At 34.9% G+C, this 144,179-nt stretch overlaps 1 protein-coding gene across 3 annotated transcripts; it reads right to left on the reverse strand.

Annotated features, from left to right (window-relative positions):
* Positions 1–24,542: 24,542 nt before the first annotated feature.
* On the reverse strand, positions 24,543–115,911 carry pax1a (paired box 1a). 3 transcript variants are annotated; one of them, XM_039748018.1, is made up of 6 exons: positions 115,690–115,909; positions 114,473–115,090; positions 113,285–113,427; positions 112,918–113,137; positions 54,676–54,732; positions 24,543–26,717 (listed from the first exon to the last, which is right to left on the reverse strand). In XM_039748018.1, the coding sequence occupies exons 1-5, from the start codon at positions 115,691–115,693 to the stop codon at positions 54,680–54,682; spliced, it is 1,038 nt and encodes a 345-aa protein (XP_039603952.1). In that variant the 5' UTR covers positions 115,694–115,909; the 3' UTR covers positions 24,543–26,717; positions 54,676–54,679. The 3 variants fall into 3 exon arrangements, with proteins under 3 accessions (XP_039603952.1, XP_039603950.1, XP_039603951.1); XM_039748016.1 differs by lacking the exons at positions 24,543–26,717; positions 54,676–54,732 and adding an exon at positions 69,174–69,376 and having other exon boundaries at positions 115,690–115,911; XM_039748017.1 differs by lacking the exons at positions 24,543–26,717; positions 54,676–54,732 and adding an exon at positions 111,897–112,076.
* Positions 115,912–144,179: the final 28,268 nt, after the last annotated feature.

The following is a 144,179-nucleotide window of genomic DNA, read 5'->3' on the forward strand; positions in this document are numbered from 1 at the left end:
ATTGTTTTATTGCCTGTAACCAATCACATGTACACTAATTTTCATTACTTTAGCAGTATATGGCATGGTGCTGTTTAAATTTTCATGGGATACTTCTATACTATATAATAAGTTGTTAGAGTGGGGAAAAAAGACGATAAACAATTATTAACAAATAATATAAACCTTTCAATATGGTTAACTACCTCAAAGTATGCATGATTAATACAAAAGTGAATCAATTGTTACATTCATTAATACAATAAATATATACAGTGTGTATATATATATACTAGGTTTGTATCATTGCATATGTATACTGTAATTTATGAGAAATGATGCTATCCATCATAAAACAATTTGTAATGAAAAAAGATAAAAATGCTTAAAAATTGTACAATTTGCAAGAATACAAAATACGATAGGTATATGTTCTTTCCCTAAGAATATACAGAATTCTTTCATCTTCCTTCTTTATTTTATATAATGTACTATATATGCTATTTACATTTCAGTTTTACTATAGTATAGATTAGAATAATTTATTTTTTTATGTGGTATGTCAAGATGCAGTGTTTTTATTTTAGTTTTTAATGGAAATACGTTATATAATCAAAAACCTTTATGCAAAGGAATGAAACTGCTTACATGGTCAGAATATTCTTTTGGAAGGTTTAAGATTTATTCTGGGAACTTCACAATAAGTAAATAAAATTCTGCATACATAAAAAATAAGAAATTGGTGCAAGGGTTTACATTTGTTTTGTTACTGCAATATAAATATACTAAAAGCTTTCAGGCACAAAATTTTATTCAAATATCCAGAATCCTATGCCATTTGTCGAGACTTGTCTGAAAAATAAATGAAGCGTTACAAAAATTTTTTATAAGACTTGTTCTTTCAGATACTTTATGTATTTGCAAACTTAATAATGTCAGACGTTTACTTAAAAATACAATCAAATATTTCTTTGCAATTATCACATCTTTTCTTCTTAATATCTTTATAGATTATTAACTTAAAATAGGAATTAGTGTTTTAATGCTCTAGCGTTTATGTTATTTCTAAAATAGGTTATTAAGGTGCCACCTAACTAATTATTCAAGTGCTGAACCACAATTAATTTGTTATTAATATGAACCATCTGTAAACGTATCCATAAATAAATTAAAAGGTTTAAAAATGTTTAAGAAGATTTTAGTATTGCTATTTTAAATTCCGAAGTCATAATGTAACAAAGAACATAACACTGTAATGTTCTTGTTTGTCACAAATACTGTTTGTTCAAAGGGTCAATACTATTCCATATGCAGAATACAATGTACATAATGCTTTTGATATCTTGACAGACACCTTCATTTTGAAATGGGTTTATTGAAAAAAACACCAATATTGCAAAGCTAATAACTGAAACATAAACATGAAACTATAAAGATGTCATAATTATTATGACTATTACTTCAAGAATTGAAACCTCCTGGTCACTCTGCTCAAGAATTTAAAAATGTTTATCAACCTAGTGTGCTGTAAAAAATTAGATTAGATTTATATTTTTTGAGATTAAACAAAATTTCTAATTAAAAGAGTAAATGGAATGTTCCAGACTTTGGCTTGAAAATGCATTTAGAATGGCATTACATCCATATCTTTTTCATAAATTATTTGAAAGGGTTATAACTGTTTAAATATGTCAAAAATGTATTTTGCATGCCAGTCCTTGCCAAGTTTGGGCACATCTAATACCATACTTGATTGAACCCCGGGAAAGAGAATAGGAAACATTTGTTGCACTAGTCTGCAGGATGAAGCAAGGAAATGATGTAATGCTTCTGAAATATGCACTCTAAAATACAATTGAATTGTTGGTTGTTCTGTGAAATGTTTAGAACAGTTGTGCTGGAATGCATCACCATGAGGATAATGTTATCCTATTTAGAAATAGCAATCAGTCACACTGTGGTCGCTAGCGGCAGGGGGCTCACTTTCCTTTTCCATGTGCAGAATTTACTTGTTTTACAGCTGATTGATTCAAATAAAGCAGTAATGCTTCACTTCAGAGAGGGGTATTGATTGCAACTGGCAGTTTTTCTAAATGTCCTCCTAATTTGAAGGGTAAAATCTTTTAATATTTACCAGATTTTCTGCAGAAAGATTAGAATTCCTAAATGCTAGACAGTACAACTGAAATGATAAAATAATAGTACTATGTGAAGTGCTTACAAGAAAATGTTTTTATGCATGTAATGTGAAATTTATTGCCCAGTGATTCTGCTAAAATTAGTTCTTGCTTAAAAATGTCTTCAAATTGTATTTTTAGTTCCTTTCTGTTTTTTTAAAGATGTAATACTCATATGTTACCTGCTGTAACAGTTCTTTTACATCACTTGTACTGTACTATTTGAAAAAGAAAATATGTAAGGTACTATTGAAAGGGATTTTGGTGCAGAATTCTCACTTGATTTTTAGTCCCCTAGGCCTCTGTGCCCTATGGATTCCCAAATTACCTTGCCACGTACCAGCATGCTCTGTCCAAGTTCCTAACTTCCTTTCACACTAAACATTTATTTACTGATTTTCCATGAACACCCTAAGCCCCAGCTAGTGTTCTTTTGGAGCGACAGTGAAGGATCTCTACTCTAAACTAAAGTGATACTTGCTCTCACTGCCTGTTTTAATTTTAAACAAACCTTTAGCTTAAATTAGAATATTTTGCTGCCTTGCAACTTGCTGTTAACTACTGCTTTGTATTGTGTATTTTACCCATACTTCCTAGTAAACAAGATTATAAAAGGTTATTTACTTATTCTTTTTTCAGCTGCTCCTGTTATGGGTTGCCACAGCGGATCTACATCTTCCTGTCCTCTGCATCTTCTTATTTACTAAGATCACATAAAAAGTTTCAGACAAAGCAAACAAAGCTTAAGAATACTCTTATTTTTATTAATACAAATTTCTCAGACCTAAAATATATTCCTATATTTCCATAAATTGACTTTGAGGTAATGTACAGCTTTCATCAGATTGTTTCATGGTGCATTCTATAATTGTTTTAAAAATGGAAAAAATTAATCACATAATGCAAAAGCGGGAGTGTTTCTGACGTTGAAAACAAAATGGGTTATTTTTTACATTCTCCATATTTTATACATGGAGTATGTATATTCTACATAAAAAAAAAAAAACTAACTGGGTTTTCAATAGAACAACTCATTTTACTCTCCTTAGAACATGTTTTCTTCATTTTTAGACAGATTATTGTTCATGCGTTTATTGGTGCATCTGTAGTGTTTTTGTGGATACTGACTGGAGAATAAATAGACTGATTCTTATGGAAATTTGTTTACAACTTGTACTTGTTAGTCTTAAGAGCTGATTGGTTTTTGGGGGAATTCCAATTATTCATTTTCAAGCTTTTAACGTTTAAGGTTCACAAAAGCAATAGTCAAAACTGCCAAACCACTGCTCAAAAGTTTACAAAATTTGGCATGGACATTTAAGACTTTGTAAGAATGACTGTTGTGAATAGAACTTGTGGTAGTCAGAGCAGCTAAATTGTAATTGCAAAGAAACACTGACTACATTTACCATGAAAGATTTGTCTTTAAAGGGAAATAGAATGTGAAAAACTTGCATATTTGATAAGTTCACATTGTATACTTTACTGAATGTTGTAAATATGTATAAAGTAATGTGATGGCCACATATTACATTTTTAATAGTTTTTAACGTTCCATGAACCACAGCCACAGTACCTTGCTGCATTCTACTTTATGTGAGGATAAACAAACATTTTTAGATTGTATTTAAAAAAAAACATTTTAAGACTTCACTTCAAAAGCTAGTTCATTACATTTTTCTTATGTGACAAAAAAAACTTCTATGGCGCACAAGCCCTGATCTGAATGGTAAAAAAATACTTGGTGTTAACTAAATGAATTGGGCATTTTTAATTTAAATTGTAGGATAGGCTCCAGCTTCTCCACAACCCTGCTATGGGTGGGCTGGTTTGGAAGATGGGTGGATGAATGGAAGGATGATTTCATGCAGCTCATAGAGCACTAACACACATTTACAATCGTGATACCATATCAGAAAATGTTGGTCTTTACTTAGTACACTGGATTGTTCTGAAGCCTTTGTCTTTTTATCACAATTTAGTGTATACTTTGTAATGTAGTTCTTTACATTAAAATGACCAAAGCTATTTCCAGCTTTACTTGATTCTGAATTTAAATCTAAAGTTGGAAGCAGTGAAGACTTTTAAGAGCAGTAAAGTGGATATTTGCTTCTATATCCTAGTTTTAGAAACTGTCCATGCAACAGTATTTTGAACTGTAGGATAGAAATAAAGCAATTTATACAATGTATTAGCAAAGCACAAAAGCACTCAAAGTTGTGTTTATCAAAAACTTTCTGTATCATGTGAGTTAAGAAAATGGATCAAAAAGCATGTGGTTTTTGTAACACAGAGAGATTAAAGTAATCCAACTAAACAAAGAAAACTGAAGAAAAGTCTTTTCAAGATCTTCTGTAAATGTCATTCTACAAAAATGCCTATTCAAAGTTGCAGTGAGACGGTTCTTGTAGTGTTTCAATCAGCCAAAAACTTTCTGTATCATGTGAGTTAAGAAAATGGATCAATGATACTATATACCTTAGGTGTTAGGAATGGTTCCATGAGTAAAGTGAGTAATAAAGGAGAAATTAGTGTCAAAGATAATGCTTACATTGTTTGAGGATTTAGCAAAACTAATATTTGGGCCTTTGAGTTTGAAATTGACAGTATCTTGTTACTGTTTGTATTATTTACATACCTACAAATAGATTTAAATGGCAGCATGGTGGCACTGCTGTTTTAGATGCACTATATTTGTGACACAATGGCTTTCAGAGTGGCTAAAGAGGAAAGAAATGGTGTGTGCACGCTCATTCTCAAACCTTTCTCTGTGTAAAGTAAAAAAAATCCTAACCTCTTATATTTTCTTTTCTTTGACTGGCTGGTATAATCTTTTTAATTTACATTTTGTTATATCCAGCTATTATAAAAAGATTTAAAATGCACATTAATAGCATAAATACTTACAACAGTCATATCAAGGTCATGGTGAACTTAGGGCCATTTTAATGCATAGGCATGCTGGGCAGTTGCCAAGGGGGCCCACGGGCACAGGTGCCCCATGCCAATCTATGTATGTTGTGACTTGCTGAGTGGTTGTGTAGTTAGGGGCCTCAGTGAACTGCTTTGCCCGGGGGCCTATAATGCTGTTAAGATGGCCCTGGGTGAACTTTAGATTCAGTTTTAGAAATTCATCTGGTCATGTGTATTATAGCTTAAAAATGAAAGGTGCAACATGACTTCTTCTTCTTCTAGCTGGTTTCACTACCGTCCTGTAGACTTTCGCTTTTACTCTTGCTTATATCCGGTAAAGTGGTAAAAAATAGTAAGATAAAAAGTAATGTACTTGCTTGAAAAAAATAAAAAAATAAAGTTCTTGCTAAACTACTCTTTACAAATGCAAGGCTGATTTTTTAGGATACAACAATTCACTTTCTGTGATGTTCATTTTTTATTGTGTGATGCAGGGTTATAACTTTATAATAAGTTGATGAAGATATTATGATGTGGCGTGCATAAAGCTGTTCCTCAGATGTTTCTTTGACCCCAGTCACTCTGTTCGCTGCTTTCATCACACACTACAGTGTGATCATAAGCATCATTTTTTCCAAAAAACAATCATTTAGACATGGACAGTTTCATTTTATATTAAATAACATCTGTTCCTTTAATATAAATATATAATGTGGTTAAAGAAGAAAGTTTTGAAAAGTGCAACATACTGTGTATTTTTTACAATAAAATTTCCAAGCTTTCTGTTATACCAACAGTAAAATCTTTATAGCTCTTATAGCAAATCGTTTTTTTTTTATCAGTTGAAAGTTTTATTTCTCATCTATTATGAAGAATAATTTCATTTTGTGTACTTTAATGAATACTTTCGGAATAGCAAACCTTGCTGCACAGCTTTTGGAACATACAGTATTTGAATATCTTTTTCCATCTATAAAACTGTTTTCATTACATCATAAATTAAAAGCACCCTGTTGCATGGTATCTAGTAATGTTACTCCTTACAGCACAAAACAGCTGCTCAGTAGTAATGAACTATAATGGCCAGTTTTGTTTAATATATTAACAGAATGGCAATCAGAAATTAATGGATCTTAATACTTAAATTATAGCAGTTTCAGTGATGAAAAATAAAATGTTCAGAGCTATGCACAACAGTTAGACAGTGCCCTTATTTCCTGATGCTGCTGCTTTTGTTTTATAATATAGTATGTGCCTCAAGTTTGATATGATGGTAGTTTTTAGCAGCAAGTGTTTAATAAAATGAAGCTTTACTATGTTTTGGCATCTATGCTTCAAAGACAGTTGTTTGAATACATTTCTGAGTTTTGGAGCAATGCAGAAATAAAAATCATATTATTTGAAACATTCTGTGTATTTTAAGGAATGAAATCTTCATCAGTGTTACTAGTAGCATAACTAGAATTTATTGGATCCTGATGCACAAAAGAGACTCTCCCCCAAGTAAAATAAAATGAAATTAAATTAAAAATGACCACCATCGATGAGATAATGCATGTCAAGCTTATAACCTACATAAACGGTTAGTAGTCACAGCTTTCTAGAGTTGTGGAAATGATATTACCTTTATTCTTTTCATTATATTGCCAGTTAGATAAGCATATTAATAATAAAGCAGTGCAAAACAGCAACCATGTGGACCTCTCAACCCCTTGAACAGTGCAACTGTCCATCCAGCACTTATATCTCTGCAAAAATGCATGCAGTAAGCATCCATTATAAAAATAAAATGCAGGTGGTGCATTTAAAAAAATACTTTTGGCACAGACGTTTTTATTCACTTATTTTCAGAACATCTTTATATGTTGTTATAAAAATCACTTTTAGTTTTCTTTTTTCTTGCTTGAAATGATTTATGACACAGTTTTCCAACATAAACAAAATGTGAAAAAAGTGCCTGCCAGAAGCATGTCATGCTTACAGATTAGTTTTCAATTTTCAACTGGCAATGCTGTGTCTTGGGTCTTAACTGAGCACAATCAGCTCTTAGTAAATGAAAAAAAAAAAAACTAAAAACTTTGGCCAAAATTGTATTTTCTAACATGCAATATCAGTGAAGTTTTCAAACTTATTTGAAAATCAATACAGTATTTGCAGAATATTATTGAGATTGGAAAGTCCCCAGAATGCTATTGTCTGCCGCAAAATTTTTTTTCATTTATTCTAGGTACAGTATCAATCGATTTTTGTGTAAATAAAAGATTTCTAATGTTTCATGAATGTTATGTCTTCAATCTGTGCTCTGTGTTGTCATTTCAAAGCAATAGTTGGAATCCATTGTACTAACTCCCTTTATAATTTTAAATACATGCATCACGTCTACTGTTAATCTCTGCTTGCTTAAAGTAAAAAGATTCATCTCCTTCAGTCTTTCCTCATAGTTCATACCCTGTAGTCCTGGAATGATTCTAATTGCTGTCCTCAGTACTTTTTGTAATTGCGATGCAGACACTAAAACTACATGCAGCATTCCAGATGAAACCTCACAAGTACATGGCATAGCTAAAGAATACCTTCTCTTAATTTAGCATGCTATTCACTTATACACTATGCCTAGCATTATCTTAGCCTTCTCAAACGCTGGTGTACGCTGTCTGGATGTGCATAGTGGCAAGTCTATTATGTAGGGTTGATGTGCCTGATCAACCCTCTCCATACAGTTCTGTCCTGCACCTCCTGCCCGGTAAGACTCTTTTCCTTCAAATCTTTTTTACTCTGCTTTGGTTTCCCTCTCTTTCTCTTCCCATGTACTTCCATTCCCATCATTCTTTTGCCCACGTGTTCATAGTCTCTCATCATAACATGCCCATACCACTTCGACCTGCCTTTATGTACTTTCTTAGATGTCTCTTCTACTTTTGTTGTACCTCTGATTGTCTCATTTCTTTCCTTTTTTGTAATTCCACACATCCACCTCAACATTCTGCCATATTTAACTTCTTTTCCCTTTCTCCCCTTTATAGCCCATGTTTTAGCTCTATATGTCATTGATGGTCTTACCACTGTCTTAAAAACTTTACCTCTGGTTTTCCTACCTTCTTTATGGTAGCCAGCAAAAAATCAGCTGACCCAAACATTGTCTGTCAAGGACTCAATTTTAACTTGATCTAATTCAGTTAAGGGTCCCTTTCTGTTTTCTTTGTCTGTTTTCTTCTGACAGTATGATTGCTGTCTTATGCAACATTAGAATTCTAAAATACTAGTAAAATATGATCCCCTGATTAAATGTGTGCTGAATGTTCAGTACTGCACTTGTACTAGCCAATTGCTGAGTGGTCCTTTCTTTAATAATTATCTCCATTAATTTATCATACATTTTATATTGATTGGCCTATACCTAAGTATATGGGTACAATTAAATATGGCATTTAAGAATCATTTTGCAAGATAATACTCACAAAGAACCCATAAATAGCCAGACACAAATAAATTTGTCTAACATTCTGACAATGGAAGGCCAAGTTACAAGTAGACTGCAAAAGTTTCTTTCTCACTCTCACTATTTAATGACCACTTACTGTGTTCACCCACTTTTGACAACTACCTTACAATTTTTAATAATGTTGAAGCAGAACATTTTCACAGTTGGATGCTCTTTCTGATGCCAGCCTCCTTTAGTATTTTTTTATGACACATACAGTAATTAAGGTTACTAGAATAGCCAACGGAGGACACAGGACGTAAGACAGAAGAGGATGCATTGAAAGTTTTACCTGGGTTTCTTCTAAGTAGTGATACATCCTACTTGTTTTCAGTACATAGACAGGGGTATCTTTACGCATTCCAATCACACTCATATTCCAACATTTTATTAAAAGAATGGATGGATATAGGACTTGGACTTCACGTTCAGAACATGATGATTCAATACTCAAGCCCCTTTAATGGAATACTGCTGGTACGCCATGACATTTTCAAAGTTTTTTGCTTTGCCTACCAGACCAAGAACGTGATGTTTGTTGAACGTCTGGCAACCTTACACGCAACAGAAGTCAATAAACTACTTACAGTGACATATTGAATGCTGCAGTAGTCACATTTGTATCCTTTTCTTCACTTAGCAAAAAATATTAAATTGTAATCAGTTAAAAATGCAAAAAGAGAAAAAACTGCACAGGTAATTAAGTAATTAAGAATAGTGAGTAATTTAAAGCTTTTAATATAACTGAGCTGGGGAACTTATTCACCACAGTGTAGGTTATTATGTTTAAATTCTGAAACTTCAATCCATGTAAATACTCTAAACTCAATTTTTTTACTTCTAAGTGAAGGGTTTGCCTTTTCAGCATTGCTGTTAACCCACTTTGTGTTTGCAATTGTCCAAAGTTTTAGAAAATTCCAATGATATAACATTTTATAGTTTTACCCCTAGCTTTTCATGTAAATAAATGATTCTGTTAATGTTAGGATTTTAAAAGATTTCAAGGTTCAAGATAAAGTTGAGTAAAAGGTTTGTTTCTTTGAATGGCCTCACAGTGTCAAGTAATTCCACAATATTAGGAATCACGATTACACAACACTTCAAATACACATTTAAGCCAAATTTTGTTCTCCTCTTAGAGATCATTAAGCTGGATCTTTGCAATTGGTTCTATATCATTAACTTTTTAAAGGCAATAAATGAACTTTCCCAAATATTTATTTGGAATATCAAATGCCCTAATTAGAGGAAATTGCAGTTTCAAAAGTGAGAGTGATGCTGTTGGTTTTTCAGCTGCCTTACTTGATAGTAAAGATATGGACAATGTGAATCCATATGTGTTTGTTTTTTATCGTGATTTAGTTGAAGATCAGACCACACTGTTTTGGGTAATTAATGTGGATTTCCAGGTAATTCCAAAGGAGTAAAAAGGTTTTCTTGTAACTGTACTTATGCCATTATATAATTACATTTGGCAGTACTAGAATGTAATTTTCTGAATTTATTCAAGATTAATTTATTTTAAAAAGAAGGAAAATATTACATTGGCGGCATTCCAGATTACTGCATTCTAATTTGATGCGTTAATAATATTCTTAAACTTTTTGTTTGTAATACCTATGTAATTAGAAAAATCTTAAATGATCACATGCCTACTTTATTTTTCTTGCTCTAACTTTGCCAAAATAATTTTTTTAAAGTACAACAAACACAGAATAGTTTTCTAGCTACACTACTTTGGGCTAATATGAAACTGATAAACAGTTTCTTTGAAACATTAGTTTTCTGCTTACACAACTGACAGTTTGCTGAACAATCGACAGGTATAACTCAAAGTTCTAGGCAAACAATCAAATGGTGAGCTTATCATCTAATCCTATAATTTTGATAGATACTTTTCGTATAAGTTGCTGATTTATGACAAAGGGTTAATTTGTTCTCAGTTACAGCTTTAGAATATGTAGTTCCTAATTAAACTTTTTAGTATCCTTTAAATGTTTAAAAGAAAGCAAAAAAAGCTTTAAGAAAATGAAAAGTGTCTTATTACTTTAAAAGCTGTTTTCACAGTAAGTCAAATATTCTCATTAATTCTAGTAAAGTATTTGAAATGTGTATTTTTTTCTGGTCACATTAGTTGTGATGATTCACACTGACTGCTGAAGCGTATCATTTTCATCAGATTTTCATTCATTGCCAAAGTAAAATTACAAATACTTCATTCGGAGATGTGGAGTTGGTTTTATATTCAGTGGAACCTTTGACTGTCCAACTTTGGATCAATCGACATTCCATTTTATTTAGCTTGATGAATAATGTACAGAGATACCAAGTGATAACTTGTATTTTTTACATATTTTTGTTTGTGTAAGCATACCTGTAAAAATTGAGGCAGGGTGCCAATGACTATGACTAATGAATTTAGCTGCTGCAAAAGTGGTTCTTTGGTCATATAGTAAGTTCAAATTAGTATTAATACCTGAGATTTCATATGGGTGACCTGGCTGCTTCTGGTGCATTCTATAGGGTGGGCTGTGTGTAAGTGGAGTTAAGGGCGACAGCTAAAAACGCCTAGCAATTATTTACACTATATACTGATTACTTTAAAAATAGCTGTTTCAGATTATTTCCTACTGTATCTTGAAATGTGGCATAATATGCAATGTAGGTGGATCTGTTTAATAGTGCATGAATATTGTCCAAGATTACATTGTACTACAGATACTGTATGTGTGCATTGAGATGTTTATTGTAAAGTAGTTGATTCAAAATAAAATATTTTGTGATAACAAAGCCTTCAATATTTTTTTTTGCAGATGTGTAAGAGAAGATAACACACCACCATTTAAAAAATATCCAATCAATATTGAAAACATTTCATCCATTAAGGGGCATTGTCAGAGTGGGACACAACTTTTGCCAATTTAAAGACCAACAAAAAGTTGACTAACAACTGAGTACAGCTGGCACAAAAATAGGAATATCAGAATTTCAGAATATCAGAATATAGTATTGTAGCCAACAACCTAACCAATTTAAAGTCTTGAGTAGAGAAAAAACATAGAAGATGCAGTTGCAAGTTGGCAGCACTCAACAACTGAAAAGCCTAAAAATATCTGGAGGAGAGATCCACAATCAGATAATCTCCAACAACACTGAAGACAACATGTGCTGGCATCCCTGTTTTATATTTTCATTGCCAAGAGCAGGTCAAACCTTTTCTGGGAGCAAATGGGGGACCAACTCACTAAGCACTTCAGTTTTCAAACTAAAATCTCATATTTACTTTTGTACATTTAAAGCATAATAAGATAATTAGGTTTTCTAAAAACTGCATGTTCTTTGTCAGATGATGTGTAGCATGCAATAAAACAAAACAAAAATGAAGTAGCTATGTAACATTAGATTAGTGTTATGTGCATTATTGTATGCTTCAATACCCTTAATATATTAATAAGCTGTAAAAGTAGTTAACCACTATTTTGTGTCTTCAGTAAACTAGTGACTCACAACCCTTATCAATGATAAATATCTTACTGAATATATTATTTGGGAAATCCTATTTATAGTAATAGAAAACCATGATTTGGCACTTTATTTATAAAAATAACCATTAAGGTAACTTTAAACATGTCTTAATACAAATTTTTTATTTGCATAAATCAGGATCGTTCTGTAGAATTACATGAAATATAATAAAAAACTTGATTTTATGGAAACTTAAAAATCCTCTAAAGCAGTACAAAAATCAGAAGTAAAGGTGTCTCAAAACTAACGCAGAATGATTCCCACACCTTGTGTAAACACTGAAAATAACCTTCTTGAAGATAAATGTCTCCATTCAACTGACTGTCAAGAAAATGTTTGTGGTGAAACCTCCTTTCATATTAAGTTGCCACTAAAGTTTGTTTTGATGAAATGTAAATACCTAAGAGTTTCATTATGCAATCAGTAGGCTGCCTTTTTCTATAAAGAAAAAAGTAGCAGTAAATATATTATTATCTTCCAGTAACAAACAAAATAAAGGCCTTGTTGTTGTATAAAATAGGGAATTTTTAAAAAATATTTTTTTTTTGTTTTTTTTCCTCACAGCTTAACAATAAACATTCGAAAGATTTCAAATTTTTACTGTTGTTCATAATTACTTTAATCATTATAAAACTAGGACGCAGTGCTGGTGCAGTAGTTAATACTGCTGCTACAGAGCCCCAAAGACCTGATTTTTTCTGCATACCAAAGATATCCATGTTACGTGAGTCTAAATTGTCATTGTGTGTGCATGAGTATACTGTGAGATGGACTGCTGCAATATTGAGGGTCTGTTTGTTCCTTCCACCTCGCAATGCTGGGCTCCATCTCTCTGAATTGAATTAAATAGGTTTCATATTGAGCCGGCCATTTATCTTCATTTGTTTGATGTTATGCTATTTTTAATTGTAATATTATATTGATCTGTCTTGAGTTTAAAGTAATTAGGGGTCTCATAGTTTATTTTTCAAAATCCTATAGTTTCTTTTCCACTTGTCTTCCACTTAATTCTTAATATACATCTAAGGTTTGGAGATACATATACCAATCTAGTCTACCAACCCTCATCCATTGTTCTGTAGGTGTGGAGTCCATGTGATGATATACTAATCTCCAATAAGAATATGTTCTTTGTCTACTTTGATTTGTGATCTTCACAGACAGGAGATCAAGACATAGCCTAGATTTGCACAATATCCAGTGTGGGAAACAAATGGCTCCATCTGTGCTATTTGCAGTGGATGCTGTCTTCTTGGCTGCTTCACTCTTCACATACGAGGGGAAGTCAAAAAGTAAAGGGATTTTTTTAATTTCTCTTTTCAGAGTTTGGTAACACTGCTCATATCCAGCGCTGAATGAGTGTAGTCGCCAACACTTCTATACAACGTGTAACTCTTATTCCCGCGTTATTCGTTGGAGTGTACCAGACCGTTAAACATGACAGCTCCATTGTCGATCTGCACCCATAAGAATAAGGTGTATCAGCCTTCAGGGGAAAATTTTACACCTTCCTGAGGACTTTTGCAGGCACCAGAATCACTCAGAGAGTACTCTACAACTGTTTGTGTGCTTTGGTGTACATTGTTATACCTCTCTTCAGCCACAGTTTGAAATTCAAAACTTGAGTTAGCAGAAATTCATGAGGAGGGTGCCCAATGTCTCCCAGTAACAAGCCACTAGCAAATGTAATATCCCTTACCATCTGACATATTTCACAGTTGGTCCAGATATAAGCACAAATAAAAGAAAAATGCAAGTGTGGGAGCAGCTGAGTGGAAAGACAATGGCAATTAGCAATGTTCAATTATGCAGTGCTCAGAATGCTTCTAATACATATTGTACTGTACGTGCAGAACTGTGAGATATTAAGAACATTCTTATTAAACTTGTAAAAAAATAAAATCTCTTTGCCAAGTAAATATCAATGTTTGCAATACACATACATTTCTTACTTACGATGTACGGCATTCAAATGTCTTTGAATTTCCACTGTGCTGATGTCTTGAAGGACAGCTTCTGGGTCATCCATGTGGTCATTTTGGCCAGCCTCAGGTGCCAGAGGCAGTCTGTGTGTCTGCACTATATTGTGGAGTATTGAACAAACCATCACAATGCAGCAAACCTTTGTGGGGCTGTACATTGGTGTAAATTGGCCACTTCTATTATTATTATTATGACTTTATCCAACTTGCAGAGCAAGTTGTATACATAACATATATTATATATATATATATATATATATATATATATATATATATATATATATATATATATATATATATCAGTTCTATCAGATTGTATGTGGCAATGACATTCATTATATCTTCTCTCTTGTGGTGTACCCACTATCAGCTAAAAGAAAGATTATATAAGATGTCTGCAATGTACTAAACTTAATTGTAATCTTTTCAATTATGCTTACTTACCAAGAAGTCCAGCATCACACATTGTGTGAACCTGAAGTCTGCTTCCCATATCTGTATTTGATAAAATAAAGGCACCATAGTTTCAACCAGGCCATTTCACAACATTAGTCAGACTTATTTGAGCATCACATATTAGCTGTATGTTAATTTAATGAAGGTGCTTTTTGTTTACAAAAGCAAATTAATTCATTGGTGGTGCTTTTATTACAACAAGTGTGCAGTCAATTGCACCACTTACCTTAGGAAAATTAGCAATTGCTGCAAATTGCCTTTTGATCTTGCTTGCCCTAACCATAAGGACATTTAATGTATCTAGGCAGCATCTTATTTGTACCATCCCTTACAGATGGCATGATATATCTCAGGGAGGAGGGATTACGTGATATCTGCATGATGTCTGTGCAGTGTAGGTTTCAATTTGGCATATTACTCCAAAAGGACAGTTCTAAGATGACTGAATCATCTTATACATCAATCATCATCATCATGAGCCAAAATATTATCATGATCCCTGATTGCCGGCCAATGGCGATATTCTTGAAAAGACCTAAAACTGACATTGCCAGTTATGACCTATGACACATAGCACTTTAGTCAAAATACATACTAAGGCAATTACCATTAAGCATATACATTAGGCATTATTACCAACACTGAAGATAACTGTATTGAGAGAACATGTCAGTTAAATGATATACTTAGTTCAAGAACATCAAAATGTGAAATAAAAATGTGCAACAAAGCAAGATTTTATGTTTACTTTAATTGTCCTGCCATTTGGACTCACTAAAAAGCTGACTTACAGATGTTCAAGTTTTTGAAGCAACATTAGGCTAATTTACATGTCAAGTTTGTGTTTTATAAGTCCTTACTTTTAGATAAGAAATAGCTTAGGCATATTGCTATGCATAAGTAAGTTTTATACATGAAGCCTCAGGTCCTTTATTAGCCTGCCTAGATATAGGCCTCACTCCTAGAAGCCTAATTTAAATTTCACAGACAGGCTTTGGCTTACCTTTAGGCCCAAAATGGCAAATTCGCTTATTAAGTTCACAAATCTTTTTTAAATGTTCCAAACACCCAAAATACCTCCCAAGGGAGAGGATAAACCATTAAACATCTGGCTTGAGAGACAAATTCAACAAAGAATCTTTATAAAATTAATAATTTATTTATTTAAACAATGAAAACTTGAACAAAAAAAAATAAAACAGGAAAAAAGCAAAAATAGCTGAAAAGGATTTGCTTGAAAAGGCAGCCTTGTGGGACACTGTAGTCTAAATATAAATAAATATGGTCCCTTAGCAGCGACTTTAGGGTGGACCCGCCTTTTGGGATTCCGACCACAAAATACAATAAGCACAAGAAAACGCGGATGAACAACACATGAATAAATAAATATTAAATAATAAATAAGCACATCAATATTAACAAAAATTACATAAAAATAAAAAACCGCATAAAAAAATATTAGTTTAAAATCAACAAAAATGTAAAAGGCAGGGAATAAACCCTTTTATACCCTCTAATATATGGATATATGCTAATAACTTTACTGGAAAAAACTATTTTTCCAGATTAATTTTAAAATTACTGATCCCGTGAAAGAACTTATACCATTCTGAATTTCAATAACCCTCAGTGGTTTGTCCTGTTCCACTACAAGACGTTTGCTGATTTTCGGCAATTCAAATGACATTCAGCTTCGTTACAATCAAGTGTTTATAGAGAATTCTAACATTCCTTAAATATGTGAGTTGTTACTTTATTTTTCATTAAATTCTGTCTCTTTTACATTTTTAAACTCTATTATTCTCTTTTGTACTTCCATTTTGTGTTATATGATGAAATCAAATCTTGTTAGCTTTTTATCCATACTTGTAATAAGAGTGCTGTGTTTTGAAGATCGATTACTCTGTTTCACCTTTAGTCAAACGGTTAAATTATGTTTGTAGTGACAGGTCTTTTTTTAAAATAGTCTGTCATTAGTTGTGTGTGCCTATTCTTTTTCAACTTTGGAAATCTCCTTCTAGTTTTTAGTTTAATCTGATGAGATATGAGTGATAGACTCTGTCCCTCAGATATCTGCTACCTTTAAAAACGAATTTGATGGAAATACAATCCTCTCTGTGAATTCTATAGGTGGGAATAATAATTTTGTTTCATGTAGAACAATTCTAGTTGTGTATGTATTTTTTGGTTTTCTGGAAAAAGTATAATTTTTTTAATTTAGTTTATGTTTTATGATGGTATTTTTGTTTCTTTCATTTTGTGCACTCTAATGCTAGGATGACACTCCTAGTTTTCAGGGCATACGGTCACATGTGCTGTGACAGTTCATGTCATATATGTGACACTTTAATTACTGCTGTGACACTTCATTCACCATCTGTGATTAGGATAAATAAAATCTATTAACTTTAGTGCATGTATTGCTTAGATTTTTTGGTTATGAATTTCTTATAGTCCTTTTAACTTCATTCTGGTTAATTTTTTGAATTTTTATGTTGGAGATCTTTGTCCTTCAGTATCAAACTTTTTCTGAGTTTGTCCATGATTCATTTTCTGGACCAGTGCATTCTTACTTTTTGTACTACTTAATTCATTTAGTGTCTGCATATCCAGCAGATACAACATATCTACAGCTGATATGGGATAGTCTTTATAAAAAAAATCAATTTGAGAGGTAACAAATTAAGTGTAAGAGATGACAGCTTCATTAACAGGGTTTAGCTGCCAACAACTGTCCAACATAGCATATAGCAACATAACAACTACATTATATTTACATGATTTAAGAAAAGGCAAAAGGTTGTTGCCAAAAAAGAAATTATCAATTACCAAGTAACCATAAAGCACTGGAGAAAGGCAGGATAGCTGCTTTGAATAAAGGTATACAAATGTCCATGGGTCCATGAGGTTATGATCTTCTTGTAGCGTAAGATAATTGCCGCAGTTTTGGAGAATGTGGTAGCAGCTATTGTTGACTTACTTAAAACTGTGTCTAATATGCAAATAAAATCCCATCATCATGAACTTTTGTGAGTTCATATTAGGAATGGTCACTAGAACTTTAATTATTATGTGTATTCAGTGCACATATGTTCATCAGAACTATGTCAATTTTGTTTAATTTCCCCATCACAATAAAATAGGTTTCTCTAATGTATCAATATTAATAAAAGAAATTTCCCTGTGGATCAAATGATTATAAGAAATAATCTTACAACCATCTCTTGACTTCTGGTTTTGTTTTATTTCTCTATTAGACATCTGATTATTGTGTTTACTTAATACAGTTTACCTCAACATTTAATACGACTATACCACTCACATCTTTACAAGTGTATTGATCAGCAAAGTGATCTTTTATAAATCAGTCTATTACATTTTTGTGGCAAAATTCCAACTATTGCTCTGTTTAACCAAATGATTAATACATGTTTATCTGAGTCTGTGCATATAATTTACCCTGTGTCAAAGCATTGCATAGATTGGTCATTTACTTCAGGTTTTTGCTTATTACGATAGTTTTACAAGCTACTGATAATTCCCAGAAATGAGTACCAATCAGCACAAATGTGATTCTGAAACATATACATCTAGTTATGTCCAAACTTAACCCTTCCCAGTTGTTTCAAAACACATGCCACTTTTCATGTTTCCCAATTGAAAGTTGTTCACACTAGCCCTTTACGCACCCAAAATGTCATGTTTTATAGTTGCATTGCCATGATGTCACATGCTTCATTAGTGTGGCAACCATAAACAGAAGGTTAACAAAATGGCACTACCAACAGAAATTCAAAATGTTACCGCAATATCGAAAAACAATTATTAAATAAATGCATGTTGTATTTCAAAGTTAAATGAGTAAAATGAAAAAAATAATGAAATAAACATGAAATTGGGGTAATGTCCTTTCTACTTGGAGCTATATCCAGGTTTGGGATTGAGACACCAGGATAAAGCTCTTCCTATTTGATCCTGGTGTCACTGCAACCACAAACTAAATATTGGCTAGAACAAAATGGCATAAAGCATTCTTCCTTCCCTTGGGAACATACTATGTGTCCTTCCAGATTGCTTCTTCAATTCTAAATGTGACAATGCTCTCCAGCACCACCACATGTCTGCAGTGCCAGGTTTAGCCAGTCACACCTTTACTGCTCTTGCATACTGAATTGTATTTTTAGCCTTATATTCATCATCCAGCAGTTTTCCCCTTGTTAGGTCAAATTTTAGAGTTGGATTTACTCATTATGTCACAGTAAAAATTATGTTTTGCAAATAACTTTCATCACCAAGCCTGGGATGTTACAAATGCATTAAATTCATACATCAAAATATGTCAAGTATATATTTTAGTATTAAAATGGTGCTGATTATTTGGATATAGTACTTTATTTTACACAATTTATGAATATTATAGGATTTGCAAAACTGATGTAAAGATTTATGTATGGTATAACCCACATTGTACATATAATTTAATTAAATAAAAAATCCCATGAGACTTATGTTTTTGTTTCTAAAACCACAATGAATTACATATATCCCTTTCTTCCAAATTTATACTTATGTGTATATGCCAGGAAAGTGTTCTTTATGTACTGTTAAAACCAACTTTCCTTTAAAATAATACAAAAAATAATATTGGACAAAAGAAAATTGAAATGTAAGAAACAAGTATTGAATGGCTGTATCCATGCTCAGCAGTATATTTCCATCATTATATAAAGAGAGACTGTTGGATTGTGATGTGATAATCAAAACTAGAAAAAACTCTAAATTCAAGAACTTCAAACTTAAAATATGCAAGTATTTAATATTATTTTAGAAAGTGGAAATGTATTCATTTTAACACCTTCTCAGAAATAATTTGAAATCAATTTATTGACTAGCTTTGTGAAAAGGAAACAGGATTGATAGTTGGCTGATGACTGAGAGATAGTATTATTTCAAGTGTTGACAAAGGGGGATTGAAGTCTTCTTATCTTACTCTTTGGTATTAGAATTTAAGATAGATAGCCTCCAGTGTAAAGGAAAGTATTCACCATGATCAATACAAGGAGAAGGATCACTGTCTTTCATCTAGGGATTAACCACTGATGCCTTTGTATGTGTTTAGTATTTCAGGACAAGATTAGTTTAGATTTACAGATCTTTCTAAAGTAAAATAAAAATGTAAAATGTTTCTAAAAATATTAAAACTTAAGTAAATATATTGACTTAAGTATTTATATATTTAAATTTTCAATGCATTTATTCATTTATGCTACATCTGATGTTTACATGTAGCTACAGTTTCCCTACCAACCACTGTTTCAGTGCTTAATGAGTGAAGGAACACTTTACATACCTGTACTTCATTTTCAAGTGTTTTAAACTGAGAAGCTTATATATATATATAAGCCGCGTCAGGAAAATAAAGAGTAACCACACAGGAACAGTAGCACTGCTTTGACGCCGGGTGCTGCCAGTCTGCAGAATCGAGCGGAGAACTTGCGTACGACAAGGTATGAGGTACCGTGGAAAAGTGTGTGGCTTTACGCCAAGTGTAGGTTTTATACATTGCGATTTGAACGTGGAAAAGTTCTTACACAACATTTCTGTGCATACGCACCGTTTATACATGAGGCCCCAGATGATTAGAAATATACAAAGGTAACTCACGTCCTCAAGGCACTTGCTTTTGTGTAGAAACAGTTGAAAATTTAGTTAAATTCTTGGTAGTGTCTGAAAAACTGCAGTATAAACCAATGTGCTATACATCTTTAATGCTTTAGTCCACAAGTTTAAGACCACAATTGAAAGACTGTGAGCAGATCAAGTCACAATTCCTGAAAAAGAAATAACAGCAATTGAAGCTGCGAAGATTAGAACTAGCAGGTGAGTTTGTCGAGAGCATGCACCACAGAGAGACATCTAAACATCTTCTGAATAAACCTAATTCAAGAGTGTAGAGCAGGGCAATTCAAATGGCGGCCCGCAGGCCACATGAGGCCCAGAAGCAACCTCCAAGTGGCCCAGTCCGTGGTTCTGCCATGGCTCCAGACTACAACTAAAATGCAACCAAAAATAAACTTTGGCGGTTATCATTTCTACTTAGTTCGTCAGTTGTGAATGAAATTATCGAAACTTTAATTTTATCATTAAGCGGATGTGCTGTTAACAATGTGTCAGTACAGGCTCCTTCCTTGCATATATCTGAACAGTATCAAGATTCAGTATCAAGTTTATATCCCGCACTGGGTGCAAGGAAGTCCCGGCGAAAAATGACGCCAGACTTGGAGACATGCACAGGAAAATATTTCTAAGTACATGGTGCTGCTGAGGGGACGGCTGTGAATTTTAGCGACAGGCTGGTTAGTCTTGTGCCGGAATAATAAATAAACGGATGAATATGATGTAACCGGTCATCAGAACAAAAGGTAGCCATGCAGAACATTTGAAATTCATCTGCCCATCACATAGGTCACCTTTTATAAATATATATCTGTGCTCTGTGGAATTCAGCTGTTATTCTGATTTGGTGCAGCACAATAAGGTATGATTGTCCCAATCACCTTGTGTTTGCACATCTTTGCATGCTGTTTCTCTTTTGATTAAACCTTACTCCATGCAAAATGCTGGCCTGTCTGTTAGTAAACATGTACGAGCAGTTGCCTGCCCGCTGTTTCGTCACACACAGATGTGATGAAGTCTGCATTTTAAGGTTGAAGGTGTATTAAAGTCGTTTTATCAGGATGTTCTGTGATTGATGGCGGACAGTAGACTTTGTTAAAATTCCACTTTTTTAGTTGTTACTTCAGTCATTTTGGCAATAAATTCTTCAATGGGAGCTCTTCAACAAAGAAAAAGGGAAAATAAGATTTATTAAAAAAACAATACTACCAATAATTATAATTAACCTATAACGGCGCACTGCACGATAACATACAGTGAATACACTTGACTTGACTTGCCCGCTGCCAAGAGTTGATTCTAAAATAAAATAAAATAAAAATAAAAAGAGTAATAATTCCAAAACCCTTTGTTTTTAAAATAAAGCTATAGTGCAGAGTTTCAGAGTAGTATATGTGTGCCAGATTTCAGGCTACATGTTATTTAATTTTGACCTTGACCTTGACCTTCCTGGGTTGATGTCTGATGTTGGAGGTCAATCATCACCCCGAAAGTGGACAGCAGACATCACGTAGTATATGTGTACCAAATTTCACGTCAATAGGTCAAACAGTTTGCGAGCTACAGGTGATTTAAAATCCTGGACAGAAAAACGTACAGCCACGGTACCATATTATATAAGAAGATAATGCATTACTTTACACTCAAGAACTCTGCACAAAGACATTTTAAAGACAAATTATTAAAATAAATGTACTAATTTACTTTCATGCCATTTGTGGTGCCTTGCTTTTACTGAGGTAGTTTTCTTCTGGGGGGCCATGGAAACAATTTCAACAGGAAAGGCTTTGTCATGGAACTTAAATTTAACCTCTGTCATATGACTGATTAAAACTGTGTGAATTAAATAGTTCTACGAAAAAAAGAAAAAAACCCTTGCCTGTCATGACCACCCATTTAACACTAGAATTCCTGAAGCCAACGAAAAAACTCGTAATCCCGGCCCACCTTAAATCCATTTGCAAATCTCTCAACATCTTTTATTTTGTAAATGTGTCTTTCAGCACAAGCAGCAACCCCACCGCCGGAGATCATCTTGGGCAAAAAGTTCTTCCAGCTCAAGTCAAGGCTCCTTATTTGCGCGTGTGGTGCCTGGAGTTGTATAGGGTAAATAAGATATCGTCATTTGGAATGCATACATTTCATGTGTGTTCCGTATCTACAACGATCTGTGTAAATTGTAGGATGAACTGCAAGGCAGGAATAATTGAAAACATGGCTAAAAGAGAAACGTTTTTCACATTTTAGTAATAATTGACAAAATGTACATATGAAGTGTATAATGTGTGAAGACTGAAGTCCAAATATCAAATAAACAATTTCACAACATCTACAAATATAGCAAAACAAGTGCACTTTTACTCAAGAATATTACCGTAGAAAAAGAAATTGGTTTAGGGTATAATACTGACATAATAGCATTGTTGACACAGTGGTAAGAACTGCTGACTGGCAATCAAAAGGTCGCTGGTTCAATTCAGAGTGCACCCGTTTTGAGTAGTGAGCTGCTCTTATTCTTACTGGTATACAATAAAAACATACATTTGATTTGTGACCAAATGTAAAAGGGAAACAATGAATAAACATTACTAGTTTTTAAATACATTCATTTGTGTTGATTTAAAATTTGTCATTAACTGCTGCTGAGAATGTCTGGCCCAGCTACATTTCTTGGTTTGAAAATCTGGCCCAACTTACATTATAATTGAATAGCCCTGGTGTAGAATCTTAAAGGAAAGATCTGTCTGAGTCACATGCTATTATGTCACCAAATGAGCTGAATCCACTGATATGTCTTCTGCTATTTTTAAAACTTTATTTATTCTTCCAGAATGTTTTCAGTAAATATTCATCGTGGTCTGTATCACTACTTCAAGTGAATTTTTCAAGAATCTAGTTGGCATTGATCTTAGTTAGAAGGTTACAGATTCCATTTTAGAACTTATTCCTAGAATTTTCTGTATCATCATTAATTTATACAAAAGGTGTTGATGTGGTACAGTAGTGCTAGGTGCTTCAAGTTTAAAGAAATAAAAAGAAAAAACATATCACATTGCTCTTAATATTAGGTGCAAGTATGCCACAGAGTTCTAATTTCTTATTTGATGGGCTAGCTACAGCTCTAAATAAAACTGTAGAGCTGTTCTGTCATGATGTTTTATTTCTGAGCAATAATCAAAGTCTAAATAACATTTTGAGTGCTGTTCTATTTTTATTCTGAGCAATAGTCAAAGCACCTTGTGAAAGGTATAACTGAATGTTTAATGCTTTCAGTCAGACCACTTAGTTTTGAAGAATATCCATGTGCACTAAATAATGGATAATATATTTAGATGCTGCCTATTTCTGTTTCTTAGCTGTGTAAGTGCAGATCAAAATTAATTGAATTATCCTCTGGAACATTAACTCATTTATTTTGGCGCTGCATCAGAGTGGACAAATTCTGGTCCTTTATTTTTAATTAATTGTCTGCTATTTTGAGGATGAATATTCAGCCGGATCCTTTGTTACTTCCTTATTATTGTTGTCCCAGATCATATCCCACTAAACAAAGGCCAGTCTGGTGTGATGTACTTTGTAAACCTTTTTTCTAGATGTTTAATTTTAAGATGCTGGAAATAAGAGGTTCCACTCTCACACATGCATTGCAAGAGGTGTAATGCTTTATATTACGCTTAAGAAAATAAGATTCTCTTCTCTTGGCAACACCTAAAAATGTTATTCAATCTGGCAGCCCTTTCTGCATTATTTTTCAAGAGTACACCTAAATGTTAAGAGGTTATCACCACCGCTTAACATTTAGGTATACTCTTCCGTCCTTTATTCTCTTTCTATCATTATAGATAGGTAGATGGATGGACGATGCCCAGTTGCAATGTTTTTCTGCCTTGTTGTTTTACTTTGCAATTTTTTTTACAAAGGAAAGTAACTCATTATTTCTATGTTATGCTTTGAATAAATATTGTTATTTGCTCAGATATAATTTTTGAATTTATGCAGTTACAATTACCCTGTTTTTCCCTTTTTCCCAGCTGTTTTTGTGCTGTGTTTTGGTAACAGGCATAATTTATAAATAAAATTTGTTAAAATAATCTAATTAAATAGTAATCTGATGTGATGTTGTTGGCAAAAGTAAAAGTTATTTTTTCATTTTTAATATCATTTGTGCTAAATAAATTGTTCACTTTCAGCACTAGCACCTGAAGTTGAGACACATACAGTTGTGCTGGTAAGTGTACATACCCTTGCACAGTTTGTAAGATGTGTACCAATACTTTAAAGAACAAAATGACTGATCAGACAAAAGACATTTCATTTACTTTTAATGGAATTCAAATTAAACTCTAACACATCACAGAACAGCACAACCATTAAACAAAGCATAGTAATAAGGAAAAAAATGAGATAGTCCCTGTTCAAAAGTTTGTATACACTTATTTCTTACTATTGTTTATTGCCCTCTTTAAGATCAATGATAGCATGCACTCTTTTGTGATAGTTGTGGATGATTACCTTGATATTCTCTGGTGGAGCTGCCCATTTTCTTAGCAAAATGCCTCCAGGTCCCATAATTCTTGGATTTCCTTGCATGAACTGAACATTTGAGATCTCCTCAATGAAACAGGTCAGTAGACTGTGATGGCTACTCCAGCACCTTCACTTTTTTCTACCGTAGCCACCAAAGGGTCAACTTGGCCTTGTGTTTTGGTTCAATGTCGTGTTGAAAGATCCAAGTGGATCCCTTGTGCAGCTTCCGGAGTAAAGAATTAAAGTTGTCCTATAATATTTTCTGGTAACATGCTGCATTTATCTTGCCATTAATTTTCAGTAATTCATCTATGCCACTGTAGCTCACACTCCCCCAGAACATCAGAGATCCGTCTCCATGCTTCACAGTATGGATGATGTACTTTTAATCATGGGCCTTGTTGCATCCCCTCTAAACATAGTGCTTATGGTTGTGACCATAAAGTTCAATTTTGGACTCCTCACTCCAAAAGACTTTGTTTCAGAAATTTTGTAGCTTGTCTAGATGCTGTTTGGCATATTGTAAGTGGGCTGTTTTGTAGTGTTGGCACAGTAAAGGCTTTTTTTTCTTGCAACTCCACCATGCAGCCCATTTTTATTCAAGTACCTCCTAATTGTGCACCTTGAAACAGCAATACCATTTGTTTGTATCTCAGCTGAAGTGGCTTGTGAGTTTTTCTTGGCAGCTCGACAAATGATCCTGGCAGCTGTGGCTAAAACCTCAGTTGGTCCACCTGACCATGGCTTGGTAACAACAGAACCCCTAACTTTCCACTGAACACCACTGACAGGCATTTTCAGATCTCAAGATATCTTTTTATATCCTTTTACTAATTTATACAAATCAACAACCTTTTCTTGCTGGTCCTTTTGACAATTCTTTTGCTTTCTCCATAGCTTGGTATCCAGCACAGTCAGTGCAGCTCTGCATGAATTTAAATTGACTATTTATGCACAGACACTGATTACCATCAAAGAGGTTATAGGTGTGAACACTCTCCCTTAAGTACCTTTAATTTGAACCTGTGTGTGTCAACTTGTGTGTATATTATCAGCTCCAACATTCAAAAGTATGTCAATTTTTGTTCAAGCCCATTTGGATGATTTCAGTTATCATTATGATTTAAAAACAGTACACACAATTAGGTGATAATAAATTGCCTAGTCTGAGCACACCCTACAATTAAAAGGAAAGCTTTCTACATGATTACTTATATTTTCTAAACAATGGCTAATATTTTACAAGTTCTGCCAGGGTATGTAAACATATGAGCACAAATCTAAGTGGCAGTTCTGCCTGTTTAAGTCTGTTATCTAAATGTACAGTTGTCTTTCAAGCACTGAAATATTCTTATAGAAAGGGTTTGGAAGAACTTGTGGAATCGTGATGTGTTATGTACACAGGTACACTAACAAACACTGTGGATTTGGATAAGTGCTGCTGCTCCGTACCACCAAGTACCAGCCCACTTTAGGTGGTAATGAGGTAACAGATAATCAGGTTTATCATTGATAACAATTAAATTAATGTAAGTGAGCAGGTATTTAGTAATTTTAATTATAAAAATTATTCAGGTACTGTATATAACTGGATTGTTTGAATTCAATTTAAAGTTGTGTAATTGCACATCGCTCAGTTTTATTTCCCACATCCCAATGAAGTACATGTAAGGATAGCTGGTAACTTTAAATTAGCCTCTGTAAAAACAGAGAGGTAAACAGATAAAGAGTTGAGGGTCCAGTAAGGATTCCCCATTTAATATTTGGTAATATAGTTGTAAAAGTAATCAATAAAGGGACTGCTTGGTCTGTCTCATGGCTTTTCTAGCCCACCAATGAAGCTCCTGAGGATGAAGGACAATCTTCTTCAGCCACTGGTCTGAATGAATACTGAGCTCCTCTTCGATTGTTTCTTTATTAGCGATTGGAGTGAAAGGAGCAGGACTTCTGGAGACCCCAGAAAAGTGATGTCAAAGGTCATCCTGGCTGTTCTCCTTCACTCTAAATTTAAAGAAATAAAGGAAGTTAGCAACTGTGTCACACTAAACTTTCCCCTAACACCCCACCCCATTTCCTTCTGCATAGTTCCCATAAAATTCTCACTGGGATCACATATCTGCCACCCTACTTTAATTAAAAATCACTGTGTGTGTGACGGCGCCATGTTAAGTGATGCCCCAAATGTAATGGAACCACATTACCAAAACAACAAAAAGGATGAACAGAGTTCCAAATAACACAGGCTGGACCAAAGCTTCATTAAGTCTGTGCCTCAGAAACAGGCCTTACCCCGGACAGCCAAGTCCCAACTCAAAAAGTCAGACTTCAAGACCTGTACAGACCCAAAGTGGAGCTCAAACTTTTAATGTTCAAAAATATTTTAAATGTACAAAGATGGCCTTCAAGGGATTCAGAAGATTTTTAGAAGATTCTTTATAAATGAAGAATTTATAAATGTAAACAAAAAGAAGCAGATGACAGCTAGACTGGGGAAAAGGCAAAATGAGTTTGCAGAGAAAGGCAGTCCAAGGATAACAAGTCCAATCAATTATCCAGTGCTCAGAATCCAAAAAACAAAGCAATAAAATTCATAATAACCAGAAAATCAAGAAATGTCCTCAAAAGACCTGCAATTTGCAATGCTCCCACAGGGAAACTCAGAGAGACTTTGTCTCCTCAGCCTGAGTATAATGGTTGAGGGTGATGTTTCAGCAGTGATGCCATGATGGCCCTGGTGTTCCACACAAAAGATGTAGCTTTGGACACACAAATACCATACATAATGAAGAAACAAAATAAATAAAAACAAAAAAGCATCAAAAATAATACTTCAGAATTAAAAGAAACAATTGTAAAAGGACAACATAAACAAGCAAAGGAATAAACCCTAGCTGTAACATATCAAGTTGCGTTTTCTGTGAAAATCATGTGCAAGAAAAAAAAAAAAAATAATGTCCAAGTCTCAAAAATCCTTTCCCAGTTGATTCACTGTTTGTCAGGGGTGTGTTATTGCTCCTATTCTGTTCAATGCTTGCATAGAGTTAGTTGGGCAGGGTCATGGGGTCCAGCGGCCGTGGGGCATCTGTTGGTGGAGAAAGATTCACTGATTTTGACTTTGGTGATGATGCTGCTGTGAGGCTCTGATTGGGACTCTTGAGAGACTGAGCGAGGAGTCTTAAGTCTCTGGGCTTGCGAGTGTCCTGGTTAAAAACCAAGATCCAGGCCTTTACTCACCTCTTTGGCACAGCCACCAGCAGCAGTGTGTCTGTCTGCAGAGAGAGTGTGAAACTTGTTGAGAGGTTTACTTACCTTGGCAGTGACATTCATTATTATGAAGTCAGTAGATGGATTGGGAGAGCATGGGGGGTCATGAGGTCACTGGAAAATGTGTGTGGTGCTCCTATTATCTATGCAAAAGGACAAAGGTCCAAGTCTTTAGAGTCTTGGTGTTTCAGTATATGGTTGAGAGACATGGATGCTATCCAGTGACCTGAGATGAAGACTGAACTCCTTCAGTACTGTGTCTCTTTGGAGAATCTTTAGGTACCAGTGGTTTTATTTTGTGTTGAGTTAGCGGTTGCTCACAGAGTACCAAATGAGGCACATTACCTGCCTTGTGAGTTAAAGCACTACGGCCATGTTGCACAATTCCCTGAGGATGATCCCCTGATTCCCTGTGGCTGGACCAGGCCAATGGGATGCCCATGTAACACCTGGCTGCGGCAGATCGAGGATCACTTCTGGAGGGTGGGACTGGGCCGCTTGTCCGCATGGGGGGGTTGCCAACCTGGATCCCAAGCTGTTTTGTTATGTGGTGGGTGTGGCAATGTGCTGTACCAGTGCCTTCTCCCCGACGTGACCTGACCTGACCTAAAAAATGGTGGTTTCAAAGCAATCTAATTCAGTGTGGAAACCGCTGACATGCAGTAGGAGATGTTCTGCTCTGGTCTTTTTAGGTTGCCATTCAAAGGAATAAAAAAAAAAAAACAACTTTAAACATGTTGAACTCAGGAGGTGAATTCAGGAAAGAAAACTCCTTGTCATTGTATTAGATAAGGAACATTTAAATAATACAATCTTGTGTGAATATAATTCAGTGGCAACACAATCACAATTTGCCAATTTTCTGTTAAAGAAATTGGAGGTGGAATTTGGCCATACAATCAAAATGACTCCACCTTTAGTATATTTTATTACTCTTTCTCCATGTGTGTTTTTTGTAAAATTAATTTAAATCCTAGTGTGTCATAGACTTGATTGAAATTTAGGATCAGTCTGAGGCCATGAGAACACATGGAATATAAATTATTCATTGCTGTATAAACAGAAAGCTGATTAAGTCAGTGATAAATTAGGTAGGCTTGTTTTGCAGATTACAGTCTTAACTGTGAAAGGCTGAGCCATCACACTTCGATAATAAATCCATAATCCATCCATGTAAATGTTCAGTCATACATTTTGGTATTCATCAAAAGTCCTGTAAAGAAAATGATGTATGTACTTTTTGCTGTACCAGGTTTTATTTGCTTGTTAATAAGTAATTTTATGAATAAATAGGCAAGTAAGGTGAAGATGATGGAAAGCAACATATATGATCACACTTACTTTGTTATTTTGATATCATCAAAATAAACTTGAAAATGTAAATATTTTTTTTCCAGTTTTTCCAGTCATAACAGTATATGAGTAAACAGCATTCACACATTGGGCCATTCAACCTAATCTTCATGTCTTTGTGATGGAAGTGGGAACCTTTAGAGATATCCATGCCAATGCTAGGAGAAGGTATAACCTCCACAAAGACTGTAGCCAGGTCTGTTTTTTAAACCAGTCCTGGAGCTTTGAGTCACTCACATTACTACTGCACTACCATTCCACCACCTCATATAATTAAATTATACAGCAGAATTTTTTTTTTAAACAAATATTTGTAAGTACTAACTTGGCCATCAAAGCTTTATAATTGCTACATTCTATTTCACATAGCACAACAAACACACATTTTAATTATAATAAATGTGTACAAATCTCTTCATAAACACATATTTTTACTGTTTCATTTAAGCATTGGCACTTTTTTCCATCATTTGACTATCTTCAAGACATCACAAGTTACCCTTTACTCTGCTACTCCGCTCTTTAAAACAAGGTAACTGATACTATGGAAAAACACACTCTTCTTCATACCAATGTCATCTAAAACAGGATGAAGTAAAAGGATTACTTCAGTGCTCCTGACATACACCTTTTGTCCACATTAGCAGAATGAATGAAGTAATCTAAGCTCAGTATAGATAACAACAACAGTGTGTGCTTTCCTTTTTAAATAAGCATTTCCCATGAAGCTCCTAAATTGTTTCGAGACTCATTCAAAAGACAACTTCCAGTAGTAGGTGTTGTAAAACTTTATAGATTTAAAGAATCGTTTTTCCTGGAAGTGGCTGATATTTTCTTTTTTGCCTGTCCCTCTCATCTTCATCTGTGAGATACAATTACATAGACAACATTATCTCTAAAAGCTTACAAAAATGTTAAAGGGAATTTAAAAAATTGATGGAAAGTTTTTATTGAAAGAACAGATGCACAAATCTAAATCTTAACACCAAAATACATTATAATTAGAACTGCATGATGCAACATAACATGTACAACGAAAAATGTATAAAGGAACAAGAATCTTGTGCAAACACAAAAGAGTATACTGAAAAAGAAACTAAAAATAACTTTAATAATAGAAATTATCCAGTATAAATGAATAGAATTCGAGATTGGTGGTATGAAATATTTATATTTACTCAGTTCGGTATGATAGTACTGTTTGTTATTGAAGTTCACAGTAAAAGTAAATCTTGCGTGTGTTCATTTGCAATAAAAGTTTACATTTGGTAAAACGTTCTAATGCAGAGCATGTCTGGGACTGCTGAAATTATTTTCTAAGCATGCTGCTCAGTGCCTATCATCACTTGTTGTTTCTTTAGGCAGTTGTTTTAGTAACGTTCAAAACACATTCCACGGGCCTTTTCTTCTGAAGTACTGCATACATTTTCTGCCTCTTACTGAAAAAATTAGATATAAAAAATGCAATCAAATGGGAAGTAAGCAAACTGGACTTTTGAAAGTTTTGAAATTTTCATAAGAGAAGGTGAAGATATATTGCAAATGTCTTAAAATTATACAGATTCCTATTTGGCACCTAGATTCCTTGAAAATAACAACTGATTACTACTAAATAAGAAAAAAATATCAAACAATGAACTTTAAAAATTCAGAATTAACAACAAGACTGCTAGCAGCAATGACCTAAGACTATATAGATTTAGGAGAACTTTTAGGAAACATTTTTAATGGCTTCAAAAAAGTCTAAAGAATGAATTGCATTTTTTTAGTATTTGTAAAGATATTTCCATCTGATTCCATGACTTGGAAGATCTATACCAAATTAACAAAGGATCATTCTAAAATACCTCCATAATAGATCAGAAGGGTACAGCACACCATATATAGTGGCATAAAGGGTTTTCAGAATAGTTTTATTAATATCAGCAGGCTTTTAGAATTTACATAGAATAATAACTGTATCAAGCTTCATTCTGATTGAGTGATTCATTTTGTTGTTAACATGTCCACAAACTCAGATTCAGATATACACATGTACATATGTAAATATCACTCCAGAATAAGCCTAATAGTGCTCAGGTATGAATAAGACATGTAAACCTGTTTAAAATTGAAAGTTGAAATTTTAACTGCATAATAACACCTTTCCTATACAGCATATCAAACTTTACCTCTGGTATTTAAATGCTGCCAGGGACAACAGAAAAAAAAATCCGGAGGGCTGGAGAATAAAACAAAATCTGCAGGGGTTATGAGACCACGAGACCACCCAGTCCCCACTGGGCATTCTACCTAACATAAATGATCTCAATACGTCCTCATGGTTTTCAGGCTTCACGTGGAAGAATTAAATAATGAAAAGAAAACCAAAGAAAAATAATAGTGTTTAAAGATTAAAATGGAAGCTTTGTACTTTACAAAGTATATGAAAACATGGCATTGCTGGATAGTTCCAAGGTAAAGTTAATATTTGACTATATTCATTATTTCTTGATGTGGTGCTTTACAGTGGGAATGTGTTGTATGCTAATTACTTTTACCATACACTTTAAATGTAATAATATATTGTAACTTGAACTTTAGTTACTTAAAGAATTGGGGTACCCAAAGTGAGAATATATCTGTACTCTTGGATCTGCTGGTTGATACCAGAAGATTATTAGCTTGAGCTAACAATGATTGGTCTGATATTCTTCTGAAAAATCATCTGCTACAGAACAGAATTCATGGTTCCTTCAGAAGTTGTAGATAATACTACCACCACACTGCATGACTACTAATATGACCGACCCACTTTGGAATGTAAATGTTTGTCTGTCTTCAGGCATATTGGTACCCATGTCAAAAAGTTCTGATTTTGACTCCACTGTTCTGAGAAAATTCTTTCAGAACACTTGAGAATCATTTATATGCATTTTGTTAATGTGAATATTGAGCACTCATGTTTGCTTTAGTGCTAGTTGCTTATGATTTTTGAATCAACAGAGCAAGTCCAACACTGTGTTTAGTGTATAGTGAGGTTACTTTATCCATATTGTCTGGAGCTGTTTACTATAAGTCAAAGACAGCACTTAGCCAAGGGTTTCAGTGGCACTTGGGAGACAGAGAAAACAGTTTGAAAAATTTAAGGTTTAGAGAGTTTCTAGTCTATGAGTGAAATTTAATGTGATGATAAAAACAAACAAAAAAATACAGAATTCTGCGGTGGGTTGGCACCCTGCCCAGGATTGGTTCCTGCCTTGTGCCCTGTGTTGGCTGGGATTGGCTCCAGCAGACCCCCGTGACCCTGTATTCGGATTCAGCGGGTTGGAAAATGGATGGATGGAAAAAATACAGAATTAGAATTTAATTCTGCAAAAGTCCATTTTTAATGTAGGATAAAATATGGACAAATGTGTGTTTTGCAAATATTGTAAAAACGTTGATATCCTAGACATGAGCCACTTTATAAATGTGTGAATCAGATGTTAAATGTTGGTGTAGTGTATTAATGTAGCTTGAATTGAATGTGTATTAAAGTAATATAATATGGAACACCAGAAGTTATTTTTACAGAGAATAATCATTTACAGATAACATACTTAATCTGAGGAATTGAGTTTTGCAGGAGCAAGTAAGACTTTTACTGTACTTTGCACATATGACAATAATGGCCTATTGTATACACCTATTTTTAAATTGCAACAAGGCAAGTATGGTATGCACTTATATAGATATATACACTTACACAATTATAACACAGTTAAAATAAAAACAAACAAACAAATGTTCTGTACAATAAATATAGATTAGCCCATTCATTTTTCAAATTCTCTTTATACACATCAAGGTGGCAGGGAGACTCATTCGAGTAGCTGTGACAGAAGGACAAGATCCACACATTACAGTAGCCAATAGTGCAAGTCACATTCACTCATATGCAGAGGCTGCCAGTCAGTCTAGCATGTAGAGAACTTTAGAGTGTTATAGAAAAATCATAAAGACCAGGGATCAGATTTATAAGTTTTTGTGTACGCACAAAAAGAGCCTGTGAAATGTGCATATGCATCTGGTGATATTTAAAAAAGAAAACATGAAGGGCCAAATTATGTATATTTAGAGCAAACCTGACTTACCCTTTAGCCAGTCCAGTTAAATAACCACTTATAATAGTAATAATAATAATAGTAATAATAAAAAAATACATTTTCTTTACATAGCACTGATTCATATCACCAAGCCTTTATTGTAATGTCTATTGAGGTGATAAAAATATTAACACTCATAAGTTATCAATATGATGTATAGACTCTATTTTATTTACTTTATAAGAGAGCCAGTGCTGTGCATTTGCACTGAAGAACTTATTGGGTTTTTCATCAGTTTATATTGGCTACCTATTGTCATTTCTCAGAATTAGAAACCAAAGCAATCACTTGTCAATAATTGAATTAAATAAAAACACAGGTGTGGTTCATTCCTTGTGTACAGAAAGCTCTAAATATCATGTCCTACACAGAGGGCTATCACCACCATTAAGGTAAATTAGGCATTTGCCTAGGGCGCAGATCATGGGGGTTAAAACCCCGCTGCATGGGTTAGCAACTGAATAGTTGGTTGGCGCACTAATAAGCTTGCCCTGTGGTGCAAAATAACCTAGCACCAGCTTGGCCTACAGCCTACTCATAGCCAAGGGGTTTGACACAACGTGACTTGTTTGGCACTTTTTCAAGACTCTACAAATGGTCATGTAGGAATGGAAAAAGCTTTTAGGGACCAACAGAATTTGTCTGCCCATAATGATGAATGACTCCAAGGACCATTCTCTTGGAACTATGTGCTGAATTGGGCACATTTACAAATGATTCAGAAATAGTTAATAGTGTACCAATGTGCGTATGCAAAATTTTCTAAAATAAATTTTTTGGCATATACATTTTTGACTTTTTTAAGTGTGTGCATATTTTCTCCCTGGAATCCACACAATGTTATACTAATGAGACCTCGGGAAGGACATGAAATCTCCAGTTGGATATCACTAATCATTGAGCTATTTTGTGGCCATTTGCAAGAATATGGAGTATGTACATTCTGTGTAAATAATATAAAATATACACTTACTGTATAAAATAAAATGAGGTATTTAACGTGAAGCCTTTGCCTTGGACAAAAAAGTAATTAACAATGTCTAAAGACAAGAAAGGACTATAGGAGAGCAAAACGATCAAGAAGGAGACTAAGACAAAAGTAATTGTAGAAAGGAGGTGTTCTGAATTGATTTTTTTAAATAAGGTCTCTTGTCAACCTAACCAGAGGATCTGTAGTGACTACTGATGGGCTGAGAAATGAAGGAGCCAATGGACTTTCCTAAGAAATACAGTGGTGATGACTTTTGTTCTGGCACTTACCGCAGTATACTGGTAAGCATATTTTGGTAAGTACAACAATTACAGCCATCCACCTATTTCCTGAGGGGGGTTTGAACCTATTGAAGTAACAAGGCAAAAAAACAACACTGGAATAGACACCAACACATTGCGGATATAATCAGGCACTGTAAATAAATATGCCAGGCAAATTCAAAGTGATTAACCATTTTGATTTCAATTTTGGAGCACTTTAACTTACCCAAAAACTAAGCAATTTACAAGTATTTTGTTTTTTGTGTTTCAGATTCCTGACTTTTTTTCTGAATCCTGACTATTCTTGTCTATAATTTTCATTACAATAAAGATTTGTGCTTCAGCAAGTTTCAAATGATTAATGATTAGTTATGAGAAGATGTTTTACTATCTGTTCCTGAGTTATATAATGCTATAGATAAGACTTTTGGGATGGAAATCCTAACACATATTATGGAATGTAGCATATTTATAAGTCAAGATGTAACAAATTAACATTTTTTGCAACAAGTAATGATGTTAGTGTAAATCACAAGTTAATTTTTTAACCAAACTTTTTCAATTAATACATTTTATTTATATAACAGTGGAGTCAAAATAAAGCAGAGACACTAGTTATGTTGCAAGTATAACATTAACTGTATGCTTTTACAAGGCATTGACTTCTTTTTTCAAATTAATCTGTCTGGGTTTCATTCTTTACAATACAAAATTAATAATTCATTTAACATCAATCACTTGGGAAAAAAGTTTTCAACGTGTTAACAAACAAAGCAAGATACAAAGGCAGAATACATCAGTGATAAAATGTTATAAAATACTGTCTTGTACTGTTCAATAGTATTTCATGTTTCAGGTAAAAAAAAAAAGTATATCAAAATTGTCTTAACATTCATCCATTTAAATTCCTTCTTAAGAGCAGCATAATAATGGAAGCTTTAAACCAAAGACAGCTTTTAAAGATTCTTCTGGAATTTGTGAAATGAGATGAGCAGTTGACATTTTGAAGCATGTAGGTGTGCGGTGGTCTGGTTATGAGTGCACACATCATCGATTGTTTTGAAGTTTAAAAGAGGCTAACAAGTCACTTGATATAGGGCTAATAACAGTAATAATAATAATAAAATATTTTTCTAGGCATTACAAATAATCAGGTTGTTCATGCATATACTTTACTGTACATATATACATCTACAGTTCACTTAACGTCATGTTAAGTCTGTATTATGACCTGAACAGGCAACCCTGTGATTTGTATTCAAGCACAGGAGTGATGAGACCACACTGCCTACCACATTTTACAAGAGACCTGACTTCATTGTGTTGACTTGTTTTTAACAGAAAACGTCTATTGTAAGAAGCAGAGAAGGCCCTGTTGGTCATTCTCACAGACTTTAGATTAGTTTCCATTGTGGGCCATACAATGCTAAATATAATAACTGAATTAGACTGAATAATCTATTAACAACTTACACACCTGCATGATCATATTGTTAATTTATTAATTTATATGTCTCATTTTGCTAATGATTATGATAGCTATTTTATTATATTTTAATGTATTAATTTGTTTATATATAGAGTGGTCCAGATCTAATTATGCAATTTTCATTACGCTATAAGTTTATTACATAGAGAATTCACAAAAAATTATTTTTGTTGCATTATCATAAAATATCAGTCATTTTCTAACCCACTTAGTCCTGATCAGGCACTCTGGGGGTACTGGAGTTTATTCCGGCTAGCAGAGGGCACAAGGTAGGAACAAAACCTTGACAAGGTGCCAGTCCATCGCAAACCAAACATACACACAAACACATACACTAGGCCCAATTTAGTATCGCCAATCCACCTAACCTCCATGTCTTTGGACTGTGGGAAGAAACCGGAGCATATCTGAAACATGTAAACTGCATGCAGGGAGGACCTGGTACCTAAACCCTGACTTCTTTACTGCAAGGCAGCAATGCTTCCGTGAGAACCCTAAATACAAAGAGGACTGTTTCATTTATATTAGGTAGAATGCTCAGAGGGGACTGGGCAGTCTAATGGTCTGGAATCCCTACAGATTTTATTTTTTTCTCCAGCCGTCTGGAGTTTTTTTTTTTGTTTTTTCTGTCCTTCCTGGCCATTGGACTTTACTCTTATTCTATGTTAGTTAATGTTGACTTATTTTCTTACTGTGTCTTTTGTTTTTCTATTATTCATTATGTAAAGCACTTTGAGCTACATTTTTTGTATGAAAATGTGCTATATAAATAAATGTTGTTGCTGTTGTTGTTACCACTAAAATATCATATGAAGAAAGCCATATGGAAATGTATCTGAATATATTCAAATAGAACTTTTCCTAGTTATGGTGCTTTTTTGAGGTTGCAAAGGAACAAAATCTAATGGAAAAAGAGGTTTCAGAGAATATTAAGTGCACATTTTTTCACAGTTGTTAATTGATTTACATGTAAAGCATAGCAAAAATAAATTCATTTGAATTAGATCCACTGGGATTTAAATATTATGATATAGGATTGCCATACAAAACATATGCAGTTATTAGCCAAGGGAGTCATTAGTTTCAGTCATGGCACAGATTAACACATCACTTTTAAAAGTGCAACTGTATTCTACACTACTGAAATGTTAGAGCTTCTCAAGCGGTCAAAAATACAACATAATGCAAAAAGTACAGCCAGTTTGATATATTATGTTCTAAATTTGAGATTTTGCAATACAATGCAATCTAAAAGCTATATCACGTTTTTATTTTGTGGCTTACCTTACGACAAATAAAGTCTAATCAAGGGTTTAATCAGATTTTAGTAGCAGGAGTACGGTATGTCTTTGTACAGGTTATTGTATTTTGGCATCACTTACTGTATATGATTCTGTTTTTAAATATTTGACTTTAGAGTACAGAATGACGATCTTTAAATGATGTGTTAATGAAGGGAAAGCAATGCTACTTTAAAAACCACTTAAATGGAAAACATTGTAGTGGATTTATAAATCTAATGTACCAGACTATTTAAGCCATAAATGTTGTTTTTTTTAACTACAACTATACAGTGCATATACTGACCAAGAATATTAGCCCTTTATCTTTCTATGCTATTGGGTACAGTTATTAAATATATTAATGTAGAGTGTGCTGCCATTCTTTTGAGTAAGCCTGATTCTTTTATAAATGGTAATGACGAATAGGCATCAGAAGCCATTAAAGACGATTTTGAAACACTTATACAATCAGTTGTCAATCAGTTGTCTATGAAAGGCCTTCAGCATTGTTCTTCATATGTAACAAATCAGGATAAAATATAGCTACTCTAATATATACAGTTTTTGAGTGTTGTGTGTTATGGGTTTGAAGACTAGACAAAAAGATTCAAACACTGCAAATAACAAAAAATAAAAATATACAATTTGACTGTTATGCTGACAAAGGTAGGAAGTAGACTAATCTATGTTAGTATGTCCTTTGCTAAAAATGTTATGTACTGTTCCCAACTTTCTATTCAGTAATGTGAAGCAACTGGGTATTTAATTCACAACTCTCAGCGGTGCCAGCAAAACCTGAACAAGGAATTCCTTTAAGGGAAGATTTCAGCAGCTATTTACTTTACTTAGCTCATTAAGATTTAATACCATACAGGTTATGGGTTTGCAACTGAAAAAGGGGCTCATCAGGCACTTTAGTTCAGATCAAGCATTTATTTAGTTATGGACTAAAGTAGTTTAGTTTCTGTCGTTTTAAATATCAGGAAGTGTTGACGGTGGAAATATGTGAGATAAAACTTAAAGGTGAGAGATGACAGACGAGGCTCTAAGGTCAAATTAAACTTCAAGTTTCATGTGTATTGGCATATGGAATGAGGGCACACCTTGTTAAATGGGATCCACTCATACCTGTAAGGAAATGATAGCCAGGATCTTGAGGAATTTTATATTCTGCTAAAGAAAATGCAAGTAGCATTTACAATAGCATTTGAACCTAGAAACTGTCAAGGAATAGATTGTTTTCATGGCAATGTTAGCTTAGCAATCTTTTTACCCTGGCTCTATGTCACTTTTAGAAGCATCAATCGTTAATGGACGTTTTCAGTACAAAAGCAGATATTTGCAATATCTCAGGTTACATTTGTCATTACCTGCAGATAGCTACCAGGCAAGAGCAAACAAGGGAATTTAACGTTAGAAATCCTTCTGTTCTTAAAAAAAGAATTCAGTTAAATATATGCACTGAAAACATGTTATGTTATTTTATGAATCAGCTCTTATGTAACATGTTCAAATTTCCATTTTAATGCCAAAAACCTTCCATCACTTATAATGTAACACTGATCTGTTGTTTACAATCTACATAGGGAGGATCTTTAAAGAATGAGCATTTATAATTATTCTGTAATTCTGGTTCCTCTTTGAAACTCTCACATACGTTTAAGACAAGAATAGTTGAATGTATTTTTAATCCAGAAGCAAAATAAATAGTAAAAATGTAAACAGAATACTTTTTAAACTGTTGTCTGTTTACAATGAGCTTTTTATGGGTTATATAGCATTTTAAAAATAAACATAACATTTAATATTAAGTTACAACATCAATATCTTTTTAATTTCAACAGCAATTTCTCATTTATCCATGACTATCATTCCATTTACATGTTGTATTAGGTTGCGGCATAATTTTAATTGAATTTGTTGCTCATGGAAATGCCACCAATGTAATTACAGTGAATTTAAAAACAATCAGTTAGAAGAGCCACAGGGACCCAATATCTCAGACTGCAACAGTTCATTAAATGCTCTGGGACCTGTAAGACATTTACATAATAATAAAGTCAGTAAACCAATTGAATATTTATTTCTTCAGCATGGTCTTTTTCCCATTTAAAATTTTAGTGAATTTTGTTTTAATTACCATACTCAAATATTTATTTTTCTTTCAGCTAACTCCTGGTTTGCACATTATTTAATTGACCTAACATCTTTTCACAATTTACCTTCTGTTTCACCACCAATATTGATAAAGCCTATTAAATGGCATCTTAAAAACAATGTAGTGTGCATTTCATTACAATTTCTTGTTAATTTGCATATTTGATCCACGATATCCTTACATTTTCCATTTAACACTTTGAGCTAAATCATTTGTATGAAAATGTGCTATATAAATAAATATTGTTGTTGTTATTTCACACTTTTTTTAAATGCTGCATTAAGTATTTACTAGTAAGATACTATTTGCTGGATCCATACTAGATGAGACAATTTGTGTGTCAATGTAAATATACCATAACAATGTTTAATTTGTTAGATCAGATTAGATTAGATTAGATTAGATACACTTTATTAATCCCATGGGAAAATGCAAATGTGAACAGCAGCAGTAAGATAAAAAACAAGAATTCAGATTCACAGGACAGATAATACATGCGCTCCATCAATCAATTAATAAATAAATACATTTTAAAAATATTAATGAATACATCAGGTGGGTAAACTTTTAAGTTGTACTGTTTCAAATGACTACTTACAGTAATGTTTGTGAAAATAGTAATTTGTTTATTGATAGAATGTTAAATTTTTGGTAACATTTTATTTTAAATGTTCTAGGGTGCTTTCTCTTCTAGTTGTGCTATAAATTAATTTTCTATAAGAATAGGTAAACGCCTATACCATGACAATCATATCATAAAGTTCACAGTGTTCCAAAATCCTCTATCAGTATAATAAGCAATAGGCAAAAACATTGTTTTTGTACAACAGCAATGATGGTTCAAGTATGTACAGCGTACTGTATATGATACAGAAGTTTGTTTCAAATTTTAAGATTTCCATGCAGGAACATTTGGCTTAAAGAAGAATTTAGGTTTTGGTTTACCTACTTTTTAATACTAATTTTGCTTTTATCATTGATAATATTTTCTTCTTTCTTATTATTTTCCCTTATTTATTTTATTTTCAATATAGTGGAGATAATCTGTCATAGTTTTGTAGGAACAGATTTTGAATCTTCTGATTATGTCAGTTTTTAATCATTCTTGGCAATATATCAACTTTTTCTAATTGTATAATATACTGTATGGCCTTTTTTGTTATTTCATCGAGACGAATATTGTCATGTATTACTTTTATGTATTCTTGAATACAAATTAGTTGTACATTTACAATACATTGTGTAGGCCTTTATTCTTTTTATTTTATTCTCATTGATCTATTATATCCGTACGAGCTGCGCTAATATGATCTCTTCAAGAGACGCCCACCAAATCAACAAACTAATTAAAAGGACAGGCTGAGTTATGGGATGCATTCTGGAAGCCCGTAGGTCGTGGCAAAGAAAAGAATGAATACAAAACTGAGTGCCATTATGAACAATTCTGCAGATCATCTCTCTGACACACTAACACTGAGAACTTTCAGCCAATGAATTATTCAGCAGAAGTGTGTCAAGAAACGCTACTGGGGTCTCCTTTATACCAACAGCAATACACCTACGTAATACCTCTGATGACTGTGACAGCCAAGTGAGAAGTTTTCTTTCTTTTTAATTTTTTCTTCATTTTAAGTCATTCTGGTGTGTGTTCAGACTATAGTGATTGTGTGAATATCTATCTATCTATCTATCTATCTATCTATCTATCTATCTATCTATCTATCTATCTATCTATCTATCTATCTGTCAGGGTTACAAAAAGAAAAATATCCATATCTTTTCATTATTGTAAATAAAATACACAGAGATAAATCTGACATTGGAAAATTGCACTCAACCTGTACAGCTTATGTAAGAATACACAGACAAGTAACGTCGGCTTAAAATCTGTGGAATTCAGCCACAAAGCAGGATGATCAAAGCCAGCAGAGCAACCGTCCATGTCACTGCATGCTTTTTCTTTCTCTTTAGTATGGTCAGTTTCCTGTATGGTACAGTACGCAGGTAGCAGTGATCTTCTTTTCACGTTTTTCAAGGGAATGGAGTTGTAATTTATGAAAAAAGCAATACAATATGAGGAATATTGTGATTCCAATTGTAAAGCCTTATTTAATTGCAGTGGGCAGCAAAATAAAGTTTAAAAAAAAAGTTGTAGAGAAACAAAAAACATCATGTTTGCACTCCAATTTAATGTAGTCTTCACAGGAAGGGGCAGTGCCAAATTTGAGGCTGAAGAGAAGTTACTAGTTCTCAACTCTAACATTGTCAGAGGTTGTGCAGCCTTCCCAGTTCACCATTCACTTTTAAATTAGTCCCTACACGACATTCACCACACTTTCCTGCTTGACAGAGAATTTAATCTTAATATGTGTGCTGTTAATGTCACTAGTTATATCTGCACACCTACAAATTGCATGAAAATGTTGTTTGACTTTTTGCATGGCTCTGTCTGTATGCCAAGTTATATACTGTACTGTGCTGCAGTGTTTATCAGGGCTTTGCAGACACCCTTAACTGAGTGTCTTAATGATGATGTACTCATTCCAAGTGTATCTGCCATTAAACCATGAAAAGAACAACTAACAAAGCATCTTAGTGTTCTCAGTAGTTATATTTCTTTGGGCAGAGCATACTACTGTCAAGTTTACCTTTTAATAGATGGTTGGAACATACTGAACAATGTCCTGTTTTTTTAAATAATATTTTTTGACTATTGTTACTATTTCCTCCTCTGTCAAACATATATTCGGTCCTTCTGTGTGCTTTCATAATGTGACTTTATCTCTACATACAAATATTCCAGTGTTTAAAGAACATAAAGTATAGTTAACAGGCCATTTTCCATCTGCCAACATGATGAGAACCATGTATATTCATCCATTTCACCTTCAAATGTGACAACTGACACAATACACCAATTCTTACTCAAGATTGCCTGCATGAGATTCTTGCAAGTTCATGTTACCAATGTAAGTTCCTTATCACCAGTATAATATCTTTAAAAAACAGGTCACAATTCCTCCAGCATGTCCTGGAGCCATCACTTGGTTTTCTCTTTGTGCGCCATGACTGAATCTGCTGGCAGGCCCCCGCCAGAAATATCTGGGCCCCAGACAACTGGGTACGTGTGGGCCCCTCTGCCTTCTCCCGGGTCCCCACATGCCATAACCTTCAAATACGTATACAAAATGATCGAAATGTAGTTTATCTGACAGTGACAATGCTGCATTTATGAATACCATACTTGATGAGTTAAGCCTTCTCGCACATCAAAGTTTGACTGCGAGAAGGGAAGCCAGTGCTAACAGAAGCTCGTAGTGGAATTGAAACAATACATTAATGAGATAGGCCTATGTATTATCTAACGTGTAACGGTACAATTATACCGATGCAATGAATAGGAGTAACATCTGGACATTTTAATACTGTATATACTAATGGTTAGGGTTATCTACATGGTGTACAAACAGTATGGTAACTTCAAAGTCCAGAATCTTTACTGATACACACAAAACCAACACACACTCGTCACTGCTTTAAAAGCAACAATAAACACCCAAGCGAATGAATTATCAAACTACAGAGACGGACTTCTGCTACATCATACACATCAACATCCACGATAGTGCACAACAATATCGTTATTGTCTGAGACAGAACAGCGCCTGTGTGTGTGAAACGGAAGTATTCAATTACAGCGGCGAAGTCAATCCATTATCCACGTACCCTGTACAACAAACATACTACTCAACGTCAAGCTCAAGGACGTCGGCGTTGACTCTCCTTTGTCTTTGATGAGCGTGCTGCTGCTGGCCCCCTTTGACAAGCGTGCCTCACACAACACAAGCACGATATCTACTTGCGTGGAGCGTGTGGCTATTAAAACACTCACTTGTATTGTTGTAAGCTAATGATTTAACTTTTCTATTACATGTAACTTGAATAATTGTCTGAATATATAAATACGCGCACAACATCAACATAAAAAAAATCAAGTGTGAAGGGGCCCCCTTCCATTCCATTAGAGTCCCGTTTGTCCCCCTCTGGCGGCGGGCCTGCTGCTGGTACCACCTGATCTTGAGATCTGCTTCACACTTCTCCCACACTGAAGAACACCTCATGCTATTGTAAGTGGTGAGTGCACTACCCCTGCACCGGTACCTCAGTTTGGCTGTTTGTGCTCATGAACTCATCATACATTTGCTTGCCAACAAGGAAAGCAATAGTTCTAAAAATGAAGAAGCAAATGAAAAAGTTTGGTTATTAAGTGTTGTTTAGTATGTACAGCAAAGAATGGATACCTGTCAATCTGATCTAGATCATGCTTATGCTATCTTTCATAAAAATACCTATTCCATGAAGGCATGGGTAGCTGAACTATATAAAATAAGACTATAAGTCACACATCCAGCTACATTTACTCTGGTCTACAAATAAGTCCACAATGGAATTGCTATCTGGATGATAGTTATATAGAAATTTTATTTTACTCAAAAAAAAAAGAAAAAAATTCACAAAATAAAATCTTGAATGTACTGTATATGACAGCATCAATTAGCCATTGTTCTTCTAGGGCAGTAAACTGTGGTGATTTCAATTAAAATAGGATAGAAATATCAAAAGGAAAACAGATATATTTTGTAAATATTATGCAGATAAGCAGTACATTAACATAATTGCTCAGTTAAAAATTAAACAACAAATGATAAATCCTGACATAATAAAATGTCTACATTCTAACTGTTGACTGGTCCCTCTATTGAAAACTTTTTAAAATGAGTCTATGCAATCACTCTTAGACAAAATACCCAGCAATAACAAACACACTTTTATCAAGGTTATAAAGTTTTGTCCAAATATTATATAAGGAAATCCATAACTATAATAGAAAGAATTTACATGAATTCTAAATGACCTGCCTAGTATAGTCAGTATATGCACCTGACACAGGCTGTTTGGCAGGTGTAAAATACTCCATGCATTCAATAGCAAATATTTTTTCTTTTATTTATTCATCAGTGTCATGCTAGTTTTGCTTTGTTATCAAATTAAAAAATCTGTAAAGGTCTAATGAATTCTGGCATCACTAATCCATAAATTAGTAAGTTGTTGATATCTTTTAAAATATTATTTGAGAGCATAAATAAGAAAATGCTTCCATAAAAGTATAATCAGCTATTTCATTTACCAGAATCACACCCAGCTCCAGGTACATGTGGTAGCAGGGAAAAAGTCTAGGCAAGAGGCTAGTAAATTAAGTTTAGTGGTTAGCTAGATGACTGATTCATTGCCTTGAGCTTCACTGATTCTGATTTAAGGGTCACGACCAATTTAACATATGACCCTTAACTTTTCTTTTTAGAGTGGCTGTGTTGGCTCAGATCTGTTATTTCATGGTTGTCCTGAAATTCAATTAAAAGAGCTGTGAAATTTGAAGATTAGTGAAGGAGACTTCACCTTATATGCAATAAGAAGAAAGCTAAATAAACACAATCCCCAAGTACTACATCATTTTTAAGGTTCCCTGAAGCAGCCTGGTTCTTGTGCCAGGTGTCATATATGCAGTGAATATAAATTTACCTTAAATTAAAACCGGGACATGATTCATAGTTTACCTTTGAAGTAAAGCGTCAAGATTAATTCTTTTAAAATGGAAAGTGTTAATAAATCAGTTTAGTGACTTAAAATGATTTGGAAGACAAATATTTCTTATTATTTTAAAAAACAACATAACTGATTTAAAAACATTAATCTTTAAAACAAAGCTTATGACAGTAAAGCAAGCATAAAGTTAAATAATAAATACTACCTGTAAACATGGCGTGTATCATGTATATATGCATTTGGGATAAGCAGAAGTGTTTGTGAGTTTTTGAAACACAGTGGAGTGGAAGTTTCTGCTTGTATCGAGTTTCTGGCTAAGTAAACAACAGTCTGTTTGGTCCTTTTGATGCGGAAGGAGAAGACTGGCTGGATTTTTAAATGAGCTGGATTAACACCTCTGCTTAAGTGTACTGAGTAAATTGACATTATAAACGTATTAAAAGATTAATTCAGTGACAGAAAACAGTTGGATGGTTCTTCTGGAAATCCATATGATTCTTCAGAGTATACTGACTTGTATGGTTTCTCTATTATTTTTGAACTCTTTATCAGAACACATTTACCCCCATCTACAGTATATTCTCTGTTTAAAGCAAAATTCCCTTTTTAAACATTTACTTACATTTAATATGTACAGTATATATATTTTTTTGATCTTCTAAATAAAAAAAAATGTACATCGGTAAACACTGAAAAACCTGCAACATACCATATTGTACCAAAAATGATGCCTTAATATTAACTGTAATATGAAAAAAAAAATCATAGGCAGAATAGTGGTGTGGTGCTTAGAGTCAATGTCTGTATGCAGAGTGCACATTCTATCCATTTCTTTGCGTGTATGTGTGTGTGTGTTTTTTCTTTTTTCTCATGTACTTCATGGCCTGCGCCACCACCACCTACTCAAAGCTCCATGATGCTCCAACAATGATGGATGAATCAAAAGGTAGAAGTCTACGTGACCATCATCATCATCAAGCCCTTCCGTGAGAATCCGAAATCCAAAGAGGACTGTTTCATTTATGTTAGGTAGAATGCCCAGAGGGGACTGGGCGGTCTCATGGTCTGGAATCCCTACAGATTTTATTTTTCTCCAGCCGTCTGGAGTTTTTTTGTTTTTTCTGTCCCCCCTGGCCATTGAACCTTACTCTTATTCGATGTTAATTAATGTTGATTTATTTTGTTTTATAATTGTGTCTTTCATTTTTCTATTCTTTAATATGTAAAGCACTTTGAGCTACTGTTTGTATGAAAATGTGCTATATAAATAAATGTTGTTGTTGTTGATGTTGTATTGATTAGGGTCCCTAACTTGGCTGATGTGAGTTAGTCTATTTCTGTCTGTCTGCAATTCCATAATAAAAAAGAGGGCTCAAAATAGGGGTGGATTCATAGAAGATAAGTACACTTAATATTCTTATATAATTTTTATACTTTACTAGGGTTGCAAATATACAAATGCTGAATGATTTACAAAAGGGAGGAATGGTAACTTCACACTAAAGAATTAAAAAACATTTATAGCCTTTATCTTATAATAAAATAGAGTTAGCAGTAACTTGGATCTTAACCTAAAAGTAATTCAACAAAATGAAAAATCCAATTTGTGATAGCTGCTCTATTTAGAAAGTATACAAAGTAAAAGGCTACGTATTTTTTTGATAATAAAAAGGACATTGGCCAATGTAAAATCTGATATTGCAAATGTAATAATAATGCAACTCAGCTCTGAACAGCTTGTATAACTGAACTCACAATTTGAAGGCATTGTTTAGTTCTCAGCCAGACCTTTGTATTTGCCGCTTTCCAAAAATGTTTCTTTATTTGTAATTAACTGAGGAATTCTGATCAATTAACATAATCTCTAATTGTAGAAATTAAATTGTATAACTCATGCAGAATCACAGTTGACCTTGCAGACGTGCCTTTGTTATTTAGTAAGTTTAGTTAAGTGTTTTTGTTATTTAGTAAGTTTAGAGAGACTGTTAGATTGTGTTGAGTACATGGCATTAGTACAGTTTTGTACAATGGACTGCACTGAGCTGAGAGGTCATTCATTTGTCAATGGAATGATTTTGTTCTTTGCCACCCTTACAAAGACTGATTTGTCTACAATGCTTATTTGTCTTCATTGTGAACATATCTAACACAGTTGGAGTCCATGAACAAACTATGGCCAACCGCTGTGCTTCATGATTGCATCTGCTGGTCCTCAACCAAACACCTAGCTTTCTCCCTAATTGTCAGCTGCCTTATGTTTGTTTTGGTTTACCTCCTTTATCTTCCAGTAGCTCGATAATTATGCAGGCTGCCCAGATGACAATTTCAAACTTCTCGACATGACATGTGCTGTTCGTGATTCAGTCTGTAGATTTCAGGGTAATAAGTTAAAATGCTAGTGGTAAACCATGGTTTTTCTTTCGATTGAGTTCTTATTCTCCTATAAGATATAAAATTATATGCATAAAAGATTATTTGATAACAAACCTTACTTTTGTTGTCAGTAGGACTCCATTTAATGATTAGGTTTTAAACCTCTGTCATTTGAAATAACACTGATAATCCAACGGGGAATTAGGAGAAAAATGTATTAATCTTGGGACGTGTCAAATATATATAATCTTAAAACTGGTTTTATTGTCATATTTCCTTGTTTTTTTTTAATATACTTGTTGAAGAAGAATGAACTAACTCTGTAACACATTTGAATAGTTTGACATTAAAAAGTTTTTCAGCAATCAATTATGGTCAGGCAAATGAATAAGCTTTTTGATAGGTAGATTTTAGATAGTGTGGAAATGTCAGAACTAAAGAAGAGACCAGCTCTAGGATTGCACCAAATCATCAAAAATAAAGTTTAAGCCCTTTGATGTTGACAATATTGTATTATAATGCAGCTGACAATTTTCACCTGTTAACAAGTTGCTGTTAATATTTAACTCTAAATGGGGAAGTCCAAAACTGCAAAAATAATATGCCTGACACTAAGTGTTTAATATTTAAATCTATACTAATAAAAGGCAAAGCCCTCACTGACTCACTCACTCACTGACTCACTCACTCACTCACTAACTCACTCACTCACGCACTCATCACTAATTCTCCAATTTCACGTGTAGGTAGAAGGCTGAAATTTGGCAGGCTTATTCCTTACAGCTTACTTACAGAAGTTAAGCAGGTTTCATTTCGAAATTCTATGAGTGAGGGTCATAATGGTCGACAACATCCGCCATGTTGAACTTTCTTATTTATAGCCTTATCTTTACGAAATTTGGTAGGCGGCTTCCCTGCGCTAACCGAAACCAATGTACGTACTTATTTCAGTGGTATGATGCCACTGTCGGCCGCCATGTTGAACTTTTCAACGGTCTTTGTTACTTATGGGCCCATCTTCAAGAAATTTGGTACGTGGGTTCCCAACGTTAACTGAATCCTACTTACGTATATATATACAGGGTAGGATTCAAAAGTAATGAGCCTCATTTTGTTCTGACACGAATGTACCTCACCGCGCGCCCCACTTGCCAGCGAAGGCGACGGTGGGTGTTGGCTTCACAACGCACGGAGCTCCTACCCCTCCGAGCTTTTGGAGCGGTAGGATCGGGCTTGACGGGAACCCCTATGCGGTAGTGCGTTACACGGTGGAATGGAAAGTTTGTTAGAGCAACGGTACGCGATCAAGTTCTTCAGAGTGAAGGGGATCATCCACTACGAGTTTGTCCCGCAAGGACAGACCGTGAATGCTGCTTACTACTTGGAATTCCTGAAAAGGCTGAAAAGTAGCGTTGCACGCAAGCGAAGAGACATCAAGGACAGCTGGAAGCTTCACCACGATAATGCGCCCAGCCACACCACCTTCATTGTCAGCGCCTACCTGGCCCAGGTGAACGTTCCGGTAGCCCCCCAGCCTCCCTACAGTCCGGACGTGTCGCCTTCTGACTTCTTCTTGTTTCCATGCTTAAAATCAGCGCTGAAAGGAAAATGCTTCAACTCGATCGGGGACACCCAAGCAAATGTCAAGGCAGCCCTTGCAACCATCCCAGAACAGGCCTACGTGGACGCCTTCGAGTCATGGAAAAGCCGCCTACAAAAGGGTATTGATGCAGGAGGTGCCTATTTTGAAGACTATTAATTAGTTGTACCGATTTGCTCAATAAATTTGTCTTTTTGAACAAAGGCTTATTACTTTTGAATCCTACCCTGTACGTCCATAGCCTGCAGCTCGGTCACCGTGTGAGGCGGCGTTGGGTCCCCCATCCCAACGCCTCCCACGTTGTTGGCTGACTGCCTATATAAGGCCGTCCGTCGCTCCAGTCTCTACATTCCCTTCCTTGCTTCGCCACGGGATTCACGTCTCCCTGCTGATAACTACAGCCTTTTTATTTAATCCACGGCTTCTCCGCTGTTTTATTGTTCATTTATTACGATTATAGTTATTGTGTAGGTATTTTAGACTTACTTTACATTGTTCAGGTACCCATTTCCTTTATCATTCCAATCGTACCCCCATTAACATGTCTATCGAGGTGATCACCATCGATCAAAGAACTGTCACTTACCGAGTGGGTTCCATGCCCGGCGATGGCACCTACCTTTTCCATTCTCTGTGTTACATATTGCACGGCCATATCAGGCTCACTCTTGATATCCGGAGGAACATTGTGTCTTATATATTGAATGACTGGGACAGGTTCAAGGTGTGGACTGATGATGGTACAGGAGATAATAATACTACACAGGACGATGACGATTTCAGTAGTGGACAATTTGATGTTTATGAATGTTTAAACTCTCAAAAGCTGGATGTGAAGTTATCAATGAAACCAGTTGTATACTTACAACGCTTGACAGATGCCGAATGTCTCTTCAACACAAGTCCTACAAATACAGTTGTAATTGAAACAAACCATGAAACTCAAACCGATTATGACAGCAGCAATCCAACCTGTGAGATTTGAAACAAGATTACTGTTCACATGGCCAACTGTACGTTGCATGCTCAAGAGTAAGCTCAGCGCACAGCTGGTCATATTACAACCGGAGGGCCGAACTCACAATGTGGTATGCAAAGAGATCCTTAACAAATAATTATTGGTATATTTTTCCTCAGTTTAAAAAGGTTTAATTTTCTTCTTAATAAAAATTTTAAGGCAGTACTTCGCCGCTGCGAAGCGCGGGTATTTTGCTAGTAATGTAATAAATGAAATGATTACATTAATATAAATAAAGAAGCAAAAATCCAAAACTCAAAATTGTGAAATTTAAAAAACACAAAATCCTCAATTGAAATTATAATAATGTAAATTCTTCATAGGACAAACAATAATTCAACAAAACTGACAATAACAATTTCACAAAGGTCAATATCTGACAAATCTAAAATCAGTAGGCACATTCCCATTGTAGGAACTTTGTTTTCAGGAACCAATGAGTTTCTGTATGATGTAGGCCCTGGGTCACTTGTTGTCCCTGGCAACTTTCATGCATTGTGTTTTCACTACACAACAGGAACTGTAGTCTTTATGTAAAATATGAGATATGCAAAGAAGAATGATGTAATGTGAAGTGCAGTTGGGAGTTCACGGGAGTGATTATTGCATCCATGTGATGCATATCACAGTGCATCTTTGAGGCTGTTATAAAGAGTGATGCAGCATGAAGTGCAGTGCTCCATCTTCACCAATAACTTTCCAAAATCCAAACAACTAACAGATTTGTAAGATGATGCCAGTGCTTGTGGTCAACCAATCAGCACAATTCATCACCAAAGCCCCATTCACAGTAGTTCTTGGTTGAACGAAAAGCACATATCCTGGAGTAGGACCTAAAAGACTACCAAGAACTACCTGCCAGGAACTATAAATGACCTGAGTTTCTGTGGTGGAAATGTTACAAAATTTACTGAGTTTCTAAGAAGTCCATGGTTTCAAAAATACTTTGCTGTGGTGGTGAAAAAAAATCTCAAAACTTTGTAAAAAGGAAGAAGCATCAAAGGAGCTGAAGAACACAATTGCCTGAATAAAGCAAATGCCCCAGCAAAGCAGGTGCTGGTGTGGTAGCAGGGGTCTTAAGTAAGACTCTCAAATAACTGATGATTGAATCAAGGCAACATCTGAGAGGAACAAATGACCAAGACTGGGGTAATTTAGGCAGGAAAAAGATAAAAAAATCACATGTAAACAGAGATCAAGCAAGTAAGTGGGATTAATTGCAAAAATAAAAAATTAAAACACCAGCAAAGCAAAACAGCAATCATGATCGTTTTTACTCATATACCATATGACCTTCATGAAGCAAAACATTTCTCATACAACATGAGAAATATTTTTAGGGTTTCATATACAGCTTAGTGTCATCAATTTATGATTTTTTTTTTAACCAGACACACAAAAACACGGCACCCATGCAGACAACCCCATAAAATGGTAACACCTATAGGAAATAAATACATAATAATGCAACGATGTCACCATAATACAAATAAAAATACATAGAGAATGAAAATAAAAATGTATAACATTTCAAAATCAAGAAAGATCAGACCATGACCTAATGTGTTACTGAAAAAGGAACATAATATTTATCTTGAGCCAATAATGAAGAAGTATTGTTTATTTAGCTACATTATCAATGGTAGAACTAACAATCACTTGATATTCCACAAAGTAAATGTTTTACCTTTACATAGTAGTGCGAGTAACAAAAAAAAATGCATTTTTGTGTCAGTTTTAAAATTCTACAGTAGTTACAGAACAAAATCAGAGATTCATTTGTAGTTTTCTTTTTTACTTGACATGTTTTTTTTTTCTTCCCACAGCTAAATGTTAAAAATGAGCACAGAAATGTTTAATGAATAGTTACCTTGGTAAATCATGATAATATATATGCTGTATATATAAACATGATGTTACAAGTTACTTTATATCATTTATTATTCACATTCAGTCAAAACTGAAATTGTATGTATAGTACTATTCTATCTTGCTAGAGATTCTGCCTTAAATTCTTTTGAACTAGAGAAGACTTTCATCTATTCTAGCCATGTGCATGGATTTCTAAAAGCATCGGCCTGCTCATCACTGATGGTAACCACTGTTTGCCTGCTTTATATTAAAATGGTCCAATATCAAAGCAAACCATTCTAGCATTAAAATGCTTCCAATAATATTGCTCACCCTATTAATTTTTAAAATACATCATCTGGAGCTATTGTATTATGTTATGTGTAGCCTTCTGCACTGTATATTAATGCAAATAGCAGAAATTATCAAAAATAAAAAAGTATTTGAAATATGAACTTTCAGAATGAGTACCATCTTTAAGTGATTTCCACATATGTTAAAACAGCTTACATATGTTTACAATTTTAACACTGTTAGGTTAAGTGATTTGGAAAAGGTCATATCACATAGTAAGTCAGTAGTTGGTTCTGAATCTAAAAATTTCAAGTTTATAGTCTAACTTTTTAGCCACTATGCCACACTGTCTGGACCTCCATGCTTAAGAAGCCACCCTCTACTCCCACCAAATGTACCTATAGCAGTAGGTAGATTTTAATAAAGCTTTTTTTAATAAAGTATTAATAATTATGTGTAACTCACTTATGGTTAGATAGAATGGGCTAGTTGTTTGTCTATGAGATCACTGAATTTACTTGCATAATAATTTCTTAAATGGTTCTCAACTCCAGCCATGCACATCTTTTCTGCTTTCTACTTGGTACTGAGGGATTTAGAAATTGTAGAGGGAGAAGTACAGCTCAGATTAAATAGGCTGAAATCAAAAAATCACCAGGACCAGATAATATTTACCTTGGAGTTCTTAAGAAGGCTTGTGAGTACATATATAAACCCTTGACACATATTTTTAGGAAGTCACTGAGCACTGGGGAGATTCGGAAGGACTGGAAAATGGCAAATATCATCTCATTATATAAAAAGGGTGACAGGGCAGATCCAAGCAACTATAGACCAGTTAGCTTAACATGCATCACAGGAAAATTAATGGAAGGAATTATTAAGGAAAAGATTGAGCAACACATGGCAAGGACAGGAGTTATTAGGAACAGTCAGAAAGGGTTCAGAAGTGGGGGGGTCGTGTTTTACTAACATGCTAGGGCCACTGCTATTTTTAATATACAGTTTATAAATGATTTAGATAGGAATATAAGTAACAAGCTGGTTAAGTTTTGTGATGATACCGAGATAGATGGATTAGCAGATAATTTGGAATCTGTTATATAATTGCAGAAGGACCTGGATAGCCTACAGGCTTGCACAGATTTGTGGCAGATGAAATTGAATGTCAGTAAATGTAAAGTATTACACATAGGAAGTAAAAATGTTAGGTTTGAATACACAATGGACAGTTGGAAAATCGAGAGTACATTTTATGAGAAGAATTTAGGAGTCATAGTGGACACTAAGCTTTCGACTTCACAAGAGTGTTGAGAAGCCATTAAGAAGGCTAACAGAATGTTAGGTTATATAGCACAATGTGTGGAGTACAAGTCCAAGAAAGTTATGCTCAATCTTTATAATGCACTGGTGAGGTCTCATCTGGAGTACTGTGTGCAGTTTTGGTCTTAAGGCTACAAAAAAACACATAGCAGCACTAGAAAAGGTCCAGAGAAGAGCGACTAGGCTGATTCCAGGGCTACAGCAGATGAATTATGAAGAAAGATTAAAAGAGTTTAGCCTTTTCGTTTAAGCAAAAGGAGATTAAGAGGTGACATGATTGAAGTGTTTAAAATTATGAAAAGGGAATTAGTACAGTGGAACGACAATATTATTTTAAAATGACTTTATCAAGAACATGGGGACACAGTTGGAAACGTACATTTGGAAAGGGTACATTTTGCACAAACATCAGGAAGTTTTTCATTACACAAAGAACGATAGACATTTGGAATAAGCTACCAAGTAGTGTGGTAGACAGTAAGACTTTAGAGACTTTCAAAACTCTACTTGGTGTTTTTTTGGAAGAAATAATTAGATAGGACTGGCAAGCTTTGTTGGACTGAATGGCCTGTTCTCGTCTAAATTGTTCTAATGTTCTAATATCATAGATTTTCCTAATCCAATCATAAATGGATTACAGCTTGGCTTGCAGTCTTAAACAACTGTGGATAAGGTCTTGTCCCACAGCCGTCTTTGAAACCTTATCAGTAGGATTACTTGAAATTCTTCTCAATATTAATCAATATGTAGTGAGAAGTCAAGCAAAATTACACACTTTATTAGCTAACTAAAAAGATTACAATATGCAAGCTTTCCAGGCAACTCAGGCCCCTGCTTCAGGCAGCCTGAGTTGCCTCGGAAGTTTGCATATTGTAATCTTTTTAGTTAGCCAATAAAGGGTGTCATTTTGCTTGACTTCTCACTACATCCATAATGGCTACTACTTAATCAATATGAAAAACACTTACCTTGTCAGGAAAAATTCTGTCTATATGTTCCTGATTTTATTTGCAAATGCCAGATACCTGAAATAAAAAAAACAACAAGAAAGGGCAATTAAATAAGAAATAGAAAGTTAAATTACTTTCATATATGTTTGCGGGATTAATCACTCCTGTGCTCGCATCCTTGCGTTGGCTGCCTGTTAAATATAGAGTTGAATTTAAAGTTTCATTTTTCATTTTTAAAGCTCACTATGGTGTAGCCTCAAGCTTGTCTCCATTCTACCGCTAGAGCTCTACAGTCCTTGATCAGATGTTTTTAACTCCCGGTTGAGGTTTAAAGGTGCCCAGGCCTTCTTTTTAGCTGCCCTAAGACTCTCTTCTGTCCTTTATTAAATTATAAATATTTTTCAGTCAAATTTAAAAACATGTTTATTTTCTCAGACTTTTGAGATATTTTAAAGACTGTGTATTCAGCTGTCTGTTCTGTCTTGGTGTGTTTTGTATTGCTGTCAGTTCATTGTGGGTCTCTCCTACTATTGCTTTCTTAATCTGTTGTTTTATTCCTTTTAAAATGTGTCTTTTCTCACTTCTCTTTTATTTTGTTTAGATGTTTGGCTTGTTTTATTTGATTTTATTGTGCAGTACTTTGAATAACAATTGTTGTCCTTTAAAAGTGCTAAATAAATAAATATGAAATGAAAAATAACAAATGCAATTGAGCTTCAAATGTATTCTTAAAAATAACTATGCAGCATGTAACAGATATCCACTAAAATGCACTAGCCCACTTATAGTGATATCAGTGCTTAGTTCCAGGAAGTTATTTTCCCTTGTTATGGTTGTCTGTTCAGTAACTGGTGCTATACCTATTTTTTTAGTTTCCCATCCTAGCCATCTGGCAACTCTTTTGTTTTAGCACAGTCTCATACCAGCTAGGTGGTAGTGATCTTATGTTTTATGCCTTTTCAAGCGCCTTGTTTTTGTCTTAGTTTTGAGATTTTTGGACCTAACAAGGCAAAGGCTACCATGTCTTTGGCTCTCTGGCTGGCCCACAAACTAGACATTAGCTGCCTTGTGTTTCTTTTAGTCTGCTTTCTTCTCCTGAAAGGGAACAGCAATTCATTTTGTGTTTTGAGACATCCAATATTGTGATGGTCATTTCTTTTTATGACTTTTGTTTTTTTATGTTTAATGACTATCTTTCCCAAGAGCCTAGGCAGCATAATGGTTCTAGTCTGATGTTTTATTAATCTCAAAGACATATTTTTTAGGTATAAATTAGGTTTTGCAATGTCCTCCTCTGGCATTTTAAAAAAAAAAAAAAGATATTATGCTATTAATTGTTGCTACTAAATGCAGTTATGTGCATATCACAACTTCATAACATATGAAAACATGCTTTAGCCTTTTAGTACTCCTTTAAACCAGAATGAACAAACTAGATCTGAAAATGAGATAAAACTTGTGCAGCCTCTGTGAAGGGAAGTACTGTATACAGTAAAAATGATTGGCACCGGAGAGTGGTACATATTGTGTATTCATTAGGACAGATATATTCAGTAATGCACAAGTTAATACACTGCTTAAGCCTTGGTGTTCTTTGAATTTCTCAGAATAACTAAATCATGATATTTTTATTATTTTTTTTAAATGAAATACCAACCCTATTTCAATACCACTCTTTGACAAGTGGATTTCTACTCTGACATTTTATGTAATGTTAATACATTTAAAACACTTCATAAAATCAGAAGCACAAGGCGATGCATGACTAAGATGTATAGCTTTGTGTTTAACTTACAAGTCAATTAAGTTTTGTTCATTTTGATGTCATTAGTGTTGAATTCAATAGTGTAAACACATTGCTTCTTAATTATTCTTTATTATTAACAAAGAGCTAACCGTAAGTTTAAAGGCAAGTAAATGTAATAGGAACTAAAATTCAATTTCCTTTCAAATAAAAAAAAAATGAAGGATCATGTGATACTGGAGCATGCAAAGACTTAAAATGTAGTAAGCATATTAGATGCCTTTGTTTTATAACAATTAGTTTTTGAATGTACAGTAATAAAGAAATTTACAGTACAGTAATAAAGAAATTTATTAATGAAATGCACTGTGTTTACTGTTATGATAAAGCTCTCCATGCTAATCAAAAATTATTCAGTTGTCTTTATCCTTTACAGAAAACATAAAAAGTATACAGCAAATATTTTAAACATTTATTCAAGCTGTCGAGGAAGATCTGTAATAATTTAAACAGGACTGATTAAAGTAAGAATAGTGTGGCAGTAGGGGGCGCTAGTGCTCCCTTGAACCCTCAGGTACAACTCCAGACACCAGGTAAAAGTCCAAGACTTTTTATTATTTTTAAGCACAGTGCACCAAGCACCTTTCACACTACTCATATATTAAACCGCAAAAACACTACCACAATATTCTCTCTCCTCGCCCAGACACTTTGCTCCTCTCCCACCCAGCACAGCTCAGTGTCTGGACTGAGGCATCGTCTTTTTATAGCCCCTGACCCAGAGGCGTTCCTGTCCAATCAGACCACAATTCCTTTTCCCTTCCGGGTCAGGGCAAACAGTCCTGTTTTTTACCCCAGTCGCCCCCCCACAGCGCCTCCTGGTGGCCCCCAAGGTATCCAGCAGGGCTGTGTAAAAACACTACATAGTCCATAAGGCCCTACTGGAACTCGGGGCACGATCCTGCTGTCGGGAGAGCTCCTCCTGGCGGCCTGGGGGTGAGGGCCCAGTCCTCCACAATAGTCAATAAGTTCATAAACATAAATTACCATCTAAAGGCAAAATGGCATCCGTCACCCTTAGCTTTACAGCATCAACCACTTAATTTTTCTTTACTTGTTGCTTATTTGATACTACAGTGCTCAGATGCGCATTTCTATTTCTAATGCATTTCTTATTGTTTATTCTGTTTTTATTGGTAGGAAAATTAAAGTAAAACTTACTCAGCAGTCCTACATTCAATGAACTGTTATGAAAACATTACCATTACCATAATTGTTTTGACACTGTCACTTAACATGTTCTGTTTTTAAAGTGAGCACTAAGTGTAGTATGTTAATTATAGTTCTTACTACCACACAACCCTAGTTGCAGGACTAATATTGTCATTTTACTCAAGCCATTTACAAGATATTTATTTAACAATTTCCTTTCTCTGGAGAAGGAGCTGCTTCTTAAACACTTCTCTCTTTTTAATAGGACTGAGTGATGATATTTGTGATACAACTTTCAGCTGTCATATATTCTTTAATCGTGATGGGCCTATGAGCATATTGTTTAAAAATAAATAGGAAAGTGATAGAGCTGATCCAAACCCTGGGAGGTGAGCTCTAACAAAACCTAAAGGTTTTTTCATTGCAGTGGTTTGCATTTCATTACCTCAATCTGGAGATGATTTAAGTGACTCCTGCTGAGACTCATAGTGACAGTCAAACGTAAATTACATTTTTTATAACAAATGGAGTACTTAAGATTATGGCAGTACATGGTTGAATGGCTGTTGTCCTTCCTTCATTACATGTCTCATTTGGTAAGTAACAGATGATTTTTGACTACAACTGTCACTGTGAGAACTGAGAGTAATAAATGGCACTCAGATTGGCACATATTGAGATCAACTAGAAGATTTTCGTGTATCTACACATAAGTGCTTTTATCATTACTATCTCTGTAGCTTGATTTAACTTCGTTATATTTCCACTGATCTGGTATCATATGCATGTAATGGTGCATCCTTTTGCTTCCAATAAAATGCAAACAATTCACGTAAAGGAAGTAAATTTAATGCAGTTCAAAAGTGATACACACAAAAGAGAGAAGAGTATAATCTGCTCTAAACCTTCCACCTCAGACCTTGCCTTATCTTTTCAATATATACTCAGCAAAAAAAGAAACGTCCCTTTTTCAGGACTGTGTATTTCAACAATAATGTTTTAAAAATCCAAATAACTTTACAGATCTTCATTGTAAAGGGTTTAAACAATGTTTTCCATGCATGTTCAATTAACCATAATCAATTAATTAACATGCACCTGTGGAATGGTCGTTAAGACCTTAACAGCTTACAGAAAGTCGGCATTTATGGTCACAGTTCTAAAAACGCAGGGCACTAATGACGCTTTTCCACTGCATAGTACGGCACGACACGGTTCAGTTCAGCTCACTTTTGGGGTGTTTTCCACTGGTAACAGTACCTGGTACCTGGTCCTTTTTTTAGTACCACCTCAGCCGAGGTTCCAAGCGCACCGAACCGTTACCAAAACGTGACGTGTAAACTCTGCTGGTCACTGATTGGCCGGAGAAAATCGTCATTACTGCGTCACTGGCTATTCTTTTCTTTAAAGGTACACACGCAGAAGTTTGTGTCGCGTCTCTCCATCGCTGGACGCAGTTTGTTGCATAAGTGGATGAATGTTTCTTCAGACATTCGAATGTTCTCCAGCCACTGAGTGTTTGTAAAACCGGGAACAATCACATCCCACCACTCTGAGGCACGGTTAAATGTCCAAACAGATGGTCTGTTGCGGTGACTTTTTTGCAAAATGTGGAAGATCTGTAATATACAGAATCAGCATTTTAATGTTACACTGGCAGTTAAGTTCATTTTATGCTTTGCAACAGTGATAAAAGTTAGCTAGTGACGTGCTTTTTTAGATGCTTACCCTTGCGTGCGTCGAGCTAAAGTGTTGTCGTTGTCTGCGTGTTGTTGTAAAAGTTCCACGGTGTCACGGCAGTAGAGGCGGCGCAACTATAACGACACGTGAATAATCCCGCCCACTCTAAAGCGGTACTAAACTGCAGTCGAAACGCAAACCGAGCCGAACTGAGCCGAACCAAGGTGAGCTGTACTGAACCGTGCTGTGCCGTACTATGCAGTGGAAAAGCGCCTTTTAGAGACTTGTCTACCGACTGTGAAAAACACCCAAAAGAAAGATGCCCAGGGTCCCTGCTCATCTGCGTGAAGCGTGCATTAGGCATGCTGCAGGAGGCATGAGGACTGCTGATGTGGCTAGGGCAATAAATTGCCATGTCCGCACTGTGAGACACCTAAGACAGCGCTACAGGGAGACAGGAAGGACAGCTGATCATCCTCGCAGTGGAAGACCACGTGTAACAACACCTGCACAGGATCGGTACATCCGAATATCACACCTGCGTGACAGGTACAGGATGGCCACAACAACTGCCCGAGTCACACCAGGAACACACAATCCCTCCATCAGTGCTCAGACTGTCCACAATAAGCTGAGAGAGGCTGGACTGAGGGCTTGTAGGCCTGTTGTAAGGCAGGTCCTTACCAGACATCACCAGCAACAACGCCGCCTATGGGCACAAACCCACCTTCGCTGGACCAGACAGGAGTGGCAAAAAGTGCTCTTCACTGATGAGTCATGGTTTTGTCTCACCAGGGGTGATGGACGGATTCGTGTTTATCGTCGAAGGAATGAGCGTTACACCGAGGCCTGTACCCTGGAGCAGGATCGATTTGGATCGATGGCTAGGGCCATTCCCCAACCAGAAACTTGCAGGTGCCTTGGTGGAAGAGTGGGGTAACATCTCACAGCAAGAACTGACAAATCTGGTCCAGTCCAAGAGGAGGAGATGCATTGCAGTACTTCAAGCAGCTGGTGGCCACACCAGATACTGACTGGTACTTTTGATTTTGAGCCTCCCTTCATTCAGGGACACATTGTGAAACATTTTTAGTTTATGTCTTATGATGTTGACTCTTTTAGTGTTCATACAAATATTTACACATTAATTTTCCTGAAAGTAAAAACAGTTGAAAGTCAGAGGACGTTTCTTTTTTTGCTAAATATATATAGCTTGACTGAGCTGATGGAAACCATCCATGATTAAAAATAATTTAATAAAAAATTAATTCACATTTCATTAATTAATCATTAGATGGAAAAATGGGACTTTATTTGTCCCCAGTGGGAAATTTGTTTTTTTATAGATGCTCTTTAAATAAATAAATACATAAATAGATAAGTAAGTAAGTAAGTAAGTAAATATACACACTCATCAAAATGACTGTAACCCAAGAAAATTAAAAAGAAACAAAACTACTGACTTGGAAGTCACAGTCACAATGGGTTATTATGCAGGTGTATTACTGTTGGTATAAAGGAGCCCCGTTAGTGTTTCCTGACACACTCAGTTTTTTTTTTTCATTCTCTCCTAGCTGGTTGATTTAGTGGGCCTCTCTTGAAGTGATGTTACCAGCCCAGCAAACAACAGCATAGAAAATCATACTGGCCATCACAGAGTTATAGAAAATGTATACAATGTCACTTCCCACATTAAAGGAATGCAGTCTCCTAAGGAAAAAGAACCTGCTCTGCCCTTTCTTATATAGTCCCTCTGTGTTCAGAGACCAGTCCAACCTATTATTAATATGGACCCCCAAGTACTTATAGGAGTGGACCACCTCTATATCCACTCTTTGAATAATGACCGGACATCTTTGGTGCAGTGAAAGTCAATAAGCAGTTCCTTGGTTTTGCTGATGTTAAGATGCAAACAATTCTCTTTGCACTAAGAAACAAACTTTTCCACCTGACTCTTACACTCTGTTTCATCCCCTTTATGAATACACCACATAAGAGTAGAATCATAAAAGAATTTCTGCACGTGACATGACTTGGTGTTATAGTTATAGTTTGAGGTGTACAGGGTGAAGAGAAAACAAGACAGAACTGTTCCTTGTGGTGCTCCAGTGTTGCTCACATCTATATCAGAAACACAGTACTTGAGTCATACAAACTGCAGTCTGCCTGACTATCCTGGTCACCATATGCTTATCCATCTGCGTATCTCTGAGTTTACCTCTTAACAGGGATGACTGGATGGTACAGAAGATGCTGGAGAAATAAAAAATAATAATAATCCTCACAGTGCTGCCAGCTTTCACCAGGTGAGACTAAGCCTTGCGGAACAGATAGATAATTGCATCTTCCACTCCAATCTTTGTCTAATAGGCAAATTGCAAGTGGGTCCAGGTGGTCTACCACAAAAGGACTGACATAGTTCAGGATCAGTCTATCAAAGGTCTTCATGATGTTAGACATAAGAGTCACTGGTCTGTAGTCATTAGGTGAAGGGATGACTGACTCCATTGGAACAGAAACAATGTAGGATGTTTTCCACAGCAGTGGCCTTAGGGGCACACTGAATAGGTGATAGACAGAAGACACCACAAAGTTGGTCAGTGCAGGCCTTAAGAACTTGAGGACTGACTCTACATGGTTCCACAACTTTTCCTGTGTGTAGCTTCCTTAGTTATTGCCTTACTTGGTCTTCAGTTAGTTATTCACATGGATGATAATATATATATATATATATATATATATATATATATATATATATATATATATATATATATATATATATATATATATATATATATATATATATAAAGCAGTCACTTCATTCTCAAGAACATAATGACATTCCTTCACATGAAGGTAATGATGTAGTGCATGCCCGTTGCTGGTGTTAAGAAACACCAACTTGTGTTTTCACCCTTTTCAGATAACCCAAATTGCCTGTGTGTACTAAAGGTAGTACAAACAAGAACCACAAACTAGATGGGCTCTGTTAACAAGCTGACTTGAATTTCACCTCTACATCACAATTCTCCACTCATAGGAAAATTTTACTCCTCAATGGTTGATCTCTAATGGCTCATCAGAATAAGAAGAGATTCTAATTTATGTTTCATTTAAGAATCAACGTTGTCACAGAGGTTTCTCCTTAAATTTCTTAAACGAAATAGCTTCAGACAAAAAGGAAACATGAGATACAACTGAGGTAAAATGATTCACAATTGAGAATTTGTGTTGGAAAAACATGCTAGGTTTTTTGAGGTCTCTTTCTAGTCTTGTTTTAATCTCTTTCCAGACTTCACAATTATTGCTTATTGTTGGATCGATGTCTTTATCCAAGGTGACTTCCAACATTTGAGCTATGATCAGTTACATTTCTTTTGTTTTTCCAGTAGGAACACAGTCACATGAAGAAACTTTCTCACACGGTGACGTTAGAAGTGGGATTTGAAACCAACACCTCTGGGTTCAAAGTCTTAACCACTGTGCCAGACTGCCTTCCCATTCTTCTCGAATGAGTATGATCTAATTGGCACACAGCAATATACATCAGAGCAACTAATAATATTATTTGGAAACATGGCCTACAGTTTTGTAATCATAATAAATGGTTTTATTACCATAAACAACTGCCTGTACATTTTCCAATGTATAACTGAGCACATAATGCAAATACTTTGAAATTGAAAGAAAATTTCAAGGCACTTGGAAAATCTAGACCAGTGTGACTTTGTTGAGCTCTCTGCTGAAACTCAGGAGGAGACAATTGTGAGAATACCACGGTATTTTTTCTCAGGAGAAAAATCTGAGAAGAATGAGGCAAAATAAACTTAATTCTGATCTCATTGTTGTCTAGGAGGAACCAAAAGATATTAAGGAGATCTCTTTTTTGATTTTTGATTCCTATGGGATTTCTTTCTGCCCTTCCAACCACCCCAACCTCGGACCTGGGGGCACACTGTGGCTGCAGGTTTCTGTTCCAACCAGCTTCTGTTTTTAATTGGACTCCTGGGGCCTCATGTATAAACGGTGCGTACGCACAGAAATGTTGCAAAAGAACTTTTCCACGTTCAAATCTCGATGTATAAAACCTACACTTGGCGTAAAGCCACGCACTTTTCCACGGTACCTCATACCTTGTCGTACGCAAGTTCTCCGCTCTGTTTTGCAAACTGGCGGCACCCAGCGTCAAAGCAGTGCTACTGTTCTTGTGTGATTACTCATTATTTTCATGACGCAGCTTTATAAATACACAGAAACTAACCGCATATTGTTTATTAGTGTAATGCATCTGATTGTAATTAACTCATAACAATATAATGGTTCAGGGAACAGCCATAGTATTCCAAATGCCATAACTGCTTTAGCGTTGTTACTCTCACTTCTCCTTCTTCTTCTTCTTCTTTCAGCTCCTCCCGTTAGGAGTTGCCACAGCGGATCATCTTTTTCAATATTTCTCTCACTGCACCACTCAGAGTATTTATATCACTGTATCTGAGTGTGAATCACAGCAGAATTATCGGTATACGGCATTAAGCACACGCTGTCTCTGCCACGGCAAAACGTTTCAAAGCCTTTCCTGTACGGACCTCGCGGTTCAAAACAGTTTAATCCCAAGAACTTTAAATGCAGCCAATCAAGTGCTCCTTGTAGAACTGTTTGTACTTATAAATACAATCACCCCACTGTAAACTTGCACTATAGTTATAATATCACACAACCTGAGCCACTTTATAAAGCGCGTATTTACATAAGATGACGATATCACTTATAAGGTGAAATGCAGCAAAATATGTTTGTTAAATTATACAGATAAAACTTTAACTTCATTTAAATAATCTATATTCTTCACTGGGAGTGTCGTTAAGGATAGAATAATTAAACATGTACTACGAAGATATTTCAATGTTCTTTAAACGTTTTGAAGAATCGGCGCTAAGCTTACAGATGGCTTAACGTCTATTACAGAGCTGATTGTATGGCGATCGGTTACTTGGGGAAAGAAAAGCACTGACTGCAGGACGGCTACGCCAATATATATTGAATATAAAACAGAAAGATAAAATAACAACACAGCTAAAAACGCAGTGACAAATTTCGGCAAAAGTTAAATGCTTGTGTCATGAGCACGAGGCGGCTAGTGTCTGCAACATACGTGGCCATCCACCGTGCATGACATTGGCGGCCGAAGGAGCCACCGATTCTTCCTCTGCCCAGTGCCACCACAAGCTTAGAGCCGCCCCTGATGCTGCAATAAATTATTTAATCGAAGTGAAACATGTTTAATAATGTGCTTTAACTCCTATCATCATGAAAATGACATCACGTATACATCTCAGTATTTTAGTTATTCAGAGAGCTGTAATATCACGAATGTAATGGACTCTGTGTCCAGTTGGAGGAAGAGAGCCGGTTTAAGAAGCAAGTAGTGATTCACACACATAGAGCACATAGAAAATCAAATACAAAACAAAGCATTTAATGTGCTACTTTAATTACGATGTAATTTTAGAAACTGGTTAATTAAACAATTTTAAGATGAATTTTATGATGTTCTACTTTAATGACAAAATAAACTACGTGATTAAAGTGGAAATGTCGAGATTGAAGTGGACATTTCGTGCTTTTTCCCCACCGTGTGTTTTTTTTCTCTGTACCCTAATAAGCTTTCATATGACACTCAGACAGTGGGCTTACAACTCGGCTTTCCACGGCGACTTTGATATGTGACTTTTTTTTTATTTCTGGCACTGTGCGATTTTGTGGATGTGAGCTTTCAAGTTTCTCCAACACGCTATGCCACTCGATCAACTTCCTTTTGTTGATTATACCACGGCTTATTTGAACAAATAGTATGTTTTTCCTTTGCCTCCACTTGGTATTCGCTGAAATTCTTATGTTTCCCCCCGTGCTTTTCCCATTGTCTTTTCACAGAAGGCTGCACTTAAGGGCGATTTATATTGATTTGCATATTCAAATAGACGTAATTCTGGGAGGATTTGGGGCGTTACATAATGCGCGTGCACGAGCGTTAGTTTTCACGCTGATCGGGATTTATGTAGCGGAAGAACGTGGAAGTTGGATTACGCACAGATTCCTGCATCTGGATTTTTCTGTGCGTAAGCACATTTCGGCTTTTGTGCTTACGCCATGTTATAGTGCGAGTTCTACGCACGCCGTTATACATGAGGCCCCTGGACTGTTATTGCCCAAATTCTGTGTTTTGGGAACAATATAGAAATTAGAAAACTAAGTATATATATATATAAAATGTGCCAAGCAGTTATATAGGAATAATGCATTTTTTCTTTTTAACAATATTTTCATCTTGATTTTCATTCTAATTTTCTAGGTGTTCTAATTGTTTAATTAATCCATTATTTACTAATTAGTGGGTCTGATGCTAAAGTAGTTGCAGACTTTGATTATTCAGTGTTGCTTGCCAGTGTGTCTGCTCTGCTTATTTTTAATTGTCATTAATAAGATACAACAAAGGGAAAAACTGCATAGAGAAAGGGCAAAATATAATGAAAGCAACAAAAGTTTGTTTTTTATCAGTATGCTGCTACTGGAGTATGTGAATTTGCCCTTGGGATTAATAAAGTATCTATCTATCTATCTATCTATCTATCTATCTATCTATCTATCTATCTATCTATCTATCTATCTATCTATCTATAACGGAGTTAAACATTTCAATCTATAGCAAAAGCAGAAATATTTCTAAATATCTTCTAAATGTAAAAATCATGCTTCTGTGCTTTTCTTAATGCAGAATAAAAGAAAAATAATACCAGCTAATTAAATGAGATCAGTGTTATCAGGTGTGGTCACTGATTAGGAATCTGGTTAGAACAAAAACTTGCAGCCACAGTGTGCCCCCGGGACCGAGGTTGGGAAAAACTGCCTTAACATGATATCTCTCCACTTTCAAAAGAAAATGGTAGGTTAGATACCTCAACAATAACATCTTTAATTTAGAAATACTGTGAGCTGTTACTAAATTATTTCCTTCTAATATCCCTTAACACATTTTATTTTTTCTTTGCTGTTATTTCACATTGTTTGTATCAGTCTTATGTAAAGTTTTTTGTTCCTTTCTGTTTTTTTAGGAATGTCCAGATTTGCCTGCTGGGACTTTTCAGTTGGGTTTGTACGCATTTCTGTTTCAGTTGCTATGTCAGGTATTGTCCCATTTGTGATGTTTGGCTGGATTTTCAGGTTTAATTTACTTCTCCATATAGCATAACCAATTTCGGTGACAACTTTGTATGTGTGTGTTATAACCTGCCTTTCCACTGTGCCCTGCATATATACTGGTTTTGTGATCACTGAGTCTTACAGCTTCTCCTGGCATTAAATTAGAAATATTCTTAAATTTATGGACATGCATTTTTTTTTTTTTGTTTATCTTTTTGTTTCTCCTTCCTGTGGTTAGTCTCAGCCAAAAGTGGTGTAATGTGTAGGTTGTTGTAAAACAGTAAGCCTGTTTGTGTCCTCCTGTTCATTAGCATCTGCACATGAGAAAATTCATTCCCCAGAGGAGCACTGCTATATATCATTAGACTATTTGTAAGTTCTTCCTTGCTAACACATGTTGTTTTTTTTTTCTTTAGCCTTTTGACTGTTTTTGCTGAGCTCTCTGCGAGGCCTTTAGATCTGAAATAATTGGGGCTTGAGGTGTCATGCTGAAAACCCTACTCTTTGGAGAACTGCCAGAACTCTGCACTGGAGAACTGCAAGCCATTAGCTGTAAAGACAATGCAATGCAAAAACAAACTACATGAAAGCTTTTACTGAGTTGCTGACTGTATAGTTCATACTTCATTGCAGTTTGAACACTAATCAGTGCACTAATCTGATGCTATTACATGGCTTTTTCCATAAAAGTCATATACATTTACTACAGCCTGGCAATAAGGCCATCTTGGATCAAGATGCCTTGAAAGTGGTTCAGATTGTTGCTGTTACCTAAATATGGCACACAATTCAAAGGTAGCTGTAACCTGGAATATGTCCTGATTAATACTAAGCAAATACTTGACCTTTTTTGTTCATACTCTTTTCCTCACCCAAAAGACCTTCATGGATTTTGTGGAGAATCTTTTTCTGAAGCCTGCTTGTATAACCTACTTATTGCCTTTAAATACGATTCTGTCAAGATCGACATTTCCAGTAGTTGTGTATAACAATGGGACAATCCTTTTTCTACTCCGACCATCCACTCAGTATGGCTGCTTTGAAGTCTGCCATTGTGTCATCTTTCTCTCCAAACTGATCTCTTCAGATCTCTGGGTAGACATTGAAAGTAGCACTCTGATCATGTCCACATAGGACTGAATGTCTGCCCCGACAATGAAGTGGTCTCTTTATTCACAGAACAAGGAAGAATATCTACTGTGAAAATGTTTTTGCCTTAAATGTTAATGAGGTTTGCATCATACTAAAATAAGCTGACATGTATCCTTTAAGTTTGGATCAGACAATCATTTGAAGGTTTGGCTAAAATGAACACCAGTGCATTGTCCATACACATATTGGTAAAATCTTTCACATGCATGGACGATTTCTAGCACCTATTTTTTTTTTTAGTATTTGTCTGTTGCTTGTTTCTGCTGCTGAACAGAGACAAAGCATTCGGCTTGGTAAAATGTGTTGTCCCAGGAAACTGAGACATAACGTACTTGGGTAGCTTGTAAAGTTCTAGTTTAATGCCTTTATTCAGATGCCTTGGGTCGAGGCATATATATATGGCTGCTTTTCTTTTTAACAATGTGCAATGAGTTCATTCAGTTCATATCTCTGTCAGGTGTTTACAACTAAAAGCAATGTTTCATTTACGTGGATGTTATGTTCACCTGGGAGGCAGTCTAGGCCTACAAAAACATCTGCATGCTCCTACAGTAATATTCCATTTCCATCGTGTGTGTCTGTTGTAGCCACAAAAATCTCTCCAACTCTTGTTCAAATGTTATAAGTCACCTTGGATAAAGGAGACAGACAAATAAGTAAATGTAACTCTAAATCTGGCTCTTACATTTTGTGGCCTCAAATCATCATCTGGTATTTGGAGACTATTATAAATGTCTGCTGCCTCTTGTCTAATGATGTGTGGTAAAACTGAGGCTTTCTTTTGTTGTCGTAAGACCATGGAGTGGTCACATTAAGATAAATGTTAAAACACTGCTCAAAGCACTTCCAACTTTCAGCCAGATGTCCTGCGAGCAGCATGCCTGACAGTGGTTGTAACTTCTCCAAGGTGCTGAAAAGATCTCCCAGTCCATCCCACCAGTCTGTTTGCTAGATGCAATTCTGATTCACAGTATACAATTCTTTTATTCTGTGATTTATTGTCTATCTTAGTTGCCGCCCACCTCTTTATGTGTTGTTCTCTTGACTGCTGCTCACAAGCTGGATTGGTTCTGTTTACAGGATAACTTTAGTTTCCTCTCCGATACACAGTTCTCTAAGTATCCTTTTCCTGCTCCCTACACTTGCAGTCATCCCAGCTTCAATGGCTCTTGGGATATGTAGTACGAATAACTTCTACATTTGGCATTTTGCTTAGTTGTCCCAGTGCTTGTAATATGAAGTCCATTTACATTGAGATATAAGGAAAAATATTTCTTGTTTATATTGATTTATTTCAAATATGCATCATATTTGTGATCATTTTAAGAGGCATAATTAAAGTTTGAAAGTTTATTTTGCTTATGAAGTAATTAAGACTATATTTATCTCTTTAGTTATCCATAAAACAATATAGTATAACAAGTATATTGAACTTAAATATTATATATTGTTGCAATATGGGTTTTCTTTACAAAAAGAAAAGTGATAAACAGTCCTTTTCAAAAGCAGAGTTTATTCCATACTCATAGGAACAATTTTGGAATCTTTAAACAGAGCCTAAAGGCACATGAGAAACTGATTAAATCTTTCGGGAACAAGTTGACTCCGTTTCTATCTTGTCTGATTCAATAAATTTCAAGGATGTCTTCTTCAGAGCTGCTCCCCTGCAGAGGGGTGGGGACGTTATCTTTGAAATGGATCCGAAAGACATAAGCACCCCAGCCAAGGAAAGACCTGTTGTATTAGAGAAACAAGAACTTATAAATCCCTTTATTACTGTGAACTATGCATATTGAATGAGGAGATTCACTATTTTTCTGATGTATGCTTGTGTTTTCTTTGTTACCTAATACTACCTTGAAAGTGAATGTGCATTTTTCCACTCTGAACTTTTCCCTAATATTATTATAAAATAATAATATTTATTAACTTATGGTGAACTTTTTCATCTCAGTAACACCTGTAAATTTTCAAAAACCTTTCTAACTAGGAATATATTCTTGCTAAATTAAACAGTTTACTTTAAATGATGGGCAATGATGTGTCATTCTTCTGTATGCATCTCTGATACAAAGCATTGGAGTAGCAAAGAGTACTCAAGGCCTGACTGAATCAGGACCAATGTAGAACTAAAACCACCATCTTGTCTATACATCTGTGGTCAAGAGTCCTGTCTTTAGTTCAAAAGGATAGGATTATGGGAATGTGTATTTATGATGAACCCTGCCTTCCTCCCAAGTAACTGTTAATAATATTTTAGCAAAACATGCACTTTGCATGGAGGACCCTTGATAAAATCAATCAGCAGGCAAGGTTTGGGGAAACAGTGTATTGATTGCTAAATTGAGTAACGTGCAATCTCTTATCTTCCACATTACAAAAAAAAAACATTGTGTGTATTAATTTGCAACATTATTATTTTTTTTTTTACATAATACTTATTAAACCTGTCAACTCTAATGTGAAAATCAACTGCAACAATCCAGTAACTTCATTACAAATATATTAAAGTTTTTCTAAATTGGTCTCTAAAAATAATGACGATGTAACAGTTACATAAAAGAAATTTTTATTCTTTGAACCTGTTGTAATTGCCATAATGACTGTCAATAGAATAATATTATTAGATTTATATGTTTTGTATATGAAAGTTTATGTATAGTTGACTTATTAGTTATAGTACATTTTTATGTTTTGTCGATGTAGTGCAATGCTTAAAACTTTGGACTTTTAACTATAATGGTGGTAAAATTTTGCCTTTGTTTCACTGGGTCACCTACCTCTACTCCAACTGTGTATGCAAGCAATTGCATTGTACCGTGATCATCTAGGTCACCTTGGGTTAAAACAACAATACAAACAATGCAACAATAAAAGCAGAGTGAATAAAATGCATAAAGATTATTTAGGATACAGATCTCCAGAAAGACACATGGCATAATTTTTTTAGGCAAAATTGGGATCAGGATGTTTCAAAATAACATTAAAAGTGAAAAAACTTTAAAATAATATTACCAATCTTTATTATTCAATTCTTCATTCATGGCATGGCATTCAAGGAGGCTGAAGTCCTAATTCTATGCACCCCGATATAGAAGTATAATCTAAGATTTTAGATAATTTATATAAATAATAGAAATTAACTCCCTTATGAAACATGCATTCATTTGCATTTTGTATTCAGAAAGCTGATGCATTTTGTCAACAATGATTACATTACATATTGAAGAGACCAGCTCTAAGTATACATGCACACATCTCACAAGAAATCTAAACCTCTCATGTCCATTGGGTAATGTGGCTAATACAATTTGGACAGCAGTTAAACTGTATGGACACTCTGATAAAAACAGATGAATAAAGGAAACCAACTGAAAGAAAAAGATGGCTCTGACAATGAGTTTGAAAAACAGAATGAGTCTCTGAAATTACAGTACTTTGATAAAGAAAACCAAAAAAAGCACAAAATTGCAAAAAATACAATTTTTGTATTTTTTCTCACACATTCATGGAAATAAAAGTATAGCATATTTGGTGTGTCCTAAATGTTACCATTCACATGATTATACAGGTACAGTTTGAGATGACATAGGGAAAGGGGTTTGATAGAAAGATAAAGGAAGCTGACCAGTATTCATAAATAATCCAGCAGCGAATCAACCAAAACAGGACCTCTGTAAACTACAGTGTGATTTAAGTCCTATTTAACAATATACGGATGTCAAAATGTTCTCCAACCCTTCTCTTTTAAAAATTAATGGTACTTTAATGGTTCTTTGCTGGTTTCTGTAAATACTTGAGGAGCAATTGCTTGACAAATGCATATTTCATTCTGGGAAAGGTTTTTGCAAATGAAATTAGTTTGTTGAACTTTGGAAAGTTTTGCAATATGTGGACTAAACAAAGGTTTTTAATTTACTGTACTCTACCTAGCAGTATACTAAAAAAATCAAGAAAACCTAAACTTAGTTTATGCTATTGTAAAGGCATGAGCCCACTGGGTTTTCACAAATCTGTTATCATTAATTCATGGTTATTTATGCAACCTGTCAATAAAGCAGGTTACTGCTTTAAGTCAATAGAGCATCTTACTGGATTCTTCATGTGGATGGTTCCCCTATGGAATAGGTAAGAACCACTCCAGCACTTTTGTTAAGAGTGTAGATCTTGCCAACACAAAAAACACGAATCAATAGAAATAAAGAAACATTGGGATGGAGAAGGTTAAAATCTGACTAGTCCCTGAGAGGTAACTGCAAGCTAGGCCCAGGGACCATCTGAAAGTATTTAACCCTAAGAGGTTTTGTAGAAATATTTATGTATATACAATACAATACTAGCAGTGGTACTTAGTGCTGCCTTGGTTGGAATAATCAAATGTGTGGTCCCTAAATAAAATCCCCACAGGACCTTTTTTTTTGGGTGCTTATCTAAAGAGCAAAATTATCCTACACTATCTGTTTAAAAAAGTAATTGTGCCTTCGCACTTAATTACTGGTTTAGATTAAATAATAACAGCCAAATACTTCCTGCAATGCAGAATTGGCATTACACATTGCTGTAGATTAATATTACCCAATGCTCCTTGTAGAACTATTTTAATTCAGAAACACTGGTGGGTTAATTAGCATGAACTGCTTGAATGAGGTTCTGCCCCAGTAACTGTAGAGGGTTTATGTCTAAACTTTGAATTTTTCCATAATGTTAAATGTCAAGCATAGGCAATTTAGAGACTACAATGACTTTAATACTATTGATTGTGTAGGAAAACTAGACAACCTAGAAGAAAGCTATGGAGGCACTGGGAACACTGTAAGAAGACAATAGTACCTTCTGCGAACCATTAAAATTCATTGTATCAAAGATACTCAAACCATTAAAATTCTGTGTATTAAAAATACTCTGTGAAATGCAATAATGTATAACATTTAATGCAAGATGTGATATAACATTGTTTTGAAGATTTTGTGTAATATATATTCATTTAAAAGGTCACTTTAAATATATGTACAATGGATATGACAAACTAATACTCTTGCAAGTTAAGCATAGATAATAGATATTTTTCTCAGGGATTTTTGAAGACCAAAAGATACTTAAGTGGTTTACCACATATGCATTTTTGTTAAAAAACTCATCTTCTCATTATCACTTAATAATAATGCCAGCCAAATAGTAAAGCTTGCTAAAACCATAAAACCAAATGCCACACACAATGATGGTAAAACGAAGGCAGAAATTCTGCACCCTTAAATTTAGTCTGTATTACATTACTGAAAAGTTAAACAAAATCAGATGTTCATTCATGCAGAACACTAATTCCATAGCTCACTTAAATTAAAATGATTTCCTAGAGTGCCAAAGTAGATTCACCCAATAAACCCAAACGTATACTCTTTTTGTTATTAATGTTATTACTAACTCTAGACTGGATAAACAGGATAGAAAATGGATGGATTGAATATTATTACTACTAATAATCACTTTGTTAATGGTTATGTTATTTTACTAGTGCCAACGTTGTCTTCATATCAAACATGCTATATGATTTCAGCTATTTAAGAGAATAATATGGCTTGGTTTAGCTTCACTTGCAGATCCATTATCTATAAGTAAGGCAACCATTAGTACTTGAATCTTTCTAAAATGGATACGTGTAATGGTGCTCTGCTGGCAATGACACTGTTTTTATTATTATTATTATTATTATTGTTTGAGATAATTGTATTCTACCAGTCCTGTTGAGACTTCTGAAAGCATTGAGCAGCATGTCAAAATTGTGAACAGAAATATTTTAAAGGAAAGGAAATGTTCTCTAAAATGCAAATGAGGTCAAAACCAGAGATGCAATATGGTGTGTCATAGGTCACACATACTGTAGGCCCTAATCAGCTGGACTCCACCACTATTGAAAGCAAAAGCCTTCAGCCAACATGTGTTGTGATTGGGAGTCACAGATATGGTGAAAGGGTCTGTGGCCTCCAAACACAGCCATAAAACAAGCCAGGGATTTTGCTGGCCAACCAAGAAGTGTCTCATCCCAATCTAGCTAATCCCTAAGATGTGAAAATTGTGGAACTGACTTTGAAAATTGAAAGACCTTTTGAAAGGACTCGTAAGAGGGAGAAAACCATGAAAACTCTGGCTTGCAACCAAAAGGCACCAAGTATTCTTTATAAATGAATATTGTTGTGCCACCAGGCAATGAAAGGATAAGGAGATTAATAAGAGTTAGAATAATGAATCAGGGCTGTCACTGGGAAATTCAAAATAAATAATAAACACTCACAAATGACTTCAAAAAATCAAACAACTTTTAAAATCGATTACAAAAACCCTAAAACATATAAGGAAAGAAACATTGTGGCTGAATCACTAATAATCATTAATAACAAAAGGCATTTAAAAAGAGCAAAAAGGAGTTGCCCTAAAGAGGCAATTCCAGGTAACCAAGACCAAACCAAGGGAATAACCAAAAGACCAGAGCAGAAAAAAAAATAAAATAAATAAAAATAAAACAATAATACTCTCAAAAGACTGCAAGAACTTCAGTGCACCATCCCTGAGATTCTTTTTTTCTGGCCTTAAATAGCCAAAAAGAGGGCTCAGTAATGGTGATGTCAAAGTGATTCCACCTCTTGAGGTGTCGCCTACGGAACACAAGGAATGGACTCACATCTACCTATCTATACATCTATTATAAGTTACAGTACATAATTATAGAATAATAAACATAAGCAACAGTAAAAATAACAATTCAAAATGAACAAGAACAACAAGAAAGCATGAAATGCACATAAGCTCAAGTTTACACTTAACAACATACTAATCTTTTGGTAAAAGTCGAGCACCTAGCCTGGTCTTTATGAAGTCCTATTATAAAGACAGGTGTAAGAGCTTGTCACATCCATGCTGCAAAGCAAAACCAGTGGCTTCTTCATCATCTTCCTGAAACTCCCACAAAGATATTAAGAGCCATTCAAGTAATGAAACCAACATAAGACTGCAGAAAGGTGTGAATAATGATTCAGGAGATGAAAGATGAGGTGGAATGTTTAAGTAAAAGCTAAAAACATGTAGATGAAATGGATTGAAATACAGAGAAGTAAAATGAGCCAAGTGAAAATGAAATAAGCAAAACTGAGAATTGTTTGGAGCTCACTTTAATGATATAAAACATATGCTCATGATCTGCTTCAAACAATTGGAACAAATGGCATCTGCTGTTGACAGAAGAATGTTTGCTGTAGAAATTAATACTGTATAAGTCACATAAATAAACATAAAATAAAAATTTTGGAGTCTAAAGATATATCAAGAAATAAAAAATCTCAGATTGATAGAATTGTGAGGTAACAGGAGGCACTAGAATAGAACCCTGCATTTTATTTGGTTACTTTTTATTTTTAGCTTTTTTGCTATCGGATGAGTGCTGCATTTTACAATGTCAAGTAGCTTCTGATATACCTCTATGCACCCATTCAGGCTTAAAAGTGTTTTGTGGACTTTACACACATATCTAAATCTCTTCAGAAGAAGACAAAAAAGAATAATTCTGTTTTAAGTGACATTATTATATATAAATAACTATGAGTCTTTGTGTTTATTAATAGTATACTTTAATAAGTTTTTTCTCTCTTTATTAATTTCTCTGACATGGCAGAGGTCGATAATTCACAACCTCTGGCAGTACTCTTGATCATTTTTCATATTCTGCTTTTTGTATTTCTGTTTTTGCTATTTTTTCCTTACTTCTTCTTGCATTTTGGTGGTAATAATGTTTTTAAATTACTGATTGCTTTGTACCTTATCCTAATAGAATCTAATATGGTTTTAATTAATTGTAGTTGTTTTTTCTTTTCTTACTTTTTGGTGTGATGATTAGCCTCAATTTAGATCTGCTCTACTAGGACTGCATTATTATAAACATTATAGAAGTTTGTAAATGTTGATATATCAGTGATTTGCTGTTATTTTTACTACACTGCTACTACAACATAATCCTTATGCATTTACATGTCATAATAATACAGTTGTATGTTCATTTCACTTTGTTAATCTCCAGAACATTCCATTCACTTTTATGATAAATACATTTAGCATTTTTCAAGAGTAAGAATTAGACAAACATAGTAGATTAATAAACATTGTGATGAGATTAATCGATTTAGACCAACATACCCTATTTCCTATTCAGATACTACTTTCAAAGATCTAAGATTCATTGAACTGCTACTTTTATTTACAATATTTAGTAACTTGTTGCACATATCTACAATTCTCTATATGAGGAAATATTTCTTGTGAAATTGTGAAGTATTACCCATCACTCATTTGTATGCCCTTGCTATTTTTATGTAGTTCAACAATGCAGTTCAAGAATCAACAGTACTTAGCATTAGGGTGTTTAACTTCTATATACCAAAGAATTTCTGTTCGGGTTATTAGAAAAGATAATTACTGTTTATGCTTATCTAAGAACAAGTAGATTTTCATAACCTTGCTTTGTGTCCACGGGTTATCAATCTTTTTTTGTCCTGTATAGTGTATCATGATGGTCCCATTTTCACTAATGTGATATGGTGGTGCAGGTTTGACTTTTTGTTTTCACTACCACTATGTTTAAATTATCAACACTGATAATGAACCCTGTACACTACTTCAGCATAGATTATTTCACTTGTTAGACACATTGTTCCTGCTCAGGCAAAAAACATTATTTTACACCTATTAAATTAATATCACTCTTCCTACCTCTTAGTTGATAATCTACGATAGCTGACAATTTCAAGATACAATGAATGAACTGTAGCCAGTATTCATATTTACTGCAATAACATTAATAACAGTAATATTTATCTGAGACACATTCTTCTGTATAATAGGTACATTTAGTATTATTTCATGCCTATATTAGTCTAGGTTTCCACTCTTCAAGGGATGAGGCTCCCAAGGGCATTCCCACATCCCCTTCATAATTGTGAGCAGCCTTCTTATGGGTGGCTGCAACAGAGCTACTCCTGCAGAAAGCAGAAAAGAGGCCTGTCTGCCGTTTCGGGCCTGTGTGTAGTTTTATAGTGAACCCCAAAAATTTCCTTGCAAGTTGGAGCACCACTTTCAGGGTTCCTCTGAACTGGATTAAGCCTGTTTGAAAATGAATGAAATGATGCATTTTGATCTTGACATAGAAAAAGCTAATCAACTTTGAATCCACTTAATCCTATTCGGGGCTCTCTGGGGCCAGGTCCTCTTCTGGCAGCACAGGGCTCATTGCAGGAAAACATTACTGATCTACTGTAGGTGCTGATCCGTTGCAAAATCCACACATACAGGGACCCTACATCTTATGGTATGTACTCTGAGAACTGTTGTAACGGAAGAATGTGTAAGTTCCACATGGACAATGTCCAGACATGGAATTGGAAAATAGGTTTCTGAATTTCGTAGCCCACTCTGTCATTGTGTCAACCTAAATATATTAAATATACTGTGAAAAATCTTCAAATACATTCAACTTCATTTGAAAATATCTGTAAGGTATTTTTGAGATATCTGAGAATATTTTCCTGTGAAAGTATTGTAATTAGGATGCCTTTCAGTTTTTAAAATTTCCTTTGATTCATTCACACAATCTTACAGTATATTAAGCATTATGGCATTTATTGACATCCTGAATGGCATCTGTGGTATTTCAAAAATGCATTTTGCTTATTTTAAAATATGAATTGAATAATTCCAAGGTATCAAAAATTAATTTCATAGACCTTATTAGCAAATCAGCTTTACAATATTTTAATATATTTAAATATTGCTTTGATATTTCTTAAAATAACTTTTGGTGTATATCTTTAAATAACTCAAATACTAAGATTTATTTCACATATTCAGAATTTAAATAGCTACTGATCTATTTTAAGATATTGTCAAAAGCATTCCATTAATCCTGAAAACAGCTTACTTTTAAATACATTGAAAAGTATTTGTGCTAACAATTTCTAAATAAACATTATGTATTTTTAAATATACAGTAAACTCAGGTAGCCAGTTAAAATGGCTAAATCTGTGAGGTTATTACATGGAAAAAAGACGAAGAAAATGACAAAACCGTCAATACTGTTTTGAAAGCTCTATAAAAATTATCTATCTTTAAGAAAACCCTCCATTACTTTGTGCTCACTGTGTAAGAGGATTTTAGCTTTTTTTCAGTTCTGATCTGAACAAACACGCTCCATTCCAAAAGAAGCAAGTTGTCTTTGCCTAATAGATGATGGCTGTCTTTGAAATACAATGGTTTAGAAATCTGAAGGCCTTAAATCATTTCTAGACAAGTGTCAAAATGTAAACTATATTCTTGTCTCTACAAAGCAAGTAAGACATCCCCTATACACAACAAAGACAGTGATAAATTGTTTATAAGAAACATAAATGGATGCCTACAGCCATCTTTTATTGAAGAATGTTTCTTAATCTGGAGCTTTCATTTATCAACAGATCTTATTAAAACTGATTACAAGGAGCATGTTTTTAAGAAAGCAGGTAGTTGGCTTGCTTCTAAGAAGTTCAAATTACTTGCATTCCCAAGATCATTTTGAATTCTCACTGCAAGGAAGAAATTTATGTTTACAGTGTTCATACACTTATTTTTTATATTTTATTAATAGCTTATCATTATACATTTAACTTTGCTTCATGGAATATATATATATATATATATATATATATATATATATATATATATATATATATATATATATATATATATATATATATATATATATATAAATGATTCTAATCTATGAAAAAGATTAAAGAGTACAAAAACACACAACAGTTTTACATATTCTGTATTTTCAACAGTTCATTCCAAGGACTATCAGCTATGCATGTGTACTTATTAGGATATTTACTCTAAAACATTAAAAAATATGCACATTCCAAAATGGCAGGATACTGGAGAATGTATTATAAACAATTTTGAATTAAATCAAACTTTGTATAGAAGTTAGAGAAATTATTGGAAAAGGCTTATTCATTATATGCATCACTGATCTTCCTTTATTTACGACAAATGTTTGATACCGTTTTAAACAAAGATAAGTTTCTGTTGTCTTGCTTTCATCACAAATGACTCTCAATAATGACCACTTCCAGAGAAATATAAACCTATAGACCAGTATATATTATATATTTTCAGAGAATCAGATTAATTGTAAAATTAATTAGTCTAATTCTCTTCTTTGTGGAGCTAGATCCTATCCTGGCGGAATGGGGAGTGAAGCAGAAACCAAGTCTGGAAGGTACACCAGTTTGTGACAGAGCACACTGACACCTATCAGAGTCACTAATCCAATTTACAAATCCTAAGTTAGCATCACACAGAAATTAATATTTAGCAGCATCTTAAAAGCAACACTTAGGAGAAATATTTGCATGTTATTTGATATTAAAAGTACAATATCTAAACTCAAAACATTACATTCATAACAAGTAAGATGATTGTCAGATTAATTTCAGTTAAAATATGTTGCTGCTTTGGGACTACAAGCTTTTTTGATTTTCTTCTAACAAAGTTTTTCTTAGGAGTGCAAGATTAAAAGTACACTTAAATATTAGCATAGCATGCTGATCGCCAGCTGACTGCAAAGATGGTTAAAAAAATGGACGGATAGATGTAACTATGACATTCAAATAGTGTAAAGAGAGAAAAGGCTGAGGCAGTACATGAGGCAGAAATAAAAATGAGAAGAAGTCTTCAACAATGCCTCACTCCCTCTGCATGAAATCGTGATCAGGCTGTGGAGCACCATCAGGAAATTCTACTTCACCTTCAGCAAATAATTCTATTACTTTCCTCCACATAACACTAATTAGGCTTAAATAAATATTGAACCTATTTATGTATCTTACTATTTCATCTTTAGTGTATTCTGTGCTGTCATTCTGTGTTAACTGCTGTAATACTGTCATGTATCATTGGATAAATAAAACATCTATCTATCTATCTATCTATCTATCTATCTATCTATCTATCTATCTATCTATCTATCTATCTATCTATCTATCTATCTATCTATCTGTGATAACCAATTCATGAAGTAGATAGGAGCTATTAGCTGATTAGGTCAATAATATAGTACTTTTGTCCAATGCTGTAAACAGTGATGGTATTGAAAGGTGGAAAAACATTGTAGTTGGAATAGTGTTAGTCAACAACTCTAAATGCATAGCCATGCAAAGACAAACAGACTTGAAAGATGAGTACTGAATAGGTTGAGAAACTTGCAGTATGACCAGAACTCATCTGAAAAAAGTCCTCATAGTCTCAACCTCGCTGAGGCCAGACATAGTACTGTTGTCTGAGTCAACTAGACATGTGTTTAGGTTGCAACTGCCTCCTGGGAAGACTGAATCAAGGAGGTGTATGAGAGGAAGTGGAACAAGTACCAGGCCCTTGTCGATGACTGCCACAGATCGGGGTGGAAGGCAATCTGTTTGCCCATCCAGGTAGGCAGCAGAGGATTCACTGGCCAATCTCTGTGCCAAGCCTTCATTTGTTTGGATATCACAGGAGTCCGCTGCAGAAGAGTAATTAAGACAACATCAGGGGCTGTTAAACGGGCCTTATGATGGCTGTGGGTAAAGAGAAATACCCCATGGCTTTCTACTCAGAAATAGGCTGGGGTCTGATCTGCTTCAGCTAATTCACCTGGGCAAGGGTTTCTGAGGTGGTAAGATTCAAAACACCCTGTTATCCCAGGAACATCACTGATGACGTGTGTGAGAGCGTTGTAAGATGTGTCGAATAACACAACACTCATAATGGATTGTGTTTCCACAACACTAAAAGATGTAGTGGAGCAAAGCATAAGGTAAATGATATAACATAGCAGTATAAATGTTCATAACAAGACAAAACAGATGCAAATGTATTTTACAGTAACATTAACCTGTTTTAGGCAAGCTTATGTTTGGAAAAGCCCACTCACATAAATGATTTCAAGTATTAAAATGTCAATAACAATTAAATAAAACAAAAAAAACAGTATTTAACTCAGAGTAACACAGAACAAATTCAAAGACAATACATTGAATTTTTACTGACAAAAACCTGAGCACATTCTAAATGACAGAACAAATAACACTGCTACAAAGCTGCATAGCAGACTACCAAAACAGAGAATGTAAGGAAATCATGCAATTATTATTTTACTGACATATTAATATATGACGTATTAATATATGTAGAGTTCATGAATTTTATTCATTCCTTCATTTTCCAAATCAGCTTAATCAATTATTCTTTTTCAGAGCTGACGTCAGTCAAGCACAAAGCAAGAATCACCCACACTCACTCCTATGGGATTAAATTTACTTTTCTATTTTCTATTGGCAGTCAGTCTTAGTTTATTATAGTCATTTTTTCACTTGTAATTAACATTTAGTAATATTAAGAATATCTATATATATAATTCACTAAGGCAAGACACCCATGAAAAGGCAAGACATCCATGGAAAGCACGCCGAAAGGGGCGTGGATTCACTAAGCCGCCGACAAGTAAGACACCTATGGCGCACGCAGGGAGGAGCCACACCCACCAACTCCAAGACCATTGGATACGACGACAACTTGCAGAGCCACGCCCACCAACTCGGGCGCGATGACACAGAAAGAACGGCGTCATTTATATTCGTCTGCCGTAGAGGCCTCATGTACCTCCGAGCAACCTTGACTGTTCATAGAGGCATGTTTCTCGCAGAGGTGAGTCGTCATATGCAGCGTGTAAAACAGTTTGCGAGGGGTATCCCATAGGAACCTTAAAACAATCCTTTACAACTGAGGTTAAAACACAATGAAGTAAGCAGTCTTTAAAAACCAAGTTTTCGGTTACGACGCACGACCACGTGCACCATAGCAAACTGTTTTACACGCTACATACAGCAATTCGCATCCGTGACAAACATGCGTCTTCTTCACTCACAGACAATTATATGTTGCTCTCTCCAGAGTTCCATCTTTTCATTCAGTTTCTGTTGTATCCTCAAACCCTCCCTTTTTAGACAACTGTGTCTTTCCAGAAGTGTTCAACCATCAATAAATACTGTAATTATGTGCCGTTTGTTATGTCGCGGGTTCACTATTGTGTTGTATTTTGCTCTCTCCAGAGTTCCATCTTTTCATTCACTTACTGTTGTATTCTCACACCAACCCGTTTTAAACAACTTTGTCTTTCCAGAAGTGTTTAGCATTCAATAAATAATTATGCATGAGATTGAGCGTGTGTCTACCCGGCGCAGAGAGGCGTGAGTAAGCCGTTGAACCCCATTTGGGCTGCAAACCATGGAATTCCCACTAAGTGCGACTCATACGCTCTCACTGGTTACGTCCCTACCCTTTGTACACACCCCCCTCCCACCTCGCTACTACTGTGGTCGGGTGTCTTGGTGGATTATATATAGAAAAGCAGCCAACGACTCAAGTGACGAGTTGGAGGTGGGCACATGAGCGGGCAGTACATACTGAACGAGAATTCAGCAGACTAGCATGACGGAGGGAGCTGAATGGACGTCCTTCTCCTCTCCTCCCGTTCCACACTCCGTGCCATGCACCCCCATCCCTCCGTCTGGCAAGAGAAGGCGAGATTGCGGTCCGCCAGTTTTCAGTCACAGACGATTGTGTGTTGGTTCGTTCCGTGCATTGTTACAATGTTGCTTTTCTTGCTGATTTATTACATTACCGATTTTTCAAATGTTAATTTTCTCCCTGTGCTTAAAAATCATTTAAAAACCTGATTATGCGGCGTATGGTACGCCGCAGGTTGGCTAGTGTTATATATTAGTGAAACTCTGGAATTAATTTTAAATTTGAGTATTTTTATGTAGCAAACACATTGCTTGTTGTTTTTGTGTTCAGAATTGTGCTTTCATGTTTTGTTTCATGTGAATATGTTTTAATTTTAATTAAACTACATTTGTAAGCAAGTGCAGTGTTCTGGATTTGTCTTTAGAAACTCACTATATAGGGATCAATTACAGTAGCAAATGCATGGCAGACTGTAAAAAAGAGTGGGATGGCATATCATGAAGCCTTTTTTTTATGGATGTGGGGTCAAGCTACCCTGAAAAGGTATATTAAAGTTTAAGGAAGTTAAACCATCGATGTTGTTAACCCACTATTATCAGGTCAAGAGGAACTTGTTAAGCAAAATGCTCAAAGCCAAAAAACAGCTGTGTACAGGATCACAGACAATAGCTAAGTGTACTGAAACAAAATTTCTAATAATACCATTCTAACCTATTACTTAACTTTTGAATTGATACCTTGTAACTATTTTCTTTTCATATATTTTGGTTTTGCTTTCTTGTTCATCACTTCTTTCTGATGACACACTTTAAATCAGTATAGCCAGGTACTTTTGTAATTTTCTAAAAGCCGACACAATAGATAGATAGATAGAACTTTTCACAGAAGCTCGTTAAATAAATAAATATTGTAGTGGATGCACAATGAAAGTTGGGGTGCCAACCCAATAACCCCAGTTTAATATAATAAACATCAAAAAGTTGCTCAGTGGCTGACAATCAGGATGTAGCCACTCCTGGTTCTTGCAAAAGGGGTTTCTTGAAATATTTCTTAGGTTCGCTGAGCTCAGTTTGGCAGTTCGCCCAGATCACTAAGCAGTGCTTCATTGCATTGCAGTCGGGCATTATGGTGCCCTGACTTGAACAGACAGAGTTAGTTTCCCTTTGAGACATCTGTTTAACACTGTGTGGAAGGAAGAAGACAACAACATTAGTGACAGAGCCACTGCATACCCAAGGGTGGTATTACGTACCTTGCATGAGCCCAGAAGATGAATGTCTAGTCACACTTACACAAACACTGTTTAAAGAAGTCTTTTTCTCTAACATCATGTGTCTGATCTTTATCAAACTATAATGGTGATGAAAATAAACACAGGTTAAACCTGGGAAACTATGCAAGATGCAGTTTTACCTAATTTGTCGTCATATCAAGTGGAAATTGAAATAATTCCCCAGAAATCAATGTTAGTGAGAGTTGTTATCATTATTAGGACATACTGTACATGTTGTGCAATAAATGTTTCTTGAACGACTGAATTATTCCCCTATTTCTTCTTTTAAAAACAAGAACAACTTACGAGTGGAATGCAACAATTAAATGTTGCCGTAAGTCTATGTTTTTATTAATCTATAGTTGTGACTGTACATCATATTTCATAGTCATCATTTCAACGTTTAACTATGAATAACAAAACATATTTGATTTTTGCAACTAATTATTACTTGTCTCCATGGCACTTTTTTCAGAACAACATCTGTATGGATGCAGTTTGACATTTAGGCATGAAAGGCCAAATGAACCATAAAGAATAATTGTACCTTTTTTGAGTCACAACTGCTCTGTTACATATTTACATCACATCCCATGTTAAATATGATAAATTGTTTGTAATATATATTTAGCATATGAAGTAAGTCCCACTAACTTTAACACATTTCAATCTTCCATATTACTAAAAAGTACACAAATGCCATTAAAGATATTTAAAGAACTGAAGAGGTTTCTTTTTTAAGTATGTTTTTTATGTATTTTAATTGTGACAAATTAAGCACTTTCTTATTGTAATAAGTTATAAAATGTACACATAGCGTGATCATTTGGGTATGACTAATTTGAATGTTGGAGCATTTTTAAGCATCAAGCACAGGTAGAAACAACCCTTGGACATGGTGCCAGTCCATGGCTGGGCAAACACACCCATTAGGGACAGTTTAGCATTGGAAATTCCCCTAACCTGCATGTCTTGGAATTGTGGGAAGATATCAGAACAAAGCCACACACAGTCTCCATGCAGGGAACACCCAGGGTGCGACACTTGGACTCCTTAGTATTAAGCAGCAGAGCTACCACTGCATTACACTCCTAATAATGAAGGTACCAGAATGGTTCTTCAGAGTGATGCCATTGGGGATCCATGTTTGGTTCACAAACAAAACATCCACAGGAAGGTTCCAGGAAGAACCTTTACACCCATAACAGGGTCCATAAATAATCATGACTAGATAATAATAGATTTTTAAAATTTAAATTTACTCATGATTTTAAAAAAAGAATAGCCCAGGCTATATCTGTTAGCAGGTTGCACTTCACATTAAAGATTTTGCTTTTCTTCTTCTTATTATTTTAACGTGTTATTTGGCAGATTCCTTTATCCAAGGCAATTTACAACATTTGAAAGATACAATGGGTTACATTTTTTTTCAATTGTTGTAGTGACTTGCTTGTGGTCACACAGTGTCACAAGTGACATATGAACCCACAATCAATGGGTTTGATATCTAAAACCTTAACAGAAACACCAGCCTAACATATTAGGATTCTTTTCAAAACCTAAAGAACCAATTGTATATGCAAAAAAAAAAAAAAAATCACAAAATTAAATGGTTCTTTTTGAAGCAATGTTTCAATGAGGAACCACACAACCCAATAAAATTCCACTAAAGCATCATTACTTTTAAAAGTGCACCATTATAATTCATTATTAATATATCTGTATAAGTGTGGAAAAATTGAAGAAAGAATACCCTCTAATTTAGGTTTATATTACTAGCATAGTGCATCCTTTAAGGGTGCCAGGCCCCCCCCCGAGCCACCCCTTAAACTCTGCCCATGAATATCTCTTTATTAAGTAGTACACCAGTGAAGGTGGCGAGTGTGAATGTTGCAGGCCATGAACCGCATACTTACAGTGCAACTAAAAATCACTTCCCTTTTTGTAAAACATTACAAATGACATATTTGGACATCTATGGATATTTCCTGTATTCTTAATATAGGAAGGAACAAAAATTCACAACAGTGTTTAACTCCTGGCTACTCAGCTCAACCACATTGAAAGCAAGTTTTGGTTCTGACCAATTCTTGATGTTTTCTGGATGATTGTCTTAATTAACTATGCCATTATGTGCCAAGTTCAGCTTTTACTGCGTCAATGCAAAAATGCCAAAATACAGTCATATGAAAAAGTTTGGTTTTCTCCAGGTACTCCGGTTTCCTCCCTCAGTCTAAAGACATGCAAGTTAAGTGCATTGGCGATTCTTAATTGTCCCTAGTGTGTGCTTAATGTGTGTGTGTGTGTGTGTGTGCGCATCCTGCAGTGGGCTGGCGCCCTGTCCGGGGTTTGTTTCCTGCCTTTCACCTTGTGTTGGCTGGGATTGGCTCCAGCAGACCCCCTGTGACCCTGCATTTGTGATATTGCAAGTTGAATAATGGATGGATGGATGGATGGATGAAAAAGTCTGGGAATCCCTCTTCATTCTTTGGATTTTTCCTTATCATTGGCTGAGCTTTCAAAGTAGCAACTTACTTTTAATATACTGTATGACATGCCTTATTTCAGCAGTGACACTAAGATTAACAGAAAATATGCAATATGCATCATAACAAAATTAGACAGGTGCATAAATTTGGGCACCCCAGCAGAGATATTACATCAATACTTAGTTCAGCCTCCTTTTGCAAATATAACAGCCTCCTATAGCCTTTGATGAGTGTCTGGATTCTGGATGGAGGTATTTTAGACCATTCTTCCATACAAAATCTCTCCAGTTCCGTTAAATTTGATGGTTGCTGAGCATGGACAGCCTGCTTCTAATCATCCCATAGATTTTCGATGATATTCAAGTCAGGGGACTGTGACGGCCATTCCAGAACATTGTACTTCTCCCTCTGCATGAATGCCTTTGTAGATTTCAAACTGTGTTTTGGGTCATTGTCTTTTTGGAATATCCAACCCCTGCATAACTTCAACTTTGTGACTGATGCTTGAACATTATCCTGAAGAATTTGTTGATAATGGGTTGAATTCATCCGACCCTCGGCTTTAACAAGGTCCCCAGTCCCCGAACTAGCCACACAGCCCCACAGCAAGATGAAACCTCCACCAACTTTGACAGTAGGTGGCAGGTGTTTTTCTTTGAATGCGGTGTTCTTCTTCAACCATGCAAAGCGTTTTTTGTTATGACCAGATAACTTAATTTTTGACTCATCAGTCCAAAGCACTTTGTTCCAAAATGAATCTGGCTTGTCTAAATGAGCATTTGCATACAATAAGTGACTCTGTTTGTGGTGTGAGTGTAGAAAGGGCTTCTTTCTCATCACCCTGCCATACAGATGTGCTTTGCGCAAATTGCGCTGAATTGTAGAACGATGTACAGATACACCATCTTCAGCAAGATGTTCTTGCAGGTCTTTGGAGGTGATCTGTGGGTTGTCTGTAACCATTAACACAATCCTGTGCATATGCCACTCCTATATTTCTTGGCCTGCCAGACCTGAATTTAACAGCAACTGTGCCTGTGGCCTTCCATTTCCTGATTGCATTCCTTACAGTTGAAACTGACAGTTTAAACCTCCGAGATAGCTTTTTGTAGCCTTCCCCTAAACCATGATACTGAACAATCTTTGTTTTCAGAACTTTTGAGAGTTGCTTTGAGGATCCCATGCTGTTACTCTTCAGAGAAGAGTCAAAAGGAAGCACAACTTGCAATTGACCACCTTAAATACCTTTTCTCATGATTGGACACACCTGTCTATGAAGCTCAAGGCTTAACGAGCTGATCCAACCAATTTGGTTTTGCAAGTAATCAATATTGAGCAGTTACATGCATTCTAATCAGCAAAATTACAAGGGGACCCAAATTTTCACATTTGATTTAATTTCATACAACTAAATACTGCTTCACTAAAAAATACCCCAGTACTCAGATGTTCCTAGGAAATGAAAGACATACCACTGTTATCTTTGTTGTTGAAAGTAGCGTAAATTATTATACAGGCTGAGAGGGGTTCCCAGACTTTTTTTTATATGACTGTAGTTGATTTGTTTTTCAAAGGAATGTGACAAGTATGTCTGAGCTATACTGATCTCTCATTTTGATATTTGGCTGTTTTTATTAGCTGTTACTATTTACAAAAAAAAAAAAATACAGCTTCAAATTAAACTCTATGTCATTAACTTGCCTTTTTGTTCTCTCATTTTGCAATCAGCAACACAATTTAATATATATATATACTCACCTAAAGGATTATTAGGGACACCATACTAATACGGTGTTTGACCCCCTTTCGCCTTCAGAACTGCCTTAATTCTACGTGGCATTGATTCAACAAGGTGCTGAAAGCATTCTTTAGAAATGTTGGCCCATATTGATAGGATAGCATCTTGCAGTTGATGGAGATTTGTGGGATGCACATCCAGGGCACGAAGCTCCCGTTCCACCACATCCCAAAGATGCTCTATTGGGTTGAGATCTGGTGACTGTGGGGGCCATTTTAGTACAGTGAACTCATTGTCATGTTCAAGAAACCAATCTGAAATGATTCGAGTTTTGTGACATGGTGCATTATCCTGCTGGAAGTAGCCATCAGAGGATGGGTACATGGTGGTCATGAAGGGATGGACATGGTCAGAAACAATGCTCAGGTAGCCGTGGCATTTAAACGATGCCCAATTGGCACTAAGGGGCCTAAAGTGTGCCAAGAAAACATCCCCCACACCATTACACCACCACCACCAGACTGCACAGTGGTAACAAGGCATGATGGATCCATGTTCTCATTCTGTTTACGCCAAATTCTGACTCTACCATTTGAATGTGTCAACAGAAATCAAGACTCATCAGACCAGGCAACATTTTTCCAGTCTTCAACTGTCTAATTTTGGTGAGCTCGTGCAAATTGTAGCCTCTTTTTCCTATTTGTAGTGGAGATGAGTGGTACCCGGTGGGGTCTTCTGCTGTTGTAGCCCATCCGCCTCAAGTTTGTGCATGTTGTGGCATCACAAATGCTTTGCTGCATACCTCGGTTGTAACGAGTGGTTATTTCAGTCAAAGTTGCTCTTCTATCAGCTTGAATCAGTCGGCCCATTCTCCTCTGACCTCTAGCATCAACAAGGCATTTTCACCCACAGGACTGCCGCATACTGGATGATTTTCCCTTTTCACACCATTCTTTGTAAACCCTAGAAATGGTTGTGCGTGAAAATCCCAGTAACTGAGCAGATTGTGAAATACTCAGACCGGCCCGTCTGGCACCAACAACCATGCCACGCTCAAAATTGCTTAAATCACCTTTCTTTCCCATTCTGACATTCAGTTTGGAGTTCAGGAGATTGTCTTGACCAGGACCACACCCCTAAATGCATTGAAGCAACTGCCATGTGATTGGTTGATTAGATAATTGCATTAATGAGAAATTGAACAGGTGTTCCTAATAATCCTTTAGGTGAGTGTATATACATATATATATACATATATTCATTGATTTAAATAAACTATAGTGTATTTTTCATTTTGTTCTTATTTTGCTTTTTTATAGGGCACAACCTCTAAATTGTATCCAAATAATAACAATTGAAAAAAAAAAAGGAACACAAGAGTCAAATGCTTAAGAGAAGTCATAATTTCAACAGCATTTCAACATATAAAATATATTTACAGGTAACTGCTTAAATAGCAACGGCATTTAAAAATAAATAATACTGCAAAATCTCAAGATTTGGAAAACCTCATCCTATTTCTAAAAATTCTTTTAAAGACTAATGTTGTGTCATTCTGTAATCTATACTAATAAAAGGCAAAGCCCTCACTCACTCACTCACTCACTCACTGACTCACTGACTCATCACTAATTCTCCAACTTCCCGTGTGGGTGGAAGGCTGAAATTTGGCAGGTTCATTCCTTACAGCTTCCTTACAAAAGTTGGGCAGGTTTTATATCGAAATTCTACGCGTAATGGTCATAACTGGAAGCAGTTTTTCTCCATTTACTGTAATGGAGATGAGCTTCAACGCCGTGGGGCGGAGTTTCATGTGACATCATCACGCCTCCCACGTAATCACGCAGTACATAGAAAACCAGGAAGACCTCAAAAAAGCGCTCAAGAAAACATGCATTATATAATTGAGAAGGCAGCGAAACAATAAGAAGCGAGCGAGTGACATATACAACCATATTCATGAGTTCTGCTACTTCGAAACAAAGCACGATGTAAACCTACACTTTAAATTAAGTTCATAGACAGGCTGCCGCTGGCGTTTGTAATTTAGTGCCTGCCCATATAAGGCCGTCCGTCAGCGGCAATCCAATAGCAAACTGCCACGGGTAAATATTCACGGGTGAAGGACTGTGCTTATGGAGAGGAAGATGAGATGGTCAGGGTGGTGTTTGACACAAACTCAGCGAAACTGCGAGAGAAAGTTTTAAGTGCCAGGACTAAGGTAACATTAAATAAAGCTATGGACATAGCGAGATGGCACCAGCACAGCTGGGAACCTTCGATGCAAGTACACCGAGTGGCTCACGTGAACTGGCGCAGTGCACAGATAAAAGCAACAGTTCCAAAGAGCTGAACAAAACCGAATTACACAATTGAAAAGGCAGCAAAAATATGAAGCGTCTGATAAGCATATTCATAAATGCAGCTACTGTGGAAACAAAGCACACGGTGGAAAAAGTCAATGTCCGCTAAAGGAAGACAGTGTAAAAAACCCGTGCATGCAGTGTGTCAGGTCTCAGATAAAGAAGAAGGCGAGCTGTTTATTGATGCAGTAAGAAACGAATCGATGAATGAAACCTGTCATCTTTACAGCGATTGACAAACACGGAATGTAACTTGAACACAACACATCCTACAAATACGAACCTGATTGAAAGAAATAATGATAATCAAATCCTTGATGACAGCAACACTCAGTAACACTCACAAAACAAATACTGTATATTGACAGTCATGTTACGTTATTTTTAAAATGTTCCCTTTTCTTTTCTACCTTTTTAACACACTACTTCTCGCTGCGATACGCGGGTATATATATATGTATATATATATATCCCGCTCTACATACTCGAATAATGGATACTTTATTAGCCATCAATGATTGTTTTGGTAAAGCCATACTCAGTGTATTCATTAGATGAGCGGTAAAAAGTAAGAGCGAGGGAGGATGACTCATTGAGGCATGCAGGCTGTAGTCTTGCGTCAACTCTATCTGAATTGCGCGATCACATTTGAAAAATATATCTTTTCAAGTTCTATTTAGTCCATATGTGTCAAACTCAAGGGCGGGCCACATCCGCCCGGCGTAATTATATCCGCCCCGAGATCATTTTATATACTGTATTATTGTTATTAAAGCCGGGTATATGAAGTGCTGGTAACACAATAAACTACAGATCCCATAATGCAGCGCTTCAGCTGCCTTGCGAACACTTACGCGTTAATCAAGTCTACCTTATGATGCTGCAAGTTATTGCGAAGCTAGAGTTATTGCGCACTGAGTTTACACGGCGCTTTGGTGACTTTGAAGAACAAAAAAAGTCCGTCTACATGCGGCTCGAACCTTGTGCATGTTTGGTAGCACATATCTGTGTGAGAAGCTCTTCTCAGTGATAAAGACTAACAAAACAGCACACAGGAGTCGCCTCACTGATGAGCACCTGCAATCCATCCTGAGAATCTCCACAACACAGAACCTCACACCAAACAGAAACGAACTTGTGGCCAAAAAGATGCCAGGCGTCCAGCTCTAAAATGACATATGAGCAAAGACAACTGAATGATTTGATTTGTTATTGCACGTAAGAGCGGGAGTCAACCGTTTTAACAAACAGCGTATTGCACTGATCTGAAATAGCTATGTGTGTATATATGTAGATATGTATGTATATGTATATATATGTTTATATATGTGTGTGTGTATGTATGTATATATATATATATGTATTTGTGTGTATATATGTGTGTATGTATGTATATGTGTGTATATATGTGTGTGTATATATGTAGATATATATGTATGTATATATGTGTATATGTATAGATATGTATATATATATATATTTATATGTGTGTGTATATATATATATATATATATATATATATATATATATAATAAAAAAGGCAAAGCCCTCACTCACTCACTCACTCACTCACTCATCACTAATTCTCCAACTTCCCATGTAGGTAGAGAGCTGAAATTTGGCAGGCTTATTCCTTACAGCATACTTACAAAAGTTAAGCAGGTTTCATTTCAAAATTCTACACGTAACGGTCATAACAGTCGATAATGGTCAACAACGTCCGCCATGTTGAACTTTCTTATTTATGGCCCCATCTTCACGAAATTTGGTAGGCGGTTTCCCTGCGCTAACCGAAACTGCTGTACTTACTTATTTCGATGGTATGACGCCACTGTCGGCCGCCATATTGAACTTTCCAAACGTCACTAATTCTTCAACTTCCCGTGTAGGTAGAAGGCTGAAATTTGGCAGGCTCATTCCTTACAGCTTACTTACAACAGTTAAGCAGGTTTCATTTCGAAATTCTACACGTAACAGTCATCATGGTCGACAACGTCCGCCATGTTGAACTTTCTTATTTATGGCCCCATCTTCACGAAATTTGGTAGGTGGCTACCCTGAGCTAACCGAAACCAATGTACGTACTTATTTCGGTGGTATGACGCCACTGTCAGCCGCCATATTGAACTTTCCAACATCATTAATTCTCCAACTTCCCGTGTAGGTACAAGGCTGAAATTTGGCAGGCTCATTCCTTACAGCTTACTTACAAAAGTTTAGCAGGTTTCATTTCGAAATTCTACGCGTAATGGTCATAACGGTCAACAACGTACGCCATGTTGAACTTTCTTATTTATGGCCCCATCTTCTCGAAATTTGGTAGGCGGCTTCCCTGAGCTAACCGAAACCAATGTACGTACTTATTTCGGTGGTATGATGCCACTGTCGGCCGCCATATTGAACTTTTCAACAGTCTTTGTTACTTATGGGCACATCTTCAAGAAATTTGGTACACGGGTTCCCAACGCTAACTGAATCCTACTTACGTACATTTATACGTCCATAGCCTGCAGCTCGGTCGCCGTGTGAGGCGGCGTTGGGTCCCCCATCCCAATGCCTCCCACGTTGTTGGCTCCCTGCCTATATAAGACCGTCCGTCGCTCCGGTTTCTACATTCCCTTCCTTGCTTCGCCACGGGATTCACGTCTCCCTACTGATAACTACAGCCTTTTTGTTTAATCCACAGCTTCTCCGCTGTTTTATTGTTTGTTTATTACAATTATAGTTATTGTGTAGGTATTTTACACTTACTTTACATTGCTCAGGTACCCATTTCCTTTATCATTCCAACCCCCTTTACCATGTCTATTGAGATGATCATATTGCACGGCCATATCAGGCTCACTCTTGATATCCGGAGGAACATTGTGTCTTAGGTATTGAATGACTGGGACAGGTTCAAGATGTGGACTGATGACTGTACAGGAGATAATTATACTACACAGGAGCACTATAAGAATGAAATGCTTAAGCCCTTCACCTATGGTTCTGCATGTGAGTTGATGGCTGCCACTGAATTGTTCGGTTGTTGCTTTCAAGTGTACCGAATTGATGTTTATGAATGTTTAAACTCTCAAAAGCTGGATGTGATTTTATCGATGAAACCAGTTGTGTGCTTACAACGCTTGACAGATGCCAAATGTCACTTAAACACAACAAATCCTGCAAATACTGTCGTAATTGAAACAATTACCGATTATGACAGCAGCAAACCAAGCTGTGAGATTCGAGACAAGATTACTGTTCACATGGCCAACTGTACATTGCATCCTTAAGAGTAAGCTCAGCGCACAGCTTGGTCATGTTACAACCGGAGATCCTTAACAAATAATTATTGGTATATTTTCCCTCAGTTTAAAAAGGTTTACTTTTCTTTTTAATAAAATTTTTAATGCAGTACTTCGCCGCTGCGAAGCACGGGTATTTTGCTAGTATATATATATATATATATATATATGACAACAACACTCATCACTCACAACAGTGACAAAACAATTACATTGACAATCAGGTTACGTTATTTTCAAAATGTTTCCTTTTTTTTTCATTGCTTCTTTAACACACTACTTCTCTGCTGCGAAGCGCGGGTATTTTGCTAGTGACACAATAAAGGTCTAATGTAGTGAAGAAAAGGAAGTGTAAGTTATGATTTAAAGCAGATCTAGGGTAGAACCAAAACCTGCACCCACTGCTGCACTTTCATAAACTGAGTTAAATAAATAGGGTAGCTGACTAGCAGTAGGCAGAAAGAGACACCAATACAAAGCTTCAGTGGATGAAAATATTTAATGTTGCCAATGCATGGATCATCAGCATCAGCAGCATCTGCTGTGTGTGAAGATGTGTGCACGGCCAATAACGAGTTGCGTACAACCTATTACTTTACTCTACTCACATTAGGGTTTGAAACCTCATAGCACCAAGCATTTACTAACAATTGACAACATCAACATCTCATTGATATGTGTTATATTTAACTGCTCAACTCACTTAAGAAAAATCAGCTCTGATAATCAAATGTTAATACTGTAACACTAACTATTTTAACTAACTAAAAATTAAAAGTCAGCTAGATAAACATTCTGGATAGTATACCAGCGGTTTATTTTCTCTGTATATCACTTGAATTTTTCAGTTTTCTCTACTTACTTACCTAGAACCAGACATATTATACAATATGTTAATAAAATATGTATAATATTTGATAATGCTTATATGTAAAGAATTTGCAAATGTGTGTAGAAATGTATGTATATATTTTTATTTTACTGTAATTTTTTTAAATTCCTAAATGTTTCCTTTATTTTTTTAATTTTATGAATTGGAACACAGGGAATTAGATACAGAACATAAAAATTCAGCCAACACTATCTCTATACATTTATGTTCCATGTCATATCAAATAAGATGAACATTAGCATCTCTCCCCTACTCAGTTTAGAGAGGTTTGTGAACAAAAAGCACACTGCTCCTGCACATTGACTAAAAAGCCTAACATTGGCCCATCTGGTTTATTTTAATATGACTTTAAGAATTTTTGATATTGGAGTATTCCTCTCAGAGAAAAAAAAATTTATTTCTAATTTTAAGATAAAAAAATGACATCATCTTCCCACAGAGAATGAAATATGAAATATGATTTTTCCAACTGATAAAGATAAGATGACCAGAGAGGATTGTAAGATATCATCACAGATTTTTCTTCACAGAGCATTGTTTTATCTGCTGTTACTTTGAATAATATAGCCTTTTGAAGTAATTGTACATATAAGACTTATCTGAAAAATATTTTGCATAATCATAGTTGAGATAAATGCATGTGATTTACAACTATATTATACCTTTCTTTGCACATTTTAATGAAAAATGTATCTTGTCCATGGCTGATTTTCAGTCATTCTGATATTTTGATTTAAAGTTCCCATTCCCAACGTACACTTAGATCATATATGAATACACTCATTGATATAAGCTATTTAAGTCTGAAAATGTTTTCTTCATCTATATTTACTGTAGTTTCAGCAGTGGATATTGTCTGTATATTTATCAGTGTTTGACTGGTTTCTTTTAATAAGGATTATAACTTGCAGTAAGTAACAATCGTATACTAGTGAAACATTGTATCTGACGTATAATTGGTCAAGTGTTGCTTTAAACTATTTCCAGAGTTAGTGCTATTATTTCTGGTAAACATTAAAACACCAGATTTGTGGTAAATTAACAATAATTATTACGTAGAGAAGGGCAGAGCAAGGCATACGGTATAGTGAGGAGTCTGAATAGAATGTCCTTTCATTCTCTAACCAAGCAGGGGTACAGTTTGATATATTTCTGCTTCTTTCCATTATTTTAAAGTATGTACAGCATATTTGCAGCCCAGTGATAAAATTGAAAATTAGGTACTGCCATGCTCTCTCTTTTGAGGTTGTTTTTATACATATCCTTTTTGTGCATTCCAAATGAATGAAGGACCAATTATGTTTCTTTTTTCATTAATTTTTAACGTAAGCATAGAGAAAAAATATCATTTTAATAAAATTAATTCTAATTATGTGAGTAATAAGATCATATATTTATATCTTAGTTGATGCTTTCCTTCAAATTTCAAAACTGAACATGAATAGACCTCAAAGGTTTTTGTAACTGTAACTTTTATATATTTAAATTGTTCTGAGGCAATGAGGTGAAGGTGCTCCAGTTTAATCTGATAAGCAAACCTGCTCACTGGGAACAGAACAAACAATTTTATCCAAGTTAATCCTAAACCCAGAGAGCTATATAATTTTAGTAATAGATTCACTATATGTGACACTGATGAGTATGGATCACTCATACAAAGCACTATGACATCAGTAAAAAAACATACTTATGTAATAACATTGAATTTGTGCCATAAATCAAGAAACAGTCATAATAGGTTTAATGGCTGATTTAAAATTTAGTTCCCATAAAATTTAGATACTTTAGTACTGACTTAGCACTTGCTAAGCAAGATGATCAAGTTTTCCCTATGATCCTCACTTTTCTCTTTAGACCATAAACTACAGTTTCTGATTAGTATGTGTTTGGTTTAAGAAAATTACTGCAGTTAATCAAAGGGTTGAGAGCTCCAGGGTTGTTTCCCACTATAGATATGTACAGCTGTGTGTTGTCTGAATAGCTATTGTGCAGCACTTTACCTTATATTTAGAAATTATTTGACCAGAGCATGTGATCATAATAAATAATAAATGGCCTGGAATAGATCCTTGGGGCACATCATACATAATAGCAGACATTTCTGACACATAATCACCAAAATTTACATATAATTTTAACTACTTACTACTAAAAGTAAAAATGATTTCTATTTCCTTAACAGTTTATCAGTATAATATTTTTCTATAATTGCATTTAACAAAACTTGATCATCCCAGCCCACCTGGAACATTTGCTTTCTCCTCAGATGCACAGGTAAAGTCACTCTTTTTCCAGAGCTGACCATTCCCTCAGATCTGAAGGTGCTAAATCCCGTTCTAACTCTGTTACACATGGTGGCTGACCAATACAGTAAGATTCCATTCAGATGAGGCCAAAAGGACAACATCATCTGAAAACAGCCAATGTGAATCTTTCAGTTCTCCAAACTGGATACTCACTGAGCCTTAGCTGTTCTTTGTTATATTTACAAACAGGAGAGAAAGCAAAATGCACCCTTGACAGACTTTTACCCTTCACTTAATGCAATATATCTAAACACAAATTTTGCTGTGCAAACTCTTGGGTACAATGGAACACAACATTTGTTCCAAAACCCAATAGTCTCATAACAGCTCACACAATATACCATGAGATATGAAGTCAAAAGCAGTCACCAAATCTATAGAATATATACACAAGACTGAAAAAGTCCCAAGGCTCCTTAAATAACTGCTTAAGGACAAAGAGCTGGTTCACCATGCCAGCACCCAGAGTATAATCTACATTGCTTCTTCTATAGATTACAGTTTCGAAAATCACCTGGAGTTCCCTGGCATAGGTTTTCAGAGGAAATTTGAAAAGTGTAATTGTGCAGTAACTGAACCATTCTCTTGTTCCACTTTTGAAAAAGGAAATAACCTCATCAGTCTGCCAGTTTTCAGATACCGTCCCCTCCTACTGTACAATACTGAACACTCATGCTAGTAAGACAGCCTAAAAATATACAGTACTTTCAGCTTTTAGAACTGATCATCTGTCCTATAGCCTTTCAACATGGAACATATTACCCACAGAAGTAACTTCATAAACGGAACTAAAACCAACAGATGCTTCTGTCATTGCCTTCTTGTATTAGGAAATATCAATGGGATTTTGAACTTTCTCAAAATGCTACTTCAGCCTTTCAATGGTAGTATTATCACTCAAGGTCAACCTTTCCCCACCACCACCTGGATGGTGTTGTACCTATTCTTTGTAAGCCATTTTAATGTTAACCTCAAGATTATCTTCCACACACAGGCTTCTCAGGAATGATATTGCAAAATGCTGTTAAAAACATGTATTCATACTAATACTTTGTATTATTGCTATTATTTTTTAATATGACTCAAAATATTTTATAAACACAAATATGATAACAAAGTCATTGATAAATTAAATAAACAAATGCTCCACCTTCAAGGCAGTTAACTAAGATTCTACAACACATCTGAAGTGTTATGTCATGCATACATTTTCTAACCTGTTTCCTCTTCCCACAATATTATATTTTCGTTAAATATTTATGGCACAGTTTTCTCAAAGTCTAAAAGATGAAAGTGCTTGCATTTGGAAAGTATACTGCTGAATAAAGTCACATGAAGCTTTATATCCCTAACTGCAAACAATTCTTTAGAGATGCCGAACATTTACAATGTTTTAACTGATACTAAACTTAAATTCAACAGACAGCTGTTTTTAATACAAACAGCAGGTGTTTTTTTCACCTGGCTTTTATATCAACTTTTTACATGCATGGAAAACTTTTAAAGCCTTACTTAAACCTTGAATCTTTATTTTGTACTTTTTTTAGTAAAGCAGTTTGGTTTCCCTTTCTTAAAATAGAAACATTACATTTCAAATACTTGCCTTAGTGGTTAGAGGTCACAAAGTTGTATCTGTAAAATTCTTTAATGAAGATGTCTTGCATAATAGAGCAGATCATGTTATTGAAGAAATTCTAACTTCCATGACTTTTTATTAATATAATCAGAAAGACAAGACTAAATGAAGATTGACTGGGATTGATGGCTATGTCGGTAGGGACAGAATTATTATCGCTTGTTTTATTTTCTTCTGTGGTGTTGTCTACCTAACAAAAGGTCACACGAAACACATAAGAAGCTCCTTTGCTCTTTTTATCAAGAACAACGAAAAGTTATTGTCACAATTTAACAAGCTTAAAAAGCTCCTGTATACTAGCTGAAATATAATTAATCAAAAATGGCAGAACATTTCAATTTCTATCACTAAATTTTTACTAATTGGCGTTTAAAAAAAACATAATTACAGCAGTTCTAACCAGAAGGAAATTCTGATGAGGACCAGTTTCTGTTCAAATTCTCTTTTATTTATTACATGTTTGTAGGAAACATATACTGAATTAGAATATATACTGACAGGATTGGGAAAAAATAATGGAAGAAATGTTGATTGGAATACCAGATCCTCACAGGATATACTCACAATACACAACCAATTTACTGTCACAGATTAACATGCATATCCTGAAATGAGAAAATAGAGTGAGAGAGAAAACCTGTAGAAAGCCAAACTAACATGTGTTAAGTTGACAGAGACTGACCAGGCCAGCAGAAAAGCTAATCACAGCACTACTGTGCCTACATTTATGATTATAATCGCAAAATGTGCCAATGAAGGACAGCATAATTTAGAGCTCCTAATATGGTGAAGCAATACATTAAGATATTTGAATGTCTTTAAAGATAGAAACTAACTTAGTAATTGGCAACTTTCCAGTTAAGAAATGTGAGATCTTTAAGGGCATGCAGTTCAGTGCTTGATTTAGAAAATATAAGAAACAGAGCTAATGGTCAATGACAAAATATATGTGTTGAACTGAAGCTGAAACAATTGTGTAAATTGAGTAAATCTGGGCAAGAGATAACCATACTGAAAAGGTGAGGATGCAGTAGATGTGGCCTGCAAATCATACACTATGGCAAAAGCGAGCATAGTGACAAGGCACAAGGAAGTCATCCTACATCACAAGGTCTTTTCCAAGCAGAAATTTCCTGGAAGACAGGTGTTGTCAGATATGCTGTCTAAACTCTTCTGAAGAAGCACAGTCAAATGGGCAAGGCTGAAAACTGCAAACACAGTGGCCATCCATGAGTCAGAGTGCAGCAAACAAGAAATAATTGAAGCATATTTCCCTTTGAAATCAGAAGATGCCCAGCAGCACTATCAGCTCAGAACAGGTAGCTGTGACTGATGCATCTACAGTCAACAGAAGTCTTATCAGAAGGGGTTCTCATAAAAGAGTTGTGACAAAAAAGATATTCATCTGGAAAGCCAAACAACTCATCTACACAGACAAACACAAGGGCTGGGGTGCAGAAAAACGGTAGCATGTGATCTGGACTGATGCGTCAAATTTTGAAATGTTTGGCTCTAACAGAAAGCCAAAGGGGAGAAGAACAGTACATGGAAGAATGTCTGCAGGCAACAGTGAACCACAATGGATGTATATGCAGGTTTGGGTTTGCATTTCTGCAGAGTTGGTGATTTGACCATAATTGATGCCCCCTTCACGGCTGAGAAGTACAGGCAGATTCTTATCCGTCATTCAAAACAATCAGGTAGACAGCTGATTTGTGCAACCTTATTTTACAGTGTTTCAACAACCCAAAATTGAGAGGCAAGGTTACAAAAAAACTACCTGGAACAAAAATAGGACTAGAGAGTTCTACAACAGATGGCGTGGCCTCCACAGAGCCCTGGACACAACATCATTGAGCCTTTGTGTGATTACAGGAAGAGACAGAAGTAAGTAAATGTGCCAAAGTCTGCAGTAGAACTTTAACAAAAGACTTGCAAGTGAACTAAAGGGAGTTTTTGCTGTTTATGTTTTAAGGCAAAGGATGATTACACCAAATACTGATTATACTTATATTTTTTTTCTGTTTACACCAAACCTAGGAAGTTAACTGATTAATAAAAACTATTCATGAAATTATTTTTGAAAACTTGCTCACGTCATACCATTTTTTTCACAAGTGCCTAAGCCCTTTGCATAGTACTGCAGCTTGAAGTCCACAGTTACTGTCTTAGTAATATTAAATTAGATAATTAATATTTGTTATTTAAATAATTGATGGAAATGCTTAATGTACACTCTAAGTAAAAATTAACATGGCCTGAGATAGAAGATAAAGATTAATGGGGGAAATTTTTGCTACTGCAAAGACAGCCTGGTGGTTGTTAGATGTTCCTTCTGAACAACTCACAGCAATTTCATTTACTGTATCCTATCAGTATCTTACAAGCAGTTTAACATCTATCTGTTCAGAGTTATGGAGGTCAGAGCCTATCACGCCAGCTTAGAGAGCATGCCAGTAACCAATGACAGTTTGGCCAGACTTATTGACCCCAATTTGTCAGACACATGTTTTCTTAATTTAGCAAGGCAGCCACACATGCAGATACAGACAAGAAATGTAATGGAGGAGAATATACTTTAGTCCAGGATTGGACAAACCCCAGACAAAGAAACCAAGGGGCCACTTAAATTTGCAGCTCCAGCACCTATGCTATACCAAGCAGCTGGCATTCTTGTTTCTTTAAAAATGGAAGCCTAGCTATGGTATAATTAATTTTAGTTGAATAATACATTTTTTATATGAAGTTTTAAAATATGATATTTCATCTCATTTCAATTATATTGTTAGAACAAGAAAATTTATTTCATGGCATTTTAATACCTTTCATGTTATCTATAATTAATGTTTAATTTATAACTTTATTGGAATTACAGAATCTGTATGTTCTGTCAGTGGATTTTTCTCTAGGTAATCCTGTTTTCCTCACAACATAAACATGTGCATGTTAGGTTATTTGACAATTAAAAATGAATCTGGAGTCATGGCCATGGCTGAATTCCTGCTCCAGTAACTACAGCTATGAATTAGATTGTATGGATTATGTTCTTCATAAGCCCATGATGAAATTTCAAATTATTTTTAAAGGTGTACCTACTTTATGTCCTATATATGTTTAAAAAATCAGCCCAGCATAATGCCTAAAGATAAAATCCTTATTGAAAATATTGCATATGATGAAGTGTATAATGTTTACACGTAGTTTACTTGCAGTTTTAAAAAATATTACTTAAGCTGCAGGTGTTGAGGATTAAATCACAAGACATGTTTTAGGTAAACATCACTTGGAAATACAAGTTGATGCTCTAGAAATATGGTTGCTTTTGAAGTTAACTTGAAGTGAAATATGCTGGATTCAATAAATACATGTTTTGTCTTGCATAATAGAGCAGATCATTGAAACAGCCTACATTATGCTAAAGTGGAAATGCCCTGTCTAAGCTAAGTCAACCAGACAGTAGCATAGCATTGATGTAGGTTATATATATATTTGCAAAATTTGCAAGAAATTCACATTGTATGCATAGACTACAAGATCCAGTTTACCAGTGAATCCAAATCTGTTTATTTTTGAACTGAGGGCTTATTTAGTGTAATTGTTTTGCAGCTTTGTAAATTGTTTAATATCATACTGTCATTTGGTTTACAAAACACAACTAAAAATATAGATTTTCTCATTACTTTTCAGAATTTGCAATTTTTTTAATAATTAAAACTTAGAACAATCAAATAGTCCCTTATACCATTCAAACTTGATTATTTTTAGCGTAACTTGGATTTTAAAAATCTTTATTGATGTGCAATCATAAAGGTTTCTTAGAATCCACTTCAAAATTAACAATGCTTAAAAATGTTTCCTTCTATTTGGTATGTATTTTCTTTATTTGTAACAAAGTGTGTGTAATTAATGTGTACTTTGTACATTTTAAATTTGCCACGTGATGCATTGGATTTAGTAGATCACTTCATTTCAATGGTGATTTTTCAACAATTATTGTACAGTGTGTCTTAGTATAAAGCATTACCCTATAATTAAATGGCATTTTGTGAAAGGTATATAAGAGGGGAAACTTAATTCATTGCTGGAATTAAAAGTTTAAACAGATAATGTTTAAGTTTCTGGACCTTCATACATTTGTGAGATTATTAATTACTTGGTTAAATAGTACATGAAATTACCATAAAGAGTTAATTAAAATCTTTTTTAGCTAATTATTTTTAAGACATCATAGGCACCACACAATTAAAACAAGCAGTAAATGTGTTTATATACTGTAATCACAACAACAACAAAAAGCTTAATTTTATGTTATTTTCAGAAAGAAAAATAATTTGTTCTTTCGTTTTCATTTTACATGTGTACTGCATGAAAAGCATTAAAGGGGGGATAGATGAAATATTATAAAAATCTTTGAAAAAATAAGCTTTTTTAATTTTTTAAACAAAAGTTTCCTTTATTTAATTACATATTCTTTATCTCATTCAACAGGATTTTACATTCAAAATTGAATTACTGTATTAATTTTGCCCTAATAGCACTGTATGCTAATTCATATTAATGCTGAGCAGAATAATAAGAAAACTGAAGAATGATTCTGAGAAGAGTGATAGTTGCTTCATAGCTTTATAATCATATATATAACATATAATGATAAAAACAGTTGAAGCAACCTAAATTTATAAAAAACAATTTCTCTATAATTGTCAAAATACATTATAAAATTTTATGGAACGCATTTTCTGCATACATTTGTTGTAGTGTGTGGAAGTTATTAATTATTATTATTATTTAATATTAATATTTTGAGGAATTAACATGTCCATAGTTATACAAGTCCATATTTACTTTTGAAAAAATACCTAAGGATATGATACTAAGTTAGAAATTGTCACACCAAAGGTGCATGAGGTCAATAAGAGGTGCTTTTCCTTCACTTACTTACACCTCATTGTTTGACTATTGTTACAGTTTGGCACAACCATTCTAATAAGATGCTTTGCTGTCCGAAAGGTAAGGGGATAAATGAATGTGGATTGGATGAAAACATAAAAACACTTTATATTCTCAGGTATTTATGGCACACTGCAATGGTTATTTATTTGATACTGTGACACTACACTGCTGTTATAATGCAATTAGTTTGTCCTGACTAAATCAATTATTTTTTTTCCCAGAATAACTGATTTATACAAGAGTCCTTATTGAATTTAATATTTTTGTAAAATACCCACATTTATTGATAAGATTAATTAAATAAAAAATAAATGTATTTGAAAGGATAAATGGGTTTTATTCATAAATATGTCTCTTCAATATTTTTTATTATACTTATTGTTGTTATCCATTTCCAATTGCACTTAAAGCAATTTAGGGTCATGAGGGATAGAGTCAATTACAGTAGAAGGCAAAACCATCCCTGTTTCAACACTTAAATGATAAAGATTTCAAATGCGATGCAATGTAATGTATTTAATGTGCCAGTGTACGTACCTACACATTAAATTCCTTTTGCATGCTCTATTACTTTATCCTCTTTTACTTAATCATTTTTGTAGACTGTTGATGTAAAATGTTATTTTTTGTGCTTTTAAAGGTCCACAAAATCCATGCAGACTTGGCTTGCTTCAAAGGTACACAAGCAATTAATTGCTTGTTCATAGAGATGGGATGCCACTCACTTTCTGTTTGTGACAGGGAAGGTGAGTCTGAAGATAAGACAGTTGCAGCTCTGCTGATGTATTTTGGGTGTACATCATTCTCTTTTTATACTCCAATGGACATAATGTTTATATATATTTATACATAATTAATGAAGGATATATATTTTTATTTTTGACAAAAACAAAAATGTGTTCTTATGCATACAGTTCATTTAATTAATTTCCTTTACTGGGCTTACAATTTTAAGGAAGCATTAAATAAATGAAAATACTTAATTTTTTTAAATTTTGCATAACATAAACCATTTATATTTGTATATCATTTTTATATTATAGTTTCTGTATTTTGCTGATTTTTTTTTAACTTTCCACTTCAGAACTCACCTTTGGTTTATGCTCTTTACACATGTTCAACCTATGGAAATTATTTAGTTGGTACTTAATTTTAGAGTATAAGAGAGAAAGACTTGAAAGTATAGAATTCACATGAACATAGCTTTTTGTTCTTTCAAAGTTGGTTGATGGGAGAACAGGGGAATAATAATTGTTAATTACGTGATTTACAGTTATCCATAATGGTCTTGATCCTATTCAGAATTACCAAAAAAATGCAGTTAAAATATACGCCGAGATGGTACCCTTTTTAAATACTCTTTAGCATTATAGTAACATGTCTAGGTTTATATAACTCTAATCCACCACTTTTTCAGCATAAGTGAGACTGGCCCTTATTTTCAACCCCAAAACAAACGCCTGTCCATATATATATAGATATATAAACTTATTTAAATGTACTTCGCAGTTCATGCTTTATGTGTAATAAAAAATCTACTTCGATTTTTCGAATCCTTAATCCTCTCCATACACATATGTCTAACATATTTGCTTACGCCAACAAACCTTTGTGGCATAGATAGCTATTGGTTTATGCTGCTGTTCATTAATCTTTAACATTACATTGGCTGCTAAAATATTCTAAATACTGCACAAACTGAATCAACATGCACATATGGAAATTTATGTTCATGATTATATAAATGATATGGTGTATATCTGTAACGTCTGGGAAACCATGGATTATTTTTATGTGACACACTGTGCTTGTTTTAGCATTCTTCCATCCAAAAAAATTTAAAAATTGTCTTAGCAGTTTCACTTATGTATGTCTAGTAAGCATGGCTGGATTCAGCATTAAAATAAGTTTATTATTTACCTTATTTATAGGTGGCATACAGACACTTATAGATCAAACCATGCTAATTTTCTTAAGTAAACAATAACCACATTTACAAATTGACATATGGAATACATCACAATGTGTGTCTTGCTAATCCAAACACAAGTAGAATATGTCTGCCTTTACTGTTGATCTTTCCCATTTCAGTAAAACTACACCTGTGGCAACTGGGTCTGTTATGTTCATTATCTGCTCCTGTGTGGGAAGTTCCAGAGTTGTGGCAGCTAATATTTAATCGAGCAAGTTCTGAGAAAACTGGGAATGTGTTAGAGAAACACGAGGTGTGTTTTCTGCAAACACTGATCTGTTTTGAAAATATATTTAAGTGAATTTAGACAATGGGGTACATCCACAAAACTTCGAGAAGTGTGCATGCTCATGTGTGTAAGTGAAAAACCTGTATATAATAATATATCTCTATAATATTAAGATTGTCATTTTCAAAGTTATCCTCTATATAAACAGGCTGAAACTGCTTTATCTAGTTGACACTACATGGCCAGAGACTATCCTGGGCATATGTGAGCACCAGAGCAGAACCATCTCTGGTTGGAAACTGGTCCACCACAGGGTACACCCACACCCAGGCTCCTTTACATCTGCTCTCTTGCAGGACCATTGCTTAAAAACGAATCATTTCATTCTGCGTGGATTTCTTTGCATATGACATTGGTTCTTTGGGCTTTGAAAATGACAAAGTATAGCAAGCTAGCAAGATACTGAGAGATTAAGAAAACCTGAACTTATTCTGTTATTATAAGCAAAACCAGTATTTTTAAAAGCAGAAAACCATTGGTATTTCCCAAATCTGTTACCATATTCATGGCTATTTGTGGCGCCTGGTACAGATCTAAACAGTTAAAGGCTCTTTCTGGAACTTTCATGTGGATGGTTCTTTTGGGAACCAAAAATGGTTCCCAAGTGGCATCGCTCTGAAGATTCACTTTGGCACATTTATTTTTAAGAGTGTGGACACATTTAGACTCAACAGTATCCTAACAAAATGTGTCTAAGTAATTTGTGTTGCTTTAATATTACATGTGATTAAATAGGTAGTTTTAGCTAATTATTTATTATTCTAATGTGTCCATCAACTGTAGAAGGAAACCAAGTTTACTGTTGATTAACATATTGTGCCAAAATGTTTAGCTGCACATATATTTTTTTGAATTAATGTTATTAAAGAGCATTGCCTTTTAGCATCAGTTTGACTCCAGATTGATCCCCACCTAGGAGGCTATTCCTGGTGGATACATTCATTTTCACTGGTGATGATAATTGGCAGGTCCATTAATATGATTAGTTATGGTTTCTGCAAAGCACACATAAGACCGTTTCACAAAACAGAAACACAAATATGAATAAATAGCATCTCAGAAGCCATCAACAAAAATCCGCAACATGAGACTTTGGGTAGAATACAATTCTGATAATTAATGTAACGCAATTAGTTTTGGAGCGTGTTTGGTAGAATGGCCTGTTTTCAGCACAGTTGTACTAATATTCTTAACCTGAAATGGATAAGACAAATAAAATTCACAGCTTTGTGTTTTCCTCAAAACATTTCCAGTTTTTTTCAGTTTTCTCTGAGTTTAAAAATAAGAGTTAGCCATTAAAGGTACTATTTCCAAATACTCTAAATACATTATTCAATATTAGACTGCTATCATTTAAATTTAAGTAAATGCTTACACTCTCTTGTTTTAAGAAATGTCATCAAACACCGAATCTTTGACAATAAACAACCTAATCTCACTAAAAGATTGTGTATGTAGTTGTGGGCCAGTCATAACCTAAATGATAAGTATTGATTAACACCACTTAGATCTGTAGTAAACATGAGTTTCCTCAGGTGACTTATTTGGGGGCATGGTGGTCCAGTGGTCAGTGTTGGCCAATTATGTCTGTCTGAGACCTTACTCTTCCTCCCAGTGTTTACGCTGATTACCTGGCCCAGTAGAACTGAAGACACCCTGCACACAGATAGTTCATCACTCAATAAAATTATTCTTTAGCAAAACTTAAATTATGGAAAAATTAAGTTGCTTTCCTTCAGAATAAAGATTTTTTATCCAAATTTGGTAGCAGTGGTTAATCCTGATTTAGTAAGGTAGTTCTAACTTAATCTAACAAGTTTTTTTAAACTTGATAAACTTGATAATGTTGGTGTGACTTAACGCAGCAATGTTAAACTAGTATTAGTAAGTAAGCACTCAGAAGAATAAATCATTGAATGAACTTGTATCAACTATGCAACATATTTCCATTGCAATTAAATAGTGTTGATTTAAAATATACAGATGGTTTTCCATTAAAATAAAGTACAATTGGTGATAGAACTAAATTCAAGCCTGAAACGATGTTTTTGGCTTCTTTGACCAGGACTGGCATATTTTTTGTTAGTTTAAGCAATATTATTGTAATTCTAGTAACATCAGCTTATTAGTTTATGACAACAAAACCAAATCATCTTGTATTGTTATTAAACCAATTTATATACAGCCAAGTTAAATACTTTTTTCATTTATTTGAGACTTCGGTTTTTGTGAAACCTTGAAATATTCTGTTGGATAAGAAGCAAAGAAAAATACTTTTCTGATGCTGGGTGGGCAACAAATTTGCCACTGGACCAAAATAAAATCATAAATCATCTTGCACAACCGAAAAAAAAAACAAAAAAACAGTTTACAAAAAGCCTTTAAAATTCTTTCCACTGTAGAAAAGTGTGAGGATAATTTAGACCACAATGCAACAAAAGGGGCGGATCTTTATGCAAATATAGGAGAGCCACGTACATAAAACTTATTTACTTTAAATTAAGTCAACTTAATTCAGCTGTGTACTGTATAGTGAAAATGGGCATGTGTTTTGAGTATTAAAAACAGTGAATTTAAAAAAAAAATAACTAAAAAGAGGTGAGTAAAAAACAATTCCCAAGACTGACTGATTGTATTATACGAAAATAATTTAATGGTTTTGTTTCAAGGTTATTTAATTATGTTAAAGTGATATCTAAGAGACTTACTTGATCATATCAAGAAAATACTACACAATATCAATAAAAATCATTATTTTAAGTTATTTTAACTTAAATATTGTGAACAATCTCGTTGTTTTCTGAGCCGAATAAGTTTAGGGGACTTTGGAAATATGTGGATAAATGTTTGACATACAATTATAGATTTTATTTCATGATAGGTTGCTGTCGGTGTTCGTGAATACAGATGCATTTGGTCTCCGTCCACACTTTTCAACACCTTTTTTTCTATTACTGTTCGAATACAGAATTAACAGTCCCGTGACGTTGATTGTAACTTCAAATTACATAATTTTGTATTTGGTAATTTTTCACTTTATGTTGATTAGCACATGCGAGCAAGAATGTCAGCATATTCTTTACAAGCAACAATGATTACACTGTGTCAAGTGTTGCGATGGCCATTAAGTCCCGTCCGGATGTGTCCCTATACCGCAAGTAAAAGGCATCGGTTGCAGTGGAAAAGGAGGAATCGGGAAAAAAGATGGATAGAAAGAATCTAGCAAAAAGAATGGCACTTATGAGAATAGAAGGTATTTATTTTTACAATTGTCCAATATTTAGACTTAGATGAATAAAAGACATTAATTATACAGTTTTGTCTGATCGCATTTCCATTATAGTGTATTGAAATATTATTATTGGGGCGTTGTGTTTATCTCAGAAGTAATACGCTTAACAACCCATGCAGAGAACATAATTCATTCTTTGGTTGTATTGCTCCAGCTAGGTGAAGCAAAGCGCCTGCCACTTACTCTTACAAATTATATATGTTTGTATGTATGTATGTATGTATACTGTGTTCTTGTTACATAAACCATAAAGCCATCATTTGGTTTTAATAACAACTGAAACTGGCAATCAGTTGATCATGCAGAGGATTGCAAAGGTTTTTAATGGCACATTGCTAATTTCAATGCTCTTTATGAAACATTTGACAGTGTTTAATAAAATATATCGTGTGATTTATTACTTGAGCGTTGAAATTACTTTTATGTTTTTTAACTTTAATAAATCAAAATATGATAAACTGTTCACTCACAGAGCATATATTTCATATTGGTTTATATAATAAGCCGGTCGTCATGCTGGCTTATATAGTATAAGCCAATTGTCACATTGATGGACATTTTAACTGGGCTATAATTTTATTACTAATATCAGTTCAGATGCAAAGGAAGAGAATATCAGAGTTACATTGGACATTGAATTCTGGAGATCCAGTTTTACCACTTACAAAAATGTATACTTATATGGAAGACAACATTATTCCTTAGATTAAGAAAAGCAGTACTAATTCAAGATGGTCCATACACCCATTTTCCACACTGCACTGCCGGAACCGGGAAATACCGCACCACAACTGGGCACAAGGCAGAAAGCCAACAGTGCTTACGGTGCCAGTCCATCGCAGGACACACACATCACAAAGACAATTTGGTGTCGCGTAAGACCTGCGTCCTTATGACAGGGCCGGGATTCGAAACAGGACTCCGGAGCAGTAAGAGAGCGCTACAGTTTATAAGTGTTCCACTTTCTTTCTTTATTAACTCGGAGCACATTGTTTGCACTGGCAAATCAACATTTATCAAAACCCCATCAATCCATTCTTAAGCGTTAATTTACTGTAATGGCATACTAATGATTTCTACTTTAAAACGGATTATACCCATGTAATTTAGTTTGACAGTACAAGAATTAATATTGATGATATTTAATGCACTTATGGGCCGAAACTGCTGCTAGCAGACAGACAGACAGACAGACAGATAGATAGATAGATAGATAGATAGATAGATAGATAGATAATTATTTCGTAAACCTTTTCGCGCGTTTCGCTAAACAAATGATACATTATATGATAACAAAATGTATAATAAAAATGTAAAACGAGTTCTTTCAGATGGTATACATAAATCCCAACAAAATGAATAAATTATTTGGATGACTGCAGATTGCAGACGCACCGCACATGTATAAACTTTATATTTGTTATCCTTCATGCGTCCTCACAACGTTTTACATGAAGAAAAGATGAAGAAAACACGAGATGTCATATTTAATAAGTTCGGTTTGAAATACTAATGCTTTTGAAATGTTTGATCTTAGAAATATTGTTGAGTGAGAAAGCACGATTCTTTCCGGTATCTGGAGTACAATAGATATCAGCTTAGCGAATCCAAACACCTAGTGTAAATACGCATATTATTGATTATTTATTGATTTGTAAAATTGAAGTTTTCAGCTTATATCCGGTTTTACTGAAATATATGCAGTTATCACTAATTAAGTTTGTATAGAAACACGTTCATTTTTTATGTGCTTTCTTTTTCTACCAATAAACGAGGAGAGGCGTTGTAAAACACGTCATCTGAAGTTAAAACTATACACTTGAATCAATAAAAATCCAAAACGGTGTTCTGATATTGTGTATTCCACATTTTAGTATTCCTTTGAAGAATATGTATTATCATACAATAATGTGCATTAACCAATTTTACTGTTGCCAAAATTAAGAGAGCTTCTAGAAAATTTAAAAAACACACACACACACACACAAAAAGTATGCAGTAGTAAACGGTACATGTATTGTCACATTTTTCTTTCAACTTATTAATTTAAGGAGCCCGTTTATTTCATAAGTTAGTGAGTGGATGTCGGATCCTATTTCGAGTCCATCGGGCACAGACAAGGCAGCATCCAGCCCTGAACTCAAGGCTGCGGGCCAATTTCGGGACTTTTAAGATTATTTTAATTATGGTGCTTTACACAAAAGAGGAGTGCTTTTAATAACGTGTGGATTCAAGTGGTAAACAGCCACCATTAATAACGTGTTGGACTGTGGCTTCAGGCCAAAAATATAAGAAACGATAATATGTCCAGGAGGAAGCCAAAAGCCGTAAAGCTTCATTACCTCAAAATACTTCGAGTCAGCAAAGTATGTTATAGAATGCTGGCCATGCGAATTATTGTTGTATATAAAATGCATTTTATCATGTAAAATCCATACTTTTACAAATTCCTCTTCAAATTCCTTCGCTGCAAAACTTTTTTTTTATGCATACATTGTCATGGAAAGAAATCTACGTAAATTGTTAAGTTAAATATCACAGTTTTTATTCATCCTTTACCATTATTTAATTTACTTTTAAATATCTAACTATCTGTCTCACTATGCAAATACTGTATACATACATACATGCACAAACTGGACGGAGTACAAATTGTATATTTGTTCACATATGTAGAAGTCCAAGGTTTGTATGGATGTTTTATTGATGCATTTTCATGGCAGGGAAGAACAAATACAAATGCACAAACACAATCACGTATAAAACTAAAAAAAAAAAAAAAGTTTTCATGGCCTTTTAGAAATAAAAACCAAACAATTATATGGTTATCATCGACTTTATGTTGACTTTTTTTGGATATTACTTTACTTGAAAATGTAGACTCAATCAAGACACGCCACATTTAGAATCTTCCTTGTTCAACACAAAAAATATAAAATAAAAAATAAATTCCTAGGCATCAAACACTGTTAATATTTCTGATAGTTTTCATTTCCATTAAAATTTATAAAATAAAATTAAAGAGCCATAGACTGTTCCATTAATTATTGTACACAAAAAACACTGTTAAAAGAAATGCGATGAGCTCGTATTTAACACTTCAGTATCATCGATAAATATTGTGTTCGGGCCATACTGATGTAGGCCTCTGTTTGCAAAGAAACTGCAACAAATAAACATTAATCTAATGTAATTTTTTATTGTAATTAATTTCCTGTTCTGCTCCGTCAACAATGTTTTCCTGATAAAAGTTCATTTAATAAAAAAATCATTATGATGAAGAGGCAGGAATCGTGAGTCCATGTACATTACTTAAAGCTCCATGCTGATGTTTGCTTAAAGGGCTTGGAGGTTTTCGGTCTCCTGTAAAAAAGGGGGAAAAGGATTGGAGGGGCATTAAACGTTTGAAAATAGATGGAAAGTTTTCTTTCTTTCTTTGAGTTACAGATCAATATAATTGGACGGCAGATATTAGAATTGGTTAAATAGTATCACGTGTAGCGAATTGTCAGAACAACACAAAGATAAATATAATTTGAAATCTAACTTTAGGATATAGCACACTGATTTTTAGGATATTTTATATTATTGACATGCAAACTACAAATTCAAGCATTTATAGGATTTGCTGTTTGAGCTGAGTACAGTATTTGTGTCTCTGGCAGTGATTAATTCCTCACAGTACAGAAACCTGTGCATGTACGTACTCCACACGTATGTTTTCACCATACCGATTTGCTTATTTCTGAATATATACACATCCCTATAAATCAATACATTATTTTCTCCATTCGCAAATATAGAAAACATGTCATTTTAAAATCTTTCCAGGTTATTGGAACAGACAAAATGTTTAGTTTGGTTGATGTAATCTTATAACTGTATGGTAAAATGGTGCTTTTAAAATAAAGAAATCTTTAATATAACATTTTAAAACCTCTTTTCGTATTGATTTATACTATTCTTTGTAACATTTATAGTAGTAAAAGTAATACACTAAAGCACAAAAAGAAACTCAATACTTTTACACTTATAAAAGTATTACATTTCACAAGATGACATTAAAAACATCTTTTTGGCAAAATCAACAAAATAAATAATTCCAAATGTGAATAGTGCCGTCCCCCTATTCTTTGACTTATTTACCAGCCCAGCAGACCTATAGTGACAGGCACATTGTAAACTGTTGAGAAAAATAACTCACCTTCTCTCTCTGGGTGTTTAAAGGACATGGATGAATGAATTTCTCCCCCATGCATTGTCATGCCACTTCCAGGGTGGGATAAGCTGACGCCTTGAGACTGCCAGTGATGCCCAGGGGTCATATAGCTACCTGCTGGTCCATTGTAAACTCCATACTGGTTGGAAGGCGAATACGCGCAAGCTGGAACAAAACTACTCACGGTCGATAAAGATGAGGCAGGCTAAGAAAGAAGAATATAAAAATAAAAGTAGAAACTAACATAGCATAATATAAACAAAACACTTTTTTTTTTACTGTGTAACTTTAGTTTCAGCATAATTCGATTTTGACTTATTATCGCAACTTATGCGCAAAGCATTCTGCTTACCTGTGGATATTTAATATCGGGATCAATAGATGGCTTGTCAATGCCGTTTACACCGTGAGCAGTGGAAAATGTTGCCCTGTTAACACTACTCCAGTCCTCGATTTTCGGTTGGTAAGATGGTGCTTCTGTACCGGCAATACTACCTATAATCATATGAAAATAAAGTGTAAATGATGGGGCAAATCCAAAGGCTGAATCATTATGACTACCGAAATGACTTTATTTTAAGAATTGTATTAAAAAGGCAGGCATCACATTACACTAAAACTACATGATGGTATTATCTCGCTAACTCCTTAATGCGGATTTGTTACTATTTGCAGTTATAATGCATGAAAGGCCTAAGCAGCTTCAACAAGTAAAATCGTAAATATGGTAGAAAAAAGCACAACCTTTGTTCTCGATATAGTAAATGTGTTAAAAATGAGTTAAGAAAGAGGTTTTAGATACAATTAAAAATATATTACCACCAAATTTACTGCTGTTACTAAAGCTAATAACCTTTTCCTAATTATTCTCCAATACTATATTTTTTCCGTTTCTTTAGAATAAAGTATACAGAAAATACATTATTTAAAAGTGGTCTGATTTTTCTGTAAGTTCATAAAAAGTTAAAACACAAGAAAGTAAACATTAAATAAAACCGTCTGCAGTTTCAAAAGACTGAATTATTTGCTCTTGTTTATGTAATCTAATCGTGTTGGCTATGTGAATTATTTCATAAATAAATAGCACGGAAGAGACTTGCACTTCTAAATATAAAAATAGCGACTTAATATTTTCATAAGTGTAGGAATCAGCTAGACAGTACAGCATTTACTGCTTCCCGTTTGATGTTTCTCTATCACTCTCATAAAGTCCCTTTTTAATACACTTTTATCTTTTATTCTCGGTAAAATTACAATGTGTCACATATTGTGTTAAATTCGAAACCGTTGCTTTTAAAATTACAAAATCAACAGAATCGATAAAAACGTGATGATAGTTTAAATCATTGTTACAAGGCAGATTAAACTGTCATAATCATAAGTCACAAAATGAATGCATTTAAATGTTACTAGAAACACAGACGATAATAAATCAACGTTATCATTGAATTGTTGGAAAATGACGAACGCGGTAAAATTATGAATTCTTCACCTGATATTTTCAGTTATTCGGAAGTGTATTTTAAGTTTCAAAACTTACCGGGATCCATGAATGCTCTGATCCCCAGAATGTTGCTCACTGAATGCGCTGATGGCCAAGCCCTCGGGATGCCCACGTGTGATGCGACTGTTGGGGAGTTGACCATTTTTGCGCCGGTAGGCGACATTGCATTTGAGTATGGGTACTGGTAAATGTGATTGTAAGATAAAGTAGGTTGCGGAGCTGGTTGTTTTGTGTTTTCATATTGATTAGGTTGAGAAAGGTTTCCTATCTTATTCCTTAAAATCCTGCTGATGGAGCTCACAGAGGGCACGTTATACTTGTCACAAACTCCATCTGCCAAAAGTCTGTCCCGGATCTCCCATGCGAAAATTCCGGGGTCTCCCTGCTTGTAGTCTCTGATGTGTTTTACCACATTCGGTGTTGTAACCCTCGGTTTACTTCCTCCAATAGCACCTGGTAAAATCGATCCGGTTTCGTTATATCTTGCTAATATTTTGCTCACACATCCATGAGAGACCCTCAGCTGCCTGCTAATGTCACAAGGTCTAATTCCGAGTTGGGCCAGCTCTACTATCCGCAACCTTATGGCATTAGGCAGAGGTCTTCCATTGACAAACACGCCTCCCAGCTGGTTCACCTCTCCATAGGTTTGCTCTGTTAGAAAGAAGAAAAAGGAATGAAATCAATAATAATAAAAGCTAAACACAGTTACTCACTCAAAAAAAGATATTTTTCCGAATAGTTACAGCTGTAAAAACACGAATACTTCCCAATAGGGCTCATGGAAAAATCGCTGTTCCAACATAAACAGCATGAGTAGAACATTAGATATAGGAGACTGCAAAATATCTTTTTCAAAAATAATGTTCATTGTTTAATTTTACAACACTTCTCAGATAGTGTTTAACTGGTATCGTTGATAAATAAAATCGATGAATTGCATTAAATCATGTGAAAGTTGTCAGCCTGCAGAAATGATATATTACTCTAAAAAATATGTGACGAAATAAGGGTGCTCAGTTTAAAAGGTTGAACCGTTTACATAAATAAGTATTTTCTTAAAATTTAATTTGCTCAGTATTTAATGCATTCACTGTTAAAAATGTCAAACTTGCTTTCTTTCGTTAAATTCTCGAAGCAGAGTCTTAAGTTTTATGCTTACGATTCCCAAGTCATGCAGGCGTGTAAAACAAGTTATACTTCTATCATCTTTCTGCCACTGAACCATGCAGAAGGAGTGCGTATTCGCTTACCCATAGCCCGGCGGTTCAGGATGCTTTCGCTTAAATATTTGCCCTTCAATGGCTGAAAGGAACTTCTCCTCTTTGCCTGGTCCGTTGAGCACTTTCCTAGAAATGAAAGACGCACAAGAAGGAAGCTTTGTTTTCTTTGCTCGAAATGCTCTGAAAGAACAAAGTTTCAAAGTTCAGGATGAAATTCTCAAAGGTGATCTTCTTTCGATCAAGGCAAATTTCACTATTCCAGAGTCTAAGATTTGCTCCGATTAATTTGACGCGTCTTCCACGTCAATCTTCTTGGTTACGCTGGAAGCTGTTGTTTGATTTCATTGGTCCCCTTGCCTCCCGATAGGCTGCTCGACCGGCGCAACGCACACACTTTCCGGGTTCTACAAATTAACCTCTACAAGTGAGTAGGAAATATTCTACCATGTTACGCAGTATGTTGCACTTTCTAAAAGGCTGCATTTCATGTTGACTACCAACGCTGTAGGTTAATATGCTACGATAGTGAGTAAAACATTCGTGAAAAAATGCTTGGTTTTGCGTACCACTTTCTCGATTAACGTTTTATAGATAGATAGATAGATAGATAGATAGATAGATAGATAGATAGATAGATAGATAGATAGATAGATAGATAGATGATTTAGTAGACTTTTTTAACTAGCCCAGTCACCTATTCGTCAAAAATACTGTCAGACGAAAAGTATGGTTATTACGTTTAAACTATAAAACAGCTGTTAAACGCGAAATTGTCCATTGCTGCATGATAACATACGCAGTGGTCAGTCTTATTCTAACAGAGCCCAGACCACCCACTGTCAACTTAATGTAACACAACATGTATACATGTATATAAATGCAGAAAACAAATATGTAGTGCTATTAAAATTTCACATTTTTATTTATATTTTAATGCTGCATATTATAAAACATTTTAAAAGATGCTTAACCTCGTGTCCAATATTAAAATGGTTATTCCGTGTGCGTTTATTGGCTTTTTTTCTTCGATACTTTTAACAAGAGCACCCTATGAAAAGTTTTGCCTTCATTTCATATTTAAAACTTTCACCAGCGTTTAAATAATCGAGGTAAGGGTTTGTAATAAATATTCGTATTGAGCAAATTAAACTTACATGTAAAATTTGACAACATTAGTTTACGCTTTCGTATGTTTCGCTTGACATACGTATTTCTACATTACCACAACCTACTGACACTTGACATAAAGCGTATAAAGCCATCCATCCCTCTATCCATTATTAAAGCGTAACAAATCAGGGCTGGGCGTTGATAGCAAATCTCCTTTAAATAAATTATTTTCATTGGATTTTGAAAAACCATGGGCAAATAAACCAAGAAGTTATTTTAGAATAGAAAGTGGTTTGAAGCTAAGGTACACAGCATTCGTTGGCATAATAATTGTGAATTCGCGTGATGGATTGCATCTTTTATTAACCTTACATTAAAAAACACAGTAGGATCATCCGATTTAAGTGTAAAAAAGAACGTGTCCGTATAGTTAGGCAGATTTTTTTCAGTCGTCAGCCAGGACTGTGCTCCAATACGAAAGTAAGCTATTATACCATGGGGTAAGAATGAAAACAAGAGTAAATTTCACTTTGTTATAGGTGTCAGCTTTATACCTTTTGTAGATCAAAACAATTAATTTGTAAAAAAAAAAAATGTACATATTGCCCTCTCATTCATATTGACAGAAACAGATAAATAACAATAACGGTAAATTCCATTTGCTTCCAAATTATTACTACATAAATTACTAAAACGCAAAAAGAAGTTAGCGTGATCTCAGGAGATGCAGCCAATGGTGAAGGTGACCATTGCGTTTATGATTCACCTGAAAAGGTTATCTTTGGCCAAATTAAGCATTTCTTTTTCAAATACAGACGAAAACGTTTATCGCCACCGACGATAATTGTTAGTAAGATCGCGAGAAAGGACTTTGCAATGTCGGGAGACTTTAGTTGACCGAAACAAAAACAAAAACTTTTTTTGTCTATTCGATTGGCAATGTGGTATCTCGTTAAATAATTATCCGGAAGTGAACAGTATAAGGAGTTTTAGTAATTAATTCTAAATAAATCGGGACGTTTATTTCTAGTATCAAAATAGCATCGGTTCTTAAAACAATGCAGTCTCCATCTAGTGGTTATTTTTAAAAAAATACCAGATTTTGCGGAATCCATGCTTATGCTGAGTTACACTTAAAATGTTTCGTGTCAACTTATATTTACATGATGGATTTTTTAAGAAAGACATGAGAACATTACAATCTCCAAAGAACTTAAAAACGTGAAACTCTCCAACGGAAAAGTAAGTGCATTTCTTGCTTATGTGGCTTATGTATGCTTCTGTCTTGTTTCGGTTTTCTAAAAAGAGAATTATAAATACAATAATCCTATTGAATGCACTAAAACTATTCAAAAGTAAAACACAACTTCTTCTAAGTATAATCTGAAATGTTTGTAACACGAACCCCTGAATAAATCAAACATATTGTTACACCAAGATTTCAGTTTTATTCAGGGTATGTAATTAAAGCGCGATTTTGTATTGTATATCTTATGGACGTGTTTACAATATTTAAACGACAAATTAGTATTTAAATGACATGGAATAATTTTATTAATTTTATTTTTGACGTACGTCTTGAGAGTTCTTAAATAAACTGTTCTCTATTGTGGTTTGCTATTTTTGATGTCAGAAATGCTTTTGGAGAACCTGCAGTTTAGAAGGTCATTTCTGCGATAAGCGGCTCTTGAAACGATTTCTCAATAATTTGTTCAGGTGTAATGTGTCAGTCCCGCACTACTGTGTGTTAATATCCACTTTCTCACAGCTATTTTAATCTTAATTTAAGAATACGTCGGTGACTAACACTGCTATACTGTATGATAATTACTCTTTATTATGGTTAAAAACAGTTTTATATAATTAGAAATTGAAAAGCTGCTTGTTCAGCTCCGTTACGTCCATTCAGAATTCTTCAATGCGCTGTTATTACGATAATATTTTTCATACAAACTGTGATATATAACTTAGGCTACAAAAGAACCTTTCTTTGCAGCACTTTCTGCGTTTCTTTTTAGAGGACTATTTTTGAATGAAGCATTTAATGCCATACATTTAAAGTTACGTTGTTCTTTGATTCCAGTATTAATGAGACAACTATCCCTTCTGTAATGATAAAGCACACGCATGGTGATTGTGTGTGTGTTTGTTTGTGTGTGTGTTTTATTTTCAATCAATAAAGGCAATAAAGCAAATGATATGCTACTGAGTGCTGTTAGGTCAGTTTTTATTACACTTATTAAGATAGATCTTAGATTGCAACTCGTTTAAACTATATGGACAACATCTCAATGTAAATACAGTACATAGCAAATCGTCCAAATTAAAACAAACTAGTACAAAGGAGAAAACAAACATGGCTACCAAAGCTACCAATGCCTTGTTCATGATTCAACATTAATGATGAAATTTTAATGACAGGACTATTTTAAACGTTTATGTGTTAGCCGAGGCGTATCCTAATGGCAACCCCTCATACTTATATTGGCGACATGGGTGGGCGTAATATAACTCCTTCCTGATGAAGAAACTGACCTCCTTCTTCATTGAAAACTGTCAACTATTTTCACTATATTAACATCATCAAAACAATGATAACTCGGTTTATACAAGGCACTTACGAGCATAATAGCCCATTTTTTACTTTATATTCTTGTTAGGTTTCCAGTGATTTGCTGAAAACCTTTACTTAGCTCTGACTTACTGATACTATGTTTTGATATACACACAGCTATACAAACCTGTCCGACAATAATTTTTAAAAATAATCTACAATAATTACTTTTACCTCTTTACTTTTCTAACTTTGACTTATTGATAAAATTGTATTCAAATTTTATTAATGTCCCACATACATAATATATATAGATACGCACACACAAACATTGGAACCCAATTTATCTCAGAACGTATGAATTCACATCATTGTGACCAGAGACCATCAAAACAACGCTGTCTAGACAACACATTGAGATCTTGAATCTCAAAAGTGGCATTACTGGCAATTGATAGTGTATTTATGACAAATCCGGTGCTGTTAGAAGAAGATTAGGTGCCACATATTACTCCGTCCTGACATTATGTCACATTTTTTAGATATGAAACTAGTTTATGGATTTTAACTAACCTTAACATTTTATTTAATTTGATGTGACTAATCTTATTTATTATACTTTTATGTTATTGTTTACGTAAACAGACTGTGCCTATGTGAAATTATAATATAAAGGTATAAACCTATTTTAAACAAATGAAGGCAGTCCTTAAAATAATCTGTAAAAACAAAATGTTTATGTATTAGACCTACTTTTTTCTGAAAGCCTTCGTTTTGCTAAAATATACAGTAATCGTGTGAATGAAATTTATGAACTCATTTGTAGAGATTGTAAGTCCATGTAAATATTCTGTCGTGGAAAAAAAAGGTCATTCATACAGTGCAGGCAACAGAAAGAAAGAAAGAAAGAAAGAAAGAAAGAAAGAAAGAAAGAAAGAAAGAAAGAAAGAAAGAACAAGCACTTCTCTTCTTTCACACACAACTTCTAATGTTCTCTACATTCATGCACACTTGGCATCTCAACAAACATTCTTTCATTATGCTAAAACGAACGTGAAATTTATTTCCATTTCTTAACATATATTTTCCATCAAAAGTAACGGCAGTTTATCAAGGCTTTTTTGGTTCTTTCAGTGTGTCTAAACAATCACATGCAATTGAAAATTTAATTCTGATTACGTATAATGAATGTTTTGTCCAGCATTTTAAATACTTGCTAGTGTTGCGATGGCTGAAGTTTAAATATAATGTGTGTATTACATTTTATTATATTAAGTGTTTAACAAATTTGTATAATTGGCAAAATCTATTTTTTTATTAACATTTTCCTTTCCATTCTCGTTTAAAACAGATCCGATTCGCCAGGCACTTAAATCAATGTTTTTACTATACGTATAATAATGCATAACTCATATTATTGCATTTCCCTTGAATTAATATCGAACTATGTCTTTTTCAAAGGGTAACACCACTTTCATACTGTAGTACAACCGAACAAGTATTAAGCACGTCTTACCTTGGAGGAAAACATTTTCAAACTTATAAAACCCAAACTGTAAGATGTGTATTGTAAGAAATATAAATACTATAGTAATTGTCTGTAATGCATTAGCTTTAACCACTAATAATATTACTGTACTACATCCGTTCCGTTTGTTTTCACGAGCAATATCAATTCCGGACATGCAGGCACATATTAAGGGCACAGTATTTATATGGAGTTTGGACAGTTCTTTATCTTTGATTACATAACTGGATACAATAACCGTATACATGGATTGGACATTTGTTGAAATTTTATTAAGCACACTATGATGTTTTTCTATAAATACTCACGAGTTTAGCTAATTTGTGTCAGTTATTTGGAGCGGTGTACTTGAATGTTCGTGTCTTTGTGTGTGCCTGCGTGTGCGTGTGTGTGAGTGTGCCCTGCGACAGACTGCCGCTCCATTCTGGATAATTCCTGATTCGCGAAAGATGGTTCAGCCATCCCAGACTGAAAACGTGAATTCGGTACATTGTTAAACAATGTATTAATACAATGCGTATTAAGTAGATCATTACAGATGTGATCATCAATGCAAAAATAGAACCAACAATTAGCACGATTAGAAAATACGGCGTATTTAAAAGTTGAAGTTTCATTACAAAGAATGAAAAAGAATGAAGGAAATCCCAAATTACATTCATTTACACGCTTGCGTAAAACGAATGAGGCTATAGAATCAGGCAGGTTCCTAAAATCAAATTTATGACGAGCTACAGCATTTTTACACGTTATGCCCCGAATAATACAATTCCTAAACACCTAGATTTTCCTGGAGGATGTCTTGCTTGGAAATTCCTATTTTAAAAAAAAAGATACAATCAAACGAATAAATAAAAATCCATAATTTTTTTTACCCCACCTGTAATCCACCATGCAATGTCTTGAATTGCTGTACATTTCAGATGCTTTGAAATAACTGCAAAAACTTGAGATGCATTTGGGAGAAAAATAATTAAGTTCAGGTACCTTGAAAAGCCTTGTGTCATTTTAAAGATATCTTAAAATGTATTTCATGTGTCTTGATACCTCAAAGATATCTCAAATAGATTTTAAAATATCAGGAAATTGTTTTAAAATATGTAAAATATATTTAAGATGTCTCAAATCTGAGTCAATGCGAGGATGTCTTCAATATGTTTAAAATATAGTAAGAGTTCGAGATATCTGAAAAAATAGACTATTTTGAAATATATTAAATGCATTTTGAGATAACTGAAATGCATTCCCACATATATTTAATGATTGACTTCTTAAAACGACAGAAAGACTTTGAGAAAACAAAGCTTGCAGTAAGTAATTTGGAGATATTTTGAATTGCATTTCATATATCTCAAAGTGACCAGTGTCATCTTAAGGTACCCCAATACATTTGACATATCTGAAAAAGCATTTAAAATTTCTAGAAATGTATTATCAGATATCTATAATTTAATTCCAGATTTGCTAAAATGTATTTAAACACATTTTAAAATTAATTTTGAGGTATCTCTAAATGATAATTTGGCCTGTCATACTCAGAACAAATTTCCACATTGGAGAACAGGAAATACAGCTTTAAATAGATCTGAATGAAGACATAACTATTTTGTAATCTAGGCAATGAACAGGTGTAAAACCTATGACTCTGAAAGGTCACAAATGAACATAGGAAAGAGTTTCTGTAATGGCTGAAGAACAGAGACTGCTTAATTTGTCTGGTGTCTGTGTGTTATTGTACCATAGCGTGATGTATTAGTATCAAAATGTGCCTTGTGAGGAATTAAATCATGAATAAATAAAGAATAAATTACTCTGCAAATACAGATTCTATTCTAAACCTTTACAGAATATCTCAAAGTAAGAGTTGCAGTTGATGAGACTATAGTTGTATAGAATCATATTAAAAAAATAAAAAGCATAAACAAGTATTTGATGTGTCTGAGTGCACAACTTGTGTAAATAAACTCCTGCAGAAGTCTTCCTTCATTACAGCCCCTTGTAAATGTTATATTTCAGACCTGTTCAGCTCCCTAAACTGTGACCTACTGTCTTGATAATACGAATTATATCTTTTTTGTACTGAAAAATCACAGTCAACTGCCTGTATCACAGTATAACATGAACACAGAATTGTACCTTTTGGTCCTGAAATGTACACTTTTGTATGGCAACTCCCATAGTGAAGCTTAGATTTGAATAAGTTTATGCTTCTACTCAGGCCATAACCTGTTAATTTCTTTTTTGAAGTCATCAAGTCTTACAGTGTATGTCAACTGTGTGAAAAACAGGATTCATTATTCCTAATATTAGTAATAATATTTCATCAAATAAAATTTAACACTTTAGATTAGTGAGTGCTTACTTAAGCTTTTATTATGGACTTTTAAAATTATTATCCACAAATTAGAATTAAGTAAACTATAACCTAAAAGCATAAAGCATGAAACTTACTGCCTTAATACACTGGTGTAATTTAAATACTATTCACATTATATTTAATATTATTGCACTAAAATAACAACATTCTCAAACCTACTTAAACCGATTCAGAACCCTGCTTTGGGGGAACTTATTCTGAAAGCACTGAGCAGGAGACAGCAACTAGCTGTAGACAGGGTGCCAGTCTATTGCAGGGCCCACTCTCGCACTCACAAGGTGGCCAATTTAGAATTGCCAGTTAATGTAACATGCATATCTTTGTGGAATTGATAGAATTTGGAGGAAAATACATGCTGGAATGGGGAGAATGTGCAAACTCTATACAGGCAAGGGTCAGGAATATAATTCTAAACTAGGACACCTAATCTGTGAATCAAAGGATTAGTGCATTGCAAAGCGAAGTAAGTTTCAGTGTATCTGAGGAAACCTCTTTATTGTAGACATGCACTAGCTGTTCCATCATAGAAAAATGCTCCAACTTAATAACAACGTTCCAATTCAGATTCTTCAGTGAACTCTTGCACTTTGGGAAGAAAGAAGAGTAAATCCTTATTATATACATAGTGCACACCAGGTCAAACATTAATCAGGATGTCTTTTATCATGTTTGTGAATGTAATATTTTTATATTAGAGCAAGTTACACTGAAAGTGTCTTGCTGTCCTTCTCTCAGCTTCCAGTCTCCTTAGAACCTTACAATGCTCCTTTTGAGCTATCAAACTATCAAAACTATATCTGTTTGTGAAATGTAGTATTCTTTGATTTTGTTTTTCAACTCCATTATGCTTTGACTGTCACAGGACTGCCCGACTCAGTGATTTTTGTTTATTTAGATATTTTTTTCCACCTTACGTTATCAAAAATATGTGGCACTCAGTGCATTTCCATAAAGTGATTGAGGGTATAGCCAAAAACTGCCAGGAACTGACTTTAAGACATGAATTTTTTTAAGTTGGGAAATGTTTCAAAATTTTTCTGTTTATTGGTTTACTGGTTCTGCATGTTGTACCTTGAGTTGGGTTATATTATAGAATAAAATATCAAAACCACAAGTTTAATGTCAAAGTTATACATACATTTTTTTATTTTTTTATTTTAGTGAACACACCTAAACCTATTAAAGTCACAGTGAAGTAAACACAGCAAACTCCAGCTATCCAGTCACTCCATGAGTCACACCAGAACATGAATAAGCCCACATACGGTTGTATCTGCAAAGCAAAAAGTAGGCAAGCTGAAAATTGTGCTCCATTTCCTGAATAACACACCCCCACATTATCATAATGCTGAGGAGCAACATTAACTATTAATGGCACATTTGCAATCTCCAAGAGTCTACAAAGGTCTGTGAGGAAGCAACTCACTCAAAGGATATTCTGGCAATGATAACTTTTCTTACATTTTACAAAGTGCCTTTAGAAACCTAATTATGAAGAACAGCAAGCTGGTGCAAAGCATTCATTGACATTTTTCAGTATGTTAGTTAGGGATCTTGAATAATCACAGAAATATGAAGAATCAAAGACAAAATGATTTAATTTCAGAACATGTTGTACTGTAGTTAGCATTGGTCACTCATTTTCAGTTAAAGGGTGGATTCTCATTTATAGGTAAAATGGTTAGGGAAGTTCTTTTTGATAGTTACTTACAATGGTATTTCAGCTCATTCTAGAAATCATTCTAGAAAAGAGGACTGATCAGCTGAAAAACTCACACCAGTGTAACAAACTACAAACTAAAAACCCTTACCTTTTTGTGAAATGTTTGTTCAAAATAATGGAAAACACTGGGGTTCATAGTGTAATAAAAGCATAGAACAATGAAGTCGTGTTAGCAAGCAATGTTAAATTACAATCATTGCAAAAATGCAAAAAGGCACAGTAATATGAAATGTAACTGTGATCGAACAGCTCATATTTGCCGAACTAATAACACTAACACACATAGTGATATGTATCAATGTGTATATAAATATAAACAAACAAACAGAAAATAAATATAGTCATGTAACAGCATTGTAACTCTTTTCTTTGTACAAATGTCTGAGATGGTAATCGGGGTTTAGCACTCATAACTGAAATGGAAAGGTGCAATGAAAAGCCTCACCTAAGCAAAAGTGGCTGCAACGATGTCCAAAAACAGCTGAAAGGAAACAGCTTCATTAGGTGGTGTGAACTTTGAAAATTAAAAAGTCAGATTGAACATATGGAGAGAGTAGATGTGCATTTGAGTACTCATTTCTTTTTACTGCACTGAATTTTTTGGTCAACTTGTATTTATAATGTAATTGTATTCTGCCTTGAGATGTCAATAGAAATGATTACAACACATACAGAATGTGTCTCAGAAGTAATAAAAATATTTCTGGTTAAATCAGCTGTCAGTACCATTTTTATTTAGCAGACACTACAATTTCAGTTTGCAACACTGTTGTGACACAAAATACTGCATATATATATACAACATATACTACAAGTGTTTTTCATTTAATTTTTCTTTCTTTCTTTCTTTCTTTCTTTCTTTCTTTCTTTCTTTCTTTTTTTTCTTTCTTACAGGAATGATGTAATTTTGTTACTGGCTGTTTTCATTATTATTATTTGTAGTTGTTCCTTAAGTGACATCATCACTCACCGGTGCCATTTTGCATATATTTTGTGATTTTTTTTTTTTAATTACTGTAAACAAATGCAAAAGACAAGTAGACTAATTGTGAAGGAACAATATATAAAACACTTACCCTACCACTATCCACAATCCCTTTCAAGTTAAAAACATGTTAAGAAAAAGGATAAATGAGGACAACACCTTAACAGCTGTGAGAGAAGACCAAATCTAAAATGAAAAAGTGACAATTTCCGCATCACATATCACTGACGAACGTCGTGGTAGCTGAATAACAGAAAAACCTTTTTTAAATTGGTGCTGGACAACTCACTAATCTGGGGCACAGAAAGATCAACAGTCTAATTGCTAAAAGAATATTTCCAAACATTTTTAGGAAGTCAGATAAGAACATTCAACTGAGAAGCTAGTGCTGTCTTTGCAGCAAATGATACTCTAAATCGTCTGTTAAGCAGAAGTAAGAAAAAGAGAAGACAGGACTAGAAGGGGAAATATATGGTATAAGATAGGAATATCAGTAGAGTGGGTTGAGGAGAGTACATCAGAAACAGAAGGAGCAGCAGGAGGAGGGAGAGGAATAGTTGACAGATGAACCAGATGCACTCAAAGAGCAATGGTGTTAGTGGCCACTACCATGGGAAAATGTTATGGGGTGTAGGATATTAACAATGCACAAGTTTAAGCTAATTATATAACCCCATCAAACCTAAATCCTGACAAAGACAGTCTTAATTCATTTATCCAAAAATCATTTCTTCATCTAACGATGCATACAAGGACAGCCAGAGACAGTAAAGTTAAGAGTTGCATCAATGATAAGAAGGAGATGGTGGGTATTGTCTGATTGGACTAAATAAAACCACTGTTATTGATGTGAATTAATTTGTGGATGATAATTTATAGTCATCGAGGAAGATATTCTTTCTAGCAGCTTCCCTTCAAGTTTGTCAAAGAAATTGGGCTGTAGTTTGGACTCTCGCTGGATTCTTTGTGTGATTTTTTTTTTTAAAGTGAAATAGAGGGAAATTCATTTTTGTGGACATGAAGGCAGTTTTCAACACCTGAAAAAGGCACGTTAGATTTCTGGAAGAAAACCATCAGGTCCTGGTTATCAACCCTTATCCACGGAGTCAAAATCTTCCCTAGGTCATTTCAAGAGGAGAATCTAAAAGAAAAGCTTATTTTTCAGTGAGCTTAGGGCTGGCTAAAGTTTCTGGAAAAGAATTACAATTATAAGGGAAAATATTAGACGTTTTCAAAAATATGTTTTAGCAGGTTATTGGTTATACGAAATGCAAAACTGACTAAATTAGTTTTAAATGTTTCTTTAGGGTATAAAGCATAGTGTATTGATCTGTTCAGCCTTGGTAGTTGTATAATGCAAGTAATCTGCCACACTCAAGTAAAATCAATTCTATTCTATATATTCTAAAATCATTTCTGTTCTATATGCATCATGGCGCAGTATTTTTTTTTTAAATGTGATATGCTATATATTTTATGTTAAAGATGCACCATATCTCATCATCGGGATCATTCTCCATAAGGAACACCACATTACAATTACGTAGCAATTTTACTTTCCTACTTGTTGATTCTTGCACATGATTCTGAAAATATGCATGTTCCAAATGTCATGGAGAAATGTGTCAAGTATTGCTTCTGTTTCTGGTGCATTTTTTTAATTGTGGTTGCCAGGATTGTTTTCATAATTGCCAAAACAGGCATTGTGCTACTAGAACAAACACAACATGTCTCTTATATGACTCCTGTGATTTTCTAACACTTGAAAAAAAAATTAAACACTAAATGACAGACAGATGCATGTTGAATTAATACATGAATATTGCAAATTTTGTGAAGCAAAATTTTATGTTTCACTGGGGATTATAAGTCATGGACTTTAATTTCGGTTTCCAAAGCCAAAGGAAAGGCAACAAATAATTGCATTTTGGAAGTAAAAGCAAAAGTAATATATTGGGATTCCCAGCCCCCAAGAGAAAGAGCATCACATCCATATGTGCTGAGCTTCAAATTTAGCATACTGAAGAAGCAAGAAATTTAATTCAAGGTAGGTATGATTAACTACTGATTCATATTCAGTGTCCACCACATGAGGGCATTCATGTCCTCTTTAGATGACAGACATAACTTACACTTAGAAATCTTATACTGTTTCAAATGAGCCAAAGAGCTGGTAATGGTATTGTAAATTTTTAAATAATGCTACAAAAACAAAGGGTGATTCAGAGAGCCAACATTAATGAAAATTAACTCGCCTAATCTGGAAGTAGGTTTATACAAAAATCAATGTCTTAGAGTAATGCATAATTAAATCTCCAACAGCCAGAACAAAATAACATAATTGGCAATAAAGCTTTGCTAAGCTACATTTGTGGTCATAAAGATAGATGTCTGGTCATAAAAGGCATTACTGACAGACTAAGCAAGTGATTGTGAAATAAAATGTAGTCATATCTAGATTGGAAATGATGATGAGGGAGAAAGACTATTCTTTGTTGGAGGGTTCTTCAATCAGAAAGGGTTAAACTAATTTAAATCAGAGTAAACTTGCTTATCTAAAGTTTGAAATGGTGTTTAAGTTGATAAAAGGGAATGGGGAATTTATCTAATACAGGAATTCATAGAGGAATAATTTCTAAGTCTTTTTGAACCTCAGCCAAGTGATTTAAGTTGTAAGCTACCTGGACTAGAATAACAATGCCGCATCTAATCAGGGTAGACATAGTTAAGAAGCAAAATTTTTATAGTGGGACACAGCTGCAGGTATGGTTTTATAAAAAAGATAGATAATTGTAAATGCTTGACTTTTAAAAATTTAAGCTGGTGCCATGACTGATGACTGATGATGATAGACTGATAAAAAAAAGATAAAAGAAATAAACATTGGGACAGATTTGGTCACTGGTAACCCATGCCAACCCCATTGGCACAATAAGAACCGAGAATCAATCACTGAGCTCCCTCCGCCAAAAAATCCCTAATCCATAGTCAAAAGAGTACTATCAACCCCCTCCCTGATCACAATACTTCCACACCTACCATGACCATAACATATGAAACTTGCCCCCTACCTCATGCAGGCAGAGACCCTGCCCCCACTTCGATCATAAAGCAATGCTAGAATATAGGAAATAAAGTATAGTCAGTGAACAGACTAGGATTTATACAACATAAAAAGTATACGAAAAAACACAGCAACAAATATACCTGTATATACATGCAGCACTGAGGGGACCTGAGAGCTACATAAGGTCAAATTCTTGTAGCAGCAATGCACAGTTCAACTACTGTGCCTCAAAGCTGAAAGAAGTGAACAACCTCTAGCCTTCCAAACTACATACTTTAGATTGGCTGAAGTCTTACAGTGTGGGTAATGCAGAGAAAAATGAGGAGCTTAATCCAATAACCAGCAATTGCAAAGTAATATGATAATCAAACTCAGTGAATTCATAAGTAGATGACAAATGAAAAAATAACAATCAGTGCCAAGTAAATAATATAATCAGATTCACAACATAGATCTGATCCAAAAGAAAGAATTTGGGAAACAGTCCCTGTAATTAAGGAGAGTGCAGGTGCAGAATGTTAAACAGTTAAAGCACCTTCAATTCTTCCTCATGAGTAAAAGAATTCATTGTGAGATTGACCACTGAATCAAATCAGTGCCAGCAGTTTTGCAGACAATGATGGTGACGTGTGAACCTTTCAATTTACCAGTCACATACACATCTATCTTCAGTTCTGGTTATGAACTTGGAGTATTGACTGAAAGAATGAGGTGAATACAAAGGGCTGAAATTAGGTTCTTGCTTAGGGTTGTTTGGTTCATTACCTTTAATAAGATAAAAAGCACAGGAAAGGTGAAGGACCTAGGAGAAGAATGTCTGCTTCTCTAGATCAGATAGATTTCATTAAGGTGGTTTGGGGCCTGTAGATATAAAGCTTCATGGTGTCTTCCATTGTATGTGTGCCAGACACAGCCCATTGTGAGAGGCCCTAAGGGAAGACTAAGAATGTGCTGGAGAGATTATACCTCTCTTCTTTGAATTGCTCAGGAAAGGCCTTATAATTTTGATGAGGATAGAGTGGTCAGGTCTATCTAGATTTGCAGGCTGTCTCTGTGACCCACACCAGGTAAAGTAGATAAAAAGGGAAGTAAAATGAAAATAAGGAACATATATTTCATAAACTGAAAACTGTGTAGCACTAAGGAGACATTTGACAGCTGAGCACACTCTAAAAGACAGAACACAAACATGGAGAAGAAGAAGATGCAGCAAACAGGCACATTTTTGGGAATTCCAACATAAATATATTGGTAATAAAAAAGAATAAATGAATTAAAACTAAATACATATTTTAGGAAATGATTGCTAAGTAAATGTGCTAGAATTATTGTTCTAATTTTCCTTTTATTCCATCCATTGATTTTACAGATACATTCATTTAATTATTTAATTAGATGATTGTGGCAGCTGAATCCTATTTAAGGAACAGCTATAGGTGGAACCTTATAGCTTATAGCTGTAAATTCATTAACCATCCTTTAAAAAATATTTGTTTTGCATTTATTTCCTTTAATAATGTTTTTGTATATGCAGCTTAATGTTTGTATTTTCTGCCAACACTACAAACTGTCTATACTCAACCATACACACTTCAAAATGAATAATTCCTCTCCTAATTGTGCTCTTTGTTTAGGGAAAATACATCAAGGTGGTTCAGTAATGTAAGTATCTAATTGTGCATCTGGTCAAAAATCTAGATCTGGCTCCAGAAATGTTACACTGATACTGAAGTAATGAAACTGTTTCTACAAAGTAAGTGTCAATGGGTGTTTGTACACTTAAGCAAGAAAGACATTGAAAGTTTCTTAATTATATTTAACTACTTCTCCTATAAATGTACCACTTTCTGTCTTTCTTTCTTGCTTAACTATTGTTTCTTGGAAGATATTATTTGGGGTTCAAAAACATCTGACATGATTTGTCTTTATTTCAGTCATTTATTTAACAAAAGCAAAAGGTTAAATAAGGGTACTGTATAGACTTTGGATGCCCTCTCATAATACAGCTGTCCTGTCATTTATATCAGTTTTGTAACCTCTTTCCATTAACAGCAGCAGTAAACAGTAAAGTGAGAAATTAATTATATATTGGACTGTTTATCCTGATAGGACTTGGGGAGGGAGCATTGGGTGTGAGGTGAGAAACGATATAAAACAAGGTGCTAATAACGTGTACATATTGAACATTAGTTTGACATGTTTGAATGCTACAAAGGGTGGGTTCAAAATATAAAAAAATTGTTGGCATCTGTTCCTAACAGTATAGAGACTTCATATGATAGCAAATAGATGAGACTGAAGAAAAAAGTTGAAGAGAATGATGACTAAATGTATTGCTCTACTGGAGTTACATGCAAATGAAGGATAAAGGATTTTGTAAAACGTTTATATTAGATTAATAAATGTTTACATGTACCGATGCTTTTTGTTATCTTTTTTTGAGAAAGGAGTAAAGCATTATTATTATTATTATTATTATTATTATTATTATTATTATTATTATTATTATTATTATTGTTCCAACGGATATGGATGATTTAATACTGAATTTTGATTATTCACATCACGTCTGTTTTTTTTGGTTTTTTTTTTGGGTGGCGGAACAAATAGACATACTAATATTACTATGGTACACAGCTGAATCCTTATCCTCTGCGAATTATATGGATCAGCATACGTTACAACAATTTGTTAAAGTTGCAGCACAGGCAGGTTAATTGAGTTGCGACAAACAGGCGAGCGAGATGAACTGGTGGTATATTTGTGGCTTCATCAGTGTTTTACATGCAGAGTTATAAAATCAAGATTTATTCAAGATTGAATTCAGCCCAAAATAACTGATATAAAAATAATCAATTTTGAGCATTTTGAATGTGTGTGATCTTTTAAATATGCAGGACGAGTTTCCATTAGAAAGAGATATTCAAGATCTTCTCACAAGTTTATCAATGGGCTCCGCTATGCTCTTTCCTTTTGGTGTGACGAAGCCAGGACAAAATACATACATAAATAAACCAATCAAATGAACAAAAAATAATATTGCATTTACAGAGAATTTCTACTCAAAACGCGTGAGGGCTGCAGGGACAATGTGATGCAATGCACTTGACACAATGAAAAAACAAATGCAGAAATATAAATAACAATAGCACACAAAAATGATTCCCTGGTAATATGTAACTATAATCATTAACCAAATCTACACTAACAACAATATCACTGTTTTCTACATCTGCACTCTAAATACAAGTGTTTTGGGTCAACAACAAAAATAAATAAAATAAATAAATGAAATTATGTCATCTTCTGATCCCACACATTTCATTTAGTAAGGTTTATAAACTTTCCTTTACATTTAAAAGTATTTTTAATCACCATGTACTTAATAATTAGCAGTGTAACGTAAAGTTTTCAGGTTGGCTACACTAAAAATGAACTTGTTCGAAGGTTCGAAGCACAATCTACATTCCGGTGTTGCGAAACCTGATCTGCCCGTTCTGAGGCAGAGGTGCTCAATACTATGCAGCTCACTACTGTGTCACCTCTTCATGTGTCATGTGCTTAGAAAATGTAAGTATGAATATACGTTTTTAAGTTTATAACCTTTCAGTCACTTAATGTTATTACAAATAGTTTTCTGTTATTATTTTTTCACATTATCAAGTTAAATTGTAAAATCAACATGAAAACATCCGTTTTAATCTGTCTTTGTACATTAAGTAATACTCCCTATAAGCAAGCGTTTCTGCATTTGCTGTTCTTCGGGAAGGTAACGTGCAAGTGAACTTGTGCAGAAGTGCGAAGTGGGCGGGAACTTCGACATCCCATTGCACATGAAGGTGGATACAAGTCGGGTCACCCAATAACTTGAATAAGTTACCGCCCAGTAATGTTTGTTTATTATTAGCGAATTAATTGAATGGAGTTCAAATTACTTACTTTAATAAAATTAGATGATTACTTTTGCCTCAGCACAACTTATTAATGTTAGCAGTTTAAAAAGATCAACTAAATCATTGAATCTGCATTTTTGTTTTGCGACCAGGCATTTATTAAATTAAATATACTTTGAATTTTAGAGAACATTCAAACACCTGATTCCAGAATAGCTAATAAAGGTAAATTAAAGGTAATAAAGATCGCAGATGGCGAACAAAAAAGGCAAACGTGCAAGATCACGCAATTGTTGTTACCTTTTCTTTGATTCAACGAGATTATTTTTCGACTTACCTTCTCCTGTTATAACATTATAACATTAAACATCGTGGTGTTCTAGGCCTTTCCCGTCACTATTCAAATCACTCGGAGTACACACACGCGCGCGCGCACACACCTTGTGAAACTGCCAAAGGGCTCAGGCTGGAGTATTCTTTTCCATTTCCAGGTAGTTTTAGCACTAGGGTGTTGCACCGTGTTAGTCATTATGAATGTAGAGAAAAGCCAAGCAAAATGACACCTTTTATTGGCTAACTAAAAAGATTACAATATGCAAGCTTTCGAGGCAACTCAGGCCCCTTTTTTCAGGCAATCGCCTCGAAAGCTTGCATATTGTAATCTTTTTAGTTAGCCAATAAAAGGTGTCATTTTGCTTGGCTTTTCTCTAGGTAGTTTTAGCTTAATATGTTCATTTCCATTTAATTGATGCATTACTTCCGACTCAATGCGATCTTACTTGAAAAGATAGACGAAGGTTTATTGGGTACGTTATTAATGTATTTTATGAAAGTAGTATAAAGGTAAATATTTTTATTTGTGCGTAATGTTTTGCTTTCAACAGTCATGTCTAAATGCGCTCAGCGGTCTGGTGCATGCTGTGTTAAGGGAAATGCAGCATACAAGAATAAAACTTTTTGAAGCGAGGATAGCCGGGAACAGTTATTGTTGATGGAAATAAAGATAGTCCCTCTAAACAGATGTAAGGAAAAACGCAAAAATGGTAGTATGATGCTTATAAATGTTGAATCCACTTTATCCGATCATTGTTTTCCGTAACTCGTTTTATGCAGAGAAAGGGAAGCTGACGATCAAATGAGCGCACAAGTGTAATTAAATCCTTAAATACTGGTTTTGAAATTACATCACGTAATTATTCAATGTTACTTTCGTCCTTTAAATCTCGACATTGACCATAATTAATAAGAAAAGCACGCATTGTGGACAAAATATAGAATTGCAATTGTTCACACGTTTATCCATCTGCTGCAAATTATTAAATATTACATGGATAGACTTACAGGTCCAGTCCTATATCTTTTTAAAGTAACCGATTCATATGGGTTAAGTTGTTCTTATTTTGCAATTTTATGTCCTAATATTAAATCTTGTATTGAGAGCCAGCTGTCCCTGCAGTTCTGATTTAATCTTTGCGACATGCCTAATAATCCATTTTCCACTACAGCAAAAACAGTATATTAAGTCCAGAATCTGTGGATTTTGGCAAACTATTTAAACATCATAATAATGAGACTTGAAAAGGCTGTCATAAATGTATCAGCTTTATAATTTAAATAAACTGTTGCCGTTTTCTGCCAATGGCTGGAACAAACAATTTCATGAGAAAGTGCAATACGAAATTAACGCAACAAATCAAATTAATGGTTATTAAACCACGCGGTGTTTATGTATTGTATTTTATTAGGAGATTATTACAATATCTTATGTGTCTAACATGACTTTCCCTATAAAACTATGATTTTAACAGTGCATACATGCCAATATTTCATTATGTGAGGAATAAAATGGAAGAACGACATCATATTATAAAATATTATATTCCGTTTTCCCAATAATGCCACAGTTTGGGCAAAAGTGTGCACAAAAAACAGTGAAATCACTACAAAACAAAATTTACATGATCAATTTTGTTCTAAACATTTACGGTGTGCCAACAACTGTACCAAGTTTCATTCATACTGCGTGATTATTTTTTGAGATGTTATGTCCTCTGGCTCCAGATGCATAAAGGCGTCACTCCCAAAGTACAGTGGTGTTCAGGGACAGCTAAACTGCGCGAATCCTTTGAAACAGTAGCAGCTTTAAATCTCACAATACCATACCACCGGTGTATGCAGGTGACAAGAATATATGCTATGAAACTTTAAATATGATTACTAATGCATATAGATTACATAACGCAATTTGGAATTAATACACAATTTCAAAATTTTAGAACCGTTTTCAACATATTAAATGTTAATTTAAAGTCCATCTTAAATTGTAATATATTTGCATTTATTTTATCAGAAGAAAGCATTTCCATAAACTATCGTCTTGAACGTCTAGTTGGGTGTTGTACTGATTTTCCTTTTTTCATTTAATCCCCCTTCCTTTCCATAATTTGTGGCATAATTCTAATTTTCAGTCGTAGACCTAGCGATTAATTCAAATTTGCCGCATTGACGAGAAGTACACACAAATGAAAGCACACCTGGCCCATCCTTTTAAGAATAAGCGTCAGGCATCCCATCAGCCATTGTCAAAACTGTTCTTTCATAGCTACGATATTATACATGTGATTCTTAAATTCGTTAGAGTCCCGACTAATAGCTGTTTATTATATCAAGTGCAATCAATAGTATCGTATTATGAAAGTATTACTAATAAAAAAAGACATACAAGTTCGGTAACACATAACCTCCATATACAACCCGTTTGATGTGATAGAATTGGTAGAATTAGGGTTACCAGTTCCAGAACAATAAGCCGTTATGTTCTGTCCTTACAAGTTCGCTGAAGAAATCCATCATGAATAATTTAATGAACAATGTATATGTATATTACGAGCAAGGAAACAACAAAAATGAGAGCACGGAGTGTAGTGTACTCTTACGTTTTCAGGGGCCAGTGGCACGTCCTCACCGGACAGTGACACGAAATCACGTAGCAGTTGCTTGAACTGATGGACCAATGTGTCTGGCGCTCACTGGCCAATGGCTTTCCTTTCAGTACAGGATACAGGTCATACACTCCACAGCGCATTGGACTTGGCGCAGTTCCGGCCCCCTAATGGCACAAGACGCTCATTACAATATCCAGGATTTATTAATAACTCAAGTGCAGGTACCGTTATAACACATAACCTCTTTTCCTCCTGATTTCAAACCAAAATATGTAATGTTTGCAAAAATCAAAGAAAATAAAGAGGGTCACATCAGCCCATTGTACTGGTTCATTTGTCCATACCTGCTCCCCGAAATGTTTTTACTTTATTTATATATTTATATTTTTTGTTAATATATACATATATTGTTACATGGAAAATCTAGTATACAAGAACGAGAGCATAACCATTCATTCATAACAAGGAATATGTTCTTATACAGTGTACTTGGCAGCACCAAATATGAAAATAAAAACGTGCTAAAAAGTGGTATTGTGTTAGGAAAACTGCACCTATAGGAAAATAATTGGGAGAAAGGGAAAGTAATTATAAATAAAGCACAAGAAGTCAAGGGGTGAGTATATTACAGTTCTTAAATAATAGTCCGTTGAAACCAATATTTATTTTTAAAATAATATCATTAAAGCAATCTACACTTTAATAAAAAAGGGAGCTGATAAATTTACTAATACAAATTTAAAAAATGAGGCCAATATAATTCAAATTCTGTTTAATGCTGTGGCTTTTGTATTGTAGCTTGGAAGAGTCAGTCCTTCTTGAGTTGAGGTAGAAATAGGTGGATCGCGTAGGTGCAAGTAAAGAATGCACTCTGTTCTCAGGCCTGAACCCAAGAACTGAAAATGTCAAACCATTTTTAGGACCTTGCAGAACTGGATGATGACTCTGAAAACTCTGAGGTGGTAGGCTGGTATGAGGAATCAAAGGGTCATCTCAAAACATGTCCACAAAAAGATAGACACGTGGTGATAGTGGTGGACTTTGTCTGTAAAGGTACGAAAATAGAGGTTTGCTTCAGGAGCAGACACTCTTGTATGGTATATTGTCTTCTGGGTCCATAGGTTGAAGAACTCCCTGAAAGGGTGGAAAGAGTCTTTGTCATCATCTGGGGTTTGACATAAATAAAGGCCGACTATCAGTTCTGTAGTCAAAATGTAAAGAGTTTCATGCCAGGCTTAGGTATAGAATTGACACGGTATAGTCTCCAAAGTTCTTCCTGTGCCACTCAGCAGTCCTGGAAAGACTGAGAACATTAAAAGTTTAACACATGATGGCTAAAACCTTGGAGTAGGATAGGAAGGTACAGCTTTATGGAACATTGGGACTCTTTCTGGAAAAGATGGTACCTGTTCTGCTGTGATGGCTTACATTTGAACTGAAGGGGCACCAATTCATTGGTGAAACATATGAGTAGCTTAGTTAAGGATTGAGGGCCAGGGAGTTTAGGACAGGCCAGGTATAGAACTTCACATAAAGAGAACAGTGGTGGAATAACAAATATGCATAGTAACTTAATTTCCAGTTCAAGGTTAAAGTGCAGCAAATTAACTGTTTTTCAGATTGCAGGTTAATCAAATTGTCCTCAATATGACCCTGTATCTTCATTTAACTACCTAAAAGCACATTTGTTTGGCCAATTTTAAAAAGGACACTAGAACATTAACAAATTGTCAAAGTGGGGTATGAATTTTGCCTTTGCCAATATTCTAAAAAATGTAGTCATGCTAGTGATATAATATAAGGAAAACATACAAATTATTAAAAATACAGTGCCTATAAAATGCTTCTACGCACATTTACCTAGAGTGGAATGGTGGAGGTCAAGTGAATTAGGGACATAAAACTATTGTCATCCAGCACTATAATAGAAAAATAGACATACTATGGCACAGTTGTGTATTTATTTATACAACTGTCTGTAAAGGAAAATAAATTTAATCTGCAAAGATAGAAATAAAACAAAATTGTCTCAGAGCTGTGATTGGTGCTTTGTATGATTCTGTCTAATGAAAAACAAATGCTTATATTAAAATATAGAATCAATTACCTGCATATTTTAATTTGTAATTAAGTTCCAGCTATTAGTCTTTTGGTTAACCAGTTGTAAAATGTTCCAGCTACTTTTTAGGCATTGTCTTACTAATTCCTTGCCACTCCCAAGACTATGATTTTAGTAATTGTTTTCTGACAAGGTGCAGTTGCATTGTCATGGAAAGGCAGAAATTTCCTTTCTTCATTGACTGTTTTATAGAGACATGTTGGAGTTCACTGAAAAATGAAACACCAACAGGAATGGTCTGGAAAATCCACATAATAAACTCAGCAGAGTCATCCTGTACAGTTGGTATGCATCCCAAAAAACATTTAAACAATTAGGAAATTAAGTTTATACTATATAAATAAAGACATGATGTATATATTGTATACAATTACACTGTATATTAATATGTCTTTTCCAGATGGGCCTTAAAGTTGTGTTGTCCTAGCACTACCTTCCCACACTTATGACAATGCCAGTGAGCTCTTTGTTGATTCAAGGCAGAAGCAAGGAATGATAACCTTTCTGCCAGCTAAGAGCATCAGATTCAGTGTGCACTTTACCTTAAACATTGCTTTTAGGAATACTATAACAGGTACAAGCCTTTAAAAAACTATCAACAGAGAATTAGAAAATGTCAAGGATTTGCAAATTATTTTATCACTGACAAACCAGTTTCAGTTTTTGTTTAAAAACGGATCTTTTTGTTACTATTGTTCCTAAAGTTTCTCTTCAATGGACTTGATTTTTTCTGACCATGTCATTTTTGGAAACTGTCAATTAGTGACATAACTGCTTCTTATTGACAGATGATTAAGATGCTGGACATCACCTTATGGCACTGAACCTGAGACTGCCAACAGGCTGGGTGTGCTCACCAGGTAATACAGACTAGAATATTAGCATGCACTTTACAAACCATATTAAATGCAAGGAATATGTTCTTACAAGTGTCATATCTTGAGTATTTTTTTCCAAGCAACAACCGGGGACAAGTGTTAAATTTGTAAGATACATAATGACCAGATTTGTTCACCAATCTGCCTCAGAATGTCATGTGCAATGTGCAGATTTTTGATTGTTATGAACATTATACAAGCATGAGTGGGTATAACAATATTAATAAAAAGCACTGTTCTGCTGGCCTTTACAAAGGTGAGATACTCTGTTTGTTGTAGTTTGCAGTTTGATGGGGGTTTTGATTTCGCAAATATCATGCGTAGCTTTTTGAAGAGCAGAAATTTGTGGTAAAAAATATTACATTAGGGTAATTTCCGAGAATTTGTGGGCTAGATGTTGGTAATTATTCATATTATTAAATAAAATGTTATAAATAATATGTACTAAGGAGAGCTCAGATTAAGTTAAAAGCATAATGGTATTTAGAGACAACAGTAGGCGCTTTTTCCAGCCACTCCAAAAAAAAAGTTATTTTTCAATAATTAGTGTAGTAATTCACAACAGTATTGTGTTATTAGAATTGTACCTTTTAAGAATTTACTGAAAAATACAATTTCAGGGTTTAGAAAATGGATGGATACTCAGGGGTGAGGGTTGATTTGTTTTCGATCCTACTTTTGTAAAAATTGATCTATTTGTATGGAATGTTGTGTGATTTCAATAAAATCAATAAAATAAAATAAAGAAAATGGATGGACAGACGACATTGTCAGCATTCACAAATAGCAAGAATAAATATAACATGAGATTATATTTTACATGAGCATTTACATGCACATTTAATACATCACCAGTTTTCACGTTTTTCTCACATATGTGTAAACAAGTAATAAAAAGATCACAGATGATTACAATGTGACTGATGGTGGCCGGTGTTGTTTCCTCTCACTTCTAAAATCCTAAATTCAAATCCCAGCCATATCATTTTTTTTATCATCCATCCATCCATCCTTTTCCGCTTATCCGAGATCGGGTCGCGGGGCAGCAGCTTGAGCAGAGATGCCCAGACTTCCCTCTCCCCGGCCACTTCTTCTAGCTCTTCCGGGGGAATCCCGAGGCGTTCCCAGGCCAGCCGGGAGACATAGTCCCTCCAGCGTGTCCTGGGTCTTCCCCGGGGCCTCCTCCCGGTTGGACGTGCCCGGAACACCTCACCACGGAGGCGTCCAGGAGGCATCCTGATCAGAGACCCGAGCCACTCTGATGCCGCGGCTCTACTCTGAGCCCCTCCCGGATGACTGAGCTTCTAATCTTATCTTTAAGGGAAAGCCCAGACACCCTGCGGAGAAAACACATTTGAGCCACTTGTATTCGCGATCTCGTTCTTTCGGTCACTACACATAGCTCATGACCATAGGTGAGGGTAGGAACGTAGATCGACTGGTAAATTGCGAGCTTTGCCTTACGGCGCAGCTCCCTTTTCACCACGACAGATCGATGCAGAGCCCGCATCACGGCGGACGCCGCACCGATCCGCCTGTCGATCTCACGCTCCATTCTTCCCTCACTCGTGAACAAAACCCCGAGATACTTGAACTCCTCCACTTGGGGCAGGATCTCGCTCCCAACTCTGAGAGGGCACTTCATCCTTTTCCGGCTGAGTACCATGGTACATGCATGGTCTCGGATTTGGATGTGCTGATTCCCATCCCAGCCGCCTCACACTCAGCTGCGAACCGATTCAGAGAGAGCTGAGGACCACGGCCTGATGGAGCAAACAGGATAACATCATCTGCAACGAGCAGTGACCCAATCCTGAGTCCACCAAACCGGACCCCCTCAACACCTTGCATTTTCTCTCCATATTCACGTGGCCTTTTAACAGATTATCAACCCCAACCGTATGTACTCCACAAACATACATTTAGTGAATTAAAGCAAACTCCATTAAACCAGGTTGCATAATTGCGTTAGGTTATTAAAATGTGAGATTTCTTCGCATCATTGGAAATGATTAAACAGGATTTCCTGTACCACTGTCAATATAATAAACTGTATTTAATGTTTTTTCAATGTCTGTTACATTGATGCTTCGGTCAGGGTGCGACAGTAAGAACATCGTGCCCTAGAAACATTTAATCGGTCTGCAAAACATAATTCGTATTTCAACATATTGGAAAAACAGAATAAAAAACAGCCGGAAATAATAAAAATGTATAACCTAGTTAACCTAGTACATTTACAAGAGGAAACTGATCGAAATGCTTCTTTTACCGTTTAAACTAAGAAAAAAACACACCATTAGTTCTGTAGAGACATGCCAGTGGTCCGTAGAGGGAGGTGGGCCTTTGGCACGTGACGAGGATGGACGTGAGGGAGGTGGCACTGCTCCATGAGTGTCAAACGTAAGAATTCAGTACTGCACACTCAGAGTTTGAACCCCTTATCCCCTGCTTCGCGACCCCAACACACTGAAAAATATGAAGGCAATTACTGTTTCTGCCGACTTTAACGCACTAAATGACAAATAGGGCAAAATCCCTTCTTAAAGGGAGAGAAGTTGTTTCAAAAATTTCCTGCACGGTCCCATAGGGGCACAAAGAATAATACAGAGTCAAAGTTACAACTAACACGCAGCACTCAGCACTGTTTAAAACTCACCAGGCAAAGAAAACTGGGCTGTGTCAGCTCGTCAGCAAGCAATCCAGCATTTTTTTACAACTATCTATCTACAGTTTGCAACTGTCACCATCTTGATTTTTTCATTCTGTCTTGCGTTCGGTTTAATTAAAAACCTTACGTATTGTGGTGTAATGCAAATGATATGTGTAACAACGGCAGCGTCCATTAGGGGGTCCGTAATAACCCTTGGCTCGCACTCCCTAGGAGTGTGTGAAGACACCGCAGGAACCTGCAATGCAAGGCAAGCTATTGGCCCATTCGTGAGTGACACCGGCTCGGAAAACAGTACATTACACTTAATGCTCTAATAGCATCTCTAAACATTTAATGGGGTATAAATGGTAACATTGTAACTAGTTTGTTAAATATGTTTTCAAGAAAACTAAACGGTTAATTGTTGTATGGCGTTTCCGAACGTCAATGTAACTTTTATGACAATTTACATTTACCAATAGTTCAAAGTCCAATTGGTAGAAACTTCGGAAACCAAGCCCATTGGCGCATAAACTGTTATTTGTCTGCGTCCTAAAGCGCGGGCCCGCACTCACATAAATACACAAGCACGTGCGTGCAAATGATAGAAGCGTTAATAGATGCGGCATCACAGAGTGAGACTGGGGCCTTTACTGGAAATACAGCAGTATAACTAATTTGAAACACATGTGATTACAAAACTAAGGTGTAATGTACTAGCGAGATGGTAGTCAGAAAATGCTTCTGGTTTTAAATTTAAAGTGAAATTCAGGCAACTTTAGTCAATACTTTTGAATAATATAACGTCTGGACTTTGAAAAATATAACATCTGGGTGTTTCAAGATAAAAATACAGTGTTTTTGGGGAGAGGAGCTTTTAACCTTGCTCTGTACTAACTTTATTTTAATTGAACAATCTGTTTATTGTCTCTGTTTTCAAAATCAACTTTGTGTTCAGCAGTCCTGAATTCTTTCATTAGGTACAACTTGCTAGTACCAGGTTGGACCCCCTTTTGCCTTCAGAACTGCCATAATTCTTGGTGGCACAGATTGAACAACGTGCTGGAAGCAATCCTCAGGGATTTTGGTCCATATTGACATGACAGCATCACGCAGTTGATGCAGAATTGCTGGCTACACATCCATGATGTGAATCTCTCGTTCAACCACATCCTAAACATGCTCTGTTGGATTGAGATCTGGTGACTGTGGAAGCCATTTCAGTACAGTGAACTCATTGTCATGATCAAAAAAACAGTTTGAGATGATTTCAGCTTTGTGAAATAACGTGTTATCCCACTGGAAGTAGCCATTAGATGATAGGTACATTGTGGAGATAAAAAGGGATGGACATTGTTAGTGTCAATACTAAGGTAGGTTGTGGCATTTAAACAATATTGTATCCCACACGCAATTACACCACCACCACTCCCAGTCTGAATTGATGATACAAGGCATGATGGATCCATGCTTTAGTGTTGTTGATGACAAATTCTGACCCTACCATTTGAATGTCACAGCAGAATTCAAGATCAGGCAACATTTTTCAAATGTTCTGTTGTCCAATTTTGGTGAGCCAATGAGAATTGTAGCCTCAGTTGCCTGCTGTTATTTGACAGGAGTGGCACCTGATGTGGTTCCTGCTGCTGTAGCCCATCTGCTTCAAGGTTTGGCATGTTGTGTGTTCAGAGATGATCTTGTGCATTCCTTGGTTGTAATGAGTGGTTATTTGAGATACTGTTGCCTTTCTGTAAGCTTGAACCAGTCTGGCCATTCTCCTCTGACTTCTGGCATCAAAAAGGCATTCTCGCTCAGATAACTGCCACTCATTGGATATTTTCTCTTTTTATGGACCATTCTATGTAAACCCTACAAATGATTGTGTGAAAATCCAGTAGATCAACAGTTTCTGAAATACTCAGACCAGCCTGTCTGGTACCAACAACCATGCTATATTCAAAGTCACTTAAAGTACCTCACCTTTCTTCCCCTCTCTGATTCTCAGTTTAACTTCAGCAGGTCGTCTTGTCAATGTCTATATGCCTAAATGCATTGAGTTGCTACCATGTGACTGGCTGATTAGATATTTGCTTAAAGAAACAGTTGAACAGGTGTACCTAACAAAATGTCTGGTGTGTATATGATTACAGGTTTAATGTTTATTAGTTAACCACGCAATTTGACTGTATAAGCCAGTTGCATTTGTTATTTAGAAATGTATATGTAGTTTTAATAAAATGGTGTTCTTTGCATATAATAACATATACAGTATAATATAATTCTACTGTGTCAAGAGGATAAATGTGGAATGCGTACTTTATATTAAGTATATTGCAAAACACAAAAATGTGTGCAATTTTTGAAAATGAGTGTTATCAAAAAACAGCAAGACAGAAAGATATTAATGACTAACCAAACAGGACACAAAATTCTAGATAAATTCATAATTGCCATATTTAGTATTTAGATTTTGATGTCATGGTGGCTCTGTAGTTAGCACTACTCTCTCAGACATAGATTCAAAATGAAGTTTAAAAATGTTCTGTGCCTACATGTTTATTTTTTTCCAGGTTCTCTAGTCTCCTCACACAGCTCAAAAAATACACAAACTAAATTTGCCGGGTGTGGGTGAACATGCCCTATGGCATTCTGGCATTTCATCCAGATTTGGCTCCTGCCTTTCTGGCA

The sequence above is a fragment of the Polypterus senegalus genome, chromosome 3, assembly GCF_016835505.1.
Source record: "Polypterus senegalus isolate Bchr_013 chromosome 3, ASM1683550v1, whole genome shotgun sequence".
In the NCBI taxonomy this organism is placed as follows: Eukaryota; Metazoa; Chordata; class Cladistia; order Polypteriformes; family Polypteridae; genus Polypterus; species Polypterus senegalus.

Coding starts and splice junctions, on each gene's coding strand:
- pax1a (XM_039748016.1), bottom strand. Junction 113,138..113,284: donor CCGATATTAAATATCCACAG/GTAAGCAGAATG, acceptor CTTCTTTCTTAG/CCTGCCTCATCTTTATCGAC. Junction 69,377..112,917: donor TAAACACCCAGAGAGAGAAG/GTGAGTTATTTT, acceptor CTAATACAACAG/GTCTTTCCTTGGCTGGGGTG.